The sequence below is a fragment of the Myotis myotis genome, unplaced genomic scaffold (assembly GCF_014108235.1).
Source record: "Myotis myotis isolate mMyoMyo1 unplaced genomic scaffold, mMyoMyo1.p scaffold_m19_p_2, whole genome shotgun sequence".
NCBI classification, from domain to species: Eukaryota; Metazoa; Chordata; class Mammalia; order Chiroptera; family Vespertilionidae; genus Myotis; species Myotis myotis.
This window is the reverse complement of record NW_023416324.1, coordinates 186318632-186429036: the sequence shown is the minus strand read 5'-3', so window position 1 is coordinate 186429036 and position 110405 is coordinate 186318632. Positions and strand designations below refer to the sequence as shown.

The 110405-nt window shown below is 41.1% G+C and overlaps 2 protein-coding genes and 1 long non-coding RNA gene across 7 annotated transcripts; 2 read left to right on the top strand and 1 right to left on the bottom strand.

Annotated features, from left to right (window-relative positions):
• The first annotated feature begins 27627 nt into the window (after positions 1-27627).
• Positions 27628-48072, top strand: SAMD7 (sterile alpha motif domain containing 7). The gene is made up of 7 exons (XM_036347555.1): positions 27628-27728; positions 30738-30862; positions 34130-34208; positions 35631-36259; positions 37530-37651; positions 43943-44053; positions 47878-48072. Exons 1-7 carry the CDS (start codon positions 27628-27630, stop codon positions 48070-48072), a joined length of 1362 nt encoding a protein of 453 aa, XP_036203448.1.
• Positions 48073-65845: 17773 nt separating this feature from the next.
• On the bottom strand, positions 65846-68484 carry LOC118675225. Of its 2 annotated transcripts, none has more exons than XR_004973837.1 (2): positions 67837-68484; positions 65846-66531 (listed from the first exon to the last, which is right to left on the bottom strand). It is a non-coding gene; the product is annotated as an uncharacterized LOC118675225 (long non-coding RNA). The 2 variants fall into 2 exon arrangements; XR_004973835.1 differs by lacking the exon at positions 67837-68484 and adding an exon at positions 67506-67744.
• On the top strand, positions 66919-96967 carry SEC62 (SEC62 homolog, preprotein translocation factor). Of its 4 annotated transcripts, none has more exons than XM_036347558.1 (9): positions 75956-76067; positions 76373-76446; positions 77074-77179; positions 81015-81116; positions 83336-83540; positions 84629-84721; positions 87085-87145; positions 89966-90085; positions 95399-96967. In XM_036347558.1, exons 4-9 carry the CDS (start codon positions 81091-81093, stop codon positions 95866-95868), a joined length of 975 nt encoding a protein of 324 aa, XP_036203451.1. In that variant the 5' UTR covers positions 75956-76067; positions 76373-76446; positions 77074-77179; positions 81015-81090; the 3' UTR covers positions 95869-96967. The 4 variants fall into 4 exon arrangements, with proteins under 4 accessions (XP_036203449.1, XP_036203450.1, XP_036203451.1 ...); XM_036347559.1 differs by having other exon boundaries at positions 76326-76446; XM_036347556.1 differs by lacking the exons at positions 76373-76446; positions 81015-81116 and adding an exon at positions 66919-67066 and having other exon boundaries at positions 75959-76067.
• Positions 96968-110405: the final 13438 nt, after the last annotated feature.

Genomic DNA, 110405 nt, shown 5'->3' with positions numbered 1-110405 from the left:
GGCACCCACTCACTGTGCCAAGTGATCGGGACTGGCGCTGGCAGTGGATGTAAGTAGGGCCATTGCCAGCAGTGGGTGTGAGAGGCAGCTGCCAGCCCTGATTGCCCCTGAGGAGCAGGGGAGGTGGAGAAGCCCTGAGGGGGGATCGGGGCCAGCAGCTGCCACTTGCACTTGCTGACTGCACTGAGCGATTGGGGTCGACGCGGGGCACCAGCAGCAGGTGTGAGCAGCAGCTCTGGTGCTGGCAGCGGGTGCGAGCGCTGGGTGGGACCGTGGCTTGCAGGAGCAAAAAACTTTCATTAACCACCAGAGGCTCGCCCCGATGACAGCGACCAGCACCCTGCCTTGGTCTGGCACCCCCGCTCACCTGCTCCACCATCCCGCCGCGGCCAATGCCCACCATGTTCTGCACACAACCCCTGGTGGTCAGCGCACGTCATAGCGACTGGTGGTTCTGTCGTTTGGTCTATTTGCATATTAGCCTTTTATTATATAGGAAGGTGTTCTCCCTGTATACATATCTATGTCAAAATTTCCTTTGTAGCCCAGCTGGTGCAGCTCAGTGGTTCAATTCCCAGTCAGGGCACATGCCCGGGTTGCAGGCTCAATCCCCAGTGTGGGGCATGTAGGAGGCAGCTGATCAATGATTCTCTCTCATCATTGATGTTTCTATCGCTCCCTTCTTCTCCCTTCCTCTCTGAAATCAATAAAAATATATTTTAAAACTTAAAAAAAAAAATCCCTTTTTATAAGAATTTCTGTTCTTGGCTTACGGCCTACCCTAATTACCTCATTTTAACTTGATTATTTCCATAAAGGGCCTCTCTCCAAATAAGGTCACATTCTGAGCTACCAGGGTAGGACATCAACGTATAAATTCTGAGGGAATGCAATCAACCCATAACACCGTGTGGCCTTTGTTTCCCCAGACCTCCCTGTCCTTGGGGACAATTGCACTCCAGTGTGGGGAAGGAGTCTACAACTCAGCTTAGACCCTGAGTTTTCCAAGGAAGTCACTGGGCTAGGAGGCCCCAAGAAACTAGGCTCCCCCAGTTTCCTGTTGGCTCGGAGGCAGCCCTCCTGGTCTTGCTCCTGGAGCTCTCTCAGCACAGCTGTGGTTCGTGTTGCCTGGTCTGTCTCTTGGTGGCCTGGTTCAAGGGCTGTTACTTCCCTATCACTGGAATATGGTTCTTGGCTCTTTTTCTTTCACCACACTACTCCTTAAAGCTGAAGAAGCATTCTCCTCTGCCAGCAAATAGCTTTTTGTTTTTATTTTTTCTTTGCTAAACTTCCAGTGGCCTGGCCTTACACTACTGTTAGATGCTTTGAGCCCCCTTTGAAAAGTAGCCTGCTCCTTTTGGAGGAACTTGGGATATAGTCCCCAGATCTAGGGAAATGTGGACAGATAATAGAGTACTTCTCCCCTATGGCACTGGAACTTTTCCCAGGGGCCAATTTTCCTTCCCTCATTCAAGACATAGATCATTCTCAGGACACCCCGAACCCCCTAAGTTAAGGGCAGCCTTCATCTGGTACTCTAGGAGTTTGTAACTTTCCAAAATTCACATTCTCATTTTTCCAAGACCCCGAGGGGCTCTCATGCAAGTAGACATCCTAGTAGCCTCCTGTAATACTCAAGATTTCCCAGGCCAATGTGCAAAGGAGGTATCATCCATCCAGCTCTCAGCATATGAGAAACATCTTCACCTGCTCTTTGGAATCTGTGCCCAGAACAAGCCAAGGAAAGCCTTGCCCTTTCAGACGTGTAAAGTAGACTTCCACCTAGACTGGATGCATTCCTAATCGCGATGCTTCCAGAATTAGACCTAGAGAGATGGCAGCTATGGACTCAGGCTCTCTTAGCTAAAGGGCACCAGACAGCGTTAGCACAGAACTTTCAGACACTTACGCTCACCTTGTGTTTTCTGAGAGCGGACGGTCATATCCCAGGCCACCAAATAATAGTAATAACTACACGCTTTGAGACCTCAACTGCAAGAAAAAGTGAGTCACCTGCGGAGACAGGACCAGGAGCAGGAGAACCAAGAAAAGGCCCAGAAATCCCAGTGGCACATCCCTGGGATGCAGTGTGGAAGGAAGGAAGTTGGTTCACTCAACTCCAGCCTAAAGCAGTGTGTGAGGGGCGAAACTTATAAAGCCAGACAGGCTTGGGTTCAAATCCCACATGCAATCTCTTACTGGCAATGCAAGCCTGATGGTAGCTTTGCCTCAGCATCCTAGTCTGTAAAATGAAAGTAATCAGAATACCTGCCTGACAGGTCTGCTGTAATGAATGCACCAGAGGGTGTGTAAGAAGTGCCCTGCATAGGGCTTACTTAGTACAGAGGATATGCTCAATAAATGTCAGCATTGTTGTTATATTAAGTCTGAGGTGCCCTCGTGTCCTGAGGCTCTGTTCTGGGGAAGAAACAAAGATAACTCCTTTGGCCGTGGATGCTGCGTTTATGGACAAAGAATTCCCTCTCTCTAAACTCAAATGAGCGCCTTCCAGTCAGTGTGAGCCTATGAAACACAAGCTGGCCCCTTTCTCCAAAGGCTGGGGCAGAGCTGCTGAATTCCTTTGGCATTTTGTAAGACGGAGGCTCATTTTCCAACATTACATTTCATCGTCACCCTCTCTTCACACCTCCTGCAAACTCAACAGAAGATGGCTCGCTCGTCAGCCTCACCAAATGAAACAAACATCCACAAAAGTGGGGTTGTGTCCTGGAAGGCACGGCTGGAAGGACCCGGGTCGCAGGCTTTCTCTGATTGCAGGTGCTGACAATGCAGCCTTTTCCTTGCAAGTCACAAGCCTGAAACTCTAGCTGCAGCCACCCAGGTCAAAAGGCCGTCGCCATGGTTTCTGAGGCAGGAGCAGAGGCAGAAATTCCATTTTTGACTAATAGATGGAAAAGATAAGCGATCACCCTCTTTCTCTTTGTGTGTCTTTAGAAGGGCAACAGGTGAAGAGAAAAGACGAAATACTAGGGAGAAGAAAGACGAATGCATTTACCCTGGGGACAAAAGAGAAAATTACTTATTTTTCTCTTATACCTAAATAATTCATCATTCCTACCAGAAAATCACTTGACATGCTAGCAGTTGATTGTATTTGCAATTAACTTCTCTCCCTGACTGACTGGTTTTGGCTTGCGCTGCAGGTCCCGGACTCCCTACATGGGTGCTCCCTACGTGGGTGAGCTGGTGGGTGAACCGCGCACCTTGGTTAATCAGCGCTGTGACCAGCCTCAGCCTGTTTCCCTCTGAAGGGTGTTTGCTCTTCCAGTCCAGGGAGCCCAGGCTTATGGCCCCAGGGTGTGGCACCAAGCATAAACCTTTGATCAGGGTTTGTCCCTGTTACGTCAAGGATGAATTAGTTAGGTTAGCTAATAGTGGGGATACTTAGTTATTAATCTTTTGTGAATCTCAGCTGCAGTTTTAAAATATATATATTATTTTTATTGATTTCAGAGAGGAAGGGAGAGGAGAGAGAGGTAGAAACATCAATGATGAGAATCGTTGATCGGCTGCCTTCTGCACGCCCCCTGCTGGGGATTGAGTCCACAACCCAGCCATGTGCCCTGACTGGGAATCGAACCAGGACCGCCTGCTTCATAGGCTGACACTCTACCACTGAGCCACGCCAGCTGGGCTCTGCTGCAGTTTTGAGCCAAGAGAATGACACTACAAAGAAATGAAAACAAAACGTACCTGTGTAAAATGGTGACTGATGTGTGTCAGTGTTTGTGCGTGTTGTTGCGGGGTGGGGAGTTGAGGGGGCGGGGAGGCTAAGGTGGGGTGTGCTCGCTGGGTAATAATTACCAGGCTGTTTTTCTTTCAAAGTGTCCCAGATACATTTTCCAGCATTTTGTCTTTCCTCGTTTCCTAAAGCTTGACTCAAAGCGACAAGGTATTTAGAACCCATCTTTCGTTGATGAGTGTTAAAACCTCCGTTCTGCAGTAGGAGACATAACTTTGACATGAGGGGGAAGGACAGGAGACACTAAAATTTAGCTTAATTCCCCTGGGGTCTGAACTCCAGTTCTTAGGGCGGCGCCTACCACCAAAGACGTTCTTTCTGTTCCACATACCACCCTTATGAGTTGTGAGTGACACGGAAGGCAAGCTCTCCCTTTTTTTGCCCAATATCCTATTGCACTTTGCAGTCTCCATTATTTTAGCATCCATGTCATCACGAGTTGCTCAGAGGACCAGCGCCCCGAGATTCAAAAGATCACAGACCCTGTCCCGGGGCACGAATGCTTTCAAGGAGGGCAGGAGGGTGAGCAAAACCCCCACTGCAATGAAACAAGGTTGTAGTAGAGATAGAAACCCTCAAGATTTCAGGTTTCCTTGGTCCTGCAGAGCGATGGTCATTCTCATTAGACCCAAAGGCCCTTCTTACAACAAACATTTTGAAACACCCCCTTAATATCCTGACGTGGAATTCATAGATAACGCAACCTGCCTACACACTTCCAAAAAATCAATATCATGCCCTAACTGGAATACAAAGGAGAAAAGCAAGGAAAGTCATCTAATTGGTCATATGTATTTTAACATGTAAATACCCCAGCACAGCTACACTGAGACATATGAAAAGTCAGCTGCTTGTACCTACTACATTGAAAATATCTTACCTAATTTTTATGTGTTTATATTACTGTATTTAATATTTTGTTTATTATGTATCAAAATAGTTAAAGGGTGTTTAATATAATAATGTATTGTTATTTATAGCCAATGGTCTATTTTTTTTATTTGACATTTTGAAATCAGGACTAAATTAGTATGTCATAGATATTGTGAGGTTTTATATAGATAGAGAAATAAATACATGTAGATAATGACTAAGAATGCAGAAAAATACAATGTATTCATTTGGTGACTCAAATACCATGAATGGCTTTGTCGTCTGTGATGTGATCGGTTTTGTTATGATGAATAAGCACTTAATAAAGCTGGAACACAAGGAAGATTCAACTTATATCATAGTTGAATACCTGGAAAATTCAGTGTATGTCAACAACCATGCAAGAGAACGTTTTGTAAGTTCAGTTTTAAACTCTACCCATTTGTCTTCATAAATTCCCAACTAAACACTTTAAAATTGTATGTGAGGCAATGCACTTCTTTGCTGAGCAGGATGGCCCCTGTCCCTGTAACCATGCAAAACCTCATCACCGCATCTAAACAGGCAAACAGCCCGACTGGTGTGGCTCAGTGGTTGAGTGTCAACCAGGAGGTCACAGTTCGATTCCTGGTCAGGGCACAGGCCCGGCTTGCGAGCTCAATTCCCAGTAGGGGGCATGCAAGAAGCAGCCGATCAGTGATTCTCTCTCATCATTGATGTTTCTATCTCTCTCCCCCTCTCCCTTCCTCTCTGAAATCAATAAAAAATATATTAAAATAAATAGATAGATAAATAAATAAATAAATAAATAAATAAATAATAAACAGGCAAACAACCAAAACCCTCCACACTGCAGTGGTTCTCAACCTTCTGGCCCTTTAAATACAGTTCCTCATGTTGTGACCCAACCAGAAAATTATTTTTGTTGCTACTTCATAACTGTAATGTTGCCACTGTTATGAATCGTAATGTAAATATCTGATATGCAGGACGGTCTTAGGCAAACCCTGTGAAAGGGTCGTTCGACCGCCAAAGAGGTCGCGACCCACAGGTTGAGAACCGCTGCTCCACAGGGTCCCAAAAAGTCCCCAAGGAGGCGCCATTGTCCCCACTGAGAATCCCTGGCCGAGGAGCCCTGCTGGCCTCTGCAGTTTAGTGGTTCTGTTTATATACTTCATTCCCAAACTTAATGTAATTAATTAAAATAGGCCATTGGCTATAAATAACAACACATGTGTGCCTTGTCGTTGAGGCAGGCAAAGATAAACTTGTGTCTTATTCCTTTACAAAGACTTCCACAGATTTATCCCTAATGCCTAGGACAGCCCCTGATACACACTAGGTGCTCGATAAATATGTTTGAATGCATGAATATGCATCGGGAGGATGCTCAAAAAGTATCCTAGTAAATAAACATGAGTCTTCCTTGCATTCTAATTGGAGATGTCGTACATTTCCAGCATCCTACTTGGGGAACTAAGAACAAGATGTGACAACAATGAAAGATCAGTACAATGTAATACTTCATGAAGGGGTGCATCTTATGGTAGAAGCTGTAAGCGTCATAAAGTGATAAGAGAAATTGCTGAGGTGCCGAGAGAAGGTTTAGTAGTCAGTGGAACTGGAGCCGGGCCCTGAAGGAAGGGTTGAACTTGGGTGAGAAAGGGGGAAGGCTTCCCAGAGAAACAGAGAGGAGTCTGGGCCCAGAATCAAGAATGTGCAAGGTCTGAGTGAAGAGCAGGGCAGGGAGGCGCCTGGCTGGACTGGAAGTGCAACAAGGTTCACATTAATGAGGTGTGGAAACGCTGTGACTAGGTGTGCAGGGGCCAGATTTAGAAGGACTGTGAATACCAATTAGTTAAGACTTACTTGAAAGATTTAAAAGATTTTAAAATTGTACACTTTTTAGAAACCCAAGCCAAATGCTGACATTGTTGGGGAGTGGAAGGAATGTGGATGGCTGAGGGCAGAAGTGGTCTGAGAAGTGAGGTGCTCAGGCAGGTTCACAAGAGTGGATTACTGCATTTTCAGGAATTTTGTGGGTTGGTTGGTAAACACAGCCATTATTAAAAATCAAGCTATGTAGGCAGAATTAAATAAATTCTATTAAAATGAAGGTAATACATCCTCAAAACTCATCACTTCCTAATTATTTTACCACATTTTACTATTTCTATGCTTTTGAGGTTATTTACCAGTACGTACCAGAATGGTGGAAATGATGCAGAATGTTGTGCCGCTTGAAATCAGCCCAGGAGGGAGTATGAACACTACAGAAATCAGAAAATGCTCCAAATCACAGCTTGGTCGATCGTTTTGTTGACTGTTAAGAAGGTGACAGAGAAAATGTTAAGAAGCTAGATGAAAACTTTAAAACTGTGTCATGTCTCTAAGAACTGTTGCTTAGAGCATACCACAAAAAATTGAGGAAATCATTTTTCCAGTATTTAGAAATTTTTTAGCTTTATTTAGGTATAATTAACAACATTATAAGGTATTTAAAGTGTGCAAGATGGTTATATGATATATATGATATGATTATATGATATATATATATATATATATATATATATATATATATAGTGAAAGTATTCTCCCATCAACTTAACATATCCTTCATCTCACATATTTGTCTTTGTTTTTGTTTTAATTTTTTATTAAATTGATTGGGGTGACATTGGTTAATACATATATAGCTTTTAGGTGCACAATTCTATAATACATCATTTATATATTGTATTGTGTGTTTACCTCCCAAAATCAAGTTTCCCTCCATCACCATTTAACCCCTTTACTCTCCACTACCTCCCACACCTCCTTTCTCTCTTGTATTCACCAAACTGTTGTCTGTGTCTGTTGGGGAGCACACAGGACTTGGTTGGAAAGTTTGTAAGGAGGACATTCTGAGAAAAGGGAAGTGTGTGGAAGTCTGCCTGCCCTATTTATCAGAATTCTGACTTAGGGGAGACTTAGGGGAGTGCTGAAGGCAGTGCCCCTAATTATTCCTTGACCTTTCCAAACAAGTCTGTGCACATGCAGACCCCTGGGTGCTTACTGGAATCCTTATGCTTAATCTTTGGGTGTCCTTGCCTAGAGGACACTACAAACACATGTGTCCTCCAAGGTTACTTATGCTACTGATTGTATCTAAAAGATAAACTTTATCTCAAATTGCTGCTATAATAAAAGCCTAACAAGGCAGGTAATCAAAGCTGTCTGGTTCCTTTAGCCAGGCAGTCCCTTAGCCCTCTCTTTCACAGCATTGTGTCGGAGTAATCCATTCAGCTGTCGCTCCGGGTCTGCTGGCCAGCACCGGCATGTGTCTATGAGGGTTTTTTGTGGGGTTTTTTTCTTCTTAATCCATTCACCTTTTCACCCAGTCCCCCAATCTCCCTTCCCTCTAACAGCTGCCAGTTTGTTTTCTGTAATGAGTCTGTTTCTATTTTGTTTCTTTATTTTGTTCATTAGATTCCACATATAAGTGAAATCATATGATATTTGTCTTTCTCTGACTGGCTTATTTCACTCAGCAAAATACTCTCTAGACCACCCATGCTGTTGCAATATTTGCCTTTCATTTATTTGGTAAAAATATCTAAGTTCTACTCTCTTAGGAAATTTCAATATACAACAGAGCATAATCAACTATAGTCCCCAAGCTTCACATTATCTCCTCAGACCTTATTCATCTCATAGATTAAGGTTTGTACCATTGTACCAACTTCTATTTTCCCTATTCCCAGCTCCTGGCAACCACTTTTCTACCTGTTTCTATGAGCTTGACTTCTTTAAGATTCTACATATAACTGATATCATTCTGTAGGGGGAAAAATACTTATAAATTATATACCTGGTTAATATCCAGAATATATAAAGAACTACAACTTAACAACAACAACAAAAAAGCAATCTAATTAAAAAATGAGCAAAGGACTTGAATAGACATTTCTCCAAAAGAAATAAACGAAGAGTCAATAATCAATCACATGAAAAGATGCTCCATTTCAGTAATCATTAGGAGGGAAATGCAAATCAAAACCACCTCATATCCAATAGGATGACCATTATCAAAAATAGCAACAAAAACAACAAACCCAGAAAATAACAAGTGTTGGCTAGGATGTGGAGAAATTGGAACCCTTGTGTACTGCTGATAGGAATTTAAAATGGTGCAACTGCTGTGGAAAACAGTATGGCAGCTCCTCAAAAAATTAAAAAGAGAATGACCAGCCCTGGCTGATATTCTCAGTGGTTAGAGCGTCAGCCTTGGACTGAAGGGTCTCAGGTTCAATTCTGGTCAATGGCACAATACCTGGGTTGCAGGCTCAATTCCTAGCTTAGTTAGGCCTCATGTGGGAGGCAACAAATCAATGTTGTCTATCTCACATCCATCTCTCTCTCTCTCTCTCTCTCTCTCTCTCTCTCTCTCTCTCTCTCTCTCCCTACCTCCTTCCCACTTTCTTTAAAAATCAATGGGAAAAATATCTTTGAGTGAGGATTAACAACAACAACAATAACAACAAAATAGAACTACCGTATGATCTAGAAATTCCACTTCCAGGTGGAATTAAAAGCAGGGTCTTGAAGAGATATTTTCACAGCTACTTTTTCACAATAGCCAAGAGACAGAAGCCACTCAAATGTCTATTAATGAGTGAATTAATAAACAAAAGGTGTTGTATACATTAAATGGAATTTTATTCAGCCTTATAATGAAAGGAAATTTTGACGCATGCTACATGGATAAACCTTGAAGATATTATGTTAGGTGAAATAAGCCAGTCACAAAAGAATAAATACTCTGTGATTCCACTTACATGAGTTACCCAGAATAGTCAAAATCATGGAACCAGAAAGTAGAAAGTGGTTGCCAGGAGTTGGGGGTGCATGGAGAATGGAGAGTTATTTAATGGGTGTAGAATTTTAGTTTTGCAAGATGAAAAAAGTTCTGGAGATTGGTTGCACAACAGTGTGAATGAACTTGCTGTTGAACTGCACACTGAAAAATGGTTAAGGTGGTAAATTTTATGTTATGTGTATTTCATTATAGTTAAAAAAAGGTATTTCATGCCATGTGATACTCATAAAAGTGACTCATTATTTATGTATAAAATGTTGACATTTGAGATTGCTTTGAAACAGGATACTGCTCACACCAGGAATCAGAGCACTACACTGGGGGTGAGGAAACCCAAGCCCACTTCTTTCTGACTTCATCAATGATCCACAACATGTGAAATGCAGTTATTGAACCTTTTGAGGACATGATCAAATGCCAGTACTGCCTTCTAAAAAAAAGTAGATGTTTTAGGTATGGGTGAGGTAATATTTGTAAAACTACAGAGGCTCTTTACTAAAAAGAAGACTTTAAGTAAAGAAAAAAAAATATCATTAGCATGATTGTGCTACTTCTGTAAACATTATTACATTGTTCAAAGGAATTCTGTTCATTTTAACTGGTCAGGGCTAGATATCTATTAATGATAGACCCTTTGTCACAGCAAGCAATATTTAGTTTCCTGAAACCAATCTTTAAAAGTCTGCTTTGTACAACTGTTGAAATCTATCATTACAAGGACTTATTTTTGGCAGCAGGTCCTGGAGCTTTGGCTAATAGCAGTCAACTGAGGTAATTCCAGCTTACTTTTGCAAGTGTTCTAATGGCAGAAAAAATATGTTACCCGTGAATCATCATGACACCCAGCAGAACAGCTCAGTTTTACAGAGCCATAAGAGCATGTTAACTGTAGTTCCCATTTTCCAAGATCCACCCTTTGTTGGGAATCTTTCTATTATTTGGAGATATACAAATAATTTTAAAAAGTCAAATTCCATTACAATTAATACCCACATAACAAAAACATGTTCAATTTTGGAAGTTTGTGTGGTTGGCCAAGTAATCTAGATTCAAGTCCCAGGAAGAGTTTTTATACTGTGATCTTTGTTCCACCACCACTCCCCCCAAAAAACCCAAAACAAAAAACAAAAAAAAAAAACTACTAATAAGCAGACAGAAACCAAGATGGCGTCATAGGTAAACACCTGAAATTGCTGCCTTGCACAACTACTTCAAAACAACTAAAGACAAAACAGACATCACCCAGAACCACAGGAAGGCTGGCTGAGTGGAAATTCTACAACTAGAAGGAAAGAGAAAAGCACACTGAGACTCAGAGGAGGTGTGGAAGTAAAGTGCAGAGGTACGGAGGTGCACACCGAAAGGGCTGGCAGCTGAGAACGAGGTTGTCTTTTTCAATCGGGAGGGAGTCTCAAGCTCCCGATGGCCCTGACTCCAGTTCCGAGTGAGTCTCTGGGGACCCAGGACTCATACGGGGAGAAACTGGACTGTCCGGCAGTGGGCGGAACTCGAGGGCAGCTTTCTCTCAGAGGTGCTTGCAGCAATTACAGCGGGACACTGAGACCCGGGAGCCTCTTAGGGCCAGACTGAGGACCAGCCATAGCTATTTGCTCCGCCCTGTTGATTCCCTGAGTCCCTGCCCAACCCAAGCTTCGAGCAGAGGCTTTTGCATATGAATGGGCTGGCCCTTTGAGATCTAAAATTACCTAACAAACTGCAGCTGGGTCAGAGAAAACCAGAACATCCAAAAGAAGGCTCAAGGCCCCACAGCACCTTGCATTGCTTCATAGCTGGGCCTCATCTGAGCACCTCCAAACCCCAAACAAGGAAGAGGAATCTGCAGATCTCTCCATAGCTCCTGCTGGGTAGCCTCAGGAAGAGGCTAAATTAGCACCTCCTTAGAGATCCAAGAGCCCGTATACCTAGTGGTCAGAGTGGGACCATCCAGATTACAACTCCTCAGATCCATAAGGGACACACTCAGGGGGCAGACTCAGTGAGCACCAAAGCCCCACTGAAGCAAGTCTTGCCCCAGAAGGGTGTCTTCAGCACAGAAGCTCTCCCACTGTAGACACAGCTGATTCTCACAGACAATTGGCCTGCAGGTCAATTCCTCCCAGTGATACCAACAACAATCAAGGCTTAACTACAATAAGACTGTGCATAAAGCCCACAAGGGGGTGCACCAAGAGTGTCCACCTCAGGTAATTGGGGAGGCTGAGCCATTGGGCCCTACAGAACACCCAGCACACAAAGCCACTCTATCAACACAGGGAAGCAGCCAAAATGCAGAGACAAAGAAACAGATCACAAATGACAGAAATGAAGGAAAGCAAACGACTGGATATAGAGTTCAAAACCACGGTTATAAGGTTTTTCAAGAATTTTCTAGAAACTGCCGATAAATTTAGTGAGTCCCTCGAGGATATGAAAAAGGACCAACTAGAAATTAAGCATACACTGACTGAAATAAAGAATAATATACAGAGATCCAACAGCAGACTAGAGGATCCCAAGAATCAAGTCAAAGATTTGAAATACGAAGAAGTAAAAATCACCCAACTGGAAAAACAAAAAGAAAAAAGAATCCAAAAATATCAAGATAGTGTAAGGAGCCTCTGGGACAACTTCAAGCGTACCAACATCCAAATTATAGGGATGCCAGAAGAAGAGAGAGAGCAAGATATTGAAAACCTATTTGAAGAAATAATGACAGAAACTTCCCCTACCTGGTGAAAGAAATAGACTTACAAGTCCAGGAAGCACAGAGAACCCCAAACAAAAGGAATCCAAAGAAGACCACACCAAGACACATCATAATTAAAATGCCAAGAGCAAAAGACAAAGAGACAATCTTAAAAGCAGCAAGAGAAAAACAGTTAGTTACCTACAAGGGAGTACCCATACGACTGTCAGCTGATTTCTCAACAGAAACTATGCAGGCCAGAAGGGAGTGGCAAGAAATATTCAAAGTGATGAATACCAAGAACCTACAACCAAGATTACTTTATCCAGCAAAGCTATCATTCAGAATTGAAGGTCAGATAAAGAGCTTCACAGATAAGGAAAAGCTAAAGGAGTTCATCACCACCAAACCAGTATTATATGAAATGCTGAAAGGTATTCTTTAAGAAGAGGAAGAAGAAGAAAAAAGGTAAAGATAAAAATTACGAACAACAAATACACATCTATCAACAAGTGAATCTAAAAATCAAGTGAATAAAAAATCTGATGAACAGAGTAAACTGGTGAATATAATAGAATCAGGGGCATAGAAAGGGAGTGGACTGACAATTCTCAGGAGGGGAAAGGGGTGTGTGGGGTGGGGGAAGAGACTGGACAAAAACCATACACCTATGGATGAGGACCTTGGGGGTTGGGGGAGTAAGGGCAGAAGGTGGGGTGGGAACTGGGTGGAGGGGAGTTATGGGGGGAAAAAAGAGGAACAACTGTAATAATCTGAACAATAAAGATTTATTTTAAACAAATAAATAAACTACTAATAAGCAATTTACAAGTGCAATTGTTTGAACTGATTTTCCTGTTTGAAGAGAAAATGTCATTTCTTCATGTTGCCTAGCCAACTTTCTTTTCTATACCTTGTCAATTATTTTTCCTGCTTAGTATTTATGCTATGTCAGTGGTGAAGAGAGAAGATCAGGGGAGTCATGTAGAAGAAACAAAAGTCATTTGCAAAACATTTTTTGATAAATTGTAAGCAAGAACCATGTCTTTGGCGTATAGTTCTCATGATGCTCAGCATTTTATGGCCATTAAAAACAAATGATATTTTAAAAGCACTTTGCCATGCGGGATATCATTTTTTAGTGTTACTTTTTTCAGGGTTCATGGCTTTCTAAATCTTAGTAAGATTTTAAGTGCTAAAACAAGTTAATAAGTAATCTTATATTTTAATGGGGATATTAAGGAAAGTAAGACTTTTAAAATTAGGGAAATTAAGAAAAATAACTGTTAAAACTAGTATTTAAAGAAACAAAAACCTTTGTTGATTGTCTTTCTTATCTTACTATTTCCAAACTATTGTCCACTTGTGCAATATATACAGGGTAGGGCAAAAGTAGGTTTATAGTTGTTTGTATGGAAAATAATACAATAATACAACAAGAATAAACTGTGTTTCATGTACTCACAACTGTAAACCTACATTTACACCATCCTGCCTGAGCAAGAGACGAATCAAAATTCACTGGTTCAATGCCATTGCCTTCATAACAATACAGTAATATACTTCATAGATATGAATATATTCAAATTGATGTGATGTATGTTATAATAAATATTTTCATTTGTACAAGGATTGCTAATTGTTAGAAGCATTATAAAACAGGATCTAACAATTTCAGAAGAATGTATTTAATGCTGTCACCATATTTTTAACAAATGAATCACAATATCATTAAGCTAGAGATCCCAATTTTTTAGTTTTCTTAAATCATGCTCACAGTTGTACATCAGGAAAGTCCCAGAAAGTCAGGAAGAAGGTGACCTACCCTTTGATTCCAGGGGCACCGGGGCATCTATATTTTGGGCAAAGAAAGGGAGAACAGATGAAGAAGGGATATTTCCTATTCTTTCTTTTTGTTACATGAAAAAAAAAAGTGTTCTTGGAATAAATCCCATTGCACTCCATTTCTATGCTTACATGATTAATTTCCAGAAATAGAGCTGTCAGCACTACAGGAGAAAATCATTTCAAGGGCTTGGTGGATCAGAAATGTGTCAGCATCAAAACAAATGATGATTTAAAATAGTTCAAAAACAATTTTTATTTTTCAGTGTATCCTCACCACACCCAGAAAAGTCACTGATGTTAAGTCAGTAAGAAATTTAGCAAGAACAGAATTTGAAGCTAAGTTAAATAGATGGAGATGATACAAAGATGTGAAGCTACAAAGGCAGAAGCCACTCCTTAAGACGGCTCAGAGGTGGGGCCATGAGGTTTATTGCCACCGGAAGGGAGGGGGTGAGAACTTTCATCAATGAAGAAGCTGGGGTAGGCTGGCTTTGAGTCCCACACTTTCTTTTTTCATTTACTTAGTCGAGACACTTGAACTTAAAACTAGGCTTTGTACAAAGAGAATGGATAACTTAATTCCAGATCATCCCCACTGGTTAGCATATCAAGGGCCGGGACTGGAGGACTGCTCACAATTGTACATCAGGAAAGTCCCAGAAAGTCAGGAAGAAGGTGACCTACCCTTTGATTCCAGGGGCGCCGGGCATTCTAGAGTCCAGGATAGCAGTGCTGTGTTAAGTGAGCACGGAGGACTTTCGCTACACGGCTCATGTGATTTCCTGGAGGAACACTTCTCTGCTAGTGCCCTGGGGCAATCCAGTGCCAGAAGCCGGTCCATCCTTGCTGCTTGACACAGTCGCTGCAGGATAGAAACATCTGCACAGCATATGTTTCAAGGGACCTGGCGTATATAGCATACTGTTCTTAATATGTTTGCTCCCCTTAGCGCTGTGTGTTTTAACCAAGGTCACCTCTCCGAGAAAGGTTGTTTCCCCAGGTAGGGATTTTTCCCTGAAGTTAGGGAGGGGATAAAACTCCTTAACTAAGTGCCAGGTGGGTAGTTAATCACTTTAACTACAAACAATCATGCTTAAGCTACATAATCTTTACTCCCTGGAATGGAGATAAGAAACGCCCTAACCTTTGTAATAGAAATTGACAGGATTAAAATCAACTGGTATAAATACGGATGTAACAAGACAATAAACAGCAGAACCTCTCTGGAGATCCAGACCAGAACTTGGCTGGAGATCCTGGCTGGAGATCCTGGCTAGGCTGCTGATCAACTGAACACTGTCTCCGTGTCATTCCTTCTTCGCCGACACCGTCTACGCCTTTGGGGACCCCTGGACCTGCTGGGGTTGGACCCCGGCAATCCAGGATTGCCAAGAGGCCAGGCAGAGAGAGCCTGAATTAGCTTCTCTGAGTGACCCTGAGTGGCATGAATGGAAGGCCCTAGAAGTGTCTGCATCCCCTTGGGTGCTAAAAGAATAGTAGAGACTCGGTCTGGGAAGCTTGCTAGAGTGGGTCTCCAGTGCCATGCAAAAATAACTGTGGTCAAGGGCTACAGGAGATGAATGGCCAATCCGCAGTGTCAGATGCTGAGGCAGCAGGCAGTGGTGCTGCACTTGGAAGCCACTTCTTCACCACAGAGGCACTGCAAGCTGTCCACCCCTCAAACCAGGAAGAACGGAATTTGGGGGCCCAGCCATCGCCATTCAAAGTGATGAATGCCAAGAACCTACAACCAAGATTACTTTATCCAGCAAAGCTATCATTCAGAATTGAAGGTCAGATAAAGAGCTTCACTGATAAGAAAAAGATAAAGGAGTTCATCACCACCAAACCAGTATTATATGAAATGCTGAAAGGTATTTTTAAGGAGAGGAAGAAGAAGAAAAAAGGTAAAGATAAAAATTACGAACAACAATTGGTGCCATCTCAAGGAAGAAAAGGAGATGGAGAAAAAAATCCAAGGGAGATAATGTAATCTTGGAATTGACCATGTTACCTGAGAAACACTGATTCTTTATATTATTGGGTAGGTTTAATTTACCAGATTGCACTAAGCATAGTTTCTCACCTGTTATCCAGAGAGTAGGACCTTGGGAGGAGACTAGACCAGATGCAGGAAAATAAAGAGGCTTTTCTTTGACGGAGTGTAGGGTACAAATTTACAACAAATCACCCCCAAGGCCACTGCTAGCCTCTCATCCTCATCTGCTCCTCTCTCCCTGTGGAGCTTCTTCCAGCCATTCTCAAACTAGCCAGGGCCTTCTGAGCCCGCCATTCCCCCTCCTCTGGCGTCGCACTGTCAGAGAACCCAGTCTTCAGCACTGCTCTTTCGCTCTCATTCAGCAACAGTCACCCCCAGGACAGACCAATCCGGTTGGACTGTAGTTGAGGTGCTAGAGCAGGAAGCTGCAGGCCCCTGCTGTGTTAGGAACTACCCTTCGGATGCAGTACTGTGTGCGGCTGTCTCAGGGGAGAAGAGGAGCAACCGGCTCAGGAGAGCACTTGGGTGCTCAGGGCAGTGACTCCTTTCCAACCACTGTAGGAGAATTTCAATATTTTAACAATCAGCACAGCCAGACTGGTATGTATTAACTGGATACCAGAAGCTTCTATGTCTTCTCTCCCTCTTCCAATCAGAGCCCAGACTCTCCAGAAGCCCACTGTTTCTCTTATGCCCTCCATGTCAAGGCTCTTGACCAGGGGTCCTCAAACTATGGCCCGCGGGCCACATGCAAATACAAATATTGTATTTGTTCCCGTTTTGTTTTTTTACTTCAAAATAAGATATGTGCAGTGTGCATACGAATTTGTTCATAGGTTTTTTTTTAAACTATAGTCTGGCCCTCCAACGGTCTGAGGGACAGTGAACTGGCCCCCTGTTTAAAAAGTTTGAGAACCCCTACTCTTGACCTTCCTTCCTTCCTCCCTTCCTTCCTTCCTTCCTTCCCTCCTTCCTTCCTCTAGTCTCAACCCCAATCTCATAGCAGGAGCTGGTGTAGGGGAGTAAGAGAAGTAACAACTGCAAGTCGGGGTCTGGAAACTCACCCAGTGTTGGGTCAGGAGAAATCCTGTCACTCATGAACCCACTGGCACTCTGAGCACATTTCCAGAGCAGAATTATAAATGGTAGATTCACATTGAAATGAGGACTGCTGTTACACTGCTAGATAGGGTCATATGGGCTGCCTAATTGAACTTTAGGATGTTGCTTGTGTCAAAACAATGCATTTACAAGTTCCCATTGAGCAATGTATAAACAATCCTCTCAGACACAAGCTCTTTTAATTTGGGTATTATCAGAGTGATGAAATCTCTATGCATTTATTATTCACTAGAGGCCCGTTGCACTAAATTCGTGTAAGAGTAGGCCTTCCTTCCCCCCGCTGCCAGCACTGGCTTCCCTCTGGCACCTGGGACCTGGGCTTCCCTCACAGCGGGAGGTGGCCTGGGCCTCCCTCTGCGGGGCAATCATGGGGCGATGGCTGGGCCCCCAACCAATCACACTGCCCCATGCCTTGGCTGGCCTGGCACCAGTGGATGTCATAGTGTGGTCGTCCGGAAGGTGTTTTGGTCTAATTAGCATATCATGCTTTTATTATTATAGACTAGAGGCCCGATGCATGAAATTCATGCAAGGGGCTCGGCCCTTGCAGACCCAGCCTGGGCCCTTGCAGCCCTGGCTTCATCCGGAAGGTTGTCCAGACAGCTGTTCTGCTGTTTGGTCTAATTAGCATATTAGCTCTTTATAATATAGGATTAGCAGAAACATCAAAATATACATATAATACAATGAGAAAGACAGTTCAGTAAAGAGATTAAGGCAAAGGGACACTAATGTTAGAAAAAACAAGTTGAAGCCCTAGGTAGTTTCTGGTTTTAAAATGCATGCCTAAAGGCAAGTGGAGCTTACTGCTAGCCAACGGAAAGAAAAATTCACTGATTACATAATTCCTGAGATTTTGTTTTGGCCTAATTTCTCTGGAAAATGCCCAATTATGCCTGGTACTGAAGGCTCAGAAAAATTTCTCCCATGGATCCTCAATTGAGGACTCCATGTAATGTCGTTACCTAACATCATAGCTAACACTTAGTGGGGACTATACAAGTACTTGTCAGCACTGTTGCCTTCACATCTCAAAAACACTCTCTGAGACTCTTCTGAGATGGGGAAAAGGTGGCTCAGAGAAGTTCAACAACTTGGCCAGGCCATACAGCTCAGAAATGGTGGGCCTGGGACTTGACGGGGTCTGTTGGTCACTGAAGTCCCTGCTGTTGTGCGCTGCTGGTTTATGAATGGTAACCCTAGAGTGACATCAGTCAGTACTTTCTGGTGTTTCTTACAATGGCCTCAATAGCCAATGACAATGTGTGTCAACAAAGGAGCAAATTATCTTCAAACAGGAAGCCTAAAGCATTACTTGTAACACTTTAATTTTTTTATATTAAATTTTGTACTTTCCACTTCTAGTGAATTAGTAGGAATAAAAAAAAAAGAATGTTATTTTTCAAGGCTACAAATTCTCTATTTCTCTAGTAAATAAAACAAGTAGAATTTTTGCCCTAACTGGTTTGGCTCAGTGGATAGAGCGTTGGCCTGCGGATTGAAAGGTCCCAGGTTCGATTCCAGTCAAGGGCACGTACCTTGGTTGCGGGCACATCCCCAGTGGGAGGTGTGCAGGAGGCAGCTGATCGATGTTTCTCTCTCATTGATGTTTCTAACTCTCTATCCCTCTCCCTTCCTCTCTGTAAAAAATCAATAAAATATATATTTTTTTAAAAAGCCGAATTTTCAAAGTTCCATGTTTTCTCTTTTGTGTAGGTGGTAGCTCTCCCAGAGACTCTGAAGGGTTTCCTCACTGTCTGTGAGAAGTAAAGTACACTTGTCAATGCGAGAAGATTCTTTCTTAAATAGTCTGCCACCTTTTGTTTAATTTTGCAGCTCCGTGGAAAGCAGCTTTATTTTTTGTCCTACTTGCAAAAGGAACTTTTCCACTAACACATGTTGGGAATATGAAATAGGTTATAGTTCCGTCAAAGCAAAGCTTATTATTCATTTGCATAGTCTTTTCCCTTTGTGTTGAAGGACAGCAGTAAGTGAATGCCCACAAAGCACCTTAGAGGCTAAAGAAGGATTACACTGAAGGCTAAACCCTGAGGCAGGTTTATGTTCCCTGCAGTGCACTTTCCTGGGGCTTAGCATCTTTTCTCCTGGCTGCTGAGGACACCGAGGGCACCATATCTGCCGTGAAATAGGACTAATCACCTTAGCTGAGTTCGTATTTAAGGCCAGGGGAAGTAACAGAGACAGTGTCTGCTGCAGTGGTCAGATGTGCTTTTCAACCTGCAGGCAGAGAAGCGTCTGCAATTGAAAGGCAGAAAGTCTTCCGATGGATTTTCCATGAGCAGTGTCAACACCAAGACGTCTTCCCAGAGGATGTGAGTACACAAATCTAAACACTGGTTAGTCCAGACCGAGGCTAGTCGCTTTTACCAAAAATGTTTGCATATGTAAAGTAAAAGGACAATTTGATCTTAAAAGGTATATAGCTCTATAGGAGGCTAATGAAAAATGGAGAAGTAAGAAAATAATCTTGTATAAGTATCATCAACAGCATTCCTCCCATAACCACTGGCAGGTACAAGAAATATATATATATAAAATAAAACACAGTACACTTCGGAAACACAAATTTATATAAAGTTTTATCTATAAATGTTATTGGCTCTGATACTAGCAGTATGGTAATGTTAGTGGCTCTGATACTAGCAGTAATAAGTTCTTATTTGGCTGAAGCTACTAACAAGTAAAGGTAATATACTGCTTCTGTTAAGTAAAGAAATAAATACTACCTTGCCTTAATTTTTTTTAAGTGAAGGCAAAAGGAAGTTTTAAAAGATAAAGTCAGTTTAAAGTTATATATAAATTTAAGTGTTTTCTCATCTTCAAATATATCAAGTACCTGCCTCAGTGTGTTACTGCTACATATTTACTGTACATAATTATTTTAAAGGCTTCCCTCCCATTACTTCAGGTAACCATATTCCAAAAATTGTCATAATATATGGGCCATGAAGTGTCAAAGTAGATCATTTCAGGGAGGAAAAAACCATTGAGGAATAAGCAATTATAATCATGAAAATAATATCTTTTATGTTACTATTTCTTAATTCATTCTCTGCAACTATCTAAAATACCTGAAATTCAGTTCAACTATATGAGTACTACTAGAATTTCTTTAGTCTATGTACGAATTTATATATAATAGATTGTGGTTCACAATCTTTTGAAGGAAGGGAACATAATTTATACAAATTGTAATAGCACATAACGTCTGTTACATTCAAGTAGAAAAGGTATTACATAATTTCTACTTGCTTAATGATGTCAAAGGTTTATCCCTTGTGGCACAATATCTGCAAATGTGCCTAGAACTTTACATTTTAAGAAGGTGTGGATGGATCTAATGACAATGAGCTTCCAGAATGAAAAGAAATAGCCGAAACCGGTTTGGCTCAGTGGATAGAGCGTCGGCCTGCAGACTGAAAGGTCCCAGGTTCGATTCCGGTCAAGGGCATGTACCTGGGTTGTGGGCATATTCCCAGTGGGGGGTGTGCAGGAGGCAGCTGATCGATGTTTCTCCCTCATCGATGTTTCTAACTCTCTATCTCTCTCCCTTCCTCTCTGTAAAAAATTAATAAAATATATTTAAAAAAAAAAAAAAAAAAAGAAATAAGTGGTGAGGGAACCATGCACATACCATTTGCCTTCACCAACACTTCCAGGGAATATTCACTGTGAGGAGCTATGTTTAGAAAGTGCTAAAGCACATGCCTCTAGTAAAAGTGAAATATATTTTACGGTCACTGCCAAATGCTTCTGTATTAAGTGTCTTTGCTGGCAGTATACTACAGTGATAACTCATTTTTGTTTATACTGTGCTAGAATAACAGAAAAGGTGCTTATTGTTATTTAAAACCAAAATTAAGTCTAGCTGCCTTCTAAAATGGGATGTTAGTGGCTTAATTCAAACCAGTAGAAAAGAACTCTCTAAATTTCCTATCTTTGGTAAAGATGGGAAGGAAGGGAGTAAGTAGTGACCCAGAGTGGAGGGCCCATGAGTAGAGGCTCAGAGCAGAGTCTGGGAGAGGGTTCTAGAGAGGCCTCTGCAAAACAAAATGGGGAGAATTGGTTTGGAGTTGTTGGGGTACCAGCTGAAAGAAGGTCAAGGAAACGAACAAGAAACTAGAGCCTGACTTGTCAAAATGACCGAGAGGAATGGAAAAGTCATGTTCAATTTTAAGTTGTTTTTGACGCACACCCCCCACTCCAATTGGCCAAAACCTCAGTAAAGTCGGCTACACACTGAGAGTGGTTTTATGTGGATATTGAGAGAAGTGGACTGCATTCTGAGTGAGTGAGGCATGGGGTAGACTGGGAGCCCCACAAGAGCAAAAATGTTTGGACAGAGTGCCCACAGGGATGAAATCTCCGGGAATGGGCAGAAGCCTTGTGGAGGTTGTGGGACGGGGGCTGAAGGTGATATCAGTCACTCAAATTTTAAGCAGCAATATCATTTGTCCTGTGATGCACATTTGGGATGGAGATATTTTAAACTATTTCTTCCACTTGAAATGAGTGCTTGGATAATTTTAGAATTCCCTTGTAATCTTCTCAAGAAATATGTGATTCTAGAATTAGAACAATCAAATATTTTATGCCAATTTATCCATCTAGTCTTACCTTCAACTTTATTTCAATTAACAAATGTATTTTGAATATTATTATAATAATTTGTATTTTATTGTATTTAACACAATATTTTATATAACTATTCTAAAACTTTTCTTGTATTGGATATAAAAATAGTTTTTTCACACTTCTAACTATAGCTATGAGAAAATAGCATGATGTCTTTTATCACAGCTAATTTTTCTGTTAGAAGTATCTATATATATAAAAGCCCAGCGACTGGAACGGCAGAAAGACCAGAACGACCAGTGGCTATGACGTGCACTGCAGCAGCCAACCAGCCTGATCCGGGCCCCAATCAGCGCCCCCCCTCCCCGCCCTGGCCCCCAACTCCCCAATCAGGAGCAGGGCCAGCCAGCCAACCCCCCACCCCCCCACTGGCCTGGCCCAATGGGCCTCCATCAGGGCGGGCCAGCCAGTCCCCACCAATGCACAAATTCGGTTTGATAATGAAATGCTTTGGGGCAGCTCTTTTGGCCTTCCTAGTTTTAAAAATGATTTCCTATGCATTATTTTTAAAAACCAAAATATACTTAAAGACGTGTGAAATATGCTTTAGCATTAACATGCTTTTCAGAACTCACATTAATGTAGGACACTTATGACTATGTGAAGATTGTTTTATACCTTAAACAAAAGACCTCTAAGGATATCTCCTTCTAATTTTAATTTAAGAATTTATATTTATTTTTTTTTTCAAGAATTGTAGAAACACTTGGTCCTCCTAATCTTCCTTTTTAATGTAAAAACTTACCAAATACAGCAGTTATTTTAAAATGTACTTATTTAGAATGAATACATCCTAGAATTCAAGCATCATACATGCAACAAATATTTTCTATATAATTGCTCAAAATCAGACTTGGCCAAACTCAAATTGCACTGGCTTTAATGAATAGTCATTTCATTCTATTTCAGTGAGAAAATGAAATAGAATCAGATTTGCAGCTGGCTACTGTGCGCCATGCAAGCTTTCAGTGAATATCTGCTGACTTGGCAAGGCCTTCAGTTCATGAAGTTCATGTCTTCCTAGTCCTGCCCTAATCAGTTGAGACAGAATTAGCACTAGCTAAGTCGCCTTTATGCTGCCTGAAGGAGTTTGTTGAGGGTAAGAGTCTGAAGACAGAGATTAAAGAGTCCTCATCCTCCTAAAGTGCTGGGCATCCGAGATTAGAGCTCTGGGTCAGAGAAATCCAGCCAAATGCAGACCTAAGCACAGGGCACTCCCGCACTGGGGATTACCAGACACGCTCCGCATTTAAAATGGATATCCCAGTCTGCATTTTGAACCAAGAGCATTTCATCTGCCACAGCAAAGTGACCTTGGTTCACAATTTGTCTACGTGTGTGTGTCTCTTTATAAAGAGGATACCCAGAAAATGTGAAAATTAGTATTTAAAGAATCATGACGCAGTTTCTCCAAAATGGTGTATATGCAGAAACTTAGATTTGGAGCTTCACGTATCTACCTGGCTGATGAAAGGAAAGATCTGGCCAATCCCAGAATATTTCCTTGGAAGTGTCCTGATAGTATTTGCTTTAAAATATAATTTGGTTCAGGGGAGTGAAACTGTTCTGTATTTTGGTGAATACATGTCATCATACACTTGTCAAAACCCATAGAATGTACAACACTAAGCATGAATTCTAAGGTAAACTGTGGACCTTGGGTGGTAGTGATGTGTCGATGTAGATTCATCAATTGTAACAAATGTACCACTCAAGGGAAGGCTATAAATTGGTGGGGGAGAGGTATATGGCAAATTCTCTGTGCTGTCTACTCAATTTTGTTATGAACCTAAAAATATAAAATTATTATTTATATATATACATTAGTGCCCCGGTGCACAGATTTATGCACATTGAAAGGAAATTAATTAAAAGGTGGCCGGCGGGGTGGAACTGGGCGAGATGGGCCTGCCCTGGAGCCAACCTCCCTCAGTCCCTCTCCAGCCAGCCGCACCTGGGTTGGTGCCAAGGAAGGGCGTCTGTGGAGTGAGCTGGTTCCCTCCGGCAGGTGGGGTCCCTTGGCCTGGCCTGGGGGGATCGGGCCGAAACTGGCTCTCCAACATCCCCCAAGGAGTCCCGGATTGCAAGAGGGTGTTTCTCGGGTGATGCACCCCAAATCGGGTTCCCTTCTCTCTGGTTCTGGGTGCATCACCAAGAATCGCAGCTGCCAAGTCACCGCAGCTCGGCAGCTCCTGCATTGAGTGTCTGCCCCCTGGTGATCATTGCACTTCATAGCTACCGGTCGGACGGTCAGATGGTCACTTAGCCTTTTATATATATAGATATATGTATAATTTTGGAAAACAAAACAGGCAAAACCTGAAAAAAAAACAAGGCATCTTAGTCCATTCAGGCTGCTGTAACAGATTACTATAGTCTGGGTGGCTTATAAACACAGAAAATCCCTGGAGGCAGGAAGTCCAAGATGAAGGTGCCAGCAGATTCAGTGTCTGATGAGGACCTTCTTCCTGGTTCAGAGGCGGGCATCTTCCTGGTGTGTCCTCATGTGGCAGAGGGGTCAGGGAGATCTCTGCGATCTCATTTCTAAGGACACTAATCTCATTCATGAGGGCTCTACCTTCATGACCTAATCACCCCCAAAAGACTCTACCTCCAACACCATCACACTGGGGATTAGGTTACAATATAGGAACTGGGGGAGAGGAAGGGGGATATAAACATTCAGTCTATAATACCAGGCAATGTTGTTGCTTTTTAAAGAAAATTTGGGCAGCAATAGACATGATAGCGGTAAGTAAAGAAACACTCCCTCACCAAAGAAACCAGGAGAGCCAAGTGGAGCCCAGAATAATAACACTGAGATGTGGCAGGTGCCAGGGACTCATTGTCCTCTCCAGAGACCTCCATGATATGGGGATATTTCCCAATAAATTGGAAATAAATTACATTTTAAGTAAAAACTTGGTGGATTGGATTGATTAAAAAATAATAAACTATCATATCAAAAGTGTAGCAACATTTTATAGGTTACATTCATTTCCCTTGGCATTGCATGAAGAGAAAAAGCCAGACCCAAGAACCATAGAACCCAGAACAGATATGGTATCAAGAAGGGCTTTAAATTATATTTAAATTAGGTGAGACTTGCCTCTGGTGCCTCGTTTCTTTATCTCCATTAGCCTGATAGCCTGTGCTCTCCACTTACTTCATTGATCATGTGACTAACAGGGGGAAAAATCCTGCTATGTTGTTGCAGACAATGGACCCTGCAGAGCCTCGTAGAAATATGCCTGTGCCCGGCGAACCCGGCAGTCCAGAAGAAAGGTATCTGTGCCGGTTATCTAGTGGAATGACACTAGAAGGTAACCACTTTGCCTCAACTGCACCAGACACTGATGCTGCCCTATCCTACATCCCCTTGGTTCTCTTCCGAGTTCACCTGCAACCATGGAGGTCATTTTCCATCTTGAGCACCTGCATTGCTCAGCTTCGCAGTCTGACGGCTTTCTTCTGCACCATAGGACTTTGCTGGATCAAAGTTAGGCATAACCAGATGTGAGGGAGAAGTGTGCTGACAGGAATTGCTGGTTAAATAGCCAACTCTTAGTCTTTCACTGGGACATTTCTGAGGTGTATACTACACGGATTCTTAGAAGGTCCCCGGCAGGATTCAGCACCAGTTGCCCACAGTAGTAACTCACACATAACTCACCCTTTATTGGCTTTTCCCTTCCTCATTTCTCTTTCCCACTCCCTTACGTGGGCTTCTTGGGATCACCTCTCAAATAACTACCTGCACTCAATCTCTTGTCTCCAAGCCTGCGTAAGGGGAATCCCGAATAAAACAGTCTCATCTACTTGTGGTGACTAATCTCCATGGCATTTTCCTAAGTTGGCATGTGTGAGGAAGAGGGGTGGTCAACCTCTAGGCAATCCTTGCTCCTGAGGAATTCTGCACTGCTCCCTGTCTCCCTTCCCCTTCCTCCTGATTTGTCTCAAGCATCCCATAAAATGCAAGATGAGCACTACATTTTATAATTTCAAGGATTCTCTCTCATTCATTGGTAAATTCAAACTTCTTCAAAAGACAACTTGTGACAGAAATAAAAGTTCATAATGTTTCTAAATGAACCACCAGGATGTATCCCACATCATTCTGTTGTGTGCTGGACTTAGGGGAAGAAGGTAGCTGTGCACACACTTTCATGTGGAGGGCCTGCGATTTCAAGCCACAGGCCAGCGTCCCTGCCAGAACTGCAAGCCGTGTCTGACATATGCCCAGCCCACATTCTCTGTTGGCATTCTCACCATGGCTGGCAGGCACCTAGTAGATTTTTTTATTCGAATCCTGACAGAAATACAGTGAAAATAAATCAACACAAAAAAAAATTAAAACATTTATAGATATATGGTGAACGCAAATGTTAAGGGACCCATGGACTTGAATTTACAATTTTGTCAGTAGGTCTGTCTGATAAAGAAGTTAAAGAAGTTATTGCTTATTTAAATACTGTATATTTTTAGTTATTGAATCTTATGATTGTATTAACTATTTAAAATTTAAATCAAATGTACACAAGAAAGGAAGAAAGAATGGAAGATCACTACTTTGAAAAGCAGAATTTTTCTTCCTAATTTCCTTTTTTCCCCCAAATATAGTTGTAGATCTCTTGGTTGGTTTATTTATTTGTTTACTAGAGGCCTAGCACAATTTAAGTTGTGTGAGTAGGCACCCCGCACCGCAGGCTGCCGCGGGAGTCAGGCCGGATCCTCACTACCGGCGGCTGGGACCCGCCCCTGACTCCTGCCTCAGGCCCCCCCCTGCCTGTGTCCGCTCTGGGGCTGCCCAAGCCGATGTTGCCTCTCGGCCAGCCCCAGGGCCCCTGGCCCTCTGCCTGTGTCTGCTCTGGGTTGCCAGAGCACTGCACCAGCTTGGGCAGGCCCCCCTGTGTCTGTCTCCATCTCTGCTCCGGGCCTCACCTGCCCGCAACCTCCTCCTGTCAGGTCGTGACCTGTTACGGTGTCCTGGCCTAATTTGCATATTACCTTTTTTTATATCTATCTATCTATATCTATCTATCTATCTATCTATCTATCTATCTATCTATCTATCTATATTTTAGTACAACTGAAGATGCAGGAGAAGCTAAAATAACCTATTTGACCCATACTTGTTTAAAATTTAAAATTATCCAAGGGACATTAATAATTAACAAGAAAACATAAGGCAAAATATTATCCCCTTAACAAGGGTCTCTTTTTCTGATCACTATGCTCTGAAGAGAAAGTTATGAATCCTTGTGCTTATATATGTTTGAATATAACTTGGTCACTTGTATTAATTAAATACAGTCTCATGCTTTCAGCCTGTATCCTTTCTAATTAGACATACTGTTAGCCATTAAGGAGATTTCCCCCTTCTTTTTTGTTTTAATCTTATCAACTACTAGGAATATTTTTCCAAAGATTGAACATAAGAGAGAGTATCTGCATTTTTACCTCTGGAAACACACAAATCAAATTAAGCTGTAAGAGTGGAAGTTGGTATTTCTGGAATCTTGATGAGCTGGTTTAATTTTGTTATTGCCTGTAATGTGCTTTGCTATTACCTGTGGGCGCTGCAACAAGTTTCAAGGGCACATGGATAAAACACTAAGTTCTACAGTTGTATCTGAGTGCGGACAATGGAAGGGTTTTTGTGTAACTGAAAACTTGGTGCTTCTAGTTTTCCCAAGTGTTGGGAAAATACAAAAGGTGTTCATTGTGTTAAGAAGAATTCAAATAGTCCTCAAAAAGTAGAGTTATTTATTAATGTATCTATCTGGTTCTTTTTAGAATTCCATCAGTGGCGAGAGATATCGATGATAAATCCCACGATGGCCATGAACCCTTTATTGACAGCATCAGGGCAGCAAAGGATCCCACTGTTTCCCTCACCATTTGAACCTCTGCCTGTGGATAGGTATTTATTTCCAACATATTATGGTCAAAGGAGAACATGGATAATCATTTGCCACAACCTTTTGCAGCGAGGATTCAGGATCTAGAGAAGGGACTGCGCACAAATGAATGCATTAGACAAGAAATATGAATTTAGAAGGCATGGGGGGCCAGGTGGAAACCTTTCTCTAATGGAGAGGCTCCCTGACTTCTCTTCCCATTTGCTTTTATTCACTTGAATACACATTTGCCCTTTAGGAATGCATACAGGCATAACAAAGGTAAAGTTTGGCAAACAGTAAAAGGATTATCAGGTTAGGGGATTGCATGAGCCATTTGGCCAACAGCAGGGCAATATTATGCTGATTTTCAGCCCCGATGAACATCGCATTAATATGTTAACTACTGTTGGTCTTAGCTTCTGGCAATCATTAAATTTTTGGATGATTTTAACCTCAGTGTTGTTTTATGGTCTAATGTTACTTCAGTGAACAGTGGCGCAATAATTCATGTCAAGATACTCTGCTGACTTTACCTTCAACACATTTCCCATCATTTCCCCTTTGAGGCCTGCTTGACATATTCAGCAAATAGCTAACAAGCACTTTTACCATGTGACAAGCATTGTGCAGGTACGAACATTGGTAGAGCCTCTGAAAGCTGCCATAACAAAATATCACAGAGTAGGTGGTTTCAACAACAGAAATCTATTTCTCCCAGTTCTAGAAGCTGAATGCCCTAGATCAAGGTGGCAACAGGGTTGATTTGTGGTGAGACCTCTCTCCTTTGGCCTGCAGACAGCTGCCTTCTTGCTATGTCCTCACATGGCATTTTTCTCTGTACTTGTGGACTCCTGGTATCTCTTCCTCTTCTTATAAGGACAGCAGTCCTGTTAGATTAGGGTTCCACACTTTTGCCCTCATTTAAACTTTTAATTACCCCATTAAAAGCCTTATCTCTAAATACAGTCACATTGTGGAGTAGGACTTCAGCATATGGATTTAGGGGACACAATTTAGTTCATAATAATTGGATACCCTGGGTTTCCTGTGATAGAACAAATCTTCCTATTCAATAAAAGTGACAGTATCAATATTTATGTAGCACACTTTGGCAGTTTCTTATTTTACCTTCTTTAGAATATTTTGACATTCTGAGGAGAGAGTAAACATCTATTATTTATTCCTGTTCATGAAGCAGGAACAATACATTTGACTTCAAAGAGCACTGAAGTTTGGCAAAATAATTAAATTATTTACCCAGGAAATCAAACTTTGGTTCCAGATGTCAGAACCCAAGTCAAATATCTCCAGTAAATGAGATAAGAATGTTGTGGTCAGAACAGTATGTTGGGGGTGGCTCAAACCCAAGACATGGCCTCTCATCGTCCTCCCAGACAACATTAGCTCAGCACACATTCAAGCTTCTCCACAAACTATTGGACCCTGGCCTCCATGCAGTCACCCAACCACCAGCCAGGCTGGCCAGCAGCATGGCCGGCATCTATGCAGGCCCTGGGCGCTTGGGCTCCTGGATCTCTGTGTCCCTCTCCATGAGCATGCAGGGTAGCTGGGGGTCCAGGGTAGCTGGGGGTTGGGGACATGGTGGGCATAGGGGGCATCCAGAGCAAGAAGGAGACTATGCAATGCCTGAATGACCACTTGGCCTCCTACCTGGAAAGGATGAGGATCCCAGAAGTTGATAATTGGAGGCTAGAGAGCAAAATCCAGAAACATTTGGAGAAAAAGGGACCCTGGGTTAGAGACTATCAAGGATGTGAGGGCTCAGATCTTTGCAACTTCTGTGGACAGACAATGCCAGCCTTGCTGCTGATGACTTCAGAGTCAAGTATGAGACAGAGCTAGCCATGTGCCAGTCTGTGGAGAATGACATCAATGGGCTTTGAAAGGTCACTGATAATATCATTGTCACTTGACTACAGCTGGAGACAAGACAGAGATCGAGACTCTCAAGGAGTAGCTGCTCTTTATGAAGGAGGAACACTGGGAGGAAGCAAATGGTCTACGAAATCAGATTACCAACTCTGGGTTGACTATGGAGTTGGATGTTCCCATATCTCAGGACCTCAGCAAGATCATGGTGGACATCTGGACCCACTATGACCAGATGGCTCAGAAGAACTGAGAGATCGAGACAAGTACTGGTCCCAGCAGATTGAAGAGAGCACCACAGTGGTCATCTTGCAGACCACTGAGATAGGAGTTCCTGAGATGACACTCATAGAGCTGAGACATACAACCCAGTCCTTGAACTCTATGAGAAATTTGAAGGCCACCTTGGAGAACAGCCTGAGGGAAGTAGAGACACGCTATGCCATGCAAATGGAAAAGCTCAATAGGATTCTGCTGCAGCTGGAGTCAGAGCTGGCCCATACCTGGACAGAGGGACAGCCCAGCCGTAGGAGTATAAGACTCTGCTGAACATCAAGGTCAAGCTGGACGCTGAGATAGCCATCTACCACCCTCTTGCTGGAAGAAGGGAAAACTTTGATCCTGATAACACCATGGACAACAGCAACTCCACACAATCCATCCAAAAGACCATCACCCACAGGATTGTGGGTGGCAAAGTGGTGTCTAAGGTCAATGACACCAAAGTTTTGAGGTGTCAAGGCAGCAGAAGCGGGGAACTCCTTGGCGGTGGGAAGGGGGTGGGCGGGGAGAAGGCCAATAAAAAGTTCAGAGATTGTTAAACATTTTTTTTTTAAAGGAATACTATGTTGGTCATGGAAAGTCAGATCTTTTCTTTCTGACATCCCTAAAACTTTTCTTTCCTATTTTTTCTGTTGTTGTCAGTTGGGTCAATTCTTCCTTAGTAGAGTCCTTCCTCCAATCTTCCTTACCCTATTTCTACTTAAACCAATAGAGAGTGCAGGACTTCTGTACTTCATTTTGGGAAGAGATGATAGAATCCAATATGGCAATAAAACAAAATCTCATTGCTTCTGCAATGGAAATTTTGTACAGTCACATCCTCATTTTTATCTGTTTCATATTTTTTTTTTCCCTAGAGATGTATTGCCTTCCACTGTGGCTCCAACTGACCCAAGACAGTTTTGTGTTCCATACCAATTTGGATCCTCTGTTCAACCAAATGCAAACATGCCGAACCTGACGTCCAATCGTGTCTACTCAGGTATGAGCAATCGATGGCTCTCATCTATGGAGCCGCTGTGAACTGGAGGCTGCAGTGTGTAGCAGTTATACTTGTAGTTTCTGCAGTTACTACTTATATTTAAATTATGGTTCCACCACTGGGTGACCAAGTGGAAGTTGCTTCACTTCTCCAACTATCAATTGACTGATGAATAACATGAAAATCTGAAATATTACTATCTGTCTTACAGGTAAGAAACTGATGAGGACATGAGGAGATGAGATCTGAGAATTAAAGGGGCTTAGGGAAGTTTATATGTGGCCTAATAGGCCATAGTGAGGACTTGCCTCTTATTCTGAGTAAGAGCGGGTAACTTTTGATGAGTTTGAACAAGGTTGTTACGTGGTCTGACTTACGTTTTACCAGGATCACTCTGGCTGCTGTTTGGGGTCAAATTTAACAGGACAAAGTTCTGGGAATAAATTGATGGGAGTAAATGGGTTATTAGAATAGTTGAAAGGTTATGCTGGATTGGCCCAGGTGGTGACAGTAGGAATAGGAACAGTGGTTGGATCCTGTAATTATTTTGAAGGTAAACAGCAGGATTTTCTCACAGTTTAGATATGAGAGGTGAGATGAGTGACATATAATTTTAGTCTGAGTAATTAGAAAGGTGATGTTGTTATATACTGATTTGAGGAATACTGTGAGAGGAAGAGTTCTTGGGGCAGAAGAGCTATCATAGGCTCAGTTTTGTTCATATTACAATTGAAATCCCTAATAGATAATCAATGAGAGGTGTCAGGAAGGCAGCTGAAGTCCAGGGAGGACTTCTGGAGACACTGCAACATAACTTTGGAAGTTATCAGCATACATAAGTGTAGGTTAGATCATCATCCAAATGTGAATGTGGATAGACATTAAAAGAATGATCCCTGGGACATACCAAGAGGGTTGAGAAGCTGTGGAGGAACAAGCAAGAGAGAGATAGAAGGAGCAAGCAGTGAGTGGGAAGAAACCCAGGAGAGTATAGAAGCCTGGAAGACAAAGGAATACATTTTTAAGGAGAAATTGAACAACTGTGTCAAGTATGCCAATCATAGATCAAGTAGAGGAAAACTTAAGACTATATGAATAGATTTGGCTATGTGGAGGTCATTGGTTGTCTTGATAAGAGCTATTTTAGTAGTGTGGTAGCAGTGAAAACATGACTGGTAGGGACAAGAAAGACTAGGAGGAGAGAATTTCCTCACCATATTGAAGATCAAACTGATGCATATTATCTCCCCAAAACTATATTCGCGAGTTTCTGGTTGTCCCTGCTTCCCAACTCCAACAAGTCTTAATAGATACAATGGAGTGAAAAGCCTAACCCAGAAAAGAAATATGATTGCTATCAGGGCCAGTGAAACACTGGCCTGCCTGGATCTGAGCTACCACAATGGGTCCACTGCAGTGAGACTGGGTGTCTGAACAAGGACCAGATATGAAACTAGACACCCACACTGGAGTGGCCCAAGGACCAAATAAGACAGCTGATTCTTGATGCAAGTCCCATCTGGCAGCAAGAACCCAACAAATAGTAAAGCCATGGCTATAGGCAACAGATAAATAGACCACAGACTCAGAGTGTCCTTCTTAGAGATAAAGAATTCAGAAACTGCTAATATTTGGATACAAACAGGCAGGTTGATTACCTGTCCCAAGGCCATAGGTCAGGTCCCCACCTCAAGGCTGATGTTTGGGAAAATAAGCACAGGCAAGGTAGGCCCTCAGTCCTATAGAAACTGAGCTTCTAAGTCAGTTAGCAAAATAGAAATTAAGACAGGGGTCTATTTCAAAAATAAGGATGTTAGATAGGGAGTGACTTATTGCAGCTAGACTAGCACTAAGTTTGAGGTCACTTATTTGGGAAGAAGAAATAAACTTGGAATAGGTTTGATGAGTCCAGATTTCAAAAGGTCCTAAAATGTGGGTCATTAGAATGGTGCTCTCTACTCTGGACTTCTCACAGACTTTCTCTGCATCCTTGGGCAGTACACCATGAGCTGGGCACTCTCATGCATGTCAGCCAGCTAATGGAGAATATCTTGAAGCCACTCAACTATAAAAATATAGAGCTTTAGAGTGAGAGGGACTTTTAGAGATCACCTCATCTAACCTCTGATTTTTAAAAATGACAAGAACCTCAAAAAAGATATAGGGTGCTTTATCTCAAGATAGGTTGTTATTAATCGTTGAATGAGCTCTACCAGCTCAATACTGAGCACGTATAAGGAGATACTTATCCTCCTTTTGGGGAGAACAGATTTACACAAGTAAAAATATAGCTGAACAAATCTATATATAATAAATGCAATTTGTGTATTTATTATTATTAGAATGTACTCTGTGGATCTGTGCTAGTTTGTGACGTGTTGGTACAAATAAATGTATAAATGGAGAGTAAGGGCTTAGAAACTTTCATGGAGATTTGAAGGGTAATTTTATGTCTATTAATCTAATGATTTAAAAAATTTTTGCTTGTATGTATTCTTATCTTTATTTCCATTTTCTAAAACATCATTTTATTGTATTTTTAAAAAGGATTGGTCCATGATGGATTGAAAATTTAAAAAGAAAAGAATTATCTCACCATAGATGGTTTGAGAAACACAAGTATAGATGCTAGGTGCATTAGGAGTGCAGATAAAGAAAAAATCAATATAGTGTTATGTTACTAGTCAAGAATAGAGCCTTGAATTCTGATTATGCTGTCATTATTTCAAGACATTTTAGTAGGTTGACACAAAGAATACAGTTGCTACCCCACTCCACTGAAATTGTTCAGGAAAAAGTATTTTCCTCAGATGCACCAAAATGTCCAGATAGAGAACTATATATTTCATCCTCTTAACTCATGCATTTATTTTCAGGGATTTCAGCGCATCAAGAAGCACTTAGTTACATTTTTTTAAAGGTCAACTAATTCCTTTTGTACCTAAGGGGGGGCGGGGGGAAAGCTATCAATTTTTACTTTGAAAGCAAGAGATCAAGAGATCCACAGCTTATTTTATATTTTTCCTTCTGAGGGCAGGAAATGTCCCCAATCATGGACCAACCTTAAAGAAAAAAAGTATCTAGTGTTATCATGATGCCCTCACCAACATGACTCTAAGGTGCTGACTAGCAATGTTACTGTTTCCAACATTGTGCTCAACTAGTGGTTTTGCAAATACTATTTTAATCATTATACTTTATTTTATTATTTTCAAATGGATGTTATTAATTTGTTTGTGGAGTGGGATGTTGATTTCCTTTCTTAAGGTTGGGGCATTTTACCACCTGAATCCTTAAAAGCAATAGCCAGGAAGAATGAAATGATTCAAAAGCAGCATACTGCCAGGTAATGTAACAGTGTTGCTTTATTTATTTTCTATTCATTCACTTGTTTGTTTATTCATTTGTTTTAGATAGGTAAATAGATATATATACTTTTATATATACATTCATTCATTTATTATATTTGTATATTGTTGTATTTGTGTATGTTGTTATATGTGTATATATATTTATATACATTCTGAATGAATATATGTATATATCTATGTATACATCTCTCTATGTAGATATATATACACACACACTCTGATAAATTATGATTACGTAGAAAAATATTTCAAGAATATTACAAAAAAGAAACATGTGTGTGTGTGTGTGTGTGTGTGTGTGTAGTCTATCTAGATAGATAGATAGATAGACACACACACACACACACACACACACACACACACACACTGGTTGGTTAAAGATAAAAGCAATATTAGAAATTACATAGTGAACCTAAGTTTACAGACCATAATAGTTTGTCAATGCCCCATGATTAAAATGCCTGGCAGTGATTCCTCTGAAATTCGTACTGGCATTTTTTACTTAAATGACTTCAATTCTGCTCAAAGATAGAAGCCAAGTTTGCCACTCCTATTTCAGACATCAGCAGAGCCCAGGCAGCCCCCCATGTCAGCCATGCAGTGCCCTTTATTTGTAGCTACCAGGAGAAAGGAACTATAACAGTGATGACTAGGGGATGGCTGTGGGGAAAGGGTCAATTTTCTTACCACTGAACCTAACGGATCCAGGTGATGACCAATAAGCCAAGTAAAGTAAGCAAAACACCAAGTCCGCCCACCCTCCTCCACCCCAACCCCTGTTACTTGCAGTAACTTGTAACTGTTGAGACTTGCATTGACTTACTGTGGTTCTTGAGTCCCACTAAAATTGTATGGCAGCGTTTAAAAACTTCTTCCAGAACTTTAGTTCCTTTGAGGATTAATCTCTGGCAAGAAACTGCCCTGTGCTGCATTATTAATTTATAGTAGAAATGCATATAGATGTAACAGGCCAAGTTGTTAAATTTGTCAGATCTATTAGAGTAAGTCTCTACAGACTGGCCTTGGACTACCATTGTGAGAGTCAGCCATGCCCTTCACCCTCAGGTCTTACCCCAAACTCTCTTCTCAGTAGCTTTATGGGAGATTTGTGTTTCCATGCAACAAACTTCAGATAGTGTGAAGATTCACAAGAAAAACAGAGGTGCTAGGGAAGGCAGAGGGCCATTAAAATTATATTTCTTTAAAAATTTTTGAATGTGTTGGGGTGACACTGGTTAATAAAATTATATAGGTTTCAAGTGTACAATTCTATATGCTACATGACCTGTATATTGTATTGTATGTTCACCACCCAAAGTCAAGTCTCTTTCCATCACCATAAAATTCTATTTCTAATGGTTTTCTTGGGTTGTATAAAATACATTGTTTTGTTTTAGGATGGAAATGGAAATGCATGCCATTTACCAGCAAAGGAGAATAGACAAAATAAATCCCAAAGGATTTGCAGGCCTGAGGGTACCATTCCCCTATGGCTCCAGTATCCCCAGTGGCCCAGCCACCTGCCATGGCAGGAGCATGCTCCCTGCCGGTGACCTGCACTTGCACAGACGCTCCCTGAGAAGTCTTCATGGAAACCCCATGCTAGTGGCAGCTGGTCCACGCTATCTAGAGGGTTGGGGGCAGAAATGTCGTCGTCTCAGGAGAGGTATGGGGAATCAGAAAGTTCTAGACAGTGATATTGAGAGTTCCAAAAGTCAAGCAGAAGAAAAATCCATTGGCCAGGTTCATGTGATTCCCTATGAAGAGGATGAGTATGCAAAAGACCCAGAAACAGAAGCTCTCAACAACCAGAAGTCAAGTGAAGTCAACGAAAAGCCAACTGCAGTTCTTGCCAATACCTGTGGAGAGTTGGAGCCCACCCACAGAGAACCCTGGGGAGCTCATGACGCTCCCACGGAAGCAAAGGCCTGGGATGGCGGGAGAGAGGAGGTTTCAGAGCAGGTTTTTGCAGCCTGTGGTGAAAAGAATGGGGTTTACCCTCCAGTTCCTCAACCATCTTTGCCAGGTGGGTACCCAGGGAGCAAGGTCAATGGCAGGTTCTCATGAACCACAGATCCTAAAGTCCGTACATAATTACATAGTGAATTAAAACCATCATGCTTCTTTTTATCTTTTATTTTCTTAATCCCATTTAGAATGACCTCTTTTTGAAGTCATTTTATTACTTTAGTTCCAAGAAGCCAGATCGGTGAAACTAATCTCTCTCTATATAGCTATGTAGAGAATTTACAGCAAAGGTTAGGTGGTCAAGTATGAGGAAGATGGGGCAACCTACTAGAATTTTTCATCAAAGATTTAATTTAATTTGCTGGTAATTTCTTCAACACAAAATAGAGGGGCTCCTTGCTTAAAAGTATGAATTCTATCTGTATTGAAGTGTAAAACAATAGACAAACAGAAGCATTAACTTTCAGTGCCCATTACTGTTAATGATACCTTCTGACCTAAAAATATAAATGCACTTCTCCCCTCCAAACACTAAAGTTCTAGTTTCCTAGAACTTCTTTAGATAAAAATATTTTAAAATACAGGGATTGGAGGGGGAGGGGGTTGTGATCTAGCCACCAGACCAACTGCTTCCTTACAAAGTGTGACTTTGCCATTTTGACTAAATCCCCGCATTGCCTAGAGAGCATGACAAATCACCAAATGTCATAGGCCATGGTGGTGTTAGTCTCCAGAATGAAATCCACGGGGCATTTCTATTGGAATCTGAGGGAAGCTGCTCTGGAACTTCTTTGTTTACTTAAGATAATGTTGTCATTAAAGAGCTTTTAGACTTGCAGGGGTGGGGAACCTTCTTTTTGCCAAGGTCATTTTGATACTTATAACATTATTCGAGGGCCACACAAAATTATCAACTTAAAAATTAGCCTGCTATATTTGGTCAAACTTTTTTTTCTAATCTTTATTGTTGAAAGTATTACATATGTCCCCCGTTGTCCCCCATCGAACTCTTCTAGCCCGCCTAAGTCACTGCTAATGTCTTGGCAGGGCCAGACCAAATGATTTCGTGGGCCTTCTATGGCCCTCGGACTGGACGTTCCCCATCCCTGTTCAGAGGAAGAAAAGAGTCAGCTAAGCTTTTTAGAAAACACCTCTCAGTAACTCTTAATATTCTTGAAGGAGTTTACATGTAGATCTCTATAAAAGGCTCACTTCGTGGTAATAAAATATGAGGAAATGAATGTAACTGTACATAAAACAGTGCTCTTAGTGTCCTCCTTTCCCCTGGAAATTTTATACCACCCAATAATCGTCTTTCCATTTTAAAGGAACACGTGTACTGGTTACAAGAGGGGAGACTCTGTCTTTGGATGCGGATATTCAGAAGTGGACCGTGAGTGATGTGCACAGCTTCATCCGTGGCCTTCCGGGTTGTTCAGACTATGCTCAGGTGACCTAAATTTAAGTATTTTCCTAGACGTAAGATACTTTGAAATACATTTCCTCTATAATGAGTTCAGTCAAACTTGCACTTCGCCCCCAGAGACGATTCCTAATAATCTCCCCCCTTTTTAGGCATTGGCTATTCTGGCGAGGGAGCCTCTGTTTGGTGTAGGGATGGTCCCATGCCCACACCCCAGCTGGCAAAGCCCATTTCTAGCTTTAGTTTCTGTTCCACCAAGACTCCTGAGAGGTGGGAATTCTCCCCAAATTAGGAGATTCAGAAACCAAAGATCGAAAAAGAATGAGAAATGTCTAGTACCTTCCCTACTCCTCCATAAACAAATATCTTAGGGACACATACTTCTGTACCAGAAGTTTTAGACTATTCATAATAGGTAACGGAAATATATACTTCATTTTAAAAAGGACAAGACGGCAACAGATCTGAAAAGCTGGAGATTAACTGTTCTTAAATTCCATATTCATGCTAGGACAATATACAAAATTGCACAGATAAATACTACATTCTTAAAAATTCCATTAATGTCAGGCTAGTTGGAATGAAGAGTACTCTCATTCATATGGGAAAATTGGTGACAAAGATCATGGGTAGGCAAGTTTTTGAAGTTTATGTCAATGCTATATTTTCATGCATATGGTTTATTTTTCAAGTGATTTAATAACACAATTTCAAGCAACAATGTGCCTATTAAATCATGTACCATTGTCTTAATATATATGTTTATGTATTAAAGGGAAAAAAAGCAAGAGAAGGACATTATGAGTTAACATCATAATTAACTAATGTTAGAGATCATTGTTTTTCAGATCTTAGTGTGGGAATATTTTTCTTCATGTAATGCTGTTAAGTATTTTTCTTTTTTTTCTTTTGTTTATGAGACTTATGAAAAAGTTATATGGAGTAGTAATTAAGAGTGTACTTATGAAACTAAAAAATATAAGTTCGAATCCTGGCTTTTCCACTTTCTGGACATGTGATCTAGGATAATTTTCCTCTCTCTTCTCTGTGTCTCAGTTTTTTCATCTGTAAAATGGGGATAGTATAATATGAATGTTGTAAACAATATAATAGGAATGTTGTAAACAATAAAGAGTGCCTAGCACTTTGTCAATACTTAATAAGTGCTAATTTCATTATATCAGCCAGAAACAAGCAACTTCCTATATAATGTACATGTGATTGCTGACTTTTTTTTATGGTTGACTTCTGATGGATTGAATCTCTCATTATTATTAATCCATCAGTGATCCAATCATAAAAGTTTAGTTTATGTCCAGCTGGTGTGGCTCAGTGGTTGAGTGTCGACCAATGAACCAGGAAGTCACAGTTCAATTCCCTGTCAGGGCACATGCCAAGGTTAAGGGCTCGATCCCCATTGGGGGATGTGCAGGAGGCAGCTCCTCAATGATTCTCTCCTATCATTGATGTTTCTATCTATCTCTCCCTTTCCCTTCTTCTCTGAAATCAATACCAAAAAAAATATTTTTTTTAAAGTGAAGTTTATAAAAACTACTCTTGTAAAAAATAATGTTACATTTCAAACTTTATCTTCCCAGTGTTCTCTTGTGGGCATATGGGAGTTACATAGACACAAATACCCAAGCTTTGCTGACTCATTATCTCTCACCAACAGGATGTGAGTTCTCCCTTCCCCACCCCAAGAAGCAGAAATGATTATTTCTAGGTGTTTCTCAAATGTGTTTAGGATCAAGTCCTGCTCTTGTTTCCTCATTAAAGTCCATTCCCTCCCAGGAACTACTGGTGAGATAAATTACAAGAGCACTGCCGCTCTCCTGGTACGACCCCAGCACAGTGAGTGACTGTGTTCTGTACAGAAATGGGAGAATTCCTCTGGATGCAACTGTGTGCAGTCTGGTTGCAACAAACACCTAAGCAGCACTGCCTGTGCACAACTTTCACAAGTGCCATTGTCTAAATGTGCCTTTGGCTTTTACTCACAGCCCAGGGACTCGTTGGGGCTACACCTCTGTCCCCCACCCTCTTCTTCCTCACCTCTGCCTTGGGTGTCTGCTAAGCAACCTCCCTCCACCTGCCTTCTGCAGGTAGAAAAGGAAATTCAAAACAAAATAACCACAACTAAAACCCAAGCCCCAATGCAAATGAACCCCTTTATTTTTGTTTCTTTACTCTTTCAAATGAACCCTTTTAAATAGGTGAAGAGAAAGGGTTGGTGGCTCAACTGTTTAGGGACATCCATTTTGTTTGTCTAAGTAAACGAACTCAGCAGATACAATATTCTCTCCCTAAAAATAACTGAAATTACTAAGAATATATGCACATTTATATGGTGCTTTAGGCCTAAACTGCTCTCATGAGAATGGGACATCTTCTGAGAGACAGTGGCATGTTCTGTGCCTTTGCCTCAGACCCAGGGTTCACCCACCCTCACGCATCTCAAGCCCTGGCTGCCACACTGCCTCTGAAAATTTACCCCTGTGGTTTCTCTTCTTTTGGTGCTTTCTGATAGTCCCTTACCTGCTCACTGGAATTCCTACCAAGGAAAAAGAAATAAGCAAAATTTCCACCATCAATATACTTCACTATTTTCATCAGCACTCCTTTTTCTGAATGGCAGTAGGATTAAGCAGGGAAAATCCTGGCTCAGAATAATCTATACTAATAATAGAGGAATATGCAAATTGTCCAGGACGCTGTCACAGTAACAGTAACAACCAAACAGCAGGCTGTGTGGGACGACCAGGCCAGCAGGGTGGGTAGTGAAGGACTACCAAACAACTGAACAGCAGGCTGTGTGAGGCGACCAGGCTGGCAGGGTGGGGCAGTTGTGGGCAACCAGGCTGGCAGGAGGGCAGTTGGGAATGACCAGGCTAGTGGGGGGGGGGGGGGGAGTTGGGGGCAACCAGGCTGGCGGCGGGGGGGGGGGCAGTGAGGGGCAACCAGGCCAGCAGGGTGGCAGTTAGGGGTGACCAGGCCAGCAGGCAAGTAAGCAGTTAGGAGCCAGCGGTCCTAGATTGTGAGAGGGATGTCTAACTGCCAGTTTAGGCCTGATCCCAAGGACAGTCAGACATCCCCTGAGGGGTCCTGGATTGGAGAGGGTGAAGGCTGGGCTGAGGGGACCTCCCTCCCCCATGCATGAGTTTCGTGCACCAGGCCTCTAGTAAACTATATGCTATTTTGTAAGTTCTCTAACTGGCAAGCTGTGCTTCTTAGGCAACTCACCTAACCTTCTCTACGTTGCTCTATCATTTATTAAAAAAATAGAATAATAGTGCCTATACTTTATTGAGTTGACTATATGCAAGGCACTATCCTAGGCACATCATTTATAGATTAGTTTTTAAATTTAGTCTATAGCATAATTTTGCAAAGAAGATATTAGCCCTATTTTTCAGCTAAATAAGATTGACATCAAGGTGGCTAAAAGAATAAGTACTTGAAAAATGTGTATGTGACTACAAATCTAGCTCCTTCCATTATAATTATTCTACATTGAGGATATTGAGCCAGATGGTTTCTAGTCAAAAGCCCCTAGGAGTTCTCAAAGGTGGTAAAAGAGGCCTTTAAGCTATTCTTTATATTTCAAGAAACCTAAGGAAGAGCATCCATTTTCCCAAGAGAAGGCTATAAAACTAACCCAAACTGCCAATTTTCTTTCTTTGGCCCAAATTAAGTTCATTTATATTAGCCATTCTATGATTTGCTTAATTGAAATAGGAAAAGAAACAATTACTTAATAAACATATTTTGGAAGTAACTACAATACGTTAGCACACAAAGTTCCTGGCACAGAAGCTTGCCAAGCAGATTCCAGTTTTTAGCTGATCCTGTGGCATCCGGCCAAGGCCGGAAATCACAGCGGAAACAAGACAAACGTGGTTCCCCTCCCTGGGAGCTTGTATCCAGGAGAGGGACACCGGGAAGGGGTTCCACGTCAGGGTGAGACGTGCTGGGAGAGGGCAGGTACGTGCATGGTAGGCACACACAGGGGTGCCTCATGGCTTCCTCCAGGAAGAGGCATCAAAATGGGGCCTGTCAGTGAGTTTACCAGCTGAGGAAGGAAGTGAGGCAGGAAAGAAGCAAAGGAGGAATTTCCAGGGAGGACCAGGAGCCAGAGAGAATGTAGAGTAGTAAATAGTTGGGATTTTGAGAGCAGTTTCTAATGGCCCAGAGAGGGCCAGGGCCAAGGTGAGAGAGGAGAGAATGGCAAGACAGGAGGCTGGAGTGGGAAAGGGGGCCAGGTCACAAAGAGCCTTGAGGACCCAGCGAAGGACTTTATCCCAGAGACAGCTGAGGTTTTAAGAAGTGGTGTGACTGGCTTTATTTCAAAAGGGTCACTCAAGTTTCTGTTATGAAAATAGGTTGAAGGTGGCCAGACTAGTGGGAAGGCCTCCTTAGATGAGCAACAGTGAAATTTGATTCAAGGTTGAAACAACGGGTTGGCCAATCAATACGCCATCTAAGAGGCAGAATTGCCACCATTGGCTTCTAAGTTAGATATTCATCAGAGAGCCTGCAGCATAGAGAGACACTCATGGAAGCCCAGAGAGGCTGAGATGAATCAGGAACAACGAAGAGGACCTGGGTCAGATGCCTCAGGGACTCTAACATACGAGGATGGACAAAGAAACAGTAGCCACAAAGGTGATGCAGAGGAGAGGGCAGAAGGTACCCAGGAGGGAGAAGCCTCATGATGGCAAGGGAAGGACATTTTCTACGAAGGGATAGTCAACAATGTCAAATGCAGCCACCAGCATAAGAAACGTGAGTACAGACAAATATCCATGTGTTTGAAACAACAGAACACTAGGGACCCAGAGGAGAGCAGATTTGATGGACAGGTAAGGGCAGAAGTCAGACTCCTTGTGACTGAGAAATAGCTGGGAAGTAAGAATATGGAAACAGAGAACATCACAACTCTTTGGAGAAATGGCTATAAAGGGAATGAGAGGCATGGGGCAGTATCTAGAAGCAGAGTGAAGAAGCATTTGTGGCCCAGCCGGCATGGCTCAGTGGTTGTATGTGGACCTATGAACCAGGAGGTCACAGTTCGATTCCAGGTCAGGGCACATGTCCAGGTTGTGAGCTTCATCCCCAGTAGGGGGCGTGCAGGAGACAGCTAATCAATGCTTCTCATCATTGATGTTTCTATCTCTCTCTCCCTCTCCCTGCCTCTCCGAAATCAATAAAAAATATTCTTTAAAAAGAATCATTTGTGTATTTTTATTATTATTATTGCCTGTTTTATGATGGTGGAGACGCGCTTAAATGCCAAAGGGAAAGAGAAGGCCAAGGAGGAGAGATTGAAGGGCAGAGAGGGATTATTTACTGAGTGAAACCCCGAGGTGGGAGGGGTGAGGACCCACATCATACGTGGAGACATTGGTTGTCTTTCCACAGTGAGGGACCCCTCTTCCACATATCAGGACAGAAGGAGAAAACAGGAGTTTGGGGGGTTATTGGGCAGAACTAGAGGAAGTTCTTATCTACTGGTTTCTTTTTTTTTATTAGAAAGTTATATGATCTGTTGAAAATAAGGGAGGATTCTGTAACCTCTAGAGTTTGAAGATTGTGAAGGAAGCTTGAAATAGAGAGAAGAGAATGTTCATCAGTAAATACAGGATTGCCAGACAGGTTGAAGTTGGAGATCATGAAATTCTGGTGCTACCAATCTGCTCTGCTTTTTTCTATCCATTTCTATTTGTCTGGAACCTTTGTCCACCAGCAGCCTTCCTAGTTTCTGGAAGAAAGGAAGGCATGGTTACATCCATTGCACAGTCAGAACTATAGGCTCTGTTGGAAAAGTCAGCATGACAGCTCCCACCTGCAATTTCCCCTCCGCCCCCTACCATTCAGCTAAGGCAGTGGACAGGAAGCAGTGCACCTGTAAGTGTGAGAGATGAAATTGTCTGTGATGGTTTTTACCCATACCTCTTTATTCAGACTATTTGTTCATTCATTGATCTGTCCAGCAACGTTGATTTTACACCTTCTACTATGTTCCAGTCACTGCAGGACAGGTACATTGGTAAATAAGACACAGGCCTGCCCTCAACTATTAACTATTCCAGGCTGGAACTGAGTTCTATAAACAGAGAATTACAATGTACCCCAAGGGCTATTGAAGAGCTACTGGGGCACAGAAGAGAGAGCAACTGAAATGAGAAATTTTATAAAATTTTGTGTCATTCCCCGGCAGTCTTAATGTCTCCTCCAATACTAAACTATCTGCACATAAAACAAGAATTTTTTTTAAAAGACACTGAGACAAAGTTAATACCTTTTGTGTTTTCTAAGGTATTTAAAGATCATGCAATTGATGGAGAAACTTTGCCATTACTCACAGAGGAGCATCTTCGAAGCACTATGGGGCTAAAGCTAGGGCCGGCACTAAAGATCCAATTGCAGGTATGGTGATTTTTCACAGCTAGATATCTATTCATGGTATGAACCTTAAGAGAAATACGTTACTTTCATCCTGTTGTAATATTCATAATACTTATTTAACCTCTTTCCCCCTCTTTGGGTGGGAGCATAATAGGAGTGAGGGAACCTGAAAACACTGGAATGGGGTGGGAGCACACATTCCTAGGGAGAGTTGGGAAGGCGCAACGCAGCGGTGTGCTAGCAAATGCTTAACAACCAGCTCACTTTCAAAACAAAATGAACCCAGATTTGTAGCATCTGTCAATTTCTGTGGTGTAAATACTCACACCGTGGCTGACAGACTCTTAATGTAAAGTCACTGGATACAGAATTGGGAAGAGATGCGCAGCAGCATCCCATTTTAGAGTGCCACGTGAGGAGAAAAGACACAAGCAACCTCAGCAGCAGAGATAATCATGAACGATAAGAGAATTAGGTAAAGACAGTTAAGAAGTGATGAGTTTTAGGTATTTATTACTTTCGTTTCCAATATAATATTTTAAATTGTAAATTTATATAATTTAATTTTTTATTACAGTTTGCATGCAATATTATAACATAATGTATTTACTTGTAAGTTTGTAAAGTTTAATTTTTAACAATAGCATATTTTTAACAATAGCATATTTCACAACTGGCTTGCAAACTCCCTGAAAATGTAACAATTGACTCTCAGGACAAGCCAGCTCCGGCGCGCCACTTCTCGCCATCTCCACCGTTCCTGCGGGTCTAAGGCACTGTCATCTTTCATTGGGGTCCTGCATTCGCCTCCTGACTGTTCTCCCTGCTCTGCCCTCGCCCCACCAGAGCCTAGTCACAAAGCAGAAAAGGATTTTTCTTCTAGTACAGTCATGCACAGCTTAACAATGGGGATACTTCTGAGAAATGTGTCCTCAGGCAATTCCACTGTGAGAACACCATAGAGTGCAATTCACAAACTGAGACGGTATAGCCTCCACACACCTAGACTATATGGCATAGCCTCTTCCTCCCAGGCTACAAGCCTGTACAGCATGTCATTGCACAAAACATGGGATTAAATCAAGCACATGAGACAATGGTACAATCAGGAAACTTGGCAAACACGAGATGCATGAGGTTGCTGCCACCATAACAAGGGCATACAGTTTTACAGGAAACTTTTTTTCTATAAATAGAAACAATACACTCTAAAATAATGCTAATGTTGTGGGTTCAATCCCTGGTCAGGGCATGTACAAGACTCAACCAATGAATGCATAAATAAGCAGAACAACAAATCAATGGCTCTCTCTCTCTCTCTCTCTCTCTCTCTCTCTCTCTCTCTCTCCCCCCTCCTCTCTCTCTAAAGTCAATCAATAAATAAGTAAATTAAAAATAATGATAAAAATATAGTATAGTAAATACATAAACCAGTAACACAGTCATATATTACCATTGTCAAGTATTATGTACTTTACATAGTTGTATGTGCTATGATTTTATACAATTGGCAGCGCAGTAGGTTTACACCAGCATCACAAATGAATGAGTAATGCAACATGACAATGGCTATGACATCACTAGGCAAAAGGAATTTTTCAGCTCCATTATAATCTTATGGGACTACCATTGTATATGTGGTTTAATATTGACTGAAACCTTTCGTTATGCAGTACTTAAGACAGACCATGTTATTCTTCTGCTCAAAAGTTTGTAATATCTCCCCCTCTCCTTCAGAGTACAAGCCAAAGTCCTACTTATTTGCACTCCTCCCCACCCACCACCACCCTCACCTTCCTCATTCATCTACTTTTCTCCCCCACAGTTACTGCTTCTGCTCACACACCTCTGGATGCTACTTCAGCATCTAGGCAGGCTCCCCCGTAGGGCCATTCTCTCTACCTGGGATGCTCTTCCCTCTGGTAGACTCATGCTTTGCTCCCTCTACCTTCTTAGTGAGGCTTGCTCTGATCACCCTACTTAAAATTGCACACAGCCCAGCTCATGCATACTACTCTCCCTTTTTTCTGCTCTTTTTCCCACTCATACTAGTAGCCTTAACACCTTCAATCATACAATTGGTTATTTATTGGTTGTGTTAATGTTCATTGCTGATTTTCTTCTGCCCCCATAGAATTGTTAGAAGGCTAATGCAGGAATCCAGTGAGAGCAGAGATCTTTATTTGTTTTATTGACTCATGTATCCTTAGAATATGCAAGCTCTGTAACAGGTAGAAAATTATTTGTCAAAAGAAAGAGTTTCCATGAAGCATCAATTAATTCTTCCCAGAATTTATACTGCATTATAGGGCATCATTTTATACTGCATGTTTATGCCAGGAACTGAGATTTCAAAATGTTCTTCAAAAGCCATTTTTATCTGCCAAAAAATTTTAAGGTAAAGAAGTTCGTTATTTATAATGCAAATACTTTTTTCATTGTTATTCTTTTTTAAATGTCTTTTTTGAAATAATTTTAGATACAGAAGAGATGCAAAGATAGTACAGAGTTCACTCAGCTTTTCCTAATGTTAACATCATACATAACGTAGCACATTTGTCAAAATTAAGAAATTAACAGTGGTGCAATGTGGTATTCACTTTTAAGTGATTTCTTTTTCGGGGAGGATGTTACATCTCTTGGAATACTTAAATGACACTACACGGTTTTTACTTTGGTTTTGATTTATTCCTTTGGATTTTTTTTTTTTTTACCTTACAATGTGGCCAACTCCAAATCACCCTAATCTCCTCACTTGCTGTTAGCATTGCCCCTATATCATTTTCAGGAGGCTGTGCTAGGATCTGATATGTATAAGTGCTTCCATGAAGCCCAGCTGAGCTATTAGAGCCATGTCCCATCTGCCAGCATAACAGGACAAGGCTTCCACAGAAGCTGGTAGGAGGGTCGGGGAGTGGAGGTGTCCGGCTGATCCCAGACAGTCAACTAAACAGGATGGTTGTAGAGTCCTTGGGATTGGGAATGTCCAGGGGTCTAACTGAAGCAGCAGAATTGGAAGATTCTGAGTAACCTCTGGAAGACCTAGGAGGTGAGCAGGCAGGAGTTCCTCAGACAAGCTATCTTGGTGGATAAGATAAAGTCTCAATCTCCAAAACGGGAATCACAGGCAATATTCCATTATGGAGAGCCTGCTAACAAGGAAACCCTTTCTCCAGAATAGAGGCTTAGAAGGTGCACCTGAACTGAGCATGAAAGGAGTAGGAGGAAAAAAGAATTACTGGTATTTGAGAACTCAAATAGTATTAGCATGGAGGATGCTGGGTTTGAGCTGTGGCATTGTGAACAATATCACAGAATCTCCTGGGTCCCATTCAGGATCAGGTTTGTGTAGGATCCTAATGGTTAGTGTTGGGGCACTAACTCTCATAACAGCTCCATTTCTGTCTCAACACTAAGTCAACGGAAGGCCAGCTATGTGCTGAGGTTGTCCAAAGAATTCCAGCCTTTAGCCAGGAGAAGGACCAGCTGGGTGTTGGGGAAGGTGGAGGGGGGTGCCTGTGGGACCTCTTGTGAGACCATTGAAAAGGGAGAGATGGAGTGAACTCAGAATGAAATGATTATGTGTACAGATGAGCCACAGCAGAACTAGGAATGGGAATTGGAAAGTTGCTACCACCTTGATAGCCAGTTTTACAGCAGTGACCACTGTATGAATCTGAGAGAAAGAAAAAGGCCACCGTGTCCTAGAATCGTGTCCCCCACAACTATATAGATGCCCATGCCTGAAATTACCTCAGCCTCCCTGCCTCTGCGGCCAGCCACAGTATGCTGGGTTATTGGAAGAATTCATAGGCTTAATCACTATAATTATTTTGTCTTCAAAGGTATCTCAGCATATGGAAAGTATGTTCTACAAGAAAAGTTTTTCGCTTCCTACCCACACGAAACAAGCATTTGACCAACCAGCAGACACGTCCCCTCTTCTGGATTTTAATTCCTGGGGTGACACATTGGACAGGACCTGTTCCCAGGATATAATAATTCCTAAAGGAATCGAGCGAGATAGTATGAAAAATTAAAACCCTCTTAGTCTTAGTTTTCCAAAGTCTAGGATATTCTGAAGGGTGTGTGAGGGCTTCCCGGGACCAGGTGGAGGCTGTGGGGGAGAGAAAGCCAGCCCTCCCTGAACTTGTCTTGGAGGAGGCCTTGCCCAAGAGGCTTCCGGACGTGACCTCAGCACAAAGTGACTGAAGGCCAGTCCCTGAGAGCCCAAGCTAAATGCAGGAGAGAATGTGCAAACACTAACAAAAGCTACAGGAGGATGTTTCCTTAAGGAAAACTCTGAAGAAGCCAAAACAGCTGATACTGGGGGTTGGGGAAGTGGAGTGGGGAGGCTCCTTAACCTCTCTTCACTCATTTCCCATCTCTCAGAAAGAGACAAACACAGAAGGAGGCAGAAGAGAAAGAGAAGTACAAAATAGAGAAACAGAGAAGCTGACCACAAGGCTTCCACCGTTTCCCATTGCAACCTTCCAGGCTTAAAGCCTCTGCTTTAAGGTAGGAAAGGGCAGACATTTCAACCTCAAAGTTCCGAGTCAGCTATTAGTCAGCATTTTCTTTCAGTCTGCCATAAAACTACGTTATGACTAAAGATAACGGGCAGGCTCCTCCTTATCTGAGAGGGCCATGAAAAGGCATAATGCCCACCGCAGATTTCAGCCAAGGGGTGGAGTGGCGTTATCCCTGCAAAGCAGGTTTGAACCGGCAGGATGGAGGGGAGAAGATTAAAGTGGCTTTCTGCGTGCACCCTGTGGAATCCCACTCTTTCAACTTCACACCCAGCAGAGACCCTCTGAAAAGACACACAAGAAACTGACAAGTTTGCTCAAGGCAGGGGGTGGGGGACTCGGCGACTTTAGTCCTGAGGGAGACTTACTACTTACCCTCTTTTTCTTTTTCTTTTAATATATTTTATTGATTTTTACAGAGAGGAAGGGAGAAGGATAGAGAGTTAGAAACATCAATGAGAGAAAAACATCGATCAGCTGCCTCCCGCACACCCCCTCTGGGGATGTGCCCGCAACCAAGGTACATGCCCTTGACCAGAATCGAACCTGGGACCCTTCAGTCTGCAGGCCGACGCTCTATCCACTGAGCCAAACTGGGTAGGGCACTACTTACCCTCTTACACATTTTGAATTTCTAACTATGGCAGTGTGTTTTCTATTTTTAAAATTTACATTTAAAATAAAGAATCTGTAGTAAGCAGCCTTTAAGATGGCCCCCAGTGATCTCTGCTTTCTGAGATTCATGTCCTTATGCAATCCCCTCCTCTTTTGAGTGGGCTGGACTTGACTCTTTTCTAATGAATGGAATATGAAAGGCATGATGGGATGTCACTCTGGGGGGTTCTGTCTGGGGTGCTCCCTCCCACTCTCTGGAACACTTTCTCTTGAAGTAGCCGCTAGGCAGCCCCATAGAGAGCCCCATGTGATTGAACTCCGAAATGGATCTTGGAGGGCTGCCAACAGCCACAGGAGGGAACTTGAAGGTGGCTCCTCCCAGAATCAAACTTCGGGATGACTATACAGCTCCTGCTCACAGCTTGAATGGCATCCCTGAGCCAGAGGCCCCCAGCTTAGCTGCTCCCGGATTCCTGACACATAGAAACTGTGAGATAATAAATCTGTGTTGTTTTCAACCAAGTTTTGGAGTAATTTGTTTCATAGCAATAGATAACTAAAACAAACAAATTGCACCGATAAACATATATAACATGCTATCCACATTGGAAGAAATCAGGCTTTCGCAGTGTGAGTTTTTTTCTCTGATTTGGAGAGTGGGTTCTTGAAGTCATTCTGCTACAAATCAATCTAATTTAGGTGAGCTTTCCTTTCCTTTATTTTTAATATAAAAAAGCAGGTTTTTCCCAATGTAACATTATATTATACTATCAAATATGCATATGACTTGCTTGTTTACTCTCTCTGGAGACACATGCACACACGTGCAGACACGTGCACACGCGCGCGCACACACACACACACACACAGAGAACCACTCCAAATTTTGAAATTCTAAGAAGTTTTGTCACATGACCTTTCAACTGCTATAATTCCCAGCATACAGAAGTTTCACAAAAAACTGCTGTATACCAAATGTAAGAACAGATGCTATGGTGTGGATAAAAAGAGAAGCTAATTAGTATTTTTAGAGGCAAAGAAGTCATGTGGTTCAGTCCATATGATGGCTTTTGAATTTCTTATTCCTGCTAAATGAGTCAATTGAGCTGGTAACTGATTCACTTGAACAGATGTGTCTCCTTGTTGCTCTAAGAAAATATTCTGATATGCCATCCTGGCATGTACCATCACCAAAAAAAGCACTGTGATTAATTTTAGGTCGTGCATAAAAAAGGACCAGGGACACATGCAAAGGAGGCTCTCCCCAGCTCTCAGCACTCTTCTTTGGAAGAAAGGGGGATTGAGATGGCTTGTCACACTAAGATTGCTTTCTTCCCAGGTTAATGACTGTAAGATGTCTTTTGACAAAAGACCCACCTTAGTAACAGAAATGATTTTGGAGGGTGAAAATTTCACTCCTATGGAAGTGGTCATTAACTCTTCCACAAATGCTACTTTAGTCCTGAGCAACCTCTGTGCCCCTTTGAGAATTAAACAACAGCAATGCCAACAACAACAAAAATCTCTCTCATGTTTGAAAACCAAACACAATAAAACTGTGTTTGCTAAATAGGGTCTTCTGACTTATAAAATATTCTGTTTAGACAGATTGAATAAGCGTGTGTGTGTGTGTGTGTGTGTGTGTGTGTGTGTGTGTGTGGACCATTATGCCTATTTCCTCTATGGAAGTATTAGAGCTATTAAAAAGGAGTAATCGAATTCAAATATCACCATTTTACACCTTTAAAAAATACAGGATCGACAATGATCATAAATGGTTGCTGACATCACAAAAAGAGAAACAACCAGACATCATATGCCTCCTGATGAAACAGTTACGAAATAGAAAAATCCAAACTCTGGGAAAATCAGGTAATAGCAGAAATTACCTGATTTTCTTTAACAAATACATTGCAAGGAAAAACAAAGAGAGGGAAAAGGATAACCAGTAGATTAAAAGATATACTAAAGATTCAAATCACCCAGAGGTAAAAGTTTTGGAAATAGGAGCGATAATGGATGCACAACATTGCCAATGTAATTAATGCCGCTGAATTATACACTTGATAATTGTTAAAATCACAAATACTATATAATAAAGAGTTAATATGCCAATGGTCGTCACGCCCTCATGCCATCACGCCCTCATGCCCTCATGCCCTCATGCCATCATGCCGTAAATGTTCAGACACTCAACACGGGGGAGAGAGGAATGGGGACCAGCCAGGCAAAAATGAGCTCTCGAGAAAGAGGCATAGGGACCAGCCAGGCTGTGGCCTGGGAGAGGGACAAGCCACCTGCCCCGCAGTCTTGGGTGCCTGTGGCTGCAGCCCGGGTGAAGCATCCCGCCCATGGTCACCTGTGGCTGCAGCCAGCCCGGGCAAAGCCAGCCCGGGTCCTGGGTGTATGCGGCTGGCCAGAGGGAGGGAAGCCCAGGTCCCAGGTGCTTGTGACCAGCCAGAGGAGGGAATCCTGGGTCCCAGGTGTGGGGCAAGGCAGAGGCAGTTAGGGGCGATCAGGCAGGCAGAGGTGGTTAGGGGCAATCAGGCAGGCAGAAGTGATTAGGGGTGATCAGGCAGGCAGTCAGAGGGTTTAGGGGCAATCAGGCAGGCAGGCAGACGAGCAGTTAGGAGCCAGCAGTCCCGGATTGAGAGAGGCAAGTCGGACATCCCCCGAGGGGTCCTGGATTGGAGAGGGTGCAGGCTGGGCTGAAGGACCCCCTCCCATGCACGAATTTCATGCACCAGGCCTCTAGTTTTATATATATATATATATGTAGATATAGATATTTACTACAATAAAACATTTTAAAGATTCAAGTCACCCAATATAAATATTTGGATGCCTATTGAGTATACTGTAAAAAATAAAACAATTGGAGAAATTTGAACACAATTAGAAATATTCAATTCTATTAAAGAATTATTGTATTTTTTAAAATGTGATATTAGTATTTTGAAGAATTTTTTTTCTTTTGGTAAGAACTTTAACATGAAATTTTTCCTCTTAACAATTTTAAGTGCACAATAAAATAGTGTTAACTGTAGGAACAATGTTGTACAGTAATTCTCCAGAACTTATTCATCTTACCTAAGTTTTTTTAAAAATATATATTTTATTGATTCTTTACAGAGAGGAAGGGAGGAGAATAGAGAGTTAGAAACATCAATGAGAGAGAAACATTGATCAGCTGCCTCCTGCACACTCCCCACTGGGGATGTGCCCACAACCAAGGTACATGCCCTTGACCGGGATCGAACCTGGGACCCCTGAGTCTGCAGACCGATGCTCTATCCACTGAGCCAAACCGGTTAGGGCTTACCTAAGTTTTTTTAAAAGAGTTCTTATCTCTTAAAATGTATACTAAAATATGTACAGATAAAATAATATATGCTGTATCTGGGATTACCTTACCAACAACATAATAAATTTACCACTTATCATTTTTTGGAGATTGGTAGAATACTCAAGACTCTTGGGTCGGAGACAAAGGACTTTATTACACATGACACAATAGACATCATGAATGTCAGCATATTTCCTTTTGTCCTCAAGTGTTATGGGGGTAACACAGATGACACATGCAGTGGATTGCCTGCCCATGCAGTGGATTGCTTCACAGCTGAGGAACACTGAGCTTGGGGAACCCACTAATTTTATAGCAAGCAGTAAACAAGCATGCTCTCTGTCCAGGGGTGGAGATGGAGTGTGGAGGAGTGAGGAGATATTACCTCATTTCTTAAGGTTATCAGGTGCATAAGCAATAGAGCTAGGAATATTGTGACCCAATAGCCTCGGCACCTATTTTTTAAAGCTAATTTCCCAGCCACCAAAGGAAAAAACAACACTGACTCACCCCTCACTCATGTAGTCCATTCTTGACCAGACCCTCTACTTTGACTCATAGGAAAAGAGGAAAGCTTTTTATTATTATTACTAGAGGCCTGGTGCATGAAATTCCTGCACTCAGCAGGGTGGGGGGGTGGGAGGGTGGGGGGGTACCTAAGCCCAGCCTGCACCCTCTCGCAGTCTGGGAGCCCTCAGATGATGTCCGAATGCCAGCTTAGACCCACTCCCCACCAGCAGTAGGACATCCCACCACCGCAGGAGAAGGTACACCACAAACTGTGCTTCGGATTCACTCCTTCTAGTCACACTGGCAGATGGTCATCCACCTTTGTTCATGGCCCCTCCTCTTTCCCAACCATTTCCTCTTGTTGAAATCATCTCACAGGTCTCCTAAATTAGGGCTCTGAGTTCTCACTCTGCCTTTTCCATATAAGCAAACTCAAAGAGTTTTACCCACTGTGAGACTCTTTCATGCCTCAGAAGTCTCACCCACCTCACTCTGTGGAGGGGTGTTTCTCCCTGTTCTAGGGACCAGCTTGACAGTGGGTATATCTATCTCCTTTGTTCTGACTCTTGACTCTGAATTCCTTCGGCCACCAACTTAGCCACTCTAAATTCATACTTCCTCACTTCCTAAGCACTTCCTGTAGTAGTAAGCCATCCATTCTTTCCTCTAAACTGTTTGACTCTTCTATAGTGGCTATCTCACCCAGTCTGCCATTCATTGCCCCAAGGTCCTGGGAAAATACACAAATGACTCCTGGGAAAACTGGTGATAGTCTCCCCTTTGCTCAAGGGCACATGCCTCTTCAGATACACATATACACTAGGATGCACAATTGATGAGCTGTATTTACATGTGAAATTGAAATAGCCTTTCTTCTGTGTCTGCAATCCATTCTGCTTCTTCTCTCTGACTCATCTGGGTCCATAAATTCTGTTTTAAGCATTTCTACATCTTCATTGATACAGTCATAGAGACATTTAATGAATTTAACAAGGCTCATTATGCAGTATCTATAAGGCAAAGTTAGGATGTATATGACATAATAGACTAAAAATGCTCTCTGACACTGCAAAGAATTCTGTGGAAACTAGAAATTTCCGTGCTTTCAATATGAGCTGGCAGATGATTTGCTAAACTGTCAACCTGTTGTTTTGCATTTGAATAACCAATCCAACCAGTTCTGTGAAGGCAGCACAATATTTACCAGAGTTATGTCTAACACAGCACGGTGCTTTGCTTTGATAAGAGAACTCTGCTGCAGTTTTCTTTTACTTAAAAGGCAGAAATTTCAAGTACAAAAAGCATTGGTACAATTTGATTAATAATAGTTGAAAGCTGTCCCCCGATATTTTCAAGACTTCATTACATACTTCTACTATGACAACATTTTCTTTTCAGACACACATTTAGATTTCCAGACACTGAATAAATAGAAATAACTTCATTCAAAATAGCAGAAAGAAATTTTGTCTATGTTAGATTGTTATTTTTTGTTTTCTGGTGTGTGTGGTTTTTTTAATGAAATAAGTGATAAACAGGTAGCTTATTGTCGTATGAGATTATTATTACAGTGGGTTTAGAATCCTTTAACACTCGGCTTTTCCTAAATTATTTTCTTGGCTCTATGTACTTTGTATTAACACCAATGGTTTGCCCCTAAAACCACTCATTTAACTGAGCAAACAAATAAGTAAAGATTCACAGCACAGGAATCAGAAAGAATCAGGTATCTGATTGCATAGGTTGTACATGAGAGGGATATCAGCAACTTCAAAGAGAAATCTATGAAAAGCAACATTTTTTATTCATGGTAGGATATGAAAAAAAGTCTGTATTTCAGGCCTGGTGATTGTTCCCATACCAGAAGCATTAAAAAAAATCATAATTCACTAGCCTTTGTCTACACTCACCAACCATTTAGGCAAATGACATCCACAAAATAGATTCTAAGTACTGCTTCCCTTACAGAGATCTTTTCAAAATGAATGATCAGATTGGGTTACTTCCTATGATTACTATTTGTTAATTCAAAAGTCAGGGTTTTATTTTAAAATTTAAGATTAAAATATAGCCATTGCCCGAGCCAGTTTAGCCTATAGATGGAAGGGTCCCGGGTTTGATTCTGGTCAAGAGCACGTACCTCGGTTGCAGGCTCCTCCCTGGCCCAGGCCCTGGACAAGGCGCATGCAGGAGGCAACCAATCAATGTGTTTCTCTCACATCAATATTTCTCTCTGTCTTTCCTTTCTCTAAAAAATAAATGGGAAAATATCCTAGGGTGAGAATCTTTTTTTAAAAAAAAAAAGGATAATCCAAACTTTTTTGTGAACATTAAAATATTTTATTTAAAAATAATACTTTGTTTTAATTACCTTGCTTTAATATGGTGTATCAATTAGGATGCTCTATGACAGGGGTCCTCAAACTACAGCCCGCAGGCCACATGCAAATACAAATATTTTATTCGTTCCCGTTTTGGTTTTTTACTTCAAAATAAGATATGTGCAGTGTGCATAGGAATTTGTTCACAGTTTTTTTTTAAACTGTAGTCCGGTCCTCCAACGGTCTGAGGGACAGTGAACTGGCCCCCTGTTTAAAAAGTTTGAGGACCCCTGCTCTATGATGTAAATTACAGGAATCCCAATTCAAACTGGCTTAAACTAGAAATGAAATTTTTTAAACAAAAAGTCTAGCTGTCTGGCTTCAGGTAAGGCTTTTCTAGTGGTTCAAATGATGCCACCAAGGATCCAGTTTCTCCGTTGATTTTATCTTTAGGTTCCATGAAAGTGGCTCTGAGCAGCTCAGGGCCTCCTCTCCTGCTAGTCAAAGGCCTGCAGCTGTCCAGACCCAACACTCTCAAATCCTGAGGTAGAAGGAAGAGTATATGTCTCTTCTAATAGACACAACATCCTGGGAGTCACTCAGTCTCATGGTTTCTTTGGCTTCTGTGCTCAATCCCTGTGGCTAGGAGGGCTGGATACACTGACCAGCTCATGCCTGAAGCCTGAATTTTTATGTCTGTATAGACCCTTCATTTTGTTTTTCATTTGTAATAACTCATCTCACCCTTTTGGTTAAGAGCCCCTTGAGAGCAGCATCTATGACTTCTAAATTCCTGCATTATTTCAAAGGACCAACAACAACAGATGGTCAAGAAATGGGATTAAATTACCTGATGTGATTATCATAATAGTAATTTCTTTTGATTAACTGTTCTCTAGAATCCCAAAATACCTTGTAAAAAATACTAGAATCATAAGATGATGAAGGTTTTCCAGGGCTCTTCCAGATTCTCTGTCCATCCCTCTCCACCATGCTCAGTGCCCCAAGAGGTGGGGTTGATTAGACTTCATCAAATGGCCTTTATTCACTCCAGCTTCCACTTGGGTTTGGCCCATAGGCAATACCAATAGAAGAGAAAGAGGGAATAGGAGAAAAGAGAGGTCAGAGTATTTATTTCTTAGGCCCCTTCCCTGCAAGGCTGCTTTCCTCACGAAGGCCATAACTCCTGACAGGCAGCCCTCTCCAGCAGCTACAGCTATGGCTCTTCCCAAACTCTGGATTCTGGGAAGCCAGCCTCTTCCCTTGTCATTTCAGGCCTAGCAATGGGAAGGTTCCCTGCTATTGCTAGTTTTTGTTGGCTTCCATTAACCCCACCCACACCTGTATTAAATTCTCCTGAATTGCCGTAAGTGTGCTCATTCACACACACACACACACACACACACACACACACACACACTTAGAAAACCCAACTCAAACTGGCTTAAGTCATCAATGGAATTTATTGAATCATTTAACTAAACAAAATATAGACATCTTGTTTCAAGCCAATGTAGTAGCTCAAATAATGACATCAAGGCTATGAGAACTGGGAGGGACTTCATTAATCAGATTCTTGCCTTAATTATAATAAATCTGTGTGCAGGAGAAGTGAGAAAAAGTTTTCTTGCTCCATTTTGCTGTTAAGAACACTAAAGGATGAGATGAGTTGTTTACTGGTTGTTTCTGAATTCGATCTTAGCACTCTAAATATTTGAAATAAATATATGAGAACTTTCAGAGGCCAAAAGCAAAAACTAACTCCACTGAAATGCACAGAACCTAAAGGAGAAATAAATAATTGGTTCATCATTTACATCTTTGCACATTATTAACTTTTTTCATCTTTGATTCACAGTATCTAACATGGTCCCTACAGGATAGGTGTTCAGTAAATAGATGAATAATGGAAAGTCCAAACTAAATATTTTCTTTCATGTGATGCTGGAGATGGTATACCTCTCTGTTTCCAAACATTAATTGGTTCCTCCTGCCGATTTCATATAATGGAGAGACTGAGGGAGGCCAGGGATGCTATCAGTAAATGATGTTTTTATTGTAGCCAAAGACGGCAAAATATACACCAGTTTTTATTTTTTCAAATGAAAAGACTTTCACTGTGGGCACAATGTTTCTAATAACACTGCAACGTCGAAGTTAGAAAACAAGATAATGAGAAGGGTGCTTAAAAGCTTCTCATTGTTCCAAGTACTTTGTGTTTCCCTGTGAACAATGGACAATTGCTCCCATTAAACTTTTGAAATACTTGTATGAGATATAACACAGCTGACCTCTCAAAAAATTTTATCTTTTACACTTTCTAAGTTAGAAAAATATTTTTTAAATGTTTTTGACTCTCATGAATCTCTCCTTTAGGTAAACAATGAGTGTGTCTCTGTTGTCCCATGTTATACCAATGACAGCAATATATTTCTTATTAAGAACAGACAGGTATAACAAGCAAGAGAGTAAAGTGGCCACAAGAAATAGCGCAAAGCACTTGTTGCCCAAGAGGTGGGAGATGGGGTAAGACAGGCCATGCAAATAGAGGAACAAGCCCGTCCTTGCCCAGGCTCTCAATGAGCCTCAGCTCTGGGAGACGCTAGAGACCACCCAGGGTGCCTTGGCCTCAGGCTTAAGAAAACCTAAGCACAGCCCCACTTGGCTCTCTGAAGAACTTAACCACCGAAGGAACAGAAATCCTAATATCAAAACAGGTTGAGACAGGAAAATGATTAGTAACTCAAGTGTCTGGGAGGAAAGGGATTGTCACCGCCCATCCATTCCTTCCCATGAAGCTCAGTGCCATTGCAAAACACCATACCAATTCCTTGAGAGCATTCAAGAAGTGAGATGCTTCCAGCATGATCTGGGTTATGCCGAGGTCTCCTTCCTGCACGTGCTTCTTCACCCCACCTCAGCGGAGGGTAGGTTAAACATGGGAGAGGGAGCCACACTTGGAAAACCTTGCTCCCAAAAATTTGCCCGCTCAGGTGCGCTGTGGCTTTGGAACTCACCACTTCCAGAGTGTCTGCTGTTTCCACATAATCAATCAGAACAGGCTTGTTCCTTCCCATGATGGGTGAAATGCACTCAATTTTTACTAATTTCCTCTAGGTCGGGACACATGGCCCCCATGCTTACAGCACCTGGTGCCGGGCCTGCCTGGAAGTGTTGTCGTTGATTCCTGGGGACTGGCCAGGCCTTGCTGTCCCAGCCACCGCTGCGGTGGCCACATGGGATGTGTGCTTAACAGCAGAGAGCCAACACCCTGTTCCTGCAGTGGTGGGAGCCACTGCTGCTCACCTTGCTCATGGAGCAGTCCTCTGTCTTTAGCCACAGTCGCGGCTGCCGCTCCTCCTCCTTCTTTTGCTTTTTTGAATTGACGTCTTACAGTTTAAAAAAATGAATGCCTATGGTCTCATGGCTCAAGAGGGTATGCAGTGGTAAACCTCCTGTCCTCCAGCCACTAATTGCCCTCCTGTAATAAGTAAAAATGAGCAACTATTCTTTTTACCCGTTTTTGCAAATGTTAACGAACTACATTTGGGAGGGGTGTGTGTGTGTGTGTGTGTGTGTGTGTGTGTGTGTGTGTGTGTGTGTGTTTCACGTAACAAAGAAATAACACTGTGGCCAGCAATGAGTGAGGCTCTGTTGGACCAGCTCTCACCAACACACACAGTTTTATCAAAACTTTCGATGTCTGTTCATCTGATAGGTGAAAAATATCAGTAGTGTTGTAATTTGTAATACTTCACCATAAGAAGTAGCAAAAAATGCCTGCTGGCGTTACCTGTTCCTTCTCTACCTCTGGAAGAAGAGAGAACAGACCCCGGGTGTTTCCTTCATCAAGCCAGTCCCACCAGAGGCACCCAGCATGGCCTCAGTTTCTGGTCCTTCCCTCTGAACAGGAGTCCTTGAACCAATGGCATGCAGCTCCCCCGTCCTGGGATTTGGCTGGCAATCTCTATGAACTCTGAGAAACTACCTGTGACTGCACATCCTTGCCAGCTTCTGCTGATACTCTTCTTTCTAGAAAGCTCTTGGTCTGTGTCTCCTTCTCAGGCTCACAGCAGCTGGAGCCTAAGCCTGAAGGGCCAAGGGTAGGGAAAAGTTTCCAGAACCCCAGCTGAGAGATCTGAACGGGAAGAATCACCAGCAAGAACTGTGACCTTCAACCAAGGACACAGCCAGACCACTGCCTCCCAGCGGAGAGGTGAACCAGCAGACTGAACAACTTGACCTCTCCTCCCACCTCCTTCTCCTGCCGATGCTCTCCATTGGCTGAACGTCACCAGAAGCCAGAGCGGGAGGGAGATCACTGATGTAGCCACTGAGTCACAAAGTAATGCAGAAGGGCAGGGAGGGGAGCTGGAAGAACAAACGGGAGAAACCCACACACACATAAATGGCAAATCCTGAGTTCCTCTGGAACTTGTTCCCCCAGACTCACTTTGCCTCTTGCATTTTCCAAGCTCCTGGAAGTCAAAGGCCGATGGGTCTAAGGCTTGCAGTCATGACAGTCCATGCTTCCCTTCATGGAATATTTTTCTAGTAGATGGACACTCAGCAACACAGTAGCCATATTGCCTCTGGGTTACTTGTAACGTTTTAAAAGCTGAGCATATGGATCTTGGATTAGTACAGAGTTATATGGAAGAAAAATATCTGAATAAGGTAGAGGCAATTGTTATAATTCACTTGCAACTAGCAGGTAATGTTTCATGAAGAACTTCTTGTTTTACAGGTTGGAGATAGCTCGTGTGTGTGTTCTGGAAACCAAGTAGGCTAAGGCAAATTACGTTTTAAGTCTAGAATCCTAGTGTTTCACTATTTTAAGACAATGGGTACAAATGAATCCCCGTTGATATATATATCTAACTGTCAATAGTATCTCACTTCCACTTGCTCAACTGTATTAAGAAGTCTAATTTTTTTAAAAATATATTTTATTGATTTTTTTACAGAGAGGAAGAGAGAGGGATAGAGAGTTAGAAACATCAATCAGCTGCCTCCTGCACACCCCCTACTGGGAATATGCCCACAACCAAGGTACATGCCCTTGACTGGAATCGAACCTGGGACCCTTCAGTCCGCAGGCCGACGCTCTATCCACCGAGCCAAACTGGTCAGGGCTAAGAAGTCTGATTTTTAACAATGCCCATGTTTCCGGAAATTTGCTAGAATTATCAGGGATCTTATATGTGCCCATGAGTCAGTCATGGTCACCATTTTCTAATCTGGTAAGATGAACTAGGGTTCCACAGCCTCAGAGGCCGATGGTTTCTATCACACAGAACTGAAACTGCTCCTGTGCCCATGGCTGTCCAGGGCTAGTGGACAGAACTCAACAATACCTACAGCTACATCTAGTGTCACTGAGCTAGAGCCAGGCAGCTAGCTGGTGTGGTGGAGTTGGACCTGTAATGATGCTCATGAAGTTGGAGGTCCAAATATTGATCTTACAATGTAAGAAGGAGAAGAAAGAGAATACTCCCCCTGGGCACACTCAGGTACAGCAGTACAGGGTTCCACAACAAGGTTGTATGGACCCGAAGTATTAGAACATTTAGTCTCACAGTTATTTTAAATAATACACTATGCCACTTTTACCAAGGGCCATACCTACTGGCAGAGGTCTCTGTGGGGGTAACTTCTACCGCAGTGATCTAAAGTCAACACCCCTCTGAAGCGCGTGCTCTGTTTCTGGGTCTGACCTGCTGGATCAGGCTCCTTTTTCTCTTAAAGGAGGTCCCACTGTTCTCGTGCCTCACATGGTTCTTTCAAAACTCCGGCCCTCGTGAGGCCAGTCCATCACACATGTTGTGCATGGCTTCACAGAGTCCAGAATCTTTTTCTGGGAAAGATATTGGGCCTTGTTATACATCAGTGGCTGCAAACAGATTCATAGTGAGGGATGTTCCCTAGGTCCTTTCCAAAAAACCACATGCACTTTTTTCCAGACCACTCCCCCATTTCAAAAAATTTGGTTACACAGATACCACAAAAGGGAGCAGTTCTATTGGGGTGGTATGGAGAGTACAGTACCTGAAGGTTACTATGTTAAGTCTCATTGAAAAACCATTCCTAAGTGATGGCCTCTCGAGAGGCATGCCAATTTAATAAATAAACAAATAAGTGAATAAAAAAACTCTTTCCTACAGTAGTATCCCAATTAATACATGTAGAATGAATGATGAAAATAGAAAATCATCGTTTGGCAGACACAACAGTAATAATTATTTCAGAGAGAGGCAATTAATGTACGCTAACAGGAGTAGGCAAAAGCATGCTGAAAAGCAGAATATTTACATAATTTCAAACGATCCCCTGATTAGCTGCTTATTGATTTTAAAGAGAACAGTAACTTTACAGTGATTAAACCCGGCAGATGCCACCTTAACTAAGGGATCAAAATAAGCACCACCGGTGATGGAACACAGTGACTACGTTCCTCCTGATAGGAAGCATTGAAATGTTCTTGCCAAAAATGTGTAACCTGAATGTCGTCATGAGGAAATGTCAGACAAATCCAAATTGAGCAACATTCTACCCAAAAAAAACCCAAAACACCCAACAACAACAACAAAAAACCTGGCCAGTATTCTTCAAAAAGTCAAAGAAAGACAAAGAAAAACTGAGGACTGGTCACAGATTAAAGACTAATGAACCAAAAAGGATCTCTTACCCTTTGAGACAGCATGGAGGGTCCTGGAGAGCACTATGCTGAGCAAAATAAGCCAGTCAGAGAAAGACAAGTATCACATGATCTCACTCATATGTGGAATCTAATAAACAAAATAAACTGATGAACAAAATGGATCCAGAGACATAGTAGCATGGAATGGACTGGTGAATCTCAGAGGGATGGGGGTGGGGGTGGAGCTAGGGAAGAGATTAATCAAAAAACATATGCATATAGGCATAACCCATGGACACTGACAATAGTGTGGTGAAGGTGGGAGGGGCGGGGAGCGGGGTGGAGGGGGTCAATGGGGGAAAGAGGGGAGCATCTGTAATATTTTCAACAATAAAGATAAATTTTTTAAAAAAATACTAATTAACCAGTCTTGGTCAGTGTGGCTCATTTGATTGGTTGGTTGGTTGGTTGGAGCATCATCCCTGTACATCAAAAGGTGTCAGGTTCGATTTCCAGTCAGGGTGTGTTTGGGAGGCAACCAATTAATATTTCTCTCTCACATATATGTTTCTCTCTCTCCCTTCCCCTCTCTTTATCTCTCTCTCACTCTAGCTCTCTTTCTCTCTCTCCTCTCCCTTCCTTCTTCTAAGGTAGACTGAAAAAAAAAATACTAATGAAAATTAGATACAATGCAAAATCTTGGATTGGATCCTGAGCAGAAAAAGTACATTAGTAAGACATGATAAAATTTGAATAAGGTCTGGAGATTACTTTGTCAAGTTAATTTCCTATTTTGAAAATGGTGCTATGGTAACAGAAGATAGCATTTTTAGAAACTGGGTGAAGAATACTACATAGGAACTCTTGATACTGTTTTGTTGAAACTGTCTCATAACTGAAAGTATGTCAAAATTAATAGTTGAAGAAAATTAAAAATAAATTTTGCTATGGCTGAGCAAAATTTACTTATTACAATATTGGTTTGTGGGCAGAGTAAAAAATACATATTAATTAAAAGAAATACCTTTACTCTTGAAGTTAAGATTAGACTAGTAAACCTTGCCTTTGATTAGTCATGTGCCCGATTATTCAAGCATTTCTTAAAAGCACATTCTAAGCTCTCAGCATTTATTTTATTACCAAAAGTTGAAGGTCAGAATAGTAATTGTATGTGAAAATATTTAGGTGATCCTGGTCTGTCCTGTAACAGAATGAATAAACCTTTGCTGGGAGATGTTTTATTATGACAAACACTAAATACAATGGCCTTTCAGACCAGCAATTCCTGGGTTGAAGGCACGTGGAAGAGGAAAGTTTTCCATTTGACAGATTAAAAATCAAGACCCCCAAATCCCTTTCCTTAGGAAGTATAGGTTAGGGAAGGAATCTAGTACTTTTCCCTGTTTGGTCTGAAAATATATATCACTTCAAATGCAGTGAGTTAATTTCCAGCGTCAAGGGAGAAACCCTGCATAACTCAGAAGCAACATGTTGGAAAATAATTGGAGCCCCGGGAAGCAGAACATTTTACATGTCGCATAAGAATATAAAATGTCATACAGCATTTTAGTAATTTCTTCAAGAGATATACAAGAAAAAATAAGTGAATAACTAGTAGCTTTAATTTGGGGGTTAACCCATAATCACCACTGCCTCTACCAAATTATTTAATTACCTAAAAGTTAAAATATTCGCCGAAACCGGTTTGGCTCAGTGGATAGAGCGTCGGCCTGCGGACTGAGAGGTCCCGGGTTCGATTCCGGTCAGGGGCATGTGCCTGGGTTGCGGGCACATTCCCGGTGGGGGATGTGCAGGAGGCAGCTGGTCGATGTTTCTCTCTCATCGATGTTTCTAACTCTCTCTATCTCTCTCCCTTCCTCTCTGTGAAAAATCAATAAAATATATTTTTTAAAAAAAGTTAAAATATTCATTCCAAAAATCTACTGGCCTATTGTCCTTTTTATTTCAGAGAAATCAGCATTATTGAGCGAGCACTTGAGAACAAGAGCTGTCTGAAATTCATTCGAGGCCAATATGAGAAGGAAAAATATTAGGATTTTTCTCCCATGTCCATATCCCAATTTAGAAGCCCTGGTTTTGCTTTGAAAAAAAAAGAGGGGCAATACTCCTCGTTCAGGTAAGAAATAAAAGTCAGATGACAGGAATGATATTCAAATTCAAAGGAAAATCAGAGCAGGAAGTGGCTAGGAGAAACTCTCCACCACCACCATCAAAGATATACTAGAGAATGGGGCTCTGTGAAGAGCGTGTGGATTATTTCTATATAAGTATTAAGTGGAAGGAGGATCCAGAAATTTGACACTTGGGTGAGAACATTAGAAATCCTTAATGCTGCTGTACCCAACTGGGGAGTAACAGTGGGTGGGGGCCGTGGTGAAACAAGGAAATAGAAGGTAATCTAAAGTATAGAGAGCGTAGAGTTGGGAAGAATGATTACGAGGCGCTTGTAACAATGGTTCAGGTAGGTACTGATAAAGACCTGATCAAAGCAATGGCAGTAGGAGTGAGGAGGGAGGTTAGAATGCCAAACATCTCAATTGTAAAATCAGTAGGACTGGTGACTCCTTGACAGAGAAGCATGGTTGAGATACTTCCAAGGTTTCTAATCCTGAGTAACTGAGTGAACAATGATGCAGTTATCAGTTTTAAAATAAAATAAAAGGGGAAGGTCTTGTGGGGAAAACGATGATCTCTAGTTGGACTTTAGGAGATATCCAGAACACAGCTGGAAATAAACATATATGCAGTATTTTGGAATTGAGCTGTAAGCATGAATGAGAATTCCCAGAATGCATAGAGAAAAGAGAAGGGAAGAAGCTGAGCAAGGAAGCATGGTGGCCAGGAACATGGAAGAGCTGGGTAGACAGGAGCCCAAAAGAAACAAACAGGAAGGAAGAACCTGATATCATAAACGCCAAGGAAGAAGAATAAGAAGTGAATAGTCAATGTTGTCAAATGCTTACTAAGATGCTAACCAAAAAGAAGCTATTGGATTTGATGGGAATTATTAATGAACTAGAGGCCTGGTGCATGAAATTCATGTGGGGGCGGGGGGGGGGGGAGAGTAGGAGTCCCTCAGCCCATCCTGCGCCTTCTCGCAATCCAGGACCCCTCGGGGATGTCTGACTGCTGGTTCAGGCCTGATCCCGACATTCGGACATCCCTCTTGCAATCCGGGACCGCTGGCTCCTAAATGCTCTCCTGCCTGCCTCATCACCCCTAACTGCTCGCCTGCCTGCCTGATTGCCCCTAACTGCCTCTGCCCAGTCCCCGCCATGGCGACTTTTTCAGGAAGGACATCCCGAATGACGTCCAGAAGGTCATTCGGCTGTCCGGTCTAATTAGCATATTATGCTTTTATTATTATAGATGGTGGAGGTAGAAACCAAATTGTTGTAGTCTAAGAAGTAAATGTCAATTAGAACATGAGGATAGTAAATTAAAGCTCTTTGGAAGAAAAAGGTGGTAGAGCAGTAGCTTGAGAGGCAGTAATTGTCTACAAAGGACTTTTGTTCCCCATCATAGTTCTAGGCACTATCTCTTAAACACAACATTTTCTCTTATAAATCAGCTCTCTGATGTACAAAACAGATCTATCATTTTGGATGGGAAGAGTGCCTGAAGGAAACAGACATTTCACAATCTACATTATATTTTGGGTTAATTGTTAAGAATCAGCACGTTTTCTCCCCCTCCCTGGCCACACGTACCCCCTAACTGTAGATTACGGAGGGGAAAGGAACTAAATGGCTGGCTGGTCCTGCCCGAGTGCAGCATTGCATAGTCCAAAACAGAACTTTAGCTACCTTACTTTATAAAAAGATGCCGCTATTTGCCGTAGTTACAGTTAATTTTTATTAGGTTACATATTTAATGTGGGAAACGAAGGATTTTGTAATGACATAAGTGCTTGCAACAGAACATAAAGTGAAAAAAAATGGCTACCATATTACATATACAGGGGAAAGAGGAAAATGTATAAATATAAAAACAAATACACAAAGTAGGAACAAATACTGAAAGGAAACAAACTAAAATGATCATCTCTTTGAGGGGCAGAATTTGGGGTTTTTGTTTTCCTCGTCGAACTTTTCTGCATTTTCTCAATTTTCTATAATGGAAAATGCCTTAAAATCTCCACAAAGTCACGGGAATTTGTAAACACTAGCACTCTAAGCCCATTCTCCTTGGTGTGGGTGTCTAAAAACAACAACAACAAACAAAAAAAAAATATTCACAATAGTAATTCACCAGAGGTGAAGAACCCCCGGTCTTCTTCCCTGGCCACTTCTTCTCCCATTCCTCTCACTGGCTGCTTGTCCGCTCTGGGTGCTCCCTGACTTGCATTCTACAGATGGGTTTCCAGAAGCAGCGCGGGAAACGGAGTGGGGAATCCGAGGTTGGTTCCCGATGCGCCCACGACCCCGTCTACCGTATGGAAAAGCACTGGCTTGGGTCTCCGTGGAGCATCAGAGAACTCCGCTCAGGTCGCCGGCCCTCGGCCTCGGTCTTCCCATCTGTAAAATGGGTTCAGGAGGATTTGCTGGCGGGGGCGGGGTGGGGGGGGGAGCATGCGTGGGGCAGGGCTGTCGGGGGGATAGTTAGGAGATAGTCCCCGTAACTCGCTCCGCGAAAGGCGCCGCCGCAAACGCCCTGACTCCCAGGGGGCGGGGCCCGGGAATCTGTATTTGAGCGGCTTCCCCGGCGGCGCAGACGCCCCTGCAGGTCTGACAGCCACCGGTTCTCGGCCCCCTTCTCCTCCTCCTCCTCCTCCTCCTCCTCCTCCGGGTCCCAGCGCCTCCCGCTCCCGCCGCCACAGGAGCCGAGGGAGGCGGGGAGAGAGGGCGCCGCCAGCCCGCGGGGCGCTCGGTCCCGGCCCCTCGCCCGCCCGCCTCCCCCCCCCGGCGCGGCCCCCCGGCCCGCGGGTTACATAACGGGCCCCGCGGAGGGCTCTCGCGAGGTTTCCACCGCCCCCTCCTCGCTCCACGTCAGAGGGAACCGGGCGGAGCGGCCAACATGGCGGAGCGCAGGCGACACAAGAAGCGGATCCAGGTAGCCAAGCCGAGTCTCGGGGCCGGGGGCTTCCGGGCGCTCGGGAGTGGAAGGAGCGGGGGAAGCTCCCGGAAGGGCGAGCGGGGCGGACGGCGGGGCGGGCGGGTCCTGCTCCCGGCCTGGGCTGCGGGCTGCGGGCTGCGAGGGGCCTGGGGCCGGCGGGGTCGGCGACGGCGGAGAGCGAGGCTGCGGCGCTGGGCGGCGCGGGAGGCAGGAGGCGCCGCTCCGGAGTGCCGCCTCCTCCGGGCTCCCCTCCTCCGTTCTCCACCCGGCCCCCCGCCGGAGCCCCCGGAGCCCCCGGAGATGAGGCCCCGGCGATGGGGCAGAAGCCGAGGAGGCTGCCCCGAGCAGCCGGTTCTTTGTGCGCAGACAGGGCTGCGGGAGGGCAGTCGCCTGGGTCGGGGCAGCTGCCCCGGGGCCGGGCGCCGATCTCTCCTACCCAGCTGTTCGGTGGCGTCTACCCCCCTGTTCTCCTCTGTGCTATTCGTTTGGTGTCCATTGTAGCTGCCCGGCCTCCTTCCAGGCGGCGCGGGGTAAACAAACACAACCCTGTGGGCCCCGCAGCGAGCTGGTCGCGCCCTGAAACCTTGCGGTGTGTCATCCTGGGAACCTGCATAACATCCCTCCCTCCCTCGGTGCACACGGTGTCACCTGGGCATTTCATCCCTGCGCCCCCCACCCCACCCCACCCCCCTTCCTGTTGTTCTTGCTCTTTGCCGAGAGGATTAGGTCAATGGCACCCCGGAGGCGCGGGATGTGCCTTGTCTCACCAGCTCGAGGCCTGCGAACGTCGCTGTCACCATTCGTGGATAGTGTGTTGCAAGTGGTGAATATCCCCATCACGGGTTGTTACACCTGTGGTCGTTCTGGTCCTTGCTGTTGCATTGCTCAGGGTGACTTTTTCTGTCGAATCTTTTATTCCCCCGTTAAAACAAACAAACAAACACACAAACAAAAAACATAAACGATCACTTCATCGGCCTACATCACAGGTGACCTGGGCCTTGCGCAAGTTAAAATTCTCCTGAAAACTTTGGAATCTGGGAATTGGGCAGGAATGCAGAAGGGGGTCAACCTAGTAAGCAGTTCTCCCGAGTGCAGGCAGGTCTTAACAACCAAGGCCTAAGGTTATTATGGGAGAAGTTTCTAATTGTACTATTTGTAGTCTTTCGGAATTGAGTGGTATTCATCAGGTATAAATATATAGGGTTTTTTATTAGCATTTGTCTCGAATTTGTGAAATTCGTGCATACTAGGCTCCTTGTATTTACACATATGCAGCATTTTATGCCTTTTCATAAACACTGTTTTTACTACGCCAGCTATTGTAAAAGTGATCTTAATTCACTTTGTGAATAGCTGCTCTATTTCAATTGTGATTTTTATATTAAACAGAAAGGTAGATTTAAGAAGCTGTGATGTAGTGGCTAGCTAGTGGCTAGGAACTAAAACTTGAGCCAGACTGCCCGTTTGTACCCGTTTCACAAACTGTTAGCCGTGTAACTTTGGGCAAGTTACTTAACTTTTTACCTCAATTTCCAAATCTGTAAAAAGGAATATGTACCTTAAAAAAAAAGGAACCTCATAGGGTGGTTGTGAAAAAAAACATTAAAAGAGTGCTTGGCACAGAACTCCTTCCTTTCCCCTCTTCCCAAGTAGGAAGGATTTATGATGGCTTGTTTGGGTTTTTGTTAAGTAATCTGATATGCTGAAGAAAGATGAACTGCCGATTCATTAAGTAAACCATTAGGCTGTGAATATGACGTATAGATTTTTACTTCCTATTGTGTATTTGAGGATCAGATAAGTATGTGAGGATCTGATGGTTAAAAATCAGCTTGGCATGCTGCTAAATCAAACATTTTTTTCATCATAGTTTTCTATATAGCTGTGCTAGAATGTTGTGAAGATCTTGGGAGTGCTACTTGGAAGACTATTGTACAGTCTTAACAAATTAGAATAGACAATATCGTCTACCATTTCTTATTTATCCCAGAGACCCAGAAACTATACTATTGGCATCACTTTAGACAAAAAAATCAAATGTAGTGACAAAGTTCAGAGTTTAAGTTACCGAAAAGATTCTATTGTAAGACTTTTGGGCCAAAAGGTCTGTAATATCCACTGAGTTTCCTGTTGTTTGTTACTTGATGTTTTTTTGTTTAGAAAAGATTTTTATGTTTAATAGATTTAGTGGTGAATTGTAATTTGTACATTGGGGGGAATAACTGATATAGATAAGTTCAGGGTTTTAAAAAATAGCTAATTCATTTGCTTTTTTTCTAGTGTAGCATAATTTCAGATTCTGTATCCCATCAAAGTTGGAAGCAAGAGGACTATTTTGTCACATTTTCTTCTTGGACTCACTTTACAGGTCACTGAAAACCAGAAGTAAGCTACATATATTCATCGACATTATACTGGAAAATGTTTAATGATTGAGATTCTCAAATGAAAGTGATCTCAATCTGAATTGATGAAACATTTAAAAATAATTGTTACTTAATGCAATTATGTAAATTTTTAAGAACATGCAGTAAGTGCATACAGGTTAACAGAAAATGCCGCTTACTAGAAAGGTTGATTTAGAGTCCCAGTACTGTACCATGAAATTTTAGAGTTCAAAAGAATTTTCAAATAGTAGTGTTTGTTAGGAATCTTCTTGCACAAATGCGGTTCTTATATAAAAGCAGAGTGTTGGCCCCAAAGCCCTATCATGTAAGTACCTCACTACCGTCACCCCTACATCCCATTGTCCTTTAAGATTCTAAATCAACCTTTCTAGTAAGCGGCATTTTCTGTTAACCTGTATGCACTTACTGCATGTTCTTAAAAATTTACATAATTGCATTAAGTAACAATTATTTTTAAATGTTTCATCAATTTAGATTGAGATCACTTTCATTTGAGAATCTCAATCATTAAACATTTTCCAATATAATGTCAATGAATATTTTTAGGACCTCAATCAAAAAATATTACTAGGTATACAACTTACTGCTCTAAACCATTACACTCATTTTACAGATAAACAGGTTCAGTGAGGTTATGTGACTTGACCCAGGATCACCCATCAAGAGAGTAAAACCAGCCGAAACCGGTTTGGCTCAGTGGATAGAGCGTCAGCCTGCAGACTGAAAGGTCCCAGGTTCGATTCCGGTCAAGGGCATGTACCTTGGTTGCGGGCACATCCCCAGTGGGAGATGTGCAGGAGGCAGCTGATCGATGTTTCTAACTCTCTATCTCTCTCCCTTCCTCTCTGTAAAAAATCAATAAAATATATTTTTTTAAAAAAAGAGAGAGTAAAACCAGATTTAGCCCAATTCTTTTAATTCTTAGTTGAATATTCTTTCCACCTCACCATTGATAAAATAAGAATTGTTCTGAAATACTTTAATCCTGAAATCTTTATATTAAATTGTATAACCTACTTAACATGACTTGCCCATGCTAGTGATAGAATTATCCCAATTAATATTCTGCTTATGAAAAATATCTAGTTGAGTTTTGGAAAATTAAATGGCTTACTAATTCTTAGAACTTTTATCACCTGCATCTCAGTTAATTTGGTTGCACCCAACTGTCCCCGGCAATAAAATTCTGCCTTATCTTGGGCCAATAGGCTTAATTTCAGAAAAGAGAAAGTTTAGGACTATACAATCTGACTCCCTGGGGCCTTCTGAAGAAAGAAGAAACCCAGGAAGCAGGTCTTAAGTGAGAACTCTCCCCAGAAGTTTAATGGAGGGCTTACAATAGGAGTGAAGCAAAGAGCGTATTACAGAAGGGCACTGTAGAGTTAAGATAGAGAGACTTGCCAGACTTTATTAGTAATGTGCTGTGTGACTTTAAGCAAATGATTTATCTAAGGTCCCCTCCAGCTTTAAGATTTTATTCTGTTAACCCTGTTTGCATTTTCACCAATATTTTCATATACTTGTATGAAGATACAAATTCAGTTTGTGAACTAACCTTTTTTTTTTTTTTTTTTTTTTTTTTTTTGCTCAATTCAGTTGATTTCTATTGACTAGCAATTTTTAAAATTCTTCTAAATTAAAACTTCTACAAGATTGAATGAGTCCTGAGGCTTACTGACTTGATCTAATATTTTTTTCTCAAAAAGGTTGTCTTAAGTTCTTAAATACTGGCTATATGTATATAAAAGGTAATTCCTGTCTAATTATAGTATTTGAGTGTTCATGTAGTACAAAGTAAAAATAGTATTTGTTAAATAACTTGAGAGTGTTCTAACCAAACTTTCAGTTTATATAATTTTGGATTGTGAGTTGCAACAGCTAGCATCTTGGTGTTTGAGTGCAAAGATGGTAGTCCAGCCTCAAAACATTGGTTCTTCGCTTCCTCATTCTAAGACATTTGAGCTCATTCATTGAGCTGTATAAAGTTCTTTTCATTTGAGGGTTGATGAGTTGGTTTCTCTTATTAGTGGGTCCTGGTACTCTCAAAAGGCCTTCACTTTTAGTTAGGTTTCTAGAAAAGTCACGAAATTTTCTGAAGATTTGTTCAGATCAAAAGGGAATAAAAGGGGACATGCTGTAGTCTCTAGTACATAAACAGGAAGAGGGTAAGACTTTTATACTCTCAGGCTGCAGTAGGGGAGCAGTGAGAGTGAAGACTCCATGGCAGGATCTTCTGTATTACCAGCTTCGCATGGTCATTTCCCCATGGTCGTGTTCCCTTGGCACTCTTATATAGCATTCGGTCTTTTTGGCTTCAAAGCCTTAGCAGATGGCACAAATGCTATACTTTCATTAAAGACAGCCTACGATACATATAACTTATATGTGGTATAATGAACATTTATTTCATAATTCACAAAGGAAAATAGAAACTTTTTTAGGATTTGAACTTCAAGGAGCAAGGAAGGTGTCAGTTCTGTTAAATCAGTGGTTCTCAACCTTCTGGCCCTTTAAATACAGTTCCTCATGTTGTGACCCCCAACCATAAAAATATTTTCGTTTCTACTTCATAAGTGTAATTTTGCTACTGTTATGAATCATAATATAAATATCTGATATGCAGGATGGTCTTAGGTGACCCCTGTGAAAGGGTCGTTTGACCCCCAAAGGGGTTGCGACCCACAGGTTGAGAACCACTGTAACCAATATCTTGATAGAAATCACTAGTTACAGTTTCAAGGGAAGATACTGATACTTTAAGTATAAATGGATAAGTAACTGTGTCTAGTTGGGAGAGATTATCCAAACCCATGTTTTCTGAGTCTGTTCTGTTCATTGTTGCTTAGTAGTTGTTGTTGCTTTATTAAGGAGGGGAAAGGAATGAAAATAGATTACAGCTGACTCTTAAAAAGCTTGGATTTGAATTGTGTGGGTCCACTTATACGCAAATCTTTTTCAATAAATATGTTTCCCTGGATTTCACATGTGTGGATTCAACCAGTGGATCCACAGTTTTGACTATATGCATTTATTGATCTGTGCCATTTAATATACAGAACTTGAGCATCCAGGGATTTTGGTATCCGTTGGGTTTTCTGGAACCAATCCCCCATAGATGCCATGGGACAACTGTAAAATTTTGGGGTAGTCAAAAATTATATATGGATTTTCAACTGCATGGGAGTTCTGCTACCCTAACCCTAGCATTGTTCAAGGGTCAACTGTACTTAAATCTGTTTTGCAGTGTGGAAATGATTTTGGTGAACTTTAAGTTAATTGTTAAAATGAGGTTTAAAAATGTGAATTCATGTAGTATCAGATTCCCTACTGTATAAAACTAGAATGGACTTTTCAGTTTCTTGTGTATCTTAATACGAGATTTTACATGTTGATGCCTCCATCAACAATCAGTAGATTAATGCATTTATGCCTGTGCTCAGTAAATGGTTTGAGTGTTAGTAGGAGTGTAGACTTGTCATGCCTAAAGTTGATATGATTGTTTTTCCCCCAGAATCACCTTCCTCCCAAATTTCTGTTACTGGAAAACTGTACTTTCGGTTGATCAAATTAGAGGTCTGACATCTTTGATTCGGCCATTTCATCCATCCTTTATCACTGAGTCCTATCTCCTCTACATTTGAAATGTTTCAAATGTCCACAGTTCTTCCCATTCCTAGTCCAGTATCACATCGTGTTTTCCTTGAATACTAGCTACTTGAAATTTCTCAAACTGTCAGGAAGAATCTTTAGCCCTGTTCTGCTTACTAACTTACTTACATACTTAGCCTCACAATGCTTCCTAACTTGTTTCTATTTGGAGCCAATTTTATGCTCATTCTTAGCCATAATGTTTATGCTGTCTGTTCAACTTACCCCAAACTTGTTATTTTTTCAAAATCAAGCTCCCTCTTCCAAGAGGTCTTTCATAGAAATTTTCATCCACTTTGATAATCCTACTCCTAGAATATTTTTTTCCTACCACTTTTTTGAAAAATAATAATTGTTGTCCTGGATAGTTGTAACAAAGTATAGGTATCATGCTTTACAGAATTTTGGCATTAAGTGTAGCACCCAAAGATAATATAGAGTAAACACTCAGTAAGTATGTTATTTGAATGATTTTTGTTTATTGAGACTTCTCACCCACAATAATTTTTAATTAAGCATATTCCTGTAACAACTTATTAGTTAATTAGATAAACCTTTATATTTACAACAGATACATCAAATTAGGGGGGAAATGGACATGATTATAAAATAGAATTTTTATAAGCCAATTATAGTATCATTATTTTCAGCTATTTATAATACTACTTTTTTGTATCACAAATATACAGGATATTAATTACTAATCGATGAGACTTCTGGAAGTCCAGTGTATTACACAGGCATAATTAAGTACTATCATTTAACATATGAAACTAATATATGTTAGTATATTTTAGTGTGATTTCAAAAATTGAAGTATAGAATTTCACCGTTTAGCAAGTCAGAAATGTATTTTGTGAGTAGGCTCCAAACCAAATCATTATGAACCTCATAGATGTTAGTGAGCTTGGAGTGTTAGATTTTGAAATATTTTAAAGATTTTATTTTTCTGTGATACATATTTTTATATATAAAGCTAAAAGTTTTGTAGTTATATATGCTGAAACCGGTTTGGCTCAGTGGATAGAGTGTCGGCCTGTGGACTGAAAGTTCCCAGGTTCGATTCCGGTCAAGGGCATATACCTGGGTTGCGGGCACATCCCTAGTAGGAGATGTGCAGGAGGCAGCTGATCGATGTTTCTCTCTATCTCTCTCCCTTCCTCTCTGTAAAAAATCAATAAAATATATTTTAAAAAAAAACAAAAAAAGTTTTGTAGTTATATAAATATTTGGGTTTTACTATAGTCTTTATTTGTATTGAATGGTTTGGGCTTTTAATTTTTATTGACACAAATTATAATCCACAAATGGGGTAGTATCAAAGTATAAGAATCATACACGTCAATTGGGCTACTGGAAGTAGAGCTGGGAAATTCAAAGGAAGAAATATGAGTAGTAGCTGCCAGGTGACTCAACCAAAGCACAGGCTTTTACTTCATGTAGCAAATCTCTCCTTTCCAGGACAAAATTAAAGCTGAAACCTTGGTTTGTTACTTGTTCCTTAGCATCATCAAACATAGCTGAATTCAGTCTTATTTGTAACATGTGGGAAAACTGACTCAAAAAACAGATGGTTTAGGTAGTTTATTTTTTTCTATTTCATGTTAGAATGTCTTGCCTGAAATGTAGGTATCTTTAGCATTAATTCTTCTCAGCATCCTAGATTCTTAGCAAATAATTCTTTATTATTATTTGGCTCTTTATTCATTTAGAAACAGACTTTCCTGAAATTAGTCACATTTAGATTATATATTGCTAGAAATATTGTTTGTGCGCTTTATGTATTATGCTTAAACTTATAATTAAAGGCAGTACTTTTGTTTCAATAGCTTACAGCAATAAGACAACTTCTAAAAGTTTATATTTATACACACACACACACACACACACACACACATACATACATGATACAAATGTAGACTGCCTACAGTTTCTTCAGTATATTGGTGGGGAGAATAAGTACACAGAAGGAATTATCAAAGAAGTCGTTTAGAATATAAGGAAATAAACAGAAGATGAGGAATGATGAACAATGAAGAAAGTAAGAGAAAATTTAGAGGAAGAAATGGAAGAAAGAAAAGAGGGAAGGATTAAAGCAGCCTTTCCAGAACTCTCCATGTATTTCCATAAATAGCTCTTCATATAAGAGTGTAATTTATCTATTGCATTTTTATTTTTGCTTTACCCCTAAAAGGGGAAAAAAGAAGCAAGACAAGGTGAGAAAGGAGTCCCAAACAGTATCTGGGATTTGGAATCACAAGAGGAAAGGGAAGAGAGTACAAATCTTCAGCATTTCAGACCTCAGATAATTCTTATGGCTACCACACTGGGGCAGCTATCTTTGGTTAATCTGAGAACTGCTCCTAAGGTCTTTTGTCCATTGTTCAGAGTACATGGCTTTGGTTGTTATTTAATATTTATTTATGGCACCTGTTTCTACTTACTTTGACATTTGGACACTCACTGTTAGCAACCGCTTAACCTTTTAAATTATTGCTTTGTGGCTTATAAAAAGAGACCAGGCAAGAGTGAAGGTGAACTGGTACAATGTAGTTACCATACTGGAAATACAACTCAAAATAAATGCCTGTAGCTGAGGCCAAGAGGCAGTCAGGTTTTGGCTCTATCAACTTATATTTGAAAGACATGTAATTTTAAAAATTCTCCATCCTGTCTTTTGTCTAGATTACCACATCTACTCCAGAGAAAGTTTGATAGAAAGTCCTATGTTCCACTTAAAAAGATTTGCAGAACATATTTGTAAATTATTCTTTAGTACGTGAATTTCTCAAGTTAATGATTGCATTAAATTAATATTCTTACTTTGCAGGAAGTTGGTGAGCCATCTAAAGAAGAGAAGGCTGTAGCCAAATATCTTCGATTCAACTGTCCAACAAAGTCTACCAATATGATGGGCCATCGGGTTGACTATTTTATTGGTAGGATTATATCAGTGTATATGTTAGTGTATATACCTTATGAAGATACCTACATTTGGGATATGTACACGTTTTAAAAGTGTTTTCCAAGTGTGATGAGGGGAGCTGGGTGATGACAATTGATTGTCCTTTTCTTTCCTTTTATGAGTGAAACTATCAATAAGAAGAAGAAGATAAAAGGAAGTACTTTGTAATAACATTTCTTGGAAATTTTTTAAATAGAATTTGTTTTCAGTATCAATACTACCTTTTGTTCAGATAGTACATGTACTTAAAGATAATCCATTTATAAAACTCGGGAGTAGAATTCAGTGTGGAGCAAATCCTGTTGGAACCACCTTAGGAGCTTTGGATCTTCACATAATCCAACACTCTTATTGTAAGCTAATGTTATCTATAACATAGTCCCATAGCTTATAAACAGTAGTTGAGTTTGCCTCTGATCCATTAAGGTTGAATTGCCATTATAGAAAAGAAATTTACTTGCCTTTCTTTAATATAATGATTAATTTTTATATTCATTAAGAGTTTAGAAAAAATTGATGTGCTATTTGCTTCAGAACTAATATATTTAGCTGCTTCTAGAAGTAGCTTGTTCAGAACTTATTCCTCAGTGGGTTACAGTTAAAAGCATAATGATAGAATTTGTTACTGGAGGAGAGGAAGATTTTTGGTTTCTTTAGCCTTCATTTAATTGTAATTATTTGATGATTGATATTTATTTTGAATTCTTTAGAATATTTTCCCATTAATTTATCTTGCCTTAGTTAATGTTTTAAAATATAATTTATTTCCCAGCATTACTTTAAAAAGATGCTTACTGATATGCTTCACAAATTGAGGTTTTGAGGAACTATTTATCATGATCATGTCAGACTTAAATTTTCTATTGAATTTGGTTTTATTTTCTGATGCCATTATGTTGAAATTTGCCTTAGAAAATATTATTTAGGTAGACATAAATTTCTATGTATACTAAATGTAAAATAATAAATTTCTTCTTTAGCTTCAAAAGCAGTGGATTGCCTTTTGGATTCAAAGTGGGCAAAGGCCAAGAAAGGAGAGGAAGCTTTATTTACAACAAGGGAGTCTGTGGTTGACTACTGCAACAGGTAGTGTTTATTTCTTAGTGAAGGATAACTAAATAGTAACTTAGTAATATTCTCCATAGTTCTGAAGCTTCTTACCCATTTTCATCATTAAACGTAATGATATTAAAACATAGCTCAAACATAGCTTTTACATTCAAACTGGATTTCTTCAGTACCTCTAGAAGTACATTTATTTGGTTATACTATCATATTTTTATGATTTTTATTTGTGTTCTATTAACATTTGTACATTTGCCAGGCTGACTAAACCAAAGAGGTCAGCAATAAAAATCATACAACAGTGCCTACAGTGAACAAAAAAGTCTTTCTTTTCTAGAACAAATGGTTGGGGAGTCTTTTCTAAAATTTTGGCAGGGATTCCTAATAGACCTGTTGTTCCTGGGGATTTTGTTTGCTTGTTTGTTCTTTTAGTGCCTACACACTGACCTATTAGCCAGTACCCTTCCATATTTTGTTTAGTGATTGCTGATTTACTCCTTATAAAATCAAGGCAGCTGTAACATCTATTTTCTTGACTCCAAAATGAAGAATAGACAGTTCAGTAATCTACACTAATAAAAGAGAAAGATGCAAATTGACCATACCTTCGCAACATCCACCAGCCAATCAGGCGTGAGTATGCAAATTAACCCAACAAAGATGGTGGGTTAATTTGCATGCACAGGTGCTGAGCGGCTGGGGCAGGGCAGGACAACAACGCAGGTGTTCCTCAGTGCTCCAGCTGTTCCAGGCCTCTGGGCAGCGTGGGAAGGCGGAAAGGCAGCTCTGGCCAGCCAGAGCGAAAGCAGTGCTGGCAGCCAGGGGAAGTAAGGCCCATTCTTGCACGAATCTTCGTGCATCGGGCCTCTAGTGTATTCATGTTTTTCATAAGTACTCCTTTGGGAAAAACTTTTGATGGTGAGTGGTATATAAAAATCAGTTTCCTCTTGGAAATAAGTACACTGGTTTTTTTTTTTTTCATTTTTTCCCTTTGGTTTAAATAGTTCAGCATATTTATTAAGATATTGGTGAACCAAGTTTTTTTTTTTTATGACACTATAGTTTATAGTAGGTGGGAATTTGACGTTTTAGATTATTTTATATGTATGGTAGGGAGGTACACATAGCAATTTACTAGTATATTGTCTAAAGACATTTAAAGTATCAGCCACATGAGGCTCCTCTGAAAAACCATTACTTCACAGCCTTGTTTCTAAAGCTGTAAAGTTAAGGAATTATTTAAAATTTCTAAAATTGCCCTATCCGGTTTGGCTCAGTGGATAGAGCATTGGACTGTGGACTGAAGGGTCCCAGGTTCCAATTCCAGTCAAGGACACATGCCCAGGTTGTGGGCTCGATCCCAGTAGAAGGTGTGAAGGAGGCAGCCAATCAGTGATTCTCTCTCATCATTGATGTTTCTATCTCTCCCTCTCTCTTCCTCTCTGAAATCAATAAAAACGTTCAAAAAATTTTTTTCTTAAAATTTGTAGTTGTTAAAAACTAGAGTCACTAATGGACCTTTCAGAAGCAATACAATTTTCATTGTTGGAGCAGGGATGAGCTAACAGTGGTATAGTTGGTATTTTTCTTTACAGCCACTTGTATGTTTAGCACTCCAAAGTACAAATTTCCCTGCCTTGCCTCAAAATAGATTTTTTTATATGTGATATAAAAACTAAGCAATGTAAGAAACACAAAAACAGAGAATGCTATGTAAATTATCCAAAGTCACACAGCTAATTAAAGTATCAGCCAGAATTCTAAATGCAACAGTCTTACTCCATAGCCTGTGCTATATATATATTTCAGAGATGAAGAGAGAAGGAGAGAGATAGAAACATCAATGATGAGAGAGAATCATTGATCGGTTGCCCCTCACACCCCTGCCATTGAAGATTGAGCCTGCAATCCTGGCATGTGCCCCGACCTGGAATTGAACTGTGACCTCCTGGTTCATAGGTCAACGTTCAACCACTGAACCACACCAGTCGCCACAGTCCATGCTCTTAACCACTGCATGCTATACTGTCTCCTCCAACAAAATGATGATGCATTTAATGAAGTAAAAATTAAGATTAAGGAATTCACCTGTCAATACAGGTATCCTCTGCTTTCGAAAGTTCGCAAAAGACCTACATTATTTTTTAAACATATTTTTATTGATTTTGGAGAGGAAGGGAGAGGGAGAGAGAGATAGAAACATCCATGATGAGAGAGAATCATTGATTGGCTGCCTCCTTCACACCCCCTACTGGGGATCGAGCCCACAACCCGGGCATGTGCCCTGGACCGGAATTGAACCTGGGACCCTTCAGTCCAAAGGCCGATGCTCTATCCACTGATCCAAACCGGCTAGGGCAAGACCTACATTATTACAGTAACAGCTTTATTTGTAAAAGTAAAAATCCTCTTCAGATTTCTTTAGGTTAACAAAAATAGGTACTAAAGTCAAGTGACATAAAGCAAATTTTTGAAAAGCAAGAGATACCCTTATTTTCCTCCCTTTCAGCTTACAAAAAGTTTCCTAGGAACTCTCTTACTTTCAAATAGCAGGGAAAATAGAACTATTTGAATATTAAATCTATAAGCCCAAATTTCTGAGGAGAGCAGCCAGCATTAAGCCACATCTGTTAGCTTTTTAGGAGTATTGATACCTTGTTATATGAAAAGCCCAAAAGACCTGAGTACAGAAAATGCCCTAGAGCTGTGGTCGGCAAACCGTGGCTCACGAGCCAAATGCGGCTCTTTGGCCCCTTGACTGTGGCTCTTCCACAAAATACCACATGCGGGCGCACACGTACAGTGCGATTGAAACTTCTTGGCCCATGCACAGACATCAGTATTTTGTGGAAGAGCCACAGTCAAGAGGCCAAAGAGCCGCATGTGGCTCACAAGCCGCAGTTTGCCGACCATTGCCTTAGAGATACACTCATTTTTCATTGTGTATGTTATTCCCATTCATGTCAGGTTGTTTTTCCTTTCTGCACTAAAATGGGGACACATAACTACTTAAATTCTTCAAAGCCACTTCTAATACAACCATGGAGGCCTCCTGATGGCCAGCCCTCATGGATTCCTGCTTGGCTATAGACAAAAGTACAAAAGGACACCTTTCCACTCTCATTTTCTGAAGCTGCTAAGTGGGCTTAAGGGAGTCTGAAGACAAACAGAACAAGAAAGTGTAGGATAATACACAAAACAAACTTATCTAAGATGTCCTAGTGCAGTGGTTCTTTGTATCCTATTTCAAGCATGAACTCTTCAGCCTTTAATCTAGCACCATCCTAACTCTCCCAAATGACTGCATCACCAACGCTCAGTCCAATAATCTCCTTCCAACTCCTGTTCATATGCCGCACTCATTCTCTCTTCTAGTCTTTACCTAATCATAACCTGCCACTTTTCCCAAATGGCTCTCCCTCTCTCCCCTCTGCTTTTCAATATAAATATCTCTCAAGTCCCGTCTCCACCATGTGATATTCCTCAGGCCCTCCAGCCCACATTAATCTTTGTATCTGAAGTGCGACAGTATTTATAAAGGTGCTATCATATAGTTTAGCCCTAAACTATTTTAGAATTGTTGCACGTGTTAGTTTTTTTTAACTTCTTGGCAGCTAAATCTGAAGGCAATTGTAGGACTGTTTTATACTTTATTGTTACTCGATAGCACAATGTGGGCATTTAATGAAACCTCACCATTGTCACATAAGTGAAAGTCCTGAACACATATCTGGCATCTATAAATGTTTGTTAAACCTAAAAAAATTTTTAAAAAATTAAGAGGTGAGGAAAGCAATTTAATAACTTGCTGCCTTTAACCAATTTATTTATTCAACAAATATCTATTATATGCCAGGCCCCGGAAATACAAAGATGACTGTGACTTGGTTCCTGCCTCCAAAGCACCTAATCTAGTCTGTTAAAGAAGATTCATGACTACTACAGTGCAGTGTGTTCCGTAAGGAAGACAGAGATGGGGAAACTTTAAGAATGGCTTCACAGGAAAAATGTGTTTTTTCAAATTTTGAAACGTAGATAGCTGATTACCCAGCAAATGATAGGAGAAAGGACATTTGATCCTGGCAAAGGGCATAGAACAGGGAAGTATGGGGAAGTAAGATAGGGAAATATGAATAGTTATGTGAAAGTGTCAGAGAGCTTTGTTTAAGTGATTTGTACTATATGACGTACTTAAAGCTTAATTAATGGAGGCCCTGATATTATTACAATAGTAAATGTCATCTCACTTTTGAGGCATAAAGTGAGTTGAAGTAGAAGTTCTCTGGAAACCTATCAAGGAATAAGTCAATGAATGTACTTATTACTAGTATTACTTATTACAGAATGGAATGATGTTAAAATTAGTGATTCATGAGACCAAATGTGTTTGTGTATGTGTATTCCGTAACTATTAAAGAAATTCAAGATTTTGTTATGGCAGTAATGGCTAACATATAACATATATGCCATGCTTCTCATTTAGTCCTAGAAACCCCTATGAAATAGCGACCACATTTTTAAAAAACATTTTTATGTGTGTTTTTTTATTGATTTTAGAGAGAGGAAAAGAGAGGGAGAAATAGAAACATCAGTCATGAGAGAGAATCGTTGATCGATCAGCTGCCTCCTGCATGTCCCTGCTGGGAATTGAGTCTGCAACCCAGGCATGTGCCCTGACTAGGAATCAAATGTGACCTCCTGGTTGATGGGTTGATACTCAACCACTGAGCCACACCAGCAGGGCTGAATATGAACTTTTCAACAATTTGATTGGTTTACAGTCTATTTTCCTTTTATGGGGTGGGGCAACTGTGCAGGAATGGTGACAGAGCTGATTTTTCTACTGGCTCTGTGCACTTCTGTGTCTACTCACTAAGGGAAAGATTTTTTTCTCTTAAAATTCTGTTTGATTTTTTAAATTATTTATTACTTTATTAAGAACAAATTTTTCCACTTAAAATGATATAGAAGAAAATCCGACTTAGTTATATAAAACACATTACCATTTGAGAATGTGTACTCAAGTATCTGTGTGTATATATATGTACGCTTCATATATGGAAATCCATAATATGAACTGTAATATGAAATGCTGGTTTGTAACTAATATACAATGAATAGGATGTGTTTTTGTTTTCATGTTAAGTGGTAAATAATGTTCCTGATAGAAAATCTGGAAATCACATAAGTACAGAAGTAAATAAAATTAGAATATTTTCATTATAAATTTTTATAAGAAATTCTGAAGTAGAGTAAAATTTTGAAATCCCCCTTCATATTCAAATACCTACCACTACTCTTAAATCTCACTTTCTACCCATAAGTAGTTAATTATTAAGGGACTCATTTCAATATTTTGTTGGTATACATACATATGTATATGTGTAGTGGATATTAACGGTGGAGTCTTTGGGGGTATTTCAGACAGTTGCACAATTACTTGCTATATAGATCTTTTGAACAAGTGGAAGGCCAGGTGAGGGTACCTAGAAGTTAGCTTTGTGGAGATGTCCTTGGGGTGTACTAATGGGGCAGCAGAAAGAAGCCCAGCCAGGCAGGTAAAAACCGGTGCTTGGAGGGCAGAGCATAATACCAGAAATAAGTGATCATTTGGCAGGAGAGGGGCATCCAGTTAACAGGTGGTATGATGTGCTTGAGCAGGCCCCTGAAGGTGGGTAATGACCATTAACAGGCACAGGTGGTGGCAGTGAGTTGTGTTTTGGTGATTGTACTTGATCAGGCAGAAATGAAGACACAAATCAGAAACTCTGAAACTGGATTCGAAAAGATGGCTTTGAGGTGACAAATGTAAGGATTTTTCAGTGGGATTATAAGGTTAGAAATTTGAGACAACATTAAATAAAACAGAGTCATGGTTACTCTTAATGAATGTAGAGAAAATTTCATAAGGATAATTCCAAATCTATACAATCTCATATCTAAATTATGTAGTTTAAAAAATGAAAATTAGATTGATACCTTTTATATACCCAGATTGGCTATGTAGTGGTTTTTTATGTTATTAGAGGTGGGGTTGATTTTTATTTTCCATGGCTTACTAATTATAATTTCTCTGTGAGTTGCCAATGTATGTCTTCCCTTGCTCATTTTATTCAGGTCTTGATATTTTTGCTTTTCAGTCTGTATCTTATAATTGTCATACCTTTTTTTCTAAAGGCTTTTAAAGAAACAGTTTTTTCACCGAGCACTAAAAGTAATGAAAATGAAGTATGATAAAGACATTAAAAAGGAAAAAGAAAAAGGAAAAGCTGAAAGTGGAAAAGAAGAAGATAAAAAGAGCAAGAAAGAAAATCTAAAGGATGAAAAGACCAAAAAGGAAAAAGAGAAAAAAAAAGATGGTGAAAAGGAAGAATCCAAAAAGGTGATTTCAATTAAGATTAAGTAAAAATCAAAAGTCATTATGTGCACAGGATTACTGGCATATGAGCAATCTTGAAATGCTATGTAACAACCATCCTATTATAATAAAAGGGTAATATGCAAATTGGCCCTAACAGCAGAACGACTGGGAATGACTGGTCACTATGACACACACTGACCACCAGGGGGCAGATGCTCAGTGCAGGAGCTGCCCCCTATGGTGGTCAGTGTGCTCCCACAGGGGGAGCTCTGCTCAGCCACAAACCAGGCTGACGGCTGCCAGTACAGCGGTAGTGCTGGGATCCTCTCCCGCCTCAGCAGCACTAGGGATGTCCGACTGCAGCTTAGGCCTGCTCCCCACTGGCAAGTGGACATCCCCCAAGGGCTCCTGGGCTGCCAGAGGGATGTTTGACTGCCAGCTTAGGCCTGATCCCCTGGGGAGTGGGCCTAAGCCAGCAGGTGGACATCCCCCGAGGGGTCCCAGACTGCAAGAGGGCACAGGCCAGGCTGAGTGACCCCCCCCCCCCCCAGTGCACAAATTTTTGTGCACCGGGCCTCTAGTATATATATAAAAGCCTAAGCGACCGTTAGACTGAACAATCGGTCGACCAGTCACTATGATGCGCACTGACCACCAGGGGGCAGATATGCTCAATGCAGGAGCTGCCCCCTGGTAGTCAGTGCACTCCCATAGCCAACCTCCCACAACCCCTTCCCCCAGTCAGCCTCCCTCCCCACCACGATGGCACTGATGAGAGGGCCAGCCAGCCAATGTCCCACGGTCCCTCCCCCCAGCCGGCCAGCCCCTCGACCAGCTGACCAACCTCCTGGGGTCCCTTCCCCTGGCTGGCCCCCCCATAGGCCTTGATTGCCGGCTAGGCCAAGGGACCTCCACCTGTGCACGAATTCATGCACTGGGCATCTAGTTTAAAATAAGCATGTTCGGGTTTTTATAAATACCATGGTTGAGAATTTTTATCTCTGTATCTCAAAGATTAAAATTTTGTTACTGTATGAATGTCATTGTGCTTTTTGCTTGTTTGCTTGTTTGTAAGTGCTTTTTCTTCTATTTAACTTGTGTTTCAATAGGAGGAAGCTCCAGGAACTCCCAAAAAGAAGGAAACTAAGAAAAAATTCAAGCTTGAGCCACATGATGATCAAGTTTTTCTGGATGGAAATGAGGTGAGAGTATCTAGCTGACAGGTAGAAATCCAGTTTTCCATAGGAATATTTAGAATTATCTTTAATGCTTTCGCTAAGAAAACAATTTAGATAAATCTAATGAGGTAGATATAAAATTTACTCTTTTTAAAAATAAATTATTTCTCTGGCCCTGGCCAGTGTGGCTCAGTGTGTTGGAGCATCATCCTGTATACTAAAGGCTGGCGGGTTTAATCACCAGTCAGGGCACATACAGGACGCAACCTATGGATGTTTTTCTCTCTCTCCCTCTTTCTTTCCGTCCCCACTTCTCTAAAGTCAATAAAAAACATATTTTGAAAATCAGTAATTTATCTGAATTAAGACATGAAATTTATGAAAAATCAGTCAGAATTAGGTTCAGCTGTGTATGAGTGATAGGAAACTTGAAATAACAGTTACTTAAAACAAAATAAATGCTTATTTCTCTGTCATCAAGGAAATCTGAAGGATAAGCACTACAGATAATGGCAGCTCCATGGTAGGTCTGAACTCTCCCTTCTATGTGAAGAATAATTCCCTCATGGTCTCAGATGACTGCCAGCCTTGTATCTGCATCCAAAGGAGGGAAGGAGAAAGAGGGACCTGCCTCCTCTTTAAGGACACCTCCCAGTTGGCAGTTTCCTTTCTTGGATTCCATTATCCAGAACCTAGTCACATGGTCATGCCTACCTGCAGTAAAATCTTAGAAATATGCTTTTTGTACTGGGCAGTCGTTTGCCCAGCCAAAAATGCAGGATTTCCATTGCTATCAAAGGAAAAAGAGCAGAATGGTTAATTTAGTCATTAAACCATTACAGAAGTATTAGTTATATACTGGCCATTAAATTGTTGTGAATTTCAAGATCTATTCTTCCTATACCTAATACAAAAATAGTATATGTAAAGTAGAAGTAGTGATTTCTGGGAGCTATGAGTTTGAAATTCTAGGAAAGCTTTTCAGAAAATATGTGTCCTAGGCTCATTTTGGACACAGCTGCATGAGAATCTCATGTGTGTATGTGTGTGTGTCTTGTTCTGTAACGTGTCCCAGGGTGATTCTGAGGTGAACCCATGCTTAAGAGCCACATAATTGAAGACCACACATCAAGCATTGGCCAAAATATTATGCCAAAACATTTTTATAGATGCTGGAAATAGCATGATACATATTCTCTTCTTAGATGCTCTTATTGTCTAGCAAACATACACACTTTTAAACATGGTACTGTGTTACAATGTTAAGTGTAATGATGTGAGAATACAGATTAGAGATGGTTAATTTAATCAAGAAGATAAGGAGTTCTGAAGATCCTAAACACTTGAGCTGAGCCTTGAAGGATGATTGGCACATTACCAGGTGCACCGGGAAGGTGTTATAGACCTGTTAGGCAAATGAAGCAGTTTGAGCAAAACCATGGTGCTTGCATTCCTGAAAAGGCTAGATTTTATTCTGTAGAAAGATGTAGCAAAGAAGCAGGCTTTCAAATGTACAGAGGTGGGAAATGTCTTTAAAAATTTGTTTTTTTAGAATGCTAACTGGCAGAAGCGATGTCTGTGGATCTGATTTCCAGGGGAAATGTGCAGAGTTAAAGAAAAGAAGAATGGAACCTCCAGTGTTAAAAATAGAAACAAATCAAAAGACAATACCAAAGAGTTGTGGTCAAAATAGAACCAGGAAATGGAAGGAGTATTGTTATTTATAGAAATTAAGAGATAAATCTAGGAGTTTTGTGGATGATGATTATGCAGCATTTGATTGTTCTGAATGAAGTCAGTTTCTGTTCTATAAAGTAAGTTAAGCTTTAAAGCAGTGGTTTCCAGGGTATGGGCTACAGACCTTCCCTGGGGAAGTAGGCAATGAAATTATTGCAGGGGGTCATAGCATCTTTATGTTCACTAAGCATGACCTTTTAATAATGGTTTTTCGTATCATCCATGGGAAAGAACAGGGTGGGGTTGAGAGCTGCCGGATCTGTAATAGAGCCTGGCTGAAAACTATGCTCTTAACCCAGACTGTTCTGCTCATGCCAGTGTACATAATTATATTAAAGACAAAAAGGTAAACTTTTGGTCTTCAGGTTGAATAAATAATAGTTTACACACATGAACAAATTGTTAAAAGCATGTAAATAGGTAGAAATTTACTTAAGTGCATTACAGAATTTATAGTTTTTTAAACAGTTTTCTAACTGGAAACAAAATAATACTGAAGGAAAGGTATTTGAAATTTGTTTACCTTAAAAAGCAGTTCTCAAGTGTCAAGAGGTTGGAAATTACTCTTTTAGAAGATCTAAAACAGAATTGAGCTTACCTTCTAATGTGACCTTAAAACTTACAGCACTGTGGTTTCTTGATTCCTCTAGGTATTTGTGTGGATCTATGACCCAGTTCACTTTAAAACCTTTGTCATGGGATTAATTCTTGGTAAGTACAATCTCTAAAATTTAGAAAGGAAAATAAAAATGCGGATGCCATAAAGAAAAATATTTAATATAAAATAGTTATGTTTTTAAAATATATGTTAAAGTCAGAAGATAAAAGATAAAATGAGGAGAGTATTTGCAACACATTAAAGCAAAGATATTTAAGAGATTAACAACCTGGTAGAAAAATGGTAAAGATAGCTCACAGATAAAGAAATACAGTGACCAATAATCATGAATGATACTTAATCACACTCATAATAAATACAAAGTAAAGCAACAGTGATTAAGAGAATTACAGAGTTTGATAATATCTATTCTTAATGAAGTTAGTCTAACACTTGGGAAACACCAACACTCTCCAACAGTTGATGGTATGTCCCTTGTTTACGTTTTTATGGCGGGCAGTTTGGCAATGCCTTTTCAGATTTTAAATGTATATACACTGACCCAGCTATTCTACTTCTCAAAATTTATCCCATGGCTGTTCTTTTTTTTTTTTTCTATCCTCATCTGAGGATGTATTTTTATTAATTTTTTTTAGGGAGAGAGACAGAGAGCAAGAGAAACATTGATTGAAAGAGAGAGACATCGATCAGTTGTTTCCCATATGCATCCTGACCAGGGATCAAACCCACAACCTTTTGGTGTATGGGACAATGCTCCAAGCAGCTAAGCCACTCAGTCAGGGGCCATGGCTGTTCTTAATACAGTTGCACAAAGAATTTATTCAGAAGTGTGCATTGACACTGTTATCTATTCTAATCCAAATCCCTCAGATTATATTTAGGAGGGTAATTAGCAGCTGTGTTTCAAATTTTAAATATCTATACCTTTTGACCTAACAGTTACATCTCAACTAATTTATCTTGTGCTGTAATCAGTTGTACAAATGTACATGTAGTTTGGTATTTGTTGAACTGTTGTGTATAATAGGATAAAACTGGTAATAATTCTTATTCTTCAGTAGAAAATTACTCTGAAGGAAAATGGTGAAACTGCCCACTAGAATACAATACAGCTTTTAAAGAATTAGGTAGAATGTACTGATAGATATCTAGAACTGATTAAATGAAAAAGAAATTGCAAAAGAGTAAGACTAGTATAAGCTTATTTATGTAGAAAAAAATTCTATGTACCAAATTTAATTTTATATAGGCAGTCTCTACTAATTAACTTCTGGGGAATGAACCAAGAATTTGATGAAGACCTCCCTTTATACCTTTTGCTTTGTTTTTATTTGTGTGGATTTTTAACCATGGGTATGTGTTATTCAGGGTGAGGGGCATGGGTGGGCAGGGAGAGAATGATTTAACAAGTAAAAATAAAGAGCAGTTAAACAAGCTTGATCAATAAGGTATCATAGGACCCCATTCAAAAAGTTGAAACTCAGGTAATTCCAATACAAATATCTGATAGCTGTTGATTACCGACTAAGTACTAGTAATGTTGCTAATTATTTTATATGCATTATTTCATTTCATCCTTACAGCAACCTTTAGAAAATAGGAACAGACACGTATTAAATATATATATAAAGTAATTTAGCCTCAACGGGGTTAAATAACTTGCCCAGGGTTACTTAGCTTATAAATGATATAGCTAGAATTTGAATTCTGAGCTCTTTTGCTCTAAAGACCTAATAACCAGACTTCTAATTTCTTACAGTTATTCAGTGTGGTCCCACTGTACTTAAAAAAAACTAAAGTTACTTGTATACAGTTTCCCTACCTATCAAAAACCTCTGTATCACACCTGAATGCACCTAAATATAAATAGTGGTGATAGTTATGATTTGTATGTTATTTTTTATACTTGCCTGTAATTTTTACAATAAGCATATATGTTACCATGAAAAAAATCCAGTAAATATTGTTTAAGATCTTAGTCTCTAAAGATTTTTTCACATAGGGGGGACAGGTCTAATACAGTCTTTCACTTTGGGAAAGAAGTAGGAATTTTTCTTCGCTTACCACAAGGTGACCTTTTCAGTTTGTCTCTGTCAGAGTTCCACCCCAGAATCGGAATCTCTGGAGAGGATCTGTTGAATCTTCTTTGTTGTTGTTAGTTTTGTTGTTAGGTTGTTGTTTCTTTAAGCTCCCCTGTTCAGTAGACAGATATCTTATAGTCAAAAAATAAAGTAGACATTGCTGGAAAACAGTAGCACTTGTTCATTTCACATTTTTTGACAGCACTTTTTTTCTAACTATATGTAATTTATACTAGAAAAATCTTAACCTAATTTAGGAACAGTAGTTAAATTGTTAAACAGAATTATGGGAAATGGTTGATAATTGACCATATTTTACCTACAAAAATGGCAATTTTTAATATATCATATAATTAAAGGCTAATATGCAAATTGACCAAACGGCAGAACGACCGATGCTATGGCGCGCACTGACCACCGGGGGGGCAGATGCTCAATGCAGGAGCTTCCCTCTGGTGGTTAGTGCACTCCCACAGGGGGAGCACCGCTCAGCCAGAAGCTGGGCTCACAGCTGGTGAGCACAGCGCCAGTGGCGGGAGCCTCTCCCGCCTCTGCAGCAGTGTTAAAGATGTCTAACTGTTGGTGGGGAGCGGGCCTAAGCCAGCAGTCAGACATCCCCTGATGGCTCCTGGACTGCGAGAGGGTGCCATCCTGGCTTAGGGGATCCCCCCCCCCAACTCAAGTGCATGAATTTCGTGCACAGGGCCTCTATTTTAATATATTTATGTTTCACTTTTCCCCCCTAGGAATATATTCACTGTTATATCATCCATGCAATTTAAAATTTTAATCTAAAAGTTATCTATGTAACTTTGTCATTTCTTATTCCAGTGATTGCAGTGATAGCAGCCACCCTCTTCCCTCTTTGGCCAGCAGAAATGAGAGTGGGTGTTTATTACCTCAGTGTGGGTGCAGGCTGTTTTGTAGCCAGCATTCTTCTCCTTGCTATTGGTAAGTATAACTGACTTCAATAAGGTAGATACTGAGTATTTAGAACTGTAGCCTGGAGCTTCAGTAATTAACATCACAATTAAAATTGGTAAATAAAAAAGTGTATGGACCTACTTTTTGGGTCATATCCCAAATCTGACTCAGACTTGAAGGAGTAGTGTGTATGCTTGATTAGATTTGATCTATTCTGAAGAAAAAAAAGATTTAATATGGCTTAACGTGCACATTGATAGGGTTTAAAAATTAGCTACTGCAAGAATGTTAATGTTTTTATCATGATTGTTCTTTGTTAGACATAATATTTTCAGTAAAACATTTTTATATTTGACTTAAGCAAATGAAACATAGTAAATATTTAAATTCCTTGTATATATTTAATAAATGATTCTAAACAATTGACTTACCATTAGGAAAAATCAATTTGTATCCATGTGCCAAAATAAATTCTAGATGCATTAAGGAGTTTTAAAATATTTTTTAAAAGTCAAACAAGAACACATAAGTAATTTTGTCTTACATTTTTGGATGTCTTTCATAGCTAAAAACAAAACGATATAAAAACCCCGTTTAAAAGAGGATATTAAAAATAAGTGATTAATAAATACATGAAAAATGCTCATCACTAGTAATCAAACAATAATAAAATAATGAAGTGGGTTTTGTCTGTTTAATTAGGAAGATTTTTTTGAAATGGAAGCACTCAATGCCAAGAAGGGTTTGACTGGAAGGAAATGTACCTAAATATAAATAGTGGTGATAGTTATGAATGATTTTAATGGTATTTTTTTACACTTGTCTGTATTTTTTACAGTGAGCATGTTTCTTACCATGAAAAAATTCAACAAATATTATTTTACTTAAAATCCTAGTCTTTGAAGATTTTCTGACATTGGGTGGGCACGTCTAATTTAATCTTTCGCTTTGGAAAAGGAATTTTTCTTAGCTTATCCAAAGTTGTCTACTGATTTTTTACTTAAATATAATTCCTTGAACCATCTAGAGCAGCGGTTCTCAACCTGTGGGTCGCAACCCTTTTGGCGGGTCGAACGACCCTTTCACAGGGGTCGCCTAAGACCATCCTGCATATCAGATATTTACATTATGATTCATAACAGTAGCAACATTACAGTTATGAAGTAGCAACGAAAATAATTTTATGGTTGGGTCACAACATGAGGAACTGTATTTAAAGGGCCAGAAGGTTGAGAACCAGTGATCTAGAGCAAGCATGTCAAACTCAAAGGTTAGCACAGGCCAAATAAACAGAGTTTGACATGCTTGCGTTTATGTTAGCATGTGGTACTGATTTCAGATTATGTTTTCCAACTGATAAATCAGCTTTCCACCAAGACGTATAGGAGTACTTCTGTATAAAAATTAAAAACAACACCCACATTATTAACTTAGTACCTATTGTTAGAGGACATAATTTGACCAAGAATATCTGAAGTAAGTGCAAGTTATTCTGAGGTTCTATGATAATAATAGACTCTTACGTTTATAAAGCATTACTCCTACAGCCCTACGCAATTTCCTTCTGTATATGCCTTCATCCTAGACATCAAGGTATGTTCTGAGTTGGTGCCTCCATCCGTGGGCCCAGGAGCTCATCTAGTGTTTTCACTCAAGTGGGTTTACAGGCCTCTTTTTTCTATCAGATCTCTGACTGTGTGAAGCCTTTCCACCTGCCTTTCATTTTTTTCCTTCCTGTAGCTTAGTCACCTTGAGAAAATCCCCTGATGCTTTGCATGTAACACAGCACATTTGTAGGCCAAGACATACTGTGAAGCAGGTAAATAGTGGTAGTGTATCAAGAATGAGAAGCCATAACTTTAGTCTGACATTATATATAATCATATGGTGTCTTCTGGCACCATGCTCAAATGCTTGAAAATTGAGAAGCCCTTTGAAAATTTTCAGCAAAGGTTTAACTCCACTGAATAGAATTAACCCACTTGCTTATCATTTTATTTTTTTAATCCTCACAGGAGGATATGGTTTTTTGTTTGTTTGTTTGAGAGAGAGAGACGAAGGGAGCGAGGCAGAGGCGGGCGGAGAGAAAGAAAAATACCAATGTGAGAGAGAAACATTGATCGGTTGCCTCCCGTATGAGCCCCCAAAACTGCAACCTGGGTACATGCCCTGACTGGGAATTGAACCGGGTGCATGAGATGATGCTCCAACCAATTGAGCCACACTGGCCAGGGCCACTTGCTTATCTTTTACTTAAACCACTATTCACAATAATTTATGGTTATTATATTGTTTTGCATTTTAAAATACTGTTTCTTGCCCGGCTGGTATGGCTCAATGGTTGAGTGTCTACCTATGAACCAAGAGGTCACAGTTCAATTCCCAGTCAGGGCACATGCCTTGGTTGCAGGCTCGATTCCTAGTAGGGGACGTGCAGGAGGCAGCTGATCAATGATTCTCATCATTGATGCTTCTGTCTCTCTCTGTGTCTCCCATACTCTCTCTGAAATCAGTAAAAACATTTTTTAAAAAAAGATTATAAAATAATGTTTCGCCCTAACCGGTTTGGCTCAGTGGATAGAGCGTCGGCCTGCGGACACAAGGGTCCCATGTTCGATTCCGGTCAAGGGCATGTACCTTGGTTGCGAGCACATCCCCAGTGGGGAGTGTGCAGGAGGCAGCTCATCGATGTTTCTCTCTCATCGATGTTTCTAACTCTCTATCCTTCTCCCTTCCTCTCTGTAAAAATCAATAAAATATATTTTAAAAAACAAAAATTAAAAATAATAATAGCCGAAACCGGTTTGGCTCGGTGAATAGAGCATCGGCTTGCGGACTGAAAGGTCCCAGGTTCGATTCCGGTCAAGGGCATGTACCTGGGTTGCGGGCACATCCCCAGTAGGAGATGTGCAGGAGGCAGCTGATCGATGTTCCTCTCTCATCGATGTTTCTAACTCTCTATCTCTCTCCCTTCCTCTCTGTAAAATATCAATAAAATATATTTTTTAAAAAATAAATAAAATAATAATAATAATAATGTTTCTTTGGTGTATTTTCTATAATTTTTTATTTCAAATATACTATGGATTTAAATAGCATTGTGCATTAAATAATCTTGTGAAATTAAACTAGAAAATAAACCCAACATTTTGTTGTTTTAGAAAATACAATTCCAAACCTACTTGCAAATAATTTTGATCTGTAGCCCACTTATAAACTGGATATTTCATTTATATTATTCTATGAACTATTACATATTGGTCAAAATTATATTTGGTGCTACTTTGAATATGTATTGTTAATATTGCCATTTAAAATAAAGCCTTCTGCAATTTTCTAAATGTGTCACTCTTAGTGTTAGAAACAGTATGGCAGTATACACTGAGTGGCCAGGTTATTATGACCAGCCATATTATTATGACCACCCCATCAGTACAATGAAGTGAATTAGTTATGCAAATAATAATAATAAAACCTTGAGAGTATTTGCTTAGGAAGTTTTCAATATTCAGTATTTTTGGAAGTGTCAATGAAGTACTGATGGAGTGGTCATAATAATCTGGCCACTCAGTGTATGTCACAGTGATTTTTCCGTTAGTCTTCCCCTTTTGACCCTGGTAATTTAAGGTCACATAGAGAAAAACCATAAAACGTGTTAGAATTCTGCTATGCCCGGTGTAGATATGGTGAGAACTTAGATTTTATTTGTGCCATTTCTATATTGCTTTTTCTTGGATTTGAGGGAAGATTTCATACTGTGAACCATATGTCTTACAACCCTGTAAAGCCTATCATAGCATCATAATTATATTTGGAGAAAAAGTTGTGCAGCCTTCTTAAAAGATGTTCATTATTTTTTATTAGTGGAATTTATTCTTAAATCATAATTTCCAACATATTTGCCTTTTCTGTTTGTAGCACAGTCTTTTAGAATATGTATATTCTTTTATGAAAATAGAAATTACTGCCTAGCTGATTTGGCTCTGTAGATAGAGCATCGGCCTGTGGACTGAAGGGTCCCAGGTCGATTCCAGTCAAGGGCACATGCTTGGGTTGCAGGCTCGATCCCCAGTAGGGGGTGTGCAGGAGGCAGCCGAACAATGATTCCCCTCATCATTGATGTTTCTCTCTCTCCCTTTCTCCTTTCTATCTGAAATCAATAAAAATATATTAAAAAAGAAAAGAAATTACCGCTGCATAAAAGTCAAGGCAGCTGAAACCATTTCCTTTTATTTATCCAAAGCAAAATAATGGAAGAAGCATACATGAGCTGCTTTTAGGCCTTATATGAAAACAGTGATATAATTGTCTGTAAAGAAAACAAAAAACCTAACATACTTGACTAGTCTATAACATTCATGTAATCATTATGACTTTTTTAAAAAATAGGAAAATCACTCAGCTCTATGTAATTGGTAAATTAAGAGGAAACTAAACGTGTTTGTCATAACTCATTATGATAAACTTTAAAATTCTCTAATTCTTCTATTAACTAATGAGTTTTGTCAAATATTGCTCTGGAGGTAACCACAAACCCTATTTGTTTTAGTGATCTGGTTTTTATTAGCATTGTATTATTTCCTAATATTGGGAGAGGGTTTTAGTCCTTTAAAAAAGCAGAATTATTTAATTTTTAAAAAGTATAACTTCTAGGAAAATGTTCTCTTATTGTTCAAAAGTTTTCACTTAGAAGACTTATCCTGTAGACAGAGTAGGCATGTGGCCTTGGACCCAAAGTTTTCATTTTCATTTTTTTAAAAATCAGAAGTAATATATGTATACATGTATATGGTAATGATTCTATGCAGGATTATATTTGTATTTATGCCAATATGGTCATAAAAGTATAATTTTTAATTTTTTTATGGAGAATTGCTAAAGTACTTAGGGTCTAGGAAAGTCATCACGCAGCCCTGCGTTTTCCTTTTTAGAGACTTTTTAAGATACCTTCATTCCTCACTCGCATTTATTTTCTTTTCTTATACGATGGTCTTGTCCATACTTAATGTGCAACTGATGGCTGTGCTTCTTGAACTCTAACATAGCAAATTGCATAAATCATAAGCATCTATCTATGAAAAGCAGCCAGCTGAAAAAAACATAGAAGTAACTTTTTGAATGGCATTGTAGCATTATGCCCTCAAGTTCAGAACAGAATGCTCTGTGCCTAGAATACTGTGATAGCTGCTAAACTAATCAGGATTTAATTGTTTAATTTAGGGTGCATGTAATGTGCAAATAATAACACTCTGAATGTCTTCTCATTTTTTCTTAATAACTCTTCCCTGCTGTCAGAGTCAATGCTTGAATTATTTAATTAGAGAAATTTTTCTCCCACAGCTCGTTGCATTCTGTTTCTCATCATTTGGCTCATAACTGGAGGAAGGCACCACTTTTGGTTCTTGCCAAATCTGACTGCTGATGTGGGCTTCATTGACTCCTTCAGGCCTCTGTACACACATGAATATAAAGGACCAAAAGCAGACTTAAAGAAAGATGAAAAGTCTGAAACCAAAAAGCAGCAGAAGTCTGACAGTGAGGAAAAGTCAGACAGTGAGAAAAAGGAAGATGAGGAGGGAAAAGTAGGACCAGGAAATCATGGAACAGAAGGCTCAGGTGGAGAACGGCATTCTGACACAGACAGTGACAGGAGGGAAGATGACCGATCCCAGCACAGTAGTGGAAATGGGAATGATTTTGAAATGATCACAAAAGAGGAATTGGAACAACAAACAGATGGTGATTGTGAAGAGGAGGAAGAAGACGACAATGATGGAGAAACAACTAAATCTTTACATGAAAAATCATAATCTGCCTAATTTGGGGACTAAAAAAGTGCAAGAGGTTGGATTTCTATGTTGGCTGATCATCATAAAGCATACCTGACATTTGTAGCATTCTTTAAGTCCACTTACTGAAATGTATTTGACATCCAGGGACTATTCAGTCCTTCATTTCATAGAATACTATTATTGGTACAGTCAGAAGCCATTTATAAGTTTTATCTATTTGATAATTTTACAGTACATAGGTCTCATTAATTTTGATAGTTGTCAAAGGTGCACTTTCCACAATGACATTGAGATTAATGGCATTTTTGATAGTTGTATGGCTTTTTACTGTTAGACTAATCAAAATAATTAAATGGATAAAAAGAAACAACAAAATTTCAGATTATGTGCAGTTATGTAGCCATTTCACAGTTTCTTTGAGATGAAATGCTTAAACTCACTGTTTTTGACAGTTAACTTTTGTTGATTATAAAATTATATCAGGAAATTTCTAAGATTCTAAGTTAACAGGGTTCAAAAGCATTCTGTGGAAACGAGCCAACTAGTATACTGAAACAGCACTTGTAGTTTAGCTACAAATTCTCCTTTTCCAGCTTAGGAAATCCAAACTGGTTTGTACATCGGATTCAGAGAGGGGTGGTCATCTCCAACAGAGAAAGCAAGCGCGTTGAGTGGGAGGGTATGACTCTTCTTCCCATTTCGTTGTCGTAAAGTAAATGTATTCTGTACATAATTTACAAATAAACATTTTATTTTAATTGTTACTTATTATTTAGACATTTTCCTAACACTTAAATTTGTAAAATTAAGACCATCTAAGGGTATGTTTTTAGAGAAATGGAAGTTCCAATAACCCACAGAACATCTGTGATCTTTCTACAGCAGCTTCAAGTTTTGTGCCAACATTCCATGTATTTGAATGAGTTAAAACGATCCTTATTAAATAAGAACAGACTTAAATTAGCTGTTTGTACGCCTTAATGTTCAGTTTGATTTATCTTAAATCTCTACATTCTGAAGTGGGTACTGTATTATCAGACCTGGAGGCACTGCTATGAAAGATAATTCACTGTTCTAAAATATCAATTTAAAATAAAGAGCATACAAGAAAACATGAGAAAACCATTGGACTCTAATTGCTTTGAACTAGGTTTGCAGTTTGATTTTATATCTTGCATATTTTAGTTAAAAATCTTTGGAAAAATCTTGAGTTTATTTATAAGCATAATCATTCCTTGGAGCAATACCCATAAACTGATAATGAATATTAAATTATTTTCCTTCAGTCACAGTGAGAGCATTTTGCTTTGTAGTTGAAATAGGTGGAGTCTGTAGGTCTTCATTTTTCTTTAGGCCGTTTCCCATCTAAGTGTTTAACTAGAGATACTAAATTTTTCTATTGTGAAAAAATATACTTTCTGTGAACTGACATATTTTATTACACACTAGAGGCCCGGTGCATGGATTTGTGCACCAGTGGGGTCTCTTGACCTGGCTTGCGGGGATCAGGCTGAAACTGACTCTCTAACATCCCCTGAAGAGTCCCGGATTGCGAGAAGGTGCAGGCCACACCGAGGGACCCACAGGTGCACAATCGGGGCAGAGAAGGACCGCGGGAGGGCTACAGGGTGTGTCCGGCCTGTCTTGCCCAGTCCCAATTGACTGGACCCCAGCAGCAAGCTAACCTGGTCAGAGCGTCTGCCCCCTGGTGGTCAGTGCACGTCATAGTGACTGGCCGAACAGTCGAATGGTCAGACACTTAGCATATTAGGTTTTTATTATATAGGATAGCTTTATTGATTTTTTTTTTTTTAGCTTTATTGCTTCTTAATAGTACTTCTTGTAAGTGGGCAGAAGTGTGGCTGTTTGGTATTAATGCAGCTCTACCAAGGCTGCAGTCATTTTAAAAGTTTTCTCCTAGTAAATATTTATTGATTTAAGTGTGAGGCGTTTTCTCCTCACATTTTCAGAGCTCTCCTGCATAAATTTCCACAGTTAAAGAGATGCATAATTATAGCTCCTGAGCTTCTTAACCACCAGTAGCATTAATACCTATTTTGGGGTATGATAATGGTATCAAAAGTGTTTCTCAGAAATAAAAATAATCTTTAACTACTATGACAATACTCAACATTTATTTTACAGCTCTCTATTATATATATATATATATATATATATATATATATATATATATATATATATATATATTATATCTCCTCTTAAAAACCTTTGTTGCATGGCAGGAAAATCAGCTTCTTATTGATGTTTATGTGTTCTTACAAAATGTTAGTACAATTTTTATAAATACCTGCTGGTCCCTGGGGGAAATATCATTCTTGGTTAGAAAGCAAGTTAGAAATTTCACCTCAGTGTCTTACTATGTAAGGTTGTGTACTTTAAACAAACATAAAAATCAAAAGGCTGCCACTGTTATATCCCTCAGCGTAGGTGGCTGTCTTTGCTGGCTAATATTAAATATTCTTATGCCAGAGCCTGGAGACCTGTTTATATTAGCCAATGAAATGGTGATTTTAAAAAAAAGAACTTTGGGTTTGCCATACTACTGAAAAGCCTGCACATGAGGCTTTGGGATCGTGTAGGGTTGATTGATTGTGGAGTGAGTATAAATAGGCCGAACTAAGTGGGATTGACTTCACCAACTGAGTCTACGTAAGAATAGTGCTTTTGTGACTGTTGTTAAAGTTAATGTATTAAATAGATTGTTTTTCTTCTTATCTCTATTGATTTCTTTAGTTTGCAGTGGTGATGGTTTTTAATGTTTCCGCCCTTTCTGGTTTTACATAGTAAGTACCAATTAACTGCCAACTATAGAAAAATCATCTTCTATCTTTTGTAAATTGAATTTTCTTTTAATCTTTATTAGGAACTGGAAAATAACAAGTACAGTTGATTGTCATTATTAGGGGCAGTTTAGTTCTGTAAAGTCACCGCCAAAATGCAATTAACAAATACTTCCCCAGGCTATTGTTCTTTGAGCATCTGGTCACATTTTCATTAGCCAATAATACATAAACTTGTTTGAGGTGTCTTTCTGTTCTATTGATTTACTAATGTTGAGCTCATGGTCAATAGCACTATAACTTCATGCCTGAACAAAGATTATATAATTCATGTATTTTCTGCATAAGGCATATCACAGCCTTCATTCACTTAGAAATACTAGACAGCACTTCAGCACTACATTGAAGGGCCATTTTAAACAGCAAGATCATCAAAAATGCAAAAAAAAACACCACCACAAACACCCGCACTAAATAGAGCTAAGGACATTGTTAAAATTATGAGAGCTGGAACAAGAAAAGGGTATGTCACCTTACCAACCTCAACTTGGGAACGTAAGCATTGGACAAGTCATATTTTTCACCACTACACATGACCAGGAAAGCACACAAAACATTTTAAAGAGTGGGCAAACTTGCAAATGCGAATCCACGAGTAATGAGAATCGACTGTACTTTATTATAAAGTTGTGACATATCTACAGAATAGAATTTATTGCTCAGCCATGCTCCAGTATTTCTGGAACATTGTAAATATTTGCTCTGAAAGTAAATACTTAGTTCCTAATTGTGTGTGGCAGATAGTTTGCTTTTACTTTTTGTTTCAACAGTATTTCAGTTCTTTGTTCATCCATTCAATAATACTGAGCACTTACCATGTGCCAGAATTTTACTAGGCATGGCCATGAATAAATAATACAGTTCTTCCCTTTTAGACCATCAAAGAGTGTAGTAAGTGCTATGGTGGGGATTTGCCAAATGTGCTGGGTATCTCTAAATCTCCAGCTCCTCTCTGTGCCCTGTCCCATGAGGCTGATGAATGAACCACAGCTCCTTTGCCTTCTGACCTCTGGGTGGGTTTGGCCAAGGGATGACCAGAGGTCTGAGGACGGTCAGGATATTTATTCTTTAGCCTCTCACCCAGTGAGGCTGCGTCAGCAGTCAGAGGTCACTACTTCCAAACTTCCCTTCACTACTTCCTGTTCTCTTCCCTTCTGGCCTGGGGATGATTCCAGCTCTACTGCTACTAGCATGGAGTTGCTGAAGCTCCTATGGCTCCCCTACCCCACATCTTTGTTTGTGTCTCCTCAAAGTATCTTAATATAAGAACCATCTGTTTCCTGTTAGAACCAAGGCCAATAAACCAAAGAACAGGAATTCCAATGAGTTGTTTATCTCTTTGACGGGTCATATCACCAAAATCACCACCTTCATTATAGAGCATGTCCTAAGAGTTTTGATAGCCAAAATCCCGCTCTAGTTCATATCTATGTAGATAACTACACAAAAATTAATTTGTCTTCTTTGATAAGCCCTTAAGCCAATGTCTGTGGCATTTAGTTGGGAGTTTCTGAGTTGGTCTGCTCTTATAACATAGCCCAGAGACCCTTTGAACTTAAATCCAAGGGCTTTCCCATCCAGATAAAACTTTCAGTGAGCTTTCTGTCATTTGGAACTGAAATATGACTGATTTATACAAGAAAATAAGTATAAACAGTGACACTGACGTACCTTTAGAGGTTATTGACTCAAAGCAGGGACGTGCCATAATCAAATTTGCATCTTTGACTACACTAACCACATTAAAATGAGGAGCAAGTGTAGAGGGAAGAAGAATGATGAGGCTATTGAAGTGGCCATCAAATTCTCTGACTATTTCTGATTGTTCTTAGATTTACATATTCTAACCACAGCTCCCCTCTTAATGTTTTCAAATAATTTTAATTTTTTTTCTTATTACAACTCAAAATACTTAAAAGCAAAAATAAGGAAACAGAAAACCCCCAAACCTACCCTTCAGGAACAACCTCTGTCAAAACTCATATCTACACTAATAAAAGACAAATATGCTAATTGACTGTACCTTCACTATGCCCATCAGAGCGACTATATGCAAATTAACCCAACCAGGTGGCGGTTAATTTGCATATACCGGCTGGGAGCAAAGACTGAAAACAATGTGGAAGCAAAGCACTGCAGAAGGGAGCTAAGTAGAGGCAGCGGAGACAGGAACGGAGCCAAGGCTGCAGAGGCGGGAGGCGGAAACCCGGGCGGCGGGGCGGGAGCGAAGCCCCTTCTCTGCTTCGCTCCAGCCGCAGGAAGCCCTATTCTTGCAGGAATCTTCCTGCAACGGGCCTCTGTGTGTGTGTGTGTGTGTGTGTGTGTGTGTGTGTATGGCCTCCTAAACCCTTACATGTGTGACTGTGCACTCAATGAGGTGGGAAAAGGTATTAAATAAATGGGATTATACCATATGTACCTTGCACTTGGAATATGAAAGAATTGATGATCTGGAAAAAGAACATGCTCTGTGAAACCATAGTATAAGCATTTTGCAGAACAAATCATTGACCAGCTTATTATATTAAACTGGAGGCCTGGTGCACAGATTCACCCACTGGTGGGGGGGTGTCCCTCAGCCTGGCCTGCGCCCTCTCGCAATCCAGGACCCCTCGGGGAATGTCGGAGAGCCAGTTTTGGCCCGATCCCCGCAGGCCCGATCCAGACAGGAGGGAGCCTGATCCTGTGCATTGAGCGTCTGCCCCCTGGTGGTCAGTGCACATCATAGTGACTGTCAAACAGTCACTTTGGCTTTTATATACATAGACTAGAGGCCTGGTGGAAGAAATGTGTGCACTCAGGGGGGGGAGGGCGGGGTCCCTCAGCTCTGCCTACACCCTCTCACAGTCCAGGAGCCCTTGGGAGATGTCCAACTAACGGCTTAGGCCCACTTCCCACGGGGAGTGGGCCTAAGCCGGCAGTCGGACATCCTTAGCACTGCCATGGAGGCAGGAGAGGCTTCTGCCACTGCCGTGCGCTTGCCAGCCGTGAGCCCGGCTTCTGGCTGAGTGGCGCTCCCCCTGTGGGAGCTCACTGACCACCAGGGGGCAGCTCCTGTTTTGAACAACTGCCCTCTGGTGGTCAGTGCACATTATAGCGACCAGTCATTCTGCGGTTTGGTCGATTTGCATATTAGTCTTTTATTATATAGGATAGAGGCCTGGTGCATGGGTGGGGGCTGGCCAGCCTGCCCTGATGGGGGCCCCCATCTGGGGTGGGGCTGGCCAGGGCGAGGGGCCGTGGGCAGTTTGTCGGCCAGCCCCACCCCTGATCAGGGTTGGGGTCCCTCTGGGGGGCAGGGCCAGCAGGAGCGAGGGGCTGCAGTTGTTCTGGTTATACTGGTCATTCTGGTCATTCTGCCATTTCGGTTGCTGGGCTTTTATTATATAGGATTGTATTTCTGCTCATCAACTTAAAGCTTTGAAATGTAAATTGATGTTAGCCCTAGGCTAAGAATATGCCAAATGCATATTACAGAGATTTCACATTACAGTGTGTTTGATAATCAACAGAAGAGGGGTTAGAAAAGGAAGATTTTATTATTAATATCCCCATATCTTCAAATATACATCTTCAACCTCTTACAATAGTGGCACTTCCCACTGCAAAGGAAAAATAAAGATCACTGACAAGCAAATTAGTCTGTAGCTGAGGAAAAGAGCAATGAGTGTGCAGAAACTGGTCTGCATTTATACAGAGTCTCTATAATACCTGTCACACTTCATGGCTGTAAAGAGCTGTTGGGATGCTGCACAAAGTAACACATCACCTCTCCATCCCTATTCTCTAGCTGCATGTACTCTGCAAGATTTACAAGATTGATCTTTAATAAAAGAAGCCTCAGAGTTCTCCACTTCTCAAATCCCTATACACTTTCTTCTACCTCCCCTTCCATCCTGCCTACCCCCAATTTAGTCTCTTTCCAAAGGGTGGATTGAAAATTTGATTTCCTAAAACAGCATGCTGCAAGGACTCTGAGGATGTCTAGTGCTTCCCTCTGTCTCTAACCAAAGTGACTTATTAAATAACAGCACTGGAGGGGAGCATGGAATGTTGTTTTAAAGTTTCCGGAGCCACAATTACAAACACATAATTTCCCTAACAGGGGAACCAATTCCTGCGAAATAAGCTGAAGTTTTCAGCCCATTGCTACCTCACATTCTTAACCCCCCACCCCCCCCACCCCCCACCCCCATACATATTGAGAGGAGTGTGGTGATCAGTAAGGATGAAAGGAATGACATTTACATTCTCAATATTGACCACAGGTTGATTTTTCAAAAGGCAATTTCAGTTTTCCGCAGCACTCAGGAGGCAGGTCATCTGAAGAATCTTGAAACTGGGAGATTTGACCCACCATCCCTTCTTTTCTTCATTCAGCCCACACTACCTGAGTCCCTACTGTGCACCAAACAATGACATACAAACATGAGCAATCAGTCCTCACAGTGCCGGGTAGGAGCAAGCGGCCAGCTCTTCCCACCCAAGAAAAAACATGATGCAGAAGGAGATCCAACTACCCCAAGAGCTGCAGTCTCTGCCACCTGCAGGCTGCCAGCCTGGCGGGAATACAGCAACTGCAAAGCAGAGCCCTGTGTGCCATGGAGACCAAACTGGTGCTGTGGGGCTTTGAGAGGGATCCTGAGGGAGAGATTGGGGAGGCGAGAAGACAGAGCACTCACCAACAAGCAAGGATTTTACCGCTGCCATCACTTCTCCCTGTTTCCTTTTTATCATCAACAAATAAATTCCAAAATTGGGAATGTTGGCCTCCAGGAGTTTACAAAGCCAACTGTTTGGAGTAGAAAGGAAGGGAACAGAACACATCTTGCTCCGCTTTGGGACAGAGGCTTCCAGCACAGAGCCTCCACATCTGCGACAATATCTCGTAAGAGGCTTGTGTTTATCCTTGTTCACGTTAAACCTGCTTAAAATAAGATCCATCAAGATGCTCGTTGCTGTTTACTCCAACCTGCCACATTACAAAGAGGAAGCAGCCCAAGACATTGTTCTGTGCAGCTGAGAACAATTCCATTTCCTTTCTGTTTTTTTCTTGATACAAATAATTATAGAAACAGACTTGTGCTATAAAATTCCATCCCTCCTGAAGCAACATAAGACCCCCCCCGCCCCCCCCGCCCCCCCCACACACACACACACACACATCAAGGTGGTCAAGAACTGTGCATTTAGAGATGGTGGCTTGCTTGCTTTGAGGTCGTGTATGGTCAACTTGCTGCTGTCTTCTGTCCTGTTACTAGAACAGCTTAATTGGATAATTAACTTACAAATGCACACATGCACCACAACCATTTTAAAATAAAATGTAACATGCCTAAAGAAAAGTGCGCATCGTACGTGCATGGCTCTGTGGATTACCACACGGTAAACACATTCATGCAACATCAGTCAGACCGAGAAGCAGAACACCAGCACCTAGAGGCCCGTGCTCCTCTCAGCCACCTGGCTCCGCCCCTCTTCACCAGGGTCGCTTTTGATGCCGTGGATTAGTTTTGCCTGTTTTTTAACTTCCTGCCAATGGAATCATCCTATGTGCGCTTTTGCGTTGGACTTTTCAACATTGTGGGATCCATATGGTCTGCAGCAGCATTTCCTTCATTTTCCTTGCAGGATGATTAATAACATCCGGATGGGAGAGAGAACTGACACAGATGAGTGAGGTTTCCCTTAAACTGGGACTCTAAGTGCAGTTAGCTCCATGTCCTTATCTCCCCAGCCTAACACTGAACGAACAGAACTGCCGATCTCCACTGAGAATGGATTCATGGTTAGAAGAGTCTTTCCGGAGAACTCTCTGACCACTGTCATTGTGACTTCAACTAGTGTTCGCTGAGCACTTCCTATGTGTAAATCCTTGTGCTGGGTGAGCGCTACAGAGATAACAACCCCAGCCAGGAAGCTTGCACTAAAAAGAAGGAGCAATGAGACTAGTACCCAGACAACTCTCATTCAAAGGCACATTCTGACTAGAGATGGTAAGGGAGATACAAGGTGCTTCTGGGAATTTAAAGTCAGGAAATCTCTCATTTGTGGGATCAGAAGAAGGCTTTGAGATGGTGTTTGAGCCTTGGGGGGTCAATAGGATGTGGAATCAATAGGATGATTTGGGCTGGAAGGAAGGGGGTGGGGGAATGGGAGATACCTGTAAATACTATCAACAATAAAAAAAAATATATTTTTAAAAATAGGGGCCCAGGCCAAAGGGGTAGCAGTCAGGTAGGGATGACTTCTCATGGAGATGGCAAAAGCACAAGCGAGTAAGCCAGGCATTCAAGTGCAGGTCAGGCCACATCCACTGAAACCCCATTGGCCAAAGTGAAGGGGTGGGAAGTATTCACTATCTCTAGTGGAGGGAGTCCAGAGTCCAGTGTCACATGACAAAGGGCATAGATATAAGGAGGCATGAAGAATTGGAACCAATAATTCCAATTCTAACCCACAGAGACATTCTCTTTTTGGGTATCCCCTCTGTTAAGTGGTCAACAAACACATTATTCTTCTGTCTTTACCCTTGATAAATATACACCACCATATTCTTTCTCAGGTTTCACATATGTCAATAATATCTCAATTAAAAAACAACACAATACAAGTGAAAAGACAGTGGAGCCACACTCTAAAATACTGAAATAGCCCTGACTGGTTTGGCTCAGTGGATAGAGTGTAGGCCTGCGGACTGAAGGGTCCCAGGTTCAATTCCGGTCAGGGGCATGTACCTTGGTTGCGGGCACATCCCCAGTAGGGGGTGTGTAGGAGGCAGCTGATCGATGTTTTTCTCTCATCGATGTTTCTAACTCTCTATCCCTCTCCCTTCCTCTCTGTAAAAAATCAAAATATATTTTAAAAAAATAAAAATAAATAAAATAAAATACTGAAATAAAATACTTGTCAACCTAGAATTCTACTATACCAATGAAAATACATTTCAAAAATAAAGGCTTTTCACCCATACAAAAGCTGAAATAATTCATTGCCAATAGGCCCACATTGCAAAAAAATGTAATAGGAAATTATACACACAGGAGGAGAACGATGCCAAATGGAAGTATGGATCTACACAAAGGAATGAATTGCACCAAAAATGGCAGCAGTGCTCAACACATGGTCTGGGAACTCCGCTGGCCCCTTCCAGGAGCTCTGCAAGGGCAAATTGCTTTCCTCATAATGCTGAGGTGGCATTGCCTTACCATGCTCACTCTCGCACACCTGCAGTGGAGTTTTCCAGTGTGACATGGCAGCGGGATCGATGCAGCGGAAGATCTGAGGGTCTAGCTTTCTTCTCTTAAGCCAGACATTCAAGAGATTGGTTAAAAACCTAAAACAACCCAGCGAGTGTGGCTCAGTGGTTGAGCATCAACCCATGAACCAGGAGGTCACAGTTCAATTCCTGGTCAGGGCACATACCCAGGTTGCAGGCTCAACCCCAGTGTGGGGCGTGCAGGAGGCAGCCGATCAGAGATTCTCTCATCATCATCGACGTTCCTCTCTCCCTCTCCCTTGCTCTCTCTGAAATCAATTTTTTTAAGTAAAACAGTGCTACTCTTCTGATAATTTTTTTGTTTTGAAAATGTATTTTTCATATTATCATGTTATTTATGGTAATTTTTAACATAACAATGAAAGAAATTACTGGTTACCATAAATATTTAAACTTTTTCTGCTTTAAAATGTCTAATACAGTAAATACTGATAGCAATAATCCACAGAAACAGAAGCTTTTCAGCGTCCTCCATAATTTATAAGACTCTGCAGTGGCTCTCAACCTTCTGGCCCTTTAAATACAGTTCCTCATGTTGTGACCCAACCATAAAATTATTTTCGTTGCTACTTCATAACTGTAATGTTGCTACTGCTATGAATCATAATGTAAATATCTGATATGCAGGATGGTCTTAGGCGACCCTTGTGAAAGGGTCGTTCGACCGCCAAAGGGGTCGCGACCCACAGGTTGAGAACTGCTGCTTTAAGGAGTCCTGAGACCAGAAAGTGCGACAGCTGCCGTTCGGAGCAGCTCAGCATTTAAAGGCCTTGGACATGGATGACTGGAATAAGGACAGTTTTGTGATACAGAGCCATGTGGTTAAAATTTTAAAAAGATGAAGGCAGGGCTTTAGAAATGGAAGCAGACAGAATAGGACCAGAGTATCTTAATCTGGAGGCTTATACAAAATGGAGGAGGGGCAAAAGCTTTGAGGAGATTGACTCGGGGGTGTAAATCATTTACCTGCTCACTGCGGACCAGTTGTGCCTGGCAAGTGTAATTGCCCGGCAACCTCCGCGATTGTTTGAGACACAGATACGGTTGCAGAGTATGGCCGCATTTGAGAATAACACCACGGAAACTGCATCGGGCACGTAGAGACACCGTCCAAGTTCCTGGTGGCGTTGTCATTCGTGGTTACCTTTCTGCCACCATGTGTCCATGTTCCTTAGAAGGAAATTGCAAACTTGCAGAAGAAAGGGCGTGGACTTTGGATTCAGGTAGCCCTGGACTCAGAACCCTGCCTAACCCTGCCTCCGTCTAGAAATTGCCGTGTGGAAGCTCACCCACTGCAAGCGTGCACTCTGCAGGTGCTCGTTTTGGATGTGAAAGTGCTGTTACTCTGGCTTTGGCTCTGACAGTGTGGCTTCTCCTGCACCAGCCCAGGGTTGGGGCCCAAGTCTCCAGCTTCTCCAATAAGCCTCAGGGCCACTCAGACGTTAACTAAATACCTTCGCTTCTTTATCTATATATTAAAAGCCTAAGCAACTGAACGATTGAATGACCAGTCAACCGGTTCCTATGATGCGCACTGACCACCAGGGGGCAGATGCTCAATGCAGGAGCTGCCCCCTGGTGGTCAGTGCGCTCCCACAGCGGGAGCGCTGCTCAGCTGACCAGCCCGTCCCAGCAGCCCACCAGCCAGTCAGCAGCCACTCAACTCCCGCTATAGTCCTGCAGGTCCAATCTAGTACTGCAGGTCCAATCTCCAGAGAACGGGCCAGGCACTGACGGATCTGCACCGCTGTCTCCTGGAAGTCAGCCTCCAGCACTGCAGCCGCTTTCCCCTCCCTAGATGCTCCGCAAGGAAGAAACGATATAAAAGCGGCCGCCAGGTGGCTCCCGACAACCGGCGTGAACGTCAGTGAGCCGGATCTGGATCCCAGGCCGGCAAGGGTGTCCCACCACCGACCGGGAGGGCCAATCGCATCCTGCCCCCCCACACATCCCCTTCGGGATGGGCACCAGTTGCAGGGCTCACAGCTGGCAAGCGCCACTGTGGTGGCATGAGACTCTTCCAATTGCAACTGACTGAGCGCAAGCCCAGGGCAGGCGCAGCAGGGACAAGATGAGCAGGAGCTGCAGGCAGGAGCCGCAGGCGGTGTTGGACTGGAGGTTTCCGCCCGTGCACGAATTCGTGCACCAGACCTCTAGTATAGCAATAAACGAGGATTCCAATTCACCACATCCTCTCTAACATTTGTTATTGTGCATCTTTTTAATTATGAGCCGTTCTAGAGAGTGTGAAGTGGTATCTTATTATGGTTTTGATTTGCATTTCCCTAATGACTGATGATGTTGCTACAACTGACTGTGAGCTCCCAAATTCCTAAGTTGAAGCCTGAATATTATGGTATTTGCAGGTGAGGTTTTGGGTGTTACCTAGGTCATGAGGGTGGAGCCCATGGTGGGTTTAATGTCCTGTTTAGAAGAGGGAGTGATCCTCCCTCTCTCTCCTCCAATGAGAAGACAGCCATCGCCAAACCAAAAAGAGGGACTTCTCCAGGAATCGGACCATGCTGGCACCTGCTTCTGGACTTCCTGCCTCTAGAAAAATAACGGTTTGTTGTTTACGCCACCCAGTCTACGGTATTCTGTTATAGCGGCTCAAACAGGTTAAGACAGATGTTAAACATCTTTTCTTGTACTTACTGACCATTTGCATATATTCTTTGGAGAAATATCTATCCTCATCCATTTTTTAAATTTGGTCTTTTTACTGCTGAGTTGTAAATGGCAGGATAATTTTGAGTGCATGTTCTACACCAAGCATGTCAAAGTCGCGGCCCATGGGCCACATGTGGCTCACAATGAATATTTTTGCGGCCCAGCCAATATAACAGTATGTAAGAAATGTTTTAATAAAAATTTTCTAACTTAATTTTTATAGTATCCTGTTATACATAATTATTAATAATGAACTACAACGTTCGCTAATGACTGATTACTATAATCGTGTTGCATTCATTTCCCTTACGTTCCTTACGTGCAGGCGCACCATTTCTTTCCACTAATACTAGCAACGAATATTTTATCAGCCAATTGCCACGTCATTAGTCTTGTACTGACTTGTTTGGTGTGCGCAACAGGAAATGTTTCACTTTTGGAGAACAAGAAAAATAGGTTTATTTGCTTATGCTTATTAATTTGTGCAGTTATTCAGTGTCTGATAAGTTGATGTTCAAGAAAAAATATTAATTTTTATTAAAATGTTATATAATTTTATGTTAACGATTAGTCATTTATTTCAGCCCTTTGTATTCAGCATGTCTCTATCGAAATAAACATACATTTCTATGAAAATCGAAGATTTTGGTTTTTTGTGGCCCACATCAACTTACACCTTGTTTATTTGGCCCTGTTAGCCTTTGAGTTACACATGCTTGTTCTACACCGTCTACAGAATTCTCCACGGGGATAAAGGTCCTTTTGGTCACATTGGCAACTTGCTTGATGGTATGTGCTTCAGTGGCACCTTCTTCTGTATTAGTTTGCTAGGACTGCCGTAACGAAGTCCCACAGACTGGGTGGCTTAAATGACAGAGATTCATTGTCTTATAACTCTGGAGGCTAAATGTCCCGGATGAAGATGTCAGCAATGTTGGTTCCTTCAGAAGGCTGTGAGAAAAAATACCTCTTTCATTCCTTTCACCTCGCTTCTGGTGCCTTATTTGAAATCTTTGGTAGAAGCACCCACTCAAATCTCTGCCTTCATGTTCACATTGGTGTTCAAGTCTATGTCTGAATTTCCCCTTTTGGACAGACATCAGTGGTATTGCTTAGGGCCCACCCTTCTCCATATGAACTCATTCTCACTTAACCAATAGCATGTGCAATATCCTATCCCCAAATAAGGACACATGTTGAGGTACTGAGGGCTAGGAATTCAACATATGAATTTGGTGGTGGGCAGGGGACACAGTTCAACCCATAACATCTTCCTTGTTTCACTTTCCTGTTCCCCGATTAATGTTTCCTGAGATCGCTGCCCAGTACACAACGTGTACCAAATCCTTATCTCAGGGCCTGCTTCCAGGGCAGCCAGAGCCAGGAGAGGCAAACAAGCAGGGCCTGACTAGGTTAAAAGGCACACATCATCCCAGATCCTCCAATCACCCCCTTCCCACAGGATGGAAACTTCCAGTGGCATTCACCCTCACTGAGAGGACCAAGGGCTTGGACTGGACCTACTAAGTCCTTGACTACTTTTCCTAAGAACATAATATAACTTGGTAATTCTGGGGGTGGGAGACTCTGTTAATCAAGCTTTTGCAGTATATTTGGTGATATTTTCAACTCATATCAAACAAGGTAGGTAGAGTAGAAGGAAAGGTTTTTGTCAAAATCATGGAGATTGGCCCAGCCGGCAGGGTTCAGGGGTTGAGCATGGACCTATGGACCCGGAGATACGG

What these genes read in the sequence shown, in the direction of transcription:
- SEC62 (XM_036347556.1), top strand. Translation starts at nt 67,031, where the DNA reads ATGGCGGAGCGCAGGCGACACAAGAAGCGGATCCAG. An exon ending in AAAAGGAAGAATCCAAAAAG is followed by an intron (nt 83,541 to 84,628) that starts GTGATTTCAATT and finishes GTGTTTCAATAG; the next exon opens with GAGGAAGCTCCAGGAACTCC. An exon ending in CATTCTTCTCCTTGCTATTG is followed by an intron (nt 90,086 to 95,398) that starts GTAAGTATAACT and finishes TTTCTCCCACAG; the next exon opens with CTCGTTGCATTCTGTTTCTC.
- SAMD7 (XM_036347555.1), top strand. Translation starts at nt 27,628, where the DNA reads ATGATAAATCCCACGATGGCCATGAACCCTTTATTGACAGCATCAGGG. An exon ending in GAACCTCTGCCTGTGGATAG is followed by an intron (nt 27,729 to 30,737) that starts GTATTTATTTCC and finishes TTTTTTCCCTAG; the next exon opens with AGATGTATTGCCTTCCACTG. An exon ending in TCCTCAACCATCTTTGCCAG is followed by an intron (nt 36,260 to 37,529) that starts GTGGGTACCCAG and finishes TCCATTTTAAAG; the next exon opens with GAACACGTGTACTGGTTACA.